This window comes from Misgurnus anguillicaudatus, chromosome 21, assembly GCF_027580225.2.
Source record: "Misgurnus anguillicaudatus chromosome 21, ASM2758022v2, whole genome shotgun sequence".
Classification (NCBI taxonomy): Eukaryota; Metazoa; Chordata; class Actinopteri; order Cypriniformes; family Cobitidae; genus Misgurnus; species Misgurnus anguillicaudatus.
In genome coordinates this window covers 20,371,738-20,515,916 of record NC_073357.2, presented here as the reverse complement: position 1 = coordinate 20,515,916, position 144,179 = coordinate 20,371,738, and the positions used below count along the sequence as shown (strand labels likewise).

Genomic DNA, 144,179 nt, shown 5'->3' with positions numbered 1-144,179 from the left:
CAGATTTCGCATGAATGTCTGGTAATACAATATAATATACAATCGGAAGACTATTTACAACGTAACATGTAAAGGTATATGAGATTACGCTCCGTAAAACACATGAACCCGCCTTCAAAGTTTGTATTTACAATACGGAGGTAGTATCACAGATCATCCAAACAGCGCCGTCGAAAACGTGACGTCATTTAGAGATGTTACCAATCGCTTGCTCGTTCCTCCATCAGCCAATAACTTAATGGAAAATATTGATAGACAAAGCATGTAGGCAATTATATAAAGAATATACAACGGTCTCTGTGTAACTTCTGTGGGTTTGGACTCATGCTGCGCTGCAAGAACTGACATAGAGATGACGTCAAAGTACCGCGAGAGCGAGTCGAAATTAAACTACTCAAGATTTCTTGAAGAGCTCTCGCGGTACTTTGACGTCATCCGACTGCGGCGCCGCATAAAGTCAGTGACGCGGCTTACGTACGATGAGGCTGACTGTTATTTGTTCCGCCCCAGCTTCTTTTATTTTTCTTTTGTTTTGTGCGCCCAAGCTTTACAGTCTGGGGAGATGCACGCTATAAGTTTAAAAAAAAAAAAAAAAAACTTAGCAAACATGTCTGAGGAACAGGGCAACCACGTCACTACAGTCACGTGACTTCACGCTCGAGCCGGAAGAGAAGACAATGCTGAATAAAGTCGTAATTCTGCTATTTTTGGACCAAACTGTATTTCCGATGCTTCAACACAATATTACTGACCCACTGATGTCACATGGACTACTTTGATGATGTTTTTATTACCTTTCTGGACATGGAAACCATACATAGATTTTCAATGAAGGAGATAGAAAGCTCTCGGACTAAATCTAACGATAAAACATCTTAAACTGTGTTCCGAAGATGAATGAAGGTCTTCCGAGTTTAGAACGACATAAGGGTAAGTCATTAATTACATTATTTTCATTTTTGGGCGAACTATCCTTATTTAGTAGTCATGCTGTTCCCTTTGGGGGCGGAGGCGAAAACACAAGCTTATACAGTATGTAAATATACACAGACAATGACGCCCCCCGCTGCACGCTAGAATCTCCGGAAAAACAAGCCTATTTTAACTGCAAAATGTACGCTTTTAAATATACAAAAACTGCTATCTCAAACATGGAGAGGCTTCTTCTGGATCTCAACTAACAGATTCTGCAATAAAACGAAAATCACAAATTTTGAAAAAAAAAATTGTTTCTCATTTTCTCGAAACTTGTGTTGCCGACTTGTGTCCCTGGTTTCCGTGACGGGTCACATATAAGTTACAAATCACTAGTCCTGAGTAGGCAGGAAGTTAGAGAAATTTTGTTTTTATCTTTGTTTTCATCTTTAATTTCCCCTCTTGTGTGGTGACTGTAGGTCCTGGTGTCTTTTTTAAATATAAAATCCAGGGGACAAATTGTCTAGCTGGGGACAATGTAAAGATGTGAAATATACCATATAATACACATAGACACATATTACGAAATACAGATATGAGAGCAAAACTTCACCTCAACGACTACACTAAAGAGTGTCTCAGATAGCGCCCCTGGTGACCGGAAAAGCTAGGGGTTCCTCTGAGAACGAAGCAGCCACTGGAATTATAATCTTTGCACTAAAGTTACACACATCACCATTATATTATTAAACGTAGACTGTCTAGATATTTTGACTACTGATATACTACACTACTGAATTGTTACTGCTGTATTACACTACAGTTGTATCTCTCTACCTGTACTGAATCTTAATCTTTATTTAATCAATATATTTACTACTGATCATTAATGGACTTATTTTGATTGATTTTCTTTCTTACTTCTTTAGGAATGATAAGTTTTACACCTTTTAAAGCAACACTATGTAGTTTTTTACCTTTAAATAATGTCTCTAAAATTATTTCAGTGATAGAACAACTTTTAACTAGCCAAATTGTACTGTTGCTGCAACCTGAGCAGCCTCCTAGCTGCTACAAGCACACTCTGAAAGTGGCGGTGGAGGGTAGAAAACACAGCCCCACCCCTCCCCCTGCCTGCAGAAGAGTGTCTGATACCAGGCACTGTTGTGCTTTTCAACCACATGCGGGAGCTGTAAGTCATTTTTACATGGAAACTACATAGTGTTGCTTTAAAGTTACTAAATTTGATTTCACATGTGTCTTTCTTTTTCTTAATTACAAATAATGAGATATTAATTGTTTTTGAACATTTTCATATTTACGTTCTTTTAGTATACACAGGGTCCAAGAATCTTTTTTCCTTCCTTTAAGTTAATATAATCACTTAAACAAACAAGAATGGTGCCATTTTGGGAAGGTTTTTGGTTCTTGTTCCCTTAAGGGCGTGAGTGCTGCATCTTAACTGCGTCTGTGTTAGGATCTGCATGGAACCTTTATCCATGAACGCTCTTAGCTAGTATAACATCATGTGCGACGACGTTCTGCTGCAGCACTCTCATTATGTGATGGTTTTCTTAAAAGTACCCCCTCATGTTTGATGGACTTGGAAGTCCATGAGGGGGGAAATATATAGTAGTTTTTGTTGGGTATATTACTGATCATATGCTGTATTAATATTACATTAGGCCTAAGGCCTGTTGGACTAGGCTATAAGACACCCAGTTAAACTTTCGTTTTCTCAGTAAACTTTCGTTTCCTAATTAAAAGAGTCCAGGTGCGATCCTGCGACTATACCCCGATTGTTCTCGCAACGATTATTTTGAGAAGCAAGGTCGAAACAACCGATAAACAAGAGTACGTCATTTTAGATTAGAGAATCCGTCCAGCTGTACTTCGCTACATTAATAATAAGGTATCTGTGCAAGCTAGGCCAAGGCCATGAGAACCAATAAGCAGAATATGTCATTTTAGATATGAGTAAGGATTCAGCTGCACTTCTGCTACATCAAACAAATAAAATAAATTGTGGTAGACCGAGACCAATGAGAAGAGTATACGTCATCTCAGATAAGAAGTGTTTGATCTTACTGTATAAAAAATGGAGTCAGATGTTGGGAGGGCAGATGATCTTTGAGCACCTCTTTGAGGGGTATTGATTGTCTCACTTTGTTGGCTCGAGCGAATAAGGTAATTTTTGTTTGGCACCTGGAACCTTTGTCTCCTGAGTATTTTTCTTATGAAGATTCAAGCTAAGTCTTTTTGCCACAACACGCCATGGTATGACCATCACACCGCAGCCCTTAAAAAGGCAGCTAGAAAAATGGAAAGAAATTATAGAACCACAAAGTTAGATGTATGGCGTGCAGCATGGAAAGAGAGTGTTAAACACTACGGACAGGCTATTAAAACCGCCAGATCTACCTATCTCAGCAAGCTTATAAATGAGAAATATAATAACCCTCGTTTCCTCTTTAGCACAGTTGCGAAACTGACTAGAAACAAAGAACAAACAGAAACCAATAGTAAACTTCAACACAATAGTAACGATTTCATGAACTTCTTTTCTAACAAAATTATGGCTATTAGGGAAAACATCGTAGCTACCCAAGCAGCCACCACTCTACCCATTAGTTCACCTAACACTAGATTATCATACGAACATCTTGATTCATTTAAACCTACTACAATAGATGAGCTCTCTAAACTAGTAACATCATCCAAATCATTGTCCTGTATATTAGACCCCGTTCCCACGAAACTACTTAAAGAGGTATTCCCTGTAGTGTCAACCCCGGAACTAAATATCTTTAACTCATCACTAGAAATAGGATATGCTCCAACAGCTTTCAAACTAGCAGTTATTAAACTGCTGATTAAAAAACCACAGCTTGATCAGGGAGAGCTTAATAACTTTAGACCAATCTCAAATCTCCATTTTCTTTCGAAAATATTAGAAAAGGTAGTGGCAAGCCAGTTGCGCACATTCTTGACAAATAATAGTACAGTATTTGTTCAAAATAATAGCAGTACAATGTGACTAACCAGAATAATCAAGGTTTTTAGTATATTTTTTATTGCTACCTGGCAAACAAGTTACCTGAGGGCTATTTCATAAAACTCGCTTGGAAAAGCGAGGATTAAAGTTACAAACTCGACTTGAATTAACCTAACAAATGAGGCGAGGCTAAAGCGGTTTCAAAAAAGGCAAATGAACCTTACGCAATCCAACTAATATGATCCAGATTTCCCTAGTCAAGATAATTGCGCGTGCACGCTATTCTTGAGCAGCCCTAGAGGTCGAGCATGGATCAAATCGATCAAAGTTAAAGAGAAAGCGGTAATTTTTGATAAAAATTTATGAAAAATGTACTACTGACTGAAAATTATAATACTGCTGCAATAAACAAACCCATAAAATAGTTGGAAAGTCCTTATGGATCAAATCCTTGCATGCAGAAACTAAATTTAAATATATTGTCTTATTTTAGATCACATTAAAGCATGAAATACTGTCAGAAATGATGGCCTAGTGGTTAGTGCTCTCAGGAGCGCATGCTGGGATCCGGGTTCGATCCCCGTCAATGCTCTTGTGGCTTTGCTTTGCTGATTTTTATATAGTATACTTTTTAAAAATAACACAAATCTTAACTTTTAAAACACAATTTGTAGTTTACTAAGTAACCTATATAATACATATTTAGCAGATGAATGGTTTTAATACATTTACAGTAACTTTAAATGTAACTTAAATTTTTTTTATTTGGGGGTACATTTCAAAAGCAGCAACTTGAGTGGACAATAAAGTAACAGGTGAAAATAAAACATAAATATATTGTTCATAAGAAGTGTAGTTGATCTAAGCATAATCATAGAAGTGTCTAATCTCATAATGTTACGTGCCAAAGATGTTGACTGGCAATGAGGAGCACACTGTCATCTATCAGCAGCGCAGCTTTACCGCTGCAGATGGACTGTTCTTGAAAGAAAAAAATGGGGTCACTGAGAGCATGGTGGGTGAACAGCATATGCATTTCTGAATTTACAGTAGTGCAAGAAATTTTGTAAAATCATATATGTTTCACATATTCTTGACCAATCATTATTACTTGACATGTTACTCAAAACATTTTTGAAAGCAAATTATGTGTGCGTTATAGAGCCACAAGTCATCATGTTAAACCCTGGGAGTATGAGAGATTTAAAACCAATGGTTTATTATCACACTGTTAAAAAAATTAGCTGTAGTTATGCAGCTGTTTGCCAGTAACTTATGTAGATTTAAAGGTTTATTATTTACTGGCAACAGTTTGTTCAAAGTTAAATCAACATTAAACATTAACAAGTCTATGATTTTACAGCATAAAACTATAAAATAACAGCCTCATGCAGGGACGTACTGGGACTGAAATTCAGCCCGGGACTTTAAGATGTAGAGGCCTTTTACGCGAGTGCCCTTGGTGCACGAGCAGGATTTTTTGCAGTTATTTTAATTCTAGTAGTGTTTTTATGGTATGAACTTGAAGGAATCAGATTATGCTGAAGACCTAAAAGAAACTTTAGGATAACACCTGCCTCCTCAGGTTGTATAAGCAAGTCACCACTGCACTAAACACAACCAGGTCAGCAAAACCTAATCTCGAACACATAAGTCACAGTATACTGCTAACTACCAGCATGTCATGTGTACAGTCAGTTGGAGTGATAAAATTGTTACAATTACTCACACATACCCACTCAGATAATCAAAAACTACAATACAGTCCTATAAAATAGAGATTGTGTGTGTACGTACTCACTTTCAACTCTCCCAGGCTCCACTTCCCCTGTGCTGGACCCTTCCTCTGCTTACTGATTGTACAGCTACATATGCATGAGAAGAACATCAGTAAAAAATATGACTAAGAATAATTCCTTTTTTTAATTCAATCTGTGCTTTAGTAAGGTTATAATCTAGTAAGTGGACTATTGCATTTTATCCTATATGTAAATATGTAATCTTGTGCTGTATTTTTTCTATTTGTGTGACCTTAATAAAGCTTTGATTGATTGATATGCCTACCCTGCTGAAAAAAAAAACAGCATCAACCAGCATGGGAATTATGCTGGTCTATGCTGGTTTGATGCTGGATTAGCTGGTGGTCACCAGCATACCAGCACCAAAACACAACATATGCTGGTCTTGCTGGTATGCTGGTTTTTCCAGCAGGGTAATATGATTGCCTACCCAGCCCTGCACACTGACCCATCACTGTTTTTGTAATGGTTCCATTCTCCTCCTCCTCTTGTTCTGCTTTCCTTCCTCCTCCTCATCAATATGACTGCAAGAGTCATCATCAACCTGTCTCTCTCCATCAGTGACCTTAACAGCTAATAAACAGACATACAGGGATTCCTTAGACCATTTTACTGTTTGAACACAATGATGACGTTGAAACGTATGTACGCGCATGTTGGCAATGGAAGTATGGCAAGAATCAGTAGTGAAGCAACACAGACAGAGAAATATATATTTAAAAGTTGACTTTATCAAGTTTTTCAACACAGCTACCAGATCCGTGTACTATAGTGGAGTGAATAGAAGACGTTAGCAGATGGCCAAATATAAAGTGACCATATATACGTATTAGTATATTATTAGTGCAACCAAACGCAATTACCAGACATTTTGATGCTGGGAAACTGTTTTGATAAACTTACTGAGTTGCTAACACGTTAAAACCACTGGGGAACAACACCACTTCTGTTGCCAAAATACGCACGCAGGCTATTTCATCAATTTCATAAGCGGGATAATGTAGAGCGAGGCGGTTCTTATAGCGAATACAACCAAGCTCCGCTTTGCGTGGGGTCCTGATAAGCCTGTCGGGGTTGAATTCGCTATAACAACCGCCTCGCTCTACATTATCCCTTATATATGCCTATATTTAAATGCAAATATAAATGATTTCAGTGTATAATAGATGCATCACTAATTGTGCACCTGTCCTGTCCATGCTGCTGGTCCTTCCTCATCTGCACCTCCTGCCACAGCGTCCTTTTGACTGCGAAAAAGGTCTGTTAATTTGGCGCATTTAGCTGCCTCTTGTGCCAACATTTTTATGTTTTAGGCCCCACCCATTTCTTTCTCTTCTTTTCGCAATTTTTACCGTCTTGTCTATGTTGCATTCACACGAATCCAAACCTGACCAAAAGTAAACTCTTTTGATCGGCGCCTTTGAGCCAATCGGATGTGAGGAAAACCGAGGATCAGTCCAAGTTGGGAGGGGCCGCTCTTATCTCCCCTCAAGATTTGAAGAATTGGTTGGGCCCGGCCTGAACCAGACACAGAGCGTACCGCTGCAGCAAAGCGCCTGGTCAGGCATTAAAAAAAAAAACTTTTTGACCTCCGGCCGGTTCGGCCTGAAATGGACCGGCCGTTCGGGATTGCTCCCGGAACTCCCGATGGCCAGTCCGCCCCTGGCCTCATGCAAACCATTTTGTGAACCAGAAATCCTCATCAACCTTTTTCTGTTGTTTCCTTCATATTTTGGTTCCCAGAATGCTTTGCATAAGGCTGTTATTTGATGGTTTTATTCTGTAAATAAAAAGACTTGTTGATGTTTAGTGTTCATTTAACTTTGAACAAACTGTTGCCAGTAAATAACATACATATAAATCTACACTAAGTTACTGGCAAACAGCTGACAGTAATACTGTAAGTTCTACATAATTTTTTTACAGTGTAGTGTTAGGTGTTGATAGATAAACAGAGTTTTATGAATGTTTTCACGGTGAGGATCAGTTGAAGAAAAGCCTGAGGTATAAGCACATTATACTGTAAGTCTACAGTACAAGCCTTGTGAGCTGAAAAATTATTGTATGCAGGACACTAACAATCTTCTCTGTGATAAAAAAAAGAATTTTAACTCATTACAACAAAATGCCAAGAGCATACCATCACATAATTATATTGTATTCCTTCAGCCATGCAGACACCATCATTTTTTTTAAATTTCAATAAAAATGTAACAACTAGAGAAAGATACAAATACTGTAGATCTTTCAAATAATGTGCATTTTTATGCACACCAAGCATAAAAAATTAAATGACTGTACTTGACTTTTGTGTGTTGTATATTTAAATTAAATTTCCTCTTTGTGTGACAGACAATCTAAAAAATATATATATATATATATTTCATCAATACATTGCAATTATATGAATTAAGATACATCTTAAATTTGTTAATAAACTATTATCCTTATATTGGGGTAGTTAAGATTATCATTTATATTCAACATTTGATAGGCCTATAATATACCAGATTATGAAACACATGTCTATATTTTATTAATTATTATTGTAACAAAATTTATCAAATTTAATATATAAGTTGATTTTCTTTAATTGTTAGCTTAATAGTGGTTAACATAGTCAAATAAAATGTCAAAGAGTCAGCTGTAATATTTATTGCATTTACATTTCAGTGTCAGTGGAAGTCTAGTTAAGCAACAACTGAGGCTTAGCCTGACAGTTAGCCTACTCCCGACCAGGCTAGTTTGCAAGCATAAGTTTCCATAGTAACCGGGGTTGAACTAGTTCAAGTTTGTTTTATGAAACGAAATCCACCGGCAATAAGCCATACTTAACAAAATAAGCCTGGCTTATTCTGTAATCTAGTTTTATGAAATAGCCCTCAGTAGGTTGCAAGAAAACAAACAAGACCCAGCATTCATGATATGCACGCTCTTAAGGCTGTGCAATTGGGCAATTAGTTGAAAGGGGTGTGTTAAAAAAATAGCAGTGTCTACCTTTGACTATACAAACTCAAAACTATTTTGTACAAACATTTTTTTTCCATTTCAAGGGCATGTCCTCTTCAGCATAGGGCAACATGACCTCTTCAAGTATTTTAACATATGCAAACTGATCCATGATCCCTGGTATGCGATAAATAGGCCCAACACCATAGTAGGAGAAACATGCCCATATCATGATGCTTGCACCTCCATGCTTCACTGTCTTCACTGTGTACTGTGGCTTGAATTCAGAGTTTGGGGGTCGTCTCACAAACTGCCTGTGGCCCTTGGACCCAAAAAGAACAATTTTACTCTCATCAGTCCACAAAATGTTCCTCCATTTCTCTTTAGGCCAGTTGATGTGTTCTTTGGCAAATTGTAACCTCTTCTGCACATGCCTTTTTTTTAACAGAGGGACTTTGCGGGGGATTCTTGAAAATAGAATAGCTTCACACAGACGTCTTCTAACTGTCACAGTACTTACAGGTAACTCCAGACTGTCTTTGATCATCCTGGAGGTGATCATTGGCTGAGCCTTTGCCATTCTGGTTATTCTTATGTATGGCATTATGTTATCACTTGCTCGGCCCTTCTCCTGAGGTTTCTGAGTCGAGTAGGGGAGTACTGAGAAGCCCAGACAGGCATCAGGGAGATGGCTGGCGCAGTCACGTCCCCGTCTCCCCTTTACCCCCTTTACTCCCTTGCTCGTCCGGATTTCAATAAAGCACGATGGGTATAGATTTGTGGTGTTAAGCCCACTAGTCGGGGGCGGGACTTCAGTCCTTAAAAGGGTGTCACTGCACCCATTTCCAAAACATTCGCCGTCCCGTGCATTTTTCTCATTCCCCTAAACCAAACTGTGCAGAGTCTTTCACTAGGATGACGTTGTATCTTCAATACGTATATGTACATGTGTGTGTATGTATGTGTATATGTGTGTATGTGTGTATGTACAGTCTTGTTCAAAATAATAGCAGTACAATGTGACTAACCAGAATAATCAAGGTTTTTAGTATATTTTTTATTGCTACGTGGCAAACAAGTTACCAGTAGGTTCAGTAGATTCTCAGAAAACAAACAAGACCCAGCATTCATGATATGCACGCTCTTAGGCTGTGCAATTGGGCAATTAGTTGAAAGGGGTGTGTTCAAAAAATAGCAGTGTGGCATTCAATCACTGAGGTCATCAATTTTGTGAAGAAACAGGTGTGAATCAGGTGGCCCCTATTTAAGGATGAAGCAACACTTGTTGAACATGCATTTGAAAGCTGAGAAAATGGGTCGTTCAAGACATTGTTCAGAAGAACAGCGTACTTTGATTAAAAAAGTTGATTGGAGAGGGGAAAACCTATAAAGAGGTGCAAAAAATAATAGGCTGTTCAGCTAAAATGATCTCCAATGCCTTAAAATGGAGAGCAAAACCAGAGAGACGTGGAAAGAAACGGAAGACAACCATCAAAATGGATAGAAGAATAACCAGAATGGCAAAGGCTCAGCCAATGATCACCTCCAGGATGATCAAAGACAGTCTGGAGTTACCTGTAAGTACTGTGACAGTTAGAAGACGTCTGTGTGACGCTAATCTATTTTCAAGAATCCCCCGCAAAGTCCCTCTGTTAAAAAAAGGCATGTGCAGAAGAGGTTACAATTTGCCAACTGGCCTAAAGAGAAATGGAGGAACATTTTGTGGACTGATGAAAGTAAAATTGTTCTTTTTGGGTCCAAGGGCCACAGGCAGTTTGTGAGACGACCCCCAAACCCTGAATTCAAGCCACAGTACACAGTGAAGACAGTGAAGCATGGAGGTGCAAGCATCATGATATTGGCATGTTTCTCCTACTATGGTGTTGGGCCTATTTATCGCATACCAGGGATCATGGATCAGTTTGCATATGCTAAAATACTTGAAGAGGTCATGTTGCCCTATGCTGAAGAGGACATGCCCTTGAAATGGTTGTTTCAACAAGACAATGACCAAAACACACTAGTAAACGGGCAAAGTCTTGGTTCCAAACCAACAAAATTAATGTTATGGAGTGGCCAGCCCAATCTCCAGACCTTAATCCAATTGAGAACTTGTGGGGTGATATCAAAAATGCTGTAAAACCAAGAAATGTGAATGAATTGTGGAATGTTGTTAAAGAATCATGGAGTGAATAACAGCTGAGAGGTACCACAAGTTGGTTGACTCCATGCCACACAGATGTCAAGCAGTTTTAAAAAAAACTGTGGTCATACAACTAAATATTAGTTTAGTGATTCACAGGATTGCTAAATCCCAGAAAAAAAAATTGTTTGTACAAAATAGTTTTGAGTTTGTACAGTCAAAGGTAGACACTGCTATTTTTTTGAACACACCCCTTTCAACTAATTGCCCAATTGCACAGCCTTAAGAGCGTGCATATCATGAATGCTGGGTCTTGTTTGTTTTCTGAGAATCTACTGAACCTACTGGTAACTTGTTTGCCACGTAGCAATAAAAAATATACTAAAAACCTTGATTATTCTGGTTAGTCACATTGTACTGCTATTATTTTGAACAAGACTGTATATATATGTATATATATGTATATGTGTATATATATGTGTATGTGTGTGTATGTGTATGTATATATATATGTGTATATATGTATATATAGATATGTTTGGATATATATGGATATATGTTTGTGTATGTACAGGTGTATACATATGAATGGCCCCTACGCTAATTGGGTTTTGTTTTTCTTTCTTTATGTCTCGTCCTCCTCTCCGAGGACAATGAGACAAACAGACCCAGTTCCGGTAAATGTGAAAGTCGGCACACCTCTGACCCACCGGCAGACCTTCAACGTGATGCCCAGCTGATGCATGACCAACGACCACCGGCAGAAGGCAGCCCTCTTGGGCTTAACTTAGCACCCTCTTCTTTACGTTACATTAGCAATACGCACGCTTATAATGTTGATTCATAGCCGCATCAAATTTAGCTGCTTGTGCTATCGTGTATTATGTTGTGCTATCTGTCGTTTTTCTGTGCTTTCCACTGCTTCTATTAATGTAAAGCTGCTTTGAAACAATCACCAATTGTGAAAAGCGCTATATAAATAAAAAAAAATTGAATTGAATTCTTCTATCCATTTTGATGGTTGTCTTCCGTTTTCTTCCACGTCTCTCTGGTTTTGCTCTCCATTTTAAGGCATTGGAGATCATTTTAGCTGAACAGTCTATCATTTTTTGCACCTCTTTATAGGTTTTCCCCTCTCCAATCAACTTTTTAATCAAAGTACGCTGTTCTTCTGAACAATGTCTTGAACGACCCATTTTCCTCAGCTTTCAAATGCATGTTCAACAAGTGTTGGCTTCATCCTTAAATAGGGGCCACCTGATTCACCTGTTTCTTCACAAAATTGATGACCTCAGTGATTGAATGCCACACTGCTATTTTTTTGAACACACCCCTTTCAACTAATTTAACTAATTGTCCAATTGCACAGCCTTAAGAGCGTGCATATCATGAATGCTGGGTCTCATTTGTTTTCTGAGAATCTACTGAACCTACTGGTAACTTGTTTGCCACGTAGCAATAAAAAAATATACTAAAAACCTTGATTATTCTGGTTAGTCACATTGTACTGGTATTATTTTGAACAATACTGTACATATGAAAAGTTCCAATCAGGATTCAGGCCCCACCATAGCACAGAGACAGCACTGCTTAGAGTTACAAATGACCTCCTATTAACATCCGATCGTGGTGAAATCTCAATCCTCATATTACTAGACCTTAGTGCAGCCTTTGACAAAATAGATCACACAATCTTACTCAATAGACTAGAAAACCACCGTGTTTTCGCTAAACTTGGAATAGCATTGAAACTAAAGGAATACACATCTGAACTGTATTGATTGTATTGAGAGTGAGGAGTCACGTGTCGATTTGGGCGGGGTCTGAGCCGGTCAGCCATGACGGTAGGAAACGCTATCAGTTGCCAGGGGCAACTTCACAGAGGCGCGACTTCCAGAGCTCTTTAGTTTATTATTTGGCAGGACAGAGACGATTCACAAATACGACAAAGAAAAGGAATAAAGCAATGCTAAAAGATAAGGCGAAAGAAAGGGACCTTACAGGAACAAGCTCACAAACAGCGTTGTACTGGCAAAGGTAACTTAAGTTTCTTCACATGCATTTAGTGTACTGTAATTACATTGCATTTAGCAGACACTTCTTGACCAAAATGACAAAGTAATTAACTGTGATGGTTTCTAAACACTAGATTGTATCGAGATGTTCATTGTACACAAACGTTTCCAACATGTTTTGATGTAGAATATTTAGGTATTTATTTGTAATTTGATTTTAGCCAAATGACACATACTGTTGTAACTTTACAAGGTTTTTGTGTTGGGGGCTGCAAAGTGGACAAACCAGTTCTGGGTTGGCTATGGTAGTTATATGTGTGATTGCAAGATATAAAAGATTAAAGCCATTAACAGTGTGGGTAACACTTTACTTGAAGGGGTATGCCTAAGACTGACGTAAAACCTTTATAATTATGACATGACACATGTCATGAATATAAAGGAGGTTTTATGCATCTTTATGACAATTGTAAGTGTCATTCGTTCAATTATGACATTTTTAATGCAAATATGCCATTGTTTGAGATGTCTTTGTTATGCATAATGGTCTCCATTTCGGTAACTTAAAAAACTGTATTCCATTGTTCGTATATCTTCCATATGTATCGCGTGAGGTACTGGAACAGTTTTTTACCGCAGCAGTAACTGCGAGGCATGGTAAAACAGAGCAGAATTGCGAAAAAACTACTCTACTACCGAGCTAAGAACACACATAAACAATCATGTTCTGCCGCCGGAATCCTGCCAACATGGCGGAAAGGGGGAGGAGCTCTGTACCATGACGACAGCTCCTCACTCTCAATTGGGTTGTCTGAATTAATACTGAGTATAAATATTCAGTGTCCTCAAATTGAATGAAATGTGTTACGTTACTATTATAGTATATATTGTGGTTTTACATGACTGGACAAAGTGCGTGTGTAAGTGCGTGTGTGTGACTCTGTCTGTGTGTCTGCGCGCGTGTGTATCTGTGTGTGCATGTAATTTAGGGAGAATGCATATCTTTTTTTAGGGACCATGTATATTTTTTAGGTAGAGCGGGCCTGATGCTTATTTTATGTGAGATTATCTTTTGTGAAAAAGCCACGGTCAGTTTTTTTGACATTAAGAATAAAATAAAATACGTGTTTTCTATAACAACCATTAAATCTGTCTCTGTATTGCATATTCAAACCTTAATACCATTCCATGACAGACTAAAAAATTTAAGACTAGACTAAGACTAAAACTCTTATGATATTTCGTCAACTAAAAGTAGACTAAGACTAAAATATTTCAGATGACTAAAATAAGACTAAAACTAAATGGCGTGTAATTCAAAAGACTAAGACTAAATCAGAATTTGCTGCCAAAATTAACACTGATATACTGTCTACATCTGACGCAGAGAAGCTTATCCATGCTTTTATGACCTCTAGAATAGACTATTGTAACTCGGTACTCGGGGGATGCCATGCAAATCAGGTAAACAAGCTTCAGCTAGTTCAAAACCTTCTGCAAGGGTACTTACTCGATCTAAGAAGTATTACCAAATAAGCCCAATTCTGGCATCTTTATACTGGCTACCAGTTAAATATCGCATACAATTTAAAATATCACTAATCACCTACAAAGCTTTAAATGGCCTAGCACCCTCATATCTTAGAGAATTACTATCAGAAAACAATCCATCACGCACACTACGGTCGCAAAATTCTGGTCTATTGATTATCCCTAGACTATCAAAAGTGTCTAAAAGTGGAAGATCCATTTCCTACTTAGCCCCTAAGCTCTGGAATGATTTACCAACCGATGGCACTTTCGTGTGTCTTGTGAATAGTATGCCATACAGACCCGTTTGCCACTGAACCTGCATTAACGACGACAGTGGGGCTTCTGGCCTTGGTCAAACTGGTTGGCCAACATGATCTCACAAAGTTCCGTGGGATAGTCACGGAATTTTGTGCTCATTTTTCCGTGGCATTCTCACGGATCTCCGCATTTTCCGTGGCCCTGCTACGGACTGTCTTTTTCTGTGGCATTCTCACGGATTGGTTACTCAACTGCTTTTTCCTATTTTCAAACCATTTTTCCTTCGGTTTAGGGTTAGATTTGGTGTTTGCGTTAGTATGTCACTTTAACTATTGGTTTATACTATTTTTTCTGATTTATTCTTTTATATTTTCTAAACTTTAAACAATTGTTGCCTGGCGTTGGGGTTAGAGTTGGGTTTGGGTAGGGATGTCATTTCATGTAAATCTAACCCTAAACCGAAGCAAAAATGGTAAGAAAATAGGACAAAACAGTTGAGTAACCAATCCGTGAGAATGCCACGGAAAAAGACAGTCCGTAGCAGGCCCACGGAAAAATGCGGAGATCCGTGAGAATTCCACGGAAAAATGAGCGATTTTGGCGCTTTTGTGTGTCTTGTGAATAGTTTGCCATACAGACCAGTTTACCACTGAACCTGCATTAACGACGACAGTGGGGCCCTCCAGCCTTAGTCAAACGGGTTGGCACGTATGGTCTGGTTGCAATTTTGGCGCTTTCTTGTATCTTGCGAATAGTATGCCATACAGACCCGTTTGCCACTGAACCTGCATTAACGACGACAGTGGGGCTTCCGGCCTTAGTCAAACGGGTTGGCACGTATGGTCGGGTTGCGATTTTGGCCCTTTCGTGTGTCTTGTGAATAGTATGCCATACAGACCCGTTTGCCACTGAACCTGCATTAATGACTACAGTGGGGCCTCCAGCCTTAGTCAAACAGGTTGACACGTATGGTCAGGTTGCGATGTTGGCATTTTCTCGTGGTCTTGTAAAAAGTATGCAATATAGACCCGTTTGCCACTGAACGTGCATTAACGACGACAGTGGGGCTTCAGGCCTTAGTCAAAACGGGTCGGCAGGTTTCATTTTCTCTTAAAGATCGGAAGGTGACCCTTAGTTACCATATATACCTTCGCATTGGGCCCCCAATTTGCTAAATCCTCAACTGTGGATAATATAATTATGCTGCAATAGTTAGCCTGTCTGGAACTAAGCTGATTTAAACCACATCACTGTGTGACACTTGCATTACATGGGAACGGCCCCTACGCTAATATGCTTTTGTTTTTCACTCTCTGTCTCGTCCTCGACCCCGAGTTCCGGTAAATGTGAAAGTCGGCACACCTCTGATCTACTGGCCATCCTTCAACGTGATGCCCAGCTGATGCCTGACCAACGATCACCGGCAGAACCCGCTTAATCTCTGCTTAATCTCCTTATCCGTTTATATGTGTGTGTATATATATATATATATATATATATATATATATATATATATATATATATATATATATCCCAAGGGTTTTTTCCTCCTCGTGTTTTCTATAACAACCATTAAATCTCTAGGACTTTTTTCCCCGGCTAAAAGCCTGGGTTTTTTTCTCCTAGGGGTTTTTTAACCAGGGGAGGCAGCCCTCTTGGGCTTAACTTAGCTTCCTCTTCTAGACGTTACATTAATAATACGCTCGCTTATAATGTTGAGTCATAGCCGCAGCAAATTTAAGTGCTTATGCTATTGTGTATAATGTTGTGCTATCTGTCGTTTTTCTGTGCTTTTTACTGCTTCTGTTAATGTAAAGCTGCTTTGAAACAATTAACTATTGTGAAAAGTGCTATAAATAAAATTGAATTGAATTGTCTATATACCCCTGACAAGAGTATATTTCAAAGTGTACTTGCATAAACTTAAAAAACAAGTTGGTAGACCAAGTAGCAGTGCTTCGCCTTCTGAGAATATAGTTCCCAGTATGTATAAGACGGCTGTGTCTCATATGACCTTGTTATTGTACACGTTGTGACTATACAAATCACAACATATACATGGGAAAATATTGGTGTTATTTTGTCACTTATTGGGAGCATTAATTCCTCCCAAGGGTTTTTGTCCTTCTAGGAGTTTTGCCCATTGGTTTTTTTTTCCTAGGGGTTTTTTTCGGCCCAGGGAGAGTCAGCCAACTTTGGCTTAACTTAGCACTTTACTGTATACGTTACATTATTAATATGCTCGCTTGTACGGTTTAACCGCTATCTCTACTTCTTATATTATCTATTGATTTTCTGTGTTCTCCTCTACATCTTCTCATGTAAAGCTGCTTTGCAACAATTAACACTTGTGAAAAGCGCTATATAAATAAAATTGAATTGAATTGAATTGAAGCAGTATGCTAGCTGGAGCCATTTACTTCCAGTCTTTGTGCTAAGCTAGGCTAGCGGTGGGTGTGTCAGACAGAGATGAAAAAGGTATGTATGGACTTCTCTAACTCTGGGGGATACGATGAATAAGCTAAAGTCCCAAAAAGTCGGTGTGTTCCTTTAAGGCAGAATCTCAAACTTTTTCTTCCATTCCTCACTTATAGGGAAGGGTTCCGAGCCCCACCTGTCCCTAATCGCTCCAAGAAAATGGTAATCAAGTAGGCTTTAAGTTTAGCTGTTGAAATGTATTTAATAACATCATGTTTTAAAACATAATACATTTTCTTTTGTCTCTTTGTCACCATTGTTAACGTTTATACCCGCTACTAGAGCCCTGCGTAGGACTGTTTTTTTAAACCCACACCCGCCTGCACCCGCCGAATTTGTGACCAGTCCCGCCCGCAACCTGCGTGTTTCACTCTAGCCCGCACCTGCAATATTTGTGTCCACTCCTGCCCGCTCCCACAAATTTTCTCAGAGCTTGTGAAAACTTGTAAGGTACCACCCACAAGCCCAACGACAGATACAAGTGGAGTGGGTGAAGGGGACTCGTGTTCGTTCCTTCCTCAGCGCTTCTAGAAGAATAATTCCATATCATGATTAAATTAATTTCTTTGATCTCTGTGTTGAAATTATAATCTGACTCCAATTTAATATATTAAGAATTTAGTGCATTATTCCAATTATCTGTTGATCATAATTTAGATGTTTGATTATTTATAAATTCCCATAGTCTTAATTATTCGTTCATTAGGGACCCGATATCGCACAGGATATACGCCGGCCGTTTGCGTACATCTCACGGACACAGAATTGCCAGTTCTGATCTTAGTCAGAGGTTGCCGGGTAAACTAATATTTTTATGTCTGGCCGCCCCATGCTTGCTCCGATCATAAAAATAGTTACTTTAGTCACGATCATGCAACTTGCTAAGGCAGGTGATAAACATAAATCTGAGAGTCCTGGTGAATGTGCTACCTGCTCCATCCAACATCAAAACACCAGTGTGATAATATCCTGACATACTTATTCTGCGGTAATATCAGACTCCTTCTAATCTACTGGAAATAATAATTTCTGAAAGAATTAAAATAAATCAATACAATTCCTGAAGAATTCAGATGAATCAAATATAACAATTTATTATACCAGGCAGGTTTCAGCTTCAAACATGCATTAAACAATATCATACAGAATTTGATTCAATTCCAATTAATTAAAATGATCAACAGTTGCAAAAGTTACAAAGTCATACCTGGCAATAGACACTCTGGCTACAGAGTACTTCCATCATGAATATAATATACCCAAAATGGTGTAAGAAGATTCTGTTAAAGATTTCTCCCATAATATTTGAATACACACACAAAGTGTGGGGAAGTTTCTTGCTAAAGAATACTTCCATAATGTCTGAATACACACACCCAAAGTGTGGGGAAGATTCTTACTAAAGAATACTTCCCAGAGTCTCTTGCCAAGCCACCTTATATACACAGAATGAGACAAAGAATAATAAAATCTCAAAACAGGATTTGGTTGGTCGGTTCTCGTGACCTGAAGGAGCACCAAATGGGACTGTTAACCATCTGTAATCTAGATCTCCTCATGAGTTGACACCCATCACAGAAGTACAGATTATGTCTTAAGTTTTAAACTTTGATATACTTTCTCTTAGCATTATAGAAATTAGACCTTTTTAACCATCGCACCATGACCTTTAAAACAACACCAAACATGAAGATGAAACCTTTGTAGCATCACAACATATGATATATCCAAAGTTACATGTGTTTAGTATATTTCCAGTAACCAAAACCTTAAAGGAGAAGAGAGAGGGGGTGAAATACAGATCAGTTCCTGTGTATCCGTGACCCCTGTGGAGAGAGACAACAGTTCTCTCAAAAATAGAGACAGTATGTGTTTTTTATTGTTTTATGGTCCAGCTCCAAAAACAAAACTTGTCCACCTGTCCTACATCTCCTCCCCTGACCATTGGGAAACTGTCATAGTACCCAAGGGGTCATTTTGGGTGGACTTCTTGGGTCTCCATACGTCCTTTGTAAATGTAACAGTCTTTTCAAGATGAACACCTGTAATGTTAAACAATGCCTGCAGATATCAAAGCAGGAACTTAACTGTGCTGAACAGGTGTCTGTGATGGACAGAATCTCTGTGGTTCTCGTAGTTAGATAATCTCTCAAATGGATCTGGTTGAAATTTGTTGTACAAAGTCCATTGTGTCAGCCAAACGCATGTGCTCTGTTCATGGAACCTGTCTCCTCTCAACATTTAGAAGCATCTGTCTCTAATGGGGTCCTCCCCTGGATATTTTCCTGACCTTTTGAACAGTCCTCTGTTACCTATTGGCAGAAGGTGTTTTTTAATAGAAAAGTCAGACCTCCGTAGGTGAAGGAATTCCTCACACTGAGAATGCACCACTGTATGAGAGGGAATTGGAATATAATACACATGACCATGAAATGACTGAACACTGATGAACTTGACTTTCCTTGGAAGGAAATAGTTGTGAATGATTACAATAACACGTGACATTATTAGATGTTTCATGATATTGGTGCGAATGGTAAATAAGGTCTCCTTTCCTTTTTCAAAATAATTTGTCCCAAAAGGTGATCCCATTACCAAACTCTTCACTACTATGCATATTGAACATAGAGTGGAATTTTGATATAATCTGTGTACTTTAAAGGGAGAGTGGCAAAAGTTATTTTAACTAGCATATTTACCAGTGGTATACATCATTAAAGCATATTATAACAATACCATTCAAATATAATACAAATAAATGTAAATTATATGTATATAAAATACAGATATTTATACTAAAGTATATATAATATGATATATTTATAATTTTAATAATAATAGAATTATTCAAAACCTTGAAATGCAAGTTAACCATGTATATCTAAGAATTCAATTAAGTACTTAAAACATACCTAGACAACTTAAACTTAAATCAAGATTTCAATGAAGTAACTTAAAACATACCCAGACAACTTAAACTTAAATCAAATAATTTCTGAATTTCTTATTTATCCATTGTCAATAATTCTTTGCATGTTGTCAAATAATTCTGTACATATATGTTGGTTTAGTCACATTCAATGGTAAGGTGTCTGATTTATGTGATTGATCATTAGAAGTGCCAGCACTTCAAATATAACCATTTTGTAAAGTTTGAAATGTTTAGACATGTCTGCAGCCATGCTAGCCATTTCATTCTTCACTTACTTATTTTAATCTGAAATAGGTCTTATGTAATCAATTAATAGTTCTTATTTTACCTGTATTTGTACAATCAGAGACAAAACAATTGATGTGTGACTATAACCATACATATGTTCCATGCACACTTAAATATTTCATGTAGTTCAAGAGAAAATTGACCCAATAGTTTATATTACCATGAAATTAAAATCATAAGTTGACCTTTAATTTTCTCTCCTATGTGTGAGATGCTAAATGGGTTTGCATGTATGACAAACTCTAGAGTTTGGATTCTAAGTCATTTATCATACATATGTGTGATGGTTTAAGCCTGGATAGTTTTAAAACTTATACCAGGTCGCAGTGTTATGTTGTTGCAATGGTGAAAATATGTGCATTACATGTTCATGCCTGGAAGTGGGTGGATTCTAACCTAAAGTAATCTGTGTTGCAAAATTTTAGTTCCGATGCTACATCGGGAGGTCATATAATGAATATAGTAGTTTATTACTGTGAGATGTGTATGACCCCTCAAAGCATTATCACACCCACCTCCTGCATTTTAGGTTTGTGCCTGTATTTGGGCTCAGACACGTCTCTAGTGTCAGGACTCTTAAGGAGTCATAGTAATCCACCTGAAAGGAAAAAAGTTAAGATAACAGACAAAGAAACATTAATTTCTAAAATTTTGGGCAATTTGCATTAAGATATGGCATCATCTTTAGTTTAAAATGATGTCACTATCACACAGCTATCAATGACAGCAATGCATTAGGGTGTAAATTCTTCCTGGTAAGAAGATTTGTATCATTACTTTCTGCAAATTAATTTCAGAGGCCAGATTAAGTTGGGAATTTTCTGTTATATTTGACTATGTTGTTTCAGTATAGTCTGAGTGTGTATAGCACCATAAACTGCACTTGCATTTAAACTGTGAGCATAAGAAGTCCCAGTTTTGCTGGGGAAATTTTTGGATTAACTTTTTAATCTTAAACTTAAATGGCTTTACTCTGAGTTGTTCTCAGTACCGTCAGCTCACATGTTTAACTGCTGTGCTGTCTGTTTATGGTACACACTATTAAACTTTTCAATCTCTATGACCTGTAGGACTGTAATTTCTGATGATTTAACATTTCCCACAGTTTTAACCAACTATAAAAGTACATTGACTGATCAGATTCAGTTTAAATTGATGTTTCAAATTTATAAAAGAGTTGTTTTGTTTGCTATCTTGTGCCATGATATTATCAGTGTTCCTGCAAAGCAAAAAACAAAACCAAACAACAACAAACAAACAACAATAAACAACAACAAACAAAAATAAACAACAAAAACAAAACAAACAAAACGAACCACAAGCAAAATCATACACATACCCCCGTTTTGGCACGAGATAATGGACCAAATAAATCTGAATCTAAATATTCCCTGGGCCTTTTTGTGGGTTTTAATCATGTAAGTTTGAAATGCATGAAATGCATCATTTTTCACCATATTAGGCCTGTCTGGCCATTATAATATAATATATATTATAATGTAATTATAATATAAATTACATTATATTAAAAATAATATTAATTAAAATAAATGTTATAACTGGTCTCAAGGGCTTCTAGAATGATGGTACTTTTGCAAAATTGAGAACACATTTCTGTGAATTGACCCTGCAATAGCAGCTGCATTAACAGGTTTACTAACAGCAACAACTCTTTGTTGTTTTTAGGATGCAATGCACCGCAGCACGTACAGGGCTTAACTCATTGCTCATCTGGGGTTTTTTGTGACCCTCTGGAATTGGGCACAATTTTCGCATGTTTTTAGCTGAGGTCTCATTAAGTCTTATTTAGATGTTATTCTATTTGGATATGAAAAGTAATCAATGAATAGGACGTAAGGCACAAATTTTGTTATAGATTTTAAAGTCATAAACTTTTAGCCTGAAGACATACAGAAGTCCAAAAACACTTTTACTAGCTCCCACTGATTCACTTTAAACAGGAATTCTGTATTCCTGCTGTGATGTCAGGACTCAGCTATAAGCTCTATTTTTATGACTTTCACAATCTTTAGACAATTAGACAACAAATTGCTCTTTAACAATTACCACAATCTCATAGAGAAACAAAGACTCAGCTTCAACAATCTCTAGACAAGTGGACTAAATTGTTTATTTGACAATTCCCATAACCTCATAAAGAAAGGACTAAGCCTAGAACTTTTAACACCGCTGTACTGTATATCATGTTGTTAATCATCGCCTTAAATCACTTTGATTGATTCACAGAAAATAATGATGTATGTTATTTGTTACAATCAAGCTAAAATATTTACCTTGAAACAAGGAGAAACAGCAGATCTTTTCTGAGAGGGTCTCAGTGGTGAAACTTTCTCAGTCAGATAAGATCACATGTGTTTTATTGATCATTTTAGCAGTTTCATCATTATCTTGCTGTGCATAAGTCAAAGATTTAGCTCAATTTACCTTATTTACACAATGAGAAATTCTGCATTAATTAAGGAATTGTAACAAAACTTCCTAGTTCCATTTTATCTACACTTATCCAGTTCTGAGTGTTCTTTAACAAAATCACTCCTAATCAATCCATATCAATCGATTTGTTACAAATCTCTATCTCCCTACTTGCTTAATATCCAACATTTAGTTCCACTCTGCATGCACTGAACCTCTAACCCCAACAATGCTGCCTTCAATCATTTATACACTTCCATCTTTCCTTCATTCTCCATAATTACAATTATCTCCTTAACTCATCATGTATATTATGTAAACTGTATAGTTTACTGCATTTACTGATCCTATAAAGATTAATACAAACATTTGCTCTTGTCATATCAATCATGTAAACCCGAAACTCACTTCTCAAATGCAAGCACCTTAATGTACACTGTAGTATAAACAACATCCCTTTAATTAAGTTAATTCTTGCTTAGAATGAGTTTGTTTCTTTAAATGTTGCACATGTACTGTGAACAACATAAAATCTCATACAGGGAGTTCAAATGTAGTTATTACTGTATTAATTCAATGTTTACCCTTATTTGAGAACCAGAATAAAATTTGGAAGATGTTAATCCATTTTAAATTTATCTTTTGTTGTTTTAACAAACAAAAGATCTTTAATTTGCTAACAAATGGAATTTATTCTCATCTACACTGCTGTTGTCATGCTGTGTATTTCCATTAACAGAGTTAATATCGCCTGTTTTGCGCAGGTTTGTTTACATACATGGACGCATTGACTTGGGTACGGAGTTTTGTCATCCGACTGGATTTTTATTAATCACGGATATTCGCTAATACTTTATGGTTTTCCGATATAATTGCGAGATCGTTCCACGAAGCAAATAGATAATCGCCACGGCGATGTTTCCACTTTTAGACTCAAATTTACGACTTTGCGTAATGTACCACGATAACATTTAGTCATTAGTCCATGTAATATTCACTCCTACTGAGTGTAAACACAGGAGATGATGTTTGAATCGAAGCGCGAGGAAATATATTATTTCCCTATCCGCAATGTTATTATTTCTCTGACAGCTGTGTTGTTATTCTAATTTTTCATGCCTAACCGGATTTCTCCGGACTTTCAATGGGAGTTTACCGTCCCATTCTACAGCATACGGGTGCGTTTATGCTCACCCTCAATATTTCTAATAGGCAAATAAAATCAACTTACCAACACAGCTGCAGACATAAAAGTAGACGTTTAAACCTCCTATTTTGCGATGAATGGAATACTCTGTTATGGTTGAAATGTCGCGCTGGAAAGCTTCCTGGAGTACCACGTCACTTGTTCGGGTGTACTACGTCATCACGTTCCGTGGTATACGTCATCACGTCGGGATCACCAAGCTGTAAGGTACCACCCACAAGCCCAACGACAGATACAAGTGGAGTGGGTGAAGGGGACTCGTGTTCGTTCCTTCCTCAGCGCTTCTAGAAGAATAATTCCATATCATGATTAAATTAATTTCTTTGATCTCTGTGTTGAAATTATAATCTGACTCCAATTTAATATATTAAGAATTTAGTGCATTATTCCAATTATCTGTTGATCATAATTTAGATGTTTGATTATTTATAAATTCCCATAGTCTTAATTATTCGTTCATTAGGGACCCGATATCGCACAGGATATACGCCGGCCGTTTGCGTACATCTCACGGACACAGAATTGCCAGTTCTGATCTTAGTCAGAGGTTGCCGGGTAAACTAATATTTTTATGTCTGGCCGCCCCATGCTTGCTCCGATCATAAAAATAGTTACTTTAGTCACGATCATGCAACTTGCTAAGGCAGGTGATAAACATAAATCTGAGAGTCCTGGTGAATGTGCTACCTGCTCCATCCAACATCAAAACACCAGTGTGATAATATCCTGACATACTTATTCTGCGGTAATATCAGACTCCTTCTAATCTACTGGAAATAATAATTTCTGAAAGAATTAAAATAAATCAATACAATTCCTGAAGAATTCAGATGAATCAAATATAACAATTTATTATACCAGGCAGGTTTCAGCTTCAAACATGCATTAAACAATATCATACAGAATTTGATTCAATTCCAATTAATTAAAATGATCAACAGTTGCAAAAGTTACAAAGTCATACCTGGCAATAGACACTCTGGCTACAGAGTACTTCCATCATGAATATAATATACCCAAAATGGTGTAAGAAGATTCTGTTAAAGATTTCTCCCATAATATTTGAATACACACACAAAGTGTGGGGAAGTTTCTTGCTAAAGAATACTTCCATAATGTCTGAATACACACACCCAAAGTGTGGGGAAGATTCTTACTAAAGAATACTTCCCAGAGTCTCTTGCCAAGCCACCTTATATACACAGAATGAGACAAAGAATAATAAAATCTCAAAACAGGATTTGGTTGGTCGGTTCTCGTGACCTGAAGGAGCACCAAATGGGACTGTTAACCATCTGTAATCTAGATCTCCTCATGAGTTGACACCCATCACAGAAGTACAGATTATGTCTTAAGTTTTAAACTTTGATATACTTTCTCTTAGCATTATAGACATTAGACCTTTTTAACCATCGCACCATGACCTTTAAAACAACACCAAACATGAAGATGAAACCTTTGTAGCATCACAACATATGATATATCCAATGTTACATGTGTTTAGTATATTTCCAGTAACCAAAACCTTAAAGGAGAAGAGAGAGGGGGTGAAATACAGATCAGTTCCTGGGTATCTGTGACCCCTGTGGAGAGAGACAACAGTTCTCTCAAAAATAGACACAGAATGTGTTTTTTATTGTTTTATGGTCCAGCTCCAAAAACAAACTTGTCCACCTGTCCTACAAACTGTACACAAATGCATGCTCAGACTAAACATTTGTTCAGATTAACATCCAGACTAACAGACATTCAACACCATTGCATTTAAAATTAGGGATGTGCACTTGGTTAAATATTCGATCTGCAATAATAATTCTAATGAAAAAATGCTATTGGAATGTTTGTTTGTTTTTAATGCGCCACCGCAGGTGTCACGGTAGGATAAGTCCATCGTGACTTTCTGTGTTGTGTTTGTCTGTATGACTGAAGTGTGCGTGTGCGTGTCTGATCACTAATGATCTGAGTGAGTGCAGGTGTGCGTATTGCTTTGCTCCAGCTGGTGGTAGTTACTCAGACGGCATATATACTCACTCATTCCCTCTTCTCACTGCCAGATGATTATGTTACGTGTCTTACCAGTGTTCTCGTGTTCGTGTGTTCCTGTGGTCTCGTCTTCGCGTGGAGTTCTGCCTGTTTGTGTATCCGGTTTTACCCGTCAACCAAACTTCATCCACGAGCACCAGGATTTGTCACCGCAGCCTTTGTCTGTCCAACCATTTCTGCCATATCATCTGTATCATCTGTTTAATAAACCCTTGTTCATTTCATCCTGCATTTGCTTCCTGTTCTTGTCATCTAGTCATTACAGAATCATCTGGCCACCATGGAAGCAGCAGGTAAAGGATCCCCGGCTCGGTTTGAAGAATTCATCACCGCTGCCATTCATCGCTTCACCACTCAGGATAGTCGTATCGAGGAACTGAGCCGGGGAATGAAGGACATGACAGACAAAGTGTCCGAGCTCACCCAGGCGATCCAACAGCTGACGCTACCCACTGCGCCACCCGCACCGTCTGTTCCTACCACACCACCCGCAAGCGCCTCCCGTCAGGAACCTAAACTATCCACGCCAGAGAAATACGCAGGTGATCCAGAAGGTTGTAGATCATTTCTATCTCAATGCTCTCTTCATTTCTTCCTTCAGCCCCAGACCTACACCTCGGAAGAAAGTAAGGTGGGATTCGTGTTGTCTCTGCTGACGGGAAAGGCGGCGCGTTGGGGAACAGTGGTGTGGGAGAATCGCGACCCGTGTACCCAGAATTTCGAGGCGCTTTCTGCGATGATGAGGAAGGTGTTCGATCGATCTGCAGTAGGAAGAGACGCTGCCAGGAAGATGGCCGATCTGCGTCAGGGTACACGGTCGGTTTCTGATTACGCATTGACTTTCGGACGTTTGCAGCGGACACGCATTGGAACGAAGAGGCGCAGTGGGATATTTTCCTGCATGGGTTAACCGGCCGCATTCAACGTGAACTTCAACACGAAGAAATTCCAGCCTCTCTGAATGGTCTTATTGATGTAGCCATCCGTGCGGATATTCGATTGAGGACTATTTCTGCTTACGACGATGAAGTTGTGTCTCATGCTGGTGTGGAGAGAACGCCCCCGTCGAGAGAGTCTGCGGCTGGTTCATCCCTGTCCGATCCGGAGCCCATGCAGGTGGGTCGAGCTCGGCTTTCCCGGGAGGAGAGGATTCGTCGTCGATCACTGGGTCTTTGCCTGTATTGCGGAGAGGCCGGGCACCTCCTCCATCGGTGTCCGGTAAAAGGCAGCGTCCGAGAGTAGTTCTGGGGTTACTTGCGGGCGGGATCTCTTCAGCAAAGACCCCGTTAACATCTACCCTCCTCCTGGCGAAGCTGCAGTGGTGTAACACACATCTCACCTGTGACGCACTACTGGACTCGGGAGCCGAGGGGAATTTAATCGATCACCACTTTGCACGTAAGCTCCAGGTTCCGTTGACAGCTCTGTCCAAACCCATTTCACCCTTCGCACTCAATGGTAGTGAGTTGTCTGTCATCACTCACATCACGGACCCTGTCACCATCTGTATTTCTGGCAACCATTCTGAGACTGCAGTTTTATGTCACCATTTCCCCTCTGGCTCCCATTGTACTTGGACATCCTTGGCTGCTTAAACACAACCCATCTGTCAACTGGAGATTAGGGACTATCACCGGTTGGAGTGAAGCTTGTCATAAGTCTTGTCTTGTCTCTGCTTATATACCTGTCTCTGCGTCTGTGTTTCAGGAGGAGACGGTGGACTTAACTAACGTGCCCGCGGAGTATCTCGACCTGAAGGGAGTGTTCAGTAAGTCTCGGGCCGCTTCTCTACCTCCACACCGTCCCTATGACTGTGCCATAGAGTTACTGCCAGGTACGTCTCCGCCTAAGGGCAAACTTTACTCTCTTTCTGTTCCTGAGATGAAGGCCATGGAGAAATACATTTCTGATTCTCTAGCAACCGGGTTCATCCGCCCTTCTTCATCTCCAGCGGGGGCGGGGTTCTTTTTTGTTAGTAAGAAGGATGGATCTTTGCGACCTTGTATTGACTACCGAGGGCTGAATAACATTACGGTAAAGAATACTTATCCTTTGCCGTTAATGTCTTCAGCTTTCGAGAGGTTGCAAGGAGCCTCCGTTTTCACAAAATTGGATTTACGCAATGCTTATAATTTGGTCCGCATAAGGGAGGGGGACGAATGGAAAACTGCATTTAACACCCCTAGAGGCCATTTTGAGTACTGCGTGATGCCTTTCGGGCTATCTAACTCGCCGACAGTTTTCCAAGCACTCGTTAATGACGTGTTGCGAGACATGGTAGACCAGTTTCTGTATGTTTACCTGGATGACATACTGATTTTTTCTTCGTCTCTCCAGGAACATGTGCAACACGTACGACGAGTGCTTCTTAGGTTGCTAGAGAATGGGCTTTTTGTCAAGGCGGAGAAATGCGAATTTCATGCACAGTCTGTTTCTTTTCTAGGGCACATCATTTCGACTGAGGGTGTCCGTATGGATCCGGAGAAGGTTAAGGCTGTGGTTGATTGGCCATCCCCAGAGTCTCGCAAGGCCCTGCAGAGATTTCTGGGGTTCGCCAATTTTTACCGGCGTTTTATTCGCAATTTCAGCCAACTAGCCGCACCTCTGACTGCCTTGACCTCCGCTAGTACTGCGTTCAGGTGGTCGGAGGCAGCCCAGACTGCTTTTACCAAACTGAAAGGCTGCTTTGTTTCAGCCCCTATTCTTGTGGCACCTGATCGTAAACGCCAGTTCATAGTGGAGATCGATGCGTCAGATGTGGGGGTAGGAGCCGTGTTATCTCAACGCACATCCTCAGACGGAAAGGTGCATCCCTGCGCGTTTTATTCCCATCGTTTATCACCTGCCGAACGTAATTATGACATTGGTAATCGGGAGTTGTTGGCTGTTAAACTAGCACTGGAAGAATGGCGTCATTGGCTTGAGGGGTCGGGTGTGCCTTTCGTAGTTTACACTGATCACAAGAATCTCGAATACATCAAATCTGCTAAACGTTTGAACTCTAGGCAGGCTCGGTGGGCTTTATTTTTCGGTCATTTCGATTTCACTTTGTCCTACCGTCCAGGTTCTAAAAACACCAAACCTGATGCTTTGTCCCGCATTTTTGAGCGTTCCGATCGTGCCTCCTCTCCCGAGCCCATTTTACCAGAGACTATATTCATCTCCGCGCTCTCATGGGAGATCGAATCGAAGGTAACCAAAGCCTTAGAAGGGGTAACGCCCCCAGCCCGTTGCCCACCGAACCGGTTATTTGTGCCAGAGGGACTGAGATCAGAGGTACTTAAATGGAGCCATAATTCCAGTATAGCTTGCCATCCAGGGGTCAGTCGAACCAAGTTTTTGGTTAAGCAACGATTTTGGTGGCCAGGGATGGCTCGTGACACACACGATTTTGTATTGGCTCGTTCGGTTTGTGCTGTGGGTAAGTCGTCTAATCGTCCTCCTGACGGATTACTTAGACCACTGCCGGTCCCTTCGAGACCCTGGTCCCATATTTCGCTCAATTTCATTACCGCCCTCCCAGGGTAATACGGTGATTTTAACCGTAGTGGACCGATTCTCGAAGGCGGCTCATTTTATTCCCTTGCCCAAATTGCCTTCAGCCAAGGAGACAGCGGTCGTTATCGTTGATCACGTATTCCGGTTACATGGCCTTCCGACAGACGTGGTCTCCGATAGGGGTCCCAAATTTATATCTAAATTTTGGCGAGAGTTCTGCAGATTGCTAGGGGCTACGGTTAGTCTGTCTTCGGGGTTTCATCCTCAGACCAATGGTCAAACCGAACAAGCCAATCAGGATGTGAAAAGAGTGTTGCGATGTTTGGTCTCCAAGAATCCTTCCTCCTGGAGCCAACAACTCTCTATGGTGGAGTACACGCACAATTCATTACCAGTGTCAGCTACGGGCCTATCTCCGTTTAAGTGTAGTTTAGGGTACCAACCACCATTATTTCCCAGTCTGGAGTCCGAGGTTGCAGTCCCCTCCGCGCACGCTTTCGTCCAGAGGTGTCGTCGCACTTGGAGTAGGGCACGTGAGGTCATACTCCAAGTGAGACAACGCACCAAGGCTAAGGCCGATCGCCACTGGTCGAAGCCTCCCGTTTACGTCGTGGGTCAAAAAGTGTGGCTTTCTACTCAGAATATTCCGATGCGTTCCGTCTCGAATAAGTTGACTCCCAAATTTATAGGTCCATTTTCTGTTGCTAAAATCATTAATCCAGTAACTGTCCGCCTTAATCTCCCTCCTGTGTACAGAAGAATTCATCCGGTTTTCAACATTTCCAAAATCAAACCCGTGTTTAAATCTCGTCTTAATCCGCCTGTCCCGGTCCCCCCCCCCGCCTCGTATCGTAGATGGGGAACCAACTTATTCGATTAATCGTATTCTGGACTCAAGACGGAGGGAACGCGGATTTCAGTACTTGGTGGATTGGGAAGGTTACGGTCCGGAGGAGAGAAGTTGGGTTCCTGCCCGTGACATATTGGATCATTCCCTTATTGATGATTTCCATCACAGGTCAAGGAGCCCGAGTACGTCAGGTGACGTCCGTGGGGGAGGGGGTACTGTCACGGTAGGATAAGTCCATCGTGACTTTCTGTGTTGTGTTTGTCTGTATGACTGAAGTGTGCGTGTGCGTGTCTGATCACTAATGATCTGAGTGAGTGCAGGTGTGCGTGATAGCTTTGCTCCAGCTGGTGGTAGTTACTCAGACGGCATATATACTCACTCATTCCCTCTTCTCACTGCCAGATGATTATGTTACGTGTCTTACCAGTGTTCTCGTGTTCGTGTGTTCCTGTGGTCTCGTCTTCGCGTGGAGTTCTGCCTGTTTGTGTATCCGGTTTCAACCGTCAACCAAACTTCATCCACGAGCACCAGGATTTGTCACCGCAGCCTTTGTCTGTCCAACCATTTCTGCCATATCATCTGTGTCATCTGTTTAATAAACCCTTTTTCATTTCATCCTGCATTTGCTTCCTGTTCTTGTCATCCAGTCATTACAGCAGGGTTAAGGCTACTGCTCATTTAATGCTTCACTTCATGCATTGTCTTTTACAGACTTTAATGTAAAATATGCATTCAATTTATTTTGTATACCTTTCTAATTGTTTTGGCAATTCAGATAGCAGACTAATTTAATTATTTAGAGTTTTAACACCGGGTTGTCTGTTTTTGTCCTCCAGCTCAGCTGTTATTTAGACGTGCTTCTCCGCCATATCAGCACGCATCATGAGAGATTTGTTAGCTTCCTGTTATGGCCTTTTTTTTCGGTTAATACAGCTAAATAAGACAGACACGAAAATGACACAGAGAACATTTATTATATGCGGGGCTCTATGGAAAATGAAGCGGATAACTGCAAATGCCTGTTAAACAGCAAATAGTTAGCTCCATCTTTAAAAAGTGTTGTTATATTAAGCTCATAACTTTGCACAGTCACCGATAAGGTATCTGTCATGATTTCGGTCTTACCGGCCGCCTTGTCTTTGTTTCCTTATTTGTTGTGTTTTGTTTTGTAAGAGCGCTGTCCAACATCAGAGCGCTGTCCAGCATCTCCACCAGCTGAAGGCATTGTCTGCTTAATCTCTCTCTCTCTGTGCCCCGCCAGGATTTCATCTCAGTGACTTTCGGATATTGTAGATGTCCTACAGCCTCGCTGTGTTTCCCACTACAGTTTCCCGCTACCGCTGTGGCCCGCCTCTTTAGTGTTTTCTCCTCATCTCATCCTTCACACACAGACACTGAGTGTTATCTCTTCTACATACCAAAGGACTTCTAGTGTTTTCTCCATTTTCTACTGATTACATTGAGTGTTTGTCTTTTATACATATTGTGAATAAACACCTCTGCACGTGGATTCCTGTGTTCTGTCGTACCTAACAGGATCAAGTCGTTATTTATAAAAATAATGTTAAATTCAGATATTCTTGATATATCCATTTTCTGTGCTGCACTAAACGCCTAATCCGCGCCGAGGGACCTCCAGGCGCATGTCAACGTGTCTTCACATTTACTTATCATTAAAATCACTTGCGCTTGCCGCCTCTACCACAGCTGGTGTAAACGCAGCATTACTCAAACATGTTCTCAGGGCAGAAAGAAATATGATTGGTTCACAAAAACTACCAATCAAAATGTTCTTTACTGATTTAAGCCCTCAACGGAGCCTTCAAGGCAGCTTCTGCAGTGAAGCAGTTCGAGCTCAGATTAGCGCAGATATGGTAAGATAGGAATGTGACCATTCAGCTCAAAAAGTTTGGAGCATTTAAGTGACCTGTTTCCGCGTTTTCACATGTCAGTGGCACGACTTTCTTTTTCGTGCCAGTTTCACGTATTGGTTACTCAAATTTTTTCCCTTTTTTCAAACCATAGTCGCATTTTATTTATTGGACAGTAATAGGGCTGTCACTTTTAATTCGATATTCGAATATGCATTCGAACATGATGTGAAATATCTGTATTCGAACTATAAATAAACCATTCGGTTTTTAAATGTAAATTTTTTACAGCAACACCTCGTAATAGGAAGGAGGCTGAGAGTGAGACCAACGATGACAACTGTGCGCAAGAGAGAGAATGAAATTGGACCAACATGAACCTGTGCATGTCAAGATACAATAGTTTGTATATAAAATTACATATTGTTTATAGTGTTAAATATTATAGCAGAATAAAAAGCTTATTACATTCGCATTATGAAATTAGCATGTATGAACGCGATGTAAACTTTATATTAAACAACAACAGCATTTGTCTTGTAAACGGATTTGAAATGATCATGTGCTGACTGTTGCGCGTCACATAGACGACAGAGTCAAGTGAGATCTGCTTAACTCAGCGGTAAGTTTAATTTCATCTCAAATATCAAATGGTTTGTGCTGTCTATCATTAAAAACGGTCAATCAAACAGCACGTGCAGGGTTAATGTACTTGTCAGTGACGGCTCACATAGCGCGGGATAGGCTATGTATGTGTGCTTGTTGTCAATGCGATTACTTCTCACAAATGCGCTCAAGCGCGGGATATGTGTGCTTGTCAATGCCGAAATCTGCGGGCGTGAATTCCGTTTGGGACGCCTATATGTCTTACTCCTTCTGGTGTTTAAGTTTTCACGTTATTGTTTGTAACTGTTCTAATTCGTTTTATATATATTTTTATATAAGTTTGTTATTCATAAGTTGATAACCTGCTGTTTCAAACATTAAGTAAAAAAAGTAATCCAGACAGCCCTGTTTATGACTGTCACTGTTAATAAATTTGTGATTTAATCTCCATTATGGTGTTTTTTTTGTTGTTTTTTTTTTGATGCGCGCAGGGGACACCTAGATATTTGAATATATTCGGATACATTGCATGATTTTCGAAATCTCGAATTAGATTTTTCTCAAATGTGACAGCCCTAGACAGTAATATCACTTTTTTGTATGAAGGCTAAACATGAATTTAATGTGAACATTCATATATTTACACCTTTTTTATTTTAAATATGATAGTTTTATAAGAGGAAGTTTCATAGACTTGGCAAATTCATTGGCTGATAAAGTACAAGAAAGATAAGCACTAGTAAAAAGAAACTCCACCTCTTAGGCTTGCCTTGAGAGGAAGTTAGAAAAGTTAATAACACACAGGGACACAAGGCAGCACAGATTGTAAACACTGACAGACAAAGACAGCCTACAATGATAAAGACAACAACAATTTCATTCACACCGGTGGAACTAAAGCTAATATAACAAATTAAGGCGAACGTATAAAGATCCTGACAGTGAAAGCTGGAGCTTGTTTCAACAGCTTAAAGTCTTGAAAGGTAAGTGTTTTTACCTCTAGTACACATTCCAATCATATGTTTCAATGTAGCCAGTAGTGTGAAGTTTATAGTTAATTATTACCAATAATTAAATGTTTGACTGCTAAATATAGAAGGTAATAAGAATGTAAAGTCCGGTTTAAGAATAGACATTTTATTGTTTGATATGATAAGTAAACTTTTAAACAGAGAAGACCCCTTTAGAAAGTTGGCAACCCTGTCGATGCTGCTTTTTTAAGTATGTTCACCAGGTGCAAAGGGTTTGTCTGCTTACTGTGCGTTTGGCAATCCACTAATGTTGACACATCTCCAGATGTATATGTGTCACACGTCTGTGGACGTCACTAGAATATTTAAGCATGTCTTTTCAAAGCCTGAAAGACACAGCCTCTGCTCTACTAACCATGTACTGTAGCCTCAAATTTTAGATTAGGTGAAAAGTTAGCAATGTTTATACACTGTCTGCACTTTTTAAACACTGAATGAGACACACAGATGTGTTTGTTTGTTTGTGTCTTATAAGGATCAACTGATTTTCATTCAAACAGTAGATCTTTGTACAATTTTAATGTCTGCAGTCATGTATACAGGTGTTATGATAAATGTATTACTTTGTTGTGCTGTCACCTAGGACATGTTTGCATTTGTTGGTGGGTGTAAGCAGGTTTTCGTGTCTGTCTGAGGCGTTTGTCTCACCTTTTGTCAGACACTAGACAAAGACTTAATACAATCCAAACAGTGGCCACATCGGAATGTCAGTCCGAGCGTGTTGAACATTAAGAAGTAAATCTCATTATTATGCAGCCATTCACACATCCAATCCTATATTTAAAAGGGTTTGGATAAATGTAGAGTTGTGAAAGTTTTCCTATTGAACAATTCTGTTTGCGCAGTTCATGTCTGATCTTGCCATAGTGGAGTGAGTTCTATGTGGAAAAACTTGCTACAGCTGAAAAATTACTTGTACTTACTTGGTCTGCCTTTCCTAAGAACAACCCCCCAAGCCATGGTGTACCAGCTGAGCTACAGGAACAAGTAGTATCCACATTATGCCTCTAAACAGGGCCGGAGTGGGGATCATTTTCAGCCCTGGAGTTTCATGCTTTAGACCAGGGGTGTCAAACATACGGCCCGCGGGCCGCATACGGCCCACAAAGGTGTCCAATCCGGCCCGCATGATGATTTATTAAATATGAAATACATATTTTAAAAACCCTTTCAGGCGGGTGTCTAGTTCGTTTTTAATATGAGAGACTTGCGGAAAGCAGCAAAATGCGGAACATAGACTAAACACGGTGCCCAAAAATCTTGCTGTTGTATTGTTACTGCTCCGCTAAAGATCCACTTATTCCGGTGATCCACTTCTTGTTTTTCCGACCGCTCCGCACTCCGCAGCATCTCTGTGTCCACTCTCTGCCTGGAGAGCGAAGACGACAGTTTCCGAAGTTCGTTGCATTAACAGGTAGATTAATTACATTAAATCAGTTGTTAAACAACAGAATTAGTAATTTGGAAGTTTGTTTATGTATTTCTTCCGGTAATAATTTGCTGTCGGTGTTTTAAAAGTGCTAACAAGTGCTAGCAAGCAAACAACAACAACAAAATAGCCACATTCTTATTAACGTTACAATACATGTCTAATCGATTAAATGTTCCCGATCAGATCTAAGTTAATATAAACACTCAATTTGCTGTTGTTGGCACACTTTGTAGACAAAAAATACAAAAAACACCAATGCCTTCACAAAATAACAACAGAGAACGGAAAGGGAGGCTGCTAAAGGCAGTTCAACATTGCAAACATGGATTTAAAGCTCCATCAAGCCAACAGGTAAATCATATTGAATATTTAGCAGATTGTCACATTTTAATTCCTGTTATTATATTTCCCATTATAATCACATGCTAGTAATATAACACATCATAATATTTTATTAAAACCCCCTTAGTGCCCTTTTTGGTTTGGGCCACTGCCCCATCTAGCATTTTCATTTTTTAAATGACTGTTCTCATTACAAATATATTCCAAAGAAAAGTGAATGATTTATAAATAATTTTGGCATTAAGGAATAATTCAAAAGAAGTTAAATTAAGGCTTTTCAACCTAAGGCCAGTGGATTTTGAACAGATGTAAATTATTTGTGTGTATAATATGTACAGTATAAGTGTGACCTTATGAAATGTAGTTTTCACAGAGCTGTGTGTTTCTCTAGTTTTCTTGCTGAACAAACGAATTAATTGGTTTGTTTAGTTAATATAAACACACATTATCAGCACACTAAAGTTTAAAAAAAATATCCGGCCCTCACATCATGGCGTTATTTACCATCCGGCCCTCAGCCTAAAATGAGTTTGACACCCCTGCCTTAGACGGACCACTTAAGTTCATGACTGACTAAATAATATCATTAAATCCTCAGTACCACAAGTCTGCAATAGTGCACTGTTCTCTGCATCCTTGCAATTCATTGTAGTTTTTTTAAATAGAAAATTTCAAAATCAATGCAAATACAGTAAACAATTATGATTTTTGCTATATTCTTGCAGCCCTACAATAAGGTATTTTAATATTATTCAATTAAACATGTTCAAAAGCTACTAAAAGGGAACCAATGTGTTTGTTGGGTTGAAAAAGTTTAGAAACTCCTGATATACAATACACAAGCAAGATTTATCAAGTATGCAGATGAAACGGGGGAAAAATAAAAAAATCGTTATCTTAATTTTATCTACATTGCCAAATACCTTGTGTCATAAAATAACAAATATTTAATGGACTTGTTTTACTTAAGAAAACATTATATTCATATGAAACGTTTTAAATAAACTGATGAGTTTTGCCTCAAATAGTTTTTTGTTATGAAAAAACGATGAATAATAATGACTATTCATAGACCATTCATTATTGCATCTATGACTTAGATTTTTAAAAATTACGAATTGTCTCATTTTCCTGTGGCCGTTCGTATCAGGTCATGCATCTAGAAGCCCGGCAAGCGCACTCAAATATAGACGCATCTGAATTTAAACTCGTGTTAACAAGCGAGCGCTTTGAAAAGCAGAAGAAACCCGTGCGTCTTGCGCTATCATTTTTAAAGCCGGCAAATTACGCAAGTGGGGCTGAATAAGTGCTGGCAGCAGCAACCTTCAACCTGGTGGCATGACAACTCCGGCCCTCGTGGCCAAAAAAAAGAATGGCCCACCGGGAATCCTCCCAGTCCTCCTATGGCCAATCCAGGCCTGCCTCTAAAGAAGACAACTGCACATTGTTTTATTATAGAACTTTAAAAAAAACAGATACATTGACCTGGGTGAGAAATCAATTGAATGAATTCATTCAAATTTTTTGACGCAGGCGATTTAAAAAAATAAGTAAATCAAGTTTTTGTGTAATGGCGCATTTTTGGGTCACGTGGCCTCTGTAGCGTTAATTTCACATAGCAGTATAGCAAGCGACAACAACATCATAGCACACACAAAACAGCAACAGCAAGTGACAACATGGCTACCGGTGAGAGTGGGAAGTTTGTTCCCAAGAAAGGAATAAAATCATCTGTTGTTTGGAACTGGTATGGGTTTGCTGCAACAGTTGTGGAGCAAGAGACCCCACGCTGCAACATTTGCCTAAAGCCCATCACAGTCAAAGGCAGCAGCACCACAAACCTATTCCAACACCTGAAACAGAGACATCCAGCCGAATATGAAAAAAGCCAGTCTCTCCGAGACGAACAAAATCGCAGTGACCAACAAACCTTAGTTAAAAAACAGCTAACTGTAGCTGAATCCTTTGCAAAAGGCACTGCACATGACAGGAAAGGGGCACCGGGAAGTATAATCAGTATTTCCATCCAAACGTCATACTTTCCCGAGGACCACACCAGTGAACTTGTTGCCAATGGACTGAGAGACGCTCTCAACTCCTGGAACCTGTCTGAGAATCATCTATGCTGCATGACAACTGACAGCAGCACCAACATGATTAAGCCCTGAGAGTAAACGGATGGCCAAACCTCCAGTACTTTGGACACAAACTACACAACGCTATTGGTAAGTCTAACAATAACTAAAATAAAATATTCCATTTTGACAGGGCTGTGCAAAAAAATCGCCTGCAATTCTCGTGCATGTTTCATCAATGAAGCCAGTTCCGTGATTTGTATTATTATTACAAAATTTTGACTAGCTTCTCTGTGAACTACGGCTCTGTGTAGTAAATGCCGCTCCATCTGAAAGCAGCTGGTGGCGATTTAATCACGGAACCAGCTTTACTGATGAAACACGTATGAGAATCACAGGCAATTTATTGCACAGCTCTACAACAGAGCACATATTATCCTCATCCAAACCACAGTCAAGCTAGATGATGCTCGTCTTTTCGTAATACTACTACTCCTACTACTACTACTACTGTCATTTAGCAGACACTTTTTCCAAAGCGACTTACATCTAGGAGAACAACACAAGCAAGAATCAAATAGGAGAGTCCAGCATGGATAAGTGCTGGTCAGATTGCTGTGAGTCCCATCGGACACAGGTAAAGGATTTTTTTCTTCTTTTTTTCAGTCAACTAACCCAAAATTTAGTCAACCTGACTCGACTATGAAAAGACGAGTAACAACTACTTGACTGCGGTTCATCCACTGTTTAAAAAGTTTAAGTGCTATATGTGATGATTTATTAATTAACTAGCAAAAAAAAACTGTAAAAATGTTTCAATATGGCCATTTCATCTGTGTTTGATTCTTAAAGACACTCAAATGGATTATTTTATAAAATTTCTCCACAAACTGCAGATATGCCTGTAGTAAACAAAAATTATTTTTGTGTATTTACAGTGTCTGAGTTTTGGAATGACAAAGTTTTGAAATACAAAAGAAAATAAATAATTTTTAGATGGATGTAGACTGATATTTATTAAAGTCCTTAATAGTGATGTATGTCTTTGTGTTTTATTCTTTATCATAGAGAATAGTGTTAAGGATCCCTGGATAGATTGTGCCATTGGAGTTTGCAAGAAGATAGTCGCTGCTTTTTACTACATCTGGAAGAAAAGAACAGAGCTGGGTGTAGCTCAGTCAGAGCTTGGCCTTCCCCCTCATCAGCTAACAACAGAATCTCCAACCAGATGGGGCTCGTGCCAAAAGATGATCGAGCGATTCCTGGAACAGGAGAAGACTATAGCCTGTGTCCTGGGGTCTGATGTTAAAAGCCACCATCTTGTGTCCTCTTGGCAAAATATCATATGAATATTTTGGATTCAGTAAACAAGGCAGTTAAACCTCCCAAGACTTTATGGATCAGAGGAAATGTATGTCAGTGTCTCATTCGTCTTTTGCAGCCTGAGGACAACGACACAGAGCTTACCAAAACAATAAAAAGGAACATACTGGGATACCTTGTTGACAAATACAGTGATCCTGTCAAGGATGAGCTCTTGGACATGGCCTCTCTGATGGATCCAAGGTTCTGGACATTCTACATCGACACAGACAAGGTGGAGAAAGTCAAAAGAAGAGCTGTCAGTGAACATGCACAGACCGCTGGTAGGCAGTATCCACGCGTGTAACCACAGTAGCAGCGCGACCGTCAAAGAAGAAGAAGCTTGGCAAGTTAACCCACAAACAAAGAAGAAACAGCAACTTCTTGTGTATGATTTGAAAAGACCAGCAATGATGGAAGTATATAAACAGCGACTTTTGTTGTGTTGTGGTTTTCCTTTTCCTCAAATGAAACAATCTTCAGTCTTAGGTTCTGATTTCAAGAGATAGACTTTTATTTTCCGGACAAAATAAAAAGCCGAGCCTGCCTGATGAATCTCCCAGGACCAGTCAGGCCGGCCTGGGAACAATCTTCAAACCAGTCTGAAGTCTGTGAGCCCGGCTTGGTAAATATATATGGTCTTTGTTCCTCCCCTCCATATGCTTAAACAATATGTTTCTGTTCAGGCTTGTAACTTGAAGAATCACATGACAGTCCTCAGACCAGTGTCCTGTTCCCATGACCCATTTGCCCCTTGGCCGAAAACCCCCCGTGCCTGTCCAGATGGCTCCCCAAACTACCATGAAACCTGATTACACACAGCTGTTCCCAAATCCACCTTCAAATGGCCTCTAAACTTCTAACACACAAGACACCACACAGATGGATTATACACTCATAACACATGACCCGCATAACTTCATAGTAAACAAATTGCGTGTGATTATAATGGTAAACTCATATTCATCATATTAATGTAGATTGGGATTAAAATAAAACTTCTTCATAATCCCCGCTCTGAGGCTTAATTTAGCCTCACCTTTCCTGTTTATTTTAATCCGGAGTGCAGTTTCATAATTCAGCGTTTCAATTATTAATATCTTGTGGCTAAAGAAAGCCACTATACCTTACCAATTACTAAATTATGCCACTGCACTTCGAACTATGGACAATAAGACAAACATCTTTCCATTCTCATTTTGACTTGAATGTAAAAGTAAAAGTACTTAAGCCCTAAACAGTTTGTGCGCAATTGGTTCTACGCTTACAGTTATCGTTTTAGCTATGTAGAGTATATGATAAAGCATCGTAAATGTAAAGTCAACGTTAATGAATCCAAGTAAAAAATAATAAAACAAAAGTAAAGTATGCATAATAAACAAAAATTAAATGTTATAGATTCAATGTTCAAATTCAAAACAAGTAAATATAACTAATTGATACTGAATTGAAGCATAAAAACTCAAAAATTAAGTATAATAAACAAGTATAAATGTAAGTTAATTCAAATAAACAAAGTAAAGAGCAATAACCAATAATAAAACTAGGTAAAGAAAGATTTCAACACAAATGAAAGTAAATTACTCCAAATAAAACAATTAAATGTAAATAACCAATAATAAACTAATTAAAGATTGCATTTTACACGCATAAATGTAATTAATTCAAATAAAACTAGTAAATGGAAATAACCCATAATATAACTAAGTAAATCATCCATAATAATTCTTGATCACAATTTAAATAATTTTTTTCCATCCTTATCAGAGTTGCTTGAATTCTCGTTTACTATTTGTAAATTCATTACTGTCTTGTAACGTAATTCCTGATAACATTCTTGTTGATTTCAAGTAAATTTTTCCATCATATTTTAACTTTCATTTGGTTCTCTAACCAGACACCAATGCCTCATTTACCCACTAACCTCTAATTAAAATTGATTCAGTATATGTTATCATGTATTTCTAATGGCTGCATCTAGTTGTTATCCTAAGATATAAATTAATGCCTTATTTGTAAACTTAATAATCTACTTTTTGATTGTAGTACTGTACATAATTTATTTGTTCTGTATTCTTATTCTGACAAAACTTTATTAAGTTCCTTATTTAGCTTAATCCCATGCCTTAATCTAATTTGGTATCCATTTGGTTGATCAACAGAATCTACATATAATTGATGATTAATTGTTGTGTTCATCCTTTTATAAGGATTCTAAATACCCTTCTTTTGTAGTGATTTCTTGTCTCCATCATATTTAAGTACTTTTTCTCTCCCTCCTAATGAGGTCAAGCATTTTCTTTTTCTACCAATCCAAAATAATTCTCCAATCGATATTATTTGATCTTCCAATACCTTCATTGTATATGTTGCTCTGATTTGATTATATTATTCTTCTAATAGCATTTCTCTTCTCACTTTTACATCTTAAGTTATACTTTTTGATGTTTTCACAATAGATTTAGAGGTTTCTTAGTTGATTCATTCAAAATTCTTGTTATAAAACATTTCCTATTTAATTTTCTTAAGTCTATAATTCCATAAGGCTTATATTATCTTGATTGTAATCTTACTGTACCATTCAGAATTTTACTGTACCATTCTGAAATATCTATCCTTCCTTTTTTATTTTTAGTGTTATTTACTACCATTGACACAAATTTCCAAATTGTGGCCTATAAGATGTATTTTTAAACTCAGAATTTCCCAAAAGACCTAAATATTATCCAGATAAGTTGACCTTAAACTTTTTCTCGTAACCCATAAGAATTCTTGTTGAATTTATCACCCTATTTATGTGGACTTTAAATTGTTATTACCTTATTAAAAGCTGGTTTAGTTTAAAGCATAAAAAGCAACTTTGTGAGCATATTTCCTTAACTTTAAATATTCCCCATTTGTATCATTGTTATCTTTGGGATGTTTCCCATAAAATGTCCACCTTATGTTCTCTGTTCAATGTCTCTATGTTTTCAGTCTTTCTTTCAGAGTCTGTTCCTTTGAAATTATTGCAGATCTTTCACTGTGCCTCGTTTAAGGCAAAAGTCCATCGCCAGGAAGTTTAATTGACTGTAGCAATGCAAATCTTCTGTAGTAATCAGTTTCGTTTTTTTTTTCAATTCAATTTCTTTTGACAATTTCTCTTTTTCACTTTTTCCTCTCGGTGTTCAAAACTTTGCTCTCCATCCGTCGGTATACTTGAATTGCTTTAACTTTGATTTGGTTTTGATGTTTCTTCTTTCATATCATTGGCATTCTTTCTCCTTCTCTCCTTCCTACGAGCTCTGCTATACATTGGCTGCTCCTCCCACTTGGACATTCTGGAGCTGGTCTCATCTTGTCTCCCCCAGTTAGGCGCCCTGTGGCCGTGTTTGGCCTCCTCCGACCTCTCGAACCTCAGATAAGCTAGATCATCTCGCACAAGGAGTCATGTTTCTCATCTCCTCCTCCACTCCTTTCAGCTTTTTCTGTACACAAATAACTCAATACATAGACAATTAGTTTGTTCATATAACACTTAATTCCAGATGTTTTTACAATACGCTTAGGTCTATCGGCGAATATTTCATGCAGTGTTAAAGGTGTACGGTTGTTAGTTTAGGTAAAACATAAGTTCTGTTATGATTAGTATTTTCACACATTTTGTTAAGTATGGCTTTGATGATTATTCCTTTTCTATACCTTTTTATCCACCATCCTTTGTGATTATAGATGATAGTCAAATTTTTCTTCTCTCTTATCCGTCACATCAATTTTTCCCTTCTTATCTCAACTCAAAATCCTTATTCTTCTCATGAATCAAATAATTTATTTTCATTCCACTTATTTGCCCCATGTACATCTATGATAATAATATTTATGACTGAGATTTCTCACTTCTATACAATCTAAAAAGATCTCCTGACACTCTGAGACCCTTTTTAGCTTCCACATCTGTTTGCCCATGCTGGCAAATCAACTGTTCTCCTGTGTCCCTATAACTCAATAACAACCAATCATTTTATCAACTTTTAGCATTAATCAACCAAATTAACTTTCCGCATGTTGTAATAGTAGTTCATCCATTCTAAACCTGTATAATATTTTCCCTTATAATTAAATACGTAAATGCAAGTATCTACTTCTTATGCAAATCCTAATTCACAGTAAAAATGTTTATCAAATGGAGAAACACTTGTAAGCAAAGTATGTAATTTTTTGGATCATCAATCTTTTCTTGTCATTAATTGCTCTTAAATCGTGACTAGATACAATTTAGATTTATTTACTTAAATTGTATGTTTGTTACAATAATTAGTTATTTCTTTTTTCTATTCTCACAGCTTTTTCTTGTTTACCTATTATAGTATCCTATGGTGTTTTTTTTTTCAATTTATTTCTTTTATCTATTTTATTTTCCTTTCTGCCATAGCTGTTCGATGCCATTTATATTTGCTTTTTAGCTTAGTACCATCATTGGAGTTCTAACTTCCTCTGTAGAATACCAAATTCAAACCCCCCAATTTTCATTATGCATTTCTTCCTGTCAGATTAATAGGAGTCTGATTTGATTTCAGAAAAGGTAGTCACACCTAACAGCATAAGTTCTTGATCAGCCTTTAAATTTGTCTAGCTGATTTTCTCATAAAGATTTTATGTGTCCCTATAAGGTCCTAGCTAAACATTGAACGGCTGTTTCACTCTTTCCCCTCTTTCACTCAAAGGCTCGTATGAAAATGAAAAAGTATAGTCCAGTTTTTCTCTTGTCTCCAAGAACAATATTGTCTTTGTGGGTCTCTCTGGACTCCACTCAGTCTTTTTTTTTAATTGTCATTGTGCAGTGCCCCATTCACTGCTTCATATAATCCCCTTCATGTAGGATGTGTCCACTGTTTAGTTTGAGTTCTCCTCTCTTTGCAGCTCCAACACTTTGATGTCACACAGTTTTTGCCATTGTCTTTTCATCGCCAGCTTTTGTTCACTTTCTTGAATGTCAAAGGACATGATCAGCCCACAAGGTTTTAGCTTGACCCATGCAAAATATTGCCTTTTGATTTAAAATAAAATTTATTTTGTGACCACCTTCCATCATCAGACGAAGACTCCTCTTCATTTTGTAATAATTTATCTTTGTATAATTTATCTGTGTCATTCACCTTTTAATAATTTTCCTGTCCTTTTTATTTTTCTCTTTATTTCCACCTTTAATAACTTGGTCTCTACTTTTTTCTCTAATTTGTTGTTTTTTCTTTTCAAGGCTTTACTTCTGTCTTCCTGCTAGATTTTAATCTCACAATTCCCTTGAGCTATGGCTTTCCCCCTCCCTTTCTCTCTCTCTCTCTCTCTCTCTCTCTCTCTCTTTCTCCCTTTGAGCATTTCTTTGTCTGTTAATTATCTCCTCTTATCTTTCATTAGTTTATATTTTTATTTAGTTGTACTTCTCCTCACACAATGCCACATCAAATGTTTCCTCATTTGAACATCCAATTATTCTATTTTCTAATTCTCCACACAACAGTTGTTTAATCCTTATTTTTCCATTAATGTGACTGCCATAATCTTTCCTTTGCAATATAACACACCTTATATTTTATAGTTATTTCTCATTTAACCACTTCACAAACTTATTGTTTTTATTTATCCAATTTATATATTCTCCTAAAAATAACTAAAAAAAATTTTTTTTTTGACTACAATACCTCAGAACCACAATGTCTTCAACTCTAATCTTTAATACCCAGCATTTATAACTGCCTCTTATCCATAATCATATTCTTAGTCTTATTCACATACTTTCAAACTTTATCCCCTTTTTTATAGTTTTGAACAATCTTCACTCCTGTAACACAACAACTCTCTGTGCTCTCTACAGAGCAGCAGAAGAAAGACACACCCACTGCTCACTCAGCCCCCACTCTTTCCATCTCATACATTCACACACACAGACTCTTTCTAGCACAGACACATTGCATTCTCACACAAATAAAATAAAACAACTCTATCTAGACTACCTGTCCAAATTCATCTTTCCACTACACTTCAGTCGACATGGAAAAGATTCACTTACACAATTTACCAATCCGACATGACAAATAAAACAAAAACAATATCTTTCATCAGCCCGGGCCTTCCAAAACCACAAAACAAATAACACATAGACCGTACCTGACCTGCAGGACTTTAATAACTCTTCTCTCCGAACCCCAACGTGTCTGCCCCGACACGGTAACACTCAGGTTCGCGAAACTTCTTAGGCATTTTCTCAACTTAACATTAAATCTTTATCCAAGCCACTCAACGACAAAAATAAAACAATAAAACTCATTCACACAACAAACCATCATCTGTCCTAGCACACATTCCTTTTGAAAATGAAACCCTTTATTCTTATAATTTAATCTCGTAATCTTTAATTTCCCCTTTTTATTCTTAAATTTGGAAGAGCATTTGTGATTTGACCCCGACGTGACGACTTTTGCGTGTTCTTTTTTGTTTACATTGACCAATTAAACAATCATTACTGCACCTCCATCAACGTAATGATTTAAAATTTTAACTTCAAATTAAACCAAATTAAACCTCTACGTTATACACTTCCTCGACAAACGTAGCATATGCAACCTTGCATACAAACTCTTACGCGTTCCCTTAACTTAAATCTGTTTCAATTCACCATGATCATCAAAGCCAAAGTAATTAACACAGATTCATGCATGCATGCCTTAATTAGATTGTACCCTTGAAATCAAAACCCAGTTCACATCTATGGTTCTTAAATTTAGAAGAGCTTAAATTTCTCACCACGTTGAGCAAAGTCTGCCAAACAACACAAACCTAATTTAATAAGCAAAAAGTGCTTACCTTATGGCCATACGTTGTTTGTGTTGCTCGTCAGGTTCGCCCAGGTGGTGTGACTGTCCAGCTCTTTTCTATCCCGGGTTTCGGCACCAAATGTTGTGGTTTTCCTTTTCCTCAAATGAAACAATCTTCAGTCTTAGGTTCTGATATCAAGAGATATACTTTTATTTTGCGGACAAACTAAAAAGCCGAGCCTGCCTGATGAATCTCCCAGGACCAGTCAGGCCGGCCTGGGAACAATCTTCAAACCAGTCTGAAGTCTGTGAGCCCGGCTTGGTAAATATATATGGTCTTTGTTCCTCCCCTCCATATGCTTAAACAATATGTTTCTGTTCAGGCTTGTAACTTGAAGAATCACATGACAGTCCTCAGACCAGTGTCCTGTTCCCATGACCCATTTGCCCCTTGGCCGAAAACCCCCCGTGCTTGTCCAGATGGCTCCCCAAACTACCATGAAACCTGATTACACACAGCTGTTCCCAAATCCACCTTCAAATGGCCTCTAAACTTCTAACACACAAGACACCACACAGATGGATTATACACTCATAACACATGACCCGCATAACTTCATAGTAAACAAATTGCATGTGATTATAATGGTAAACTCATATTCATCATATTAATGTAGATTGGGATTAAAATAAAACTTCTTCAGTTGCAGTTTGAGTTAAATCACTCCAACTTGGCTCAACTTGGAAATACATATGATGCAGTGTTTTTACCTGACGGGAGGGGTTGTGGTGGAGCGAACACAGCGCTTGCGGTCCGCATAGAACTGATGCACTGTTAAAATTTTTGCCAGGTGCACGTCAGGCTACGGATAACCTACGCCATAGAGCTTACGCACGACTATAAATCGGGCTTTAGCCAGACCCCAAGAGGAAAAAGACCTTAGCAACCTTCTTTAAGAAGAGTGTTGTTGTGCCAACCTCTGACCAGTTGGAAGAAGCTAAAATAGAAACTGAGCTAGCAACCTATTTGCTCTTGCCAACGGCAGACCCTGACACTGATCCACTGCAGTGGTGGAAGAGCAACAAATCCAACTTCTCAAGGCTCAGTCAGCTGGCCAAGAAATACCTCAGTATCCCTGCAACAAGTGCCCCATCTGAGAGGCTTTTCAGTGTGGGGGGGGGGAGTTCTCACATGCAGCAGAGCTTGCCTCAAGCCAGAGGCAGTGGACAGGCTGATTTTCCTTGCAAATTTTTTTTTTAATATTATTGACAGCAACTTAAGCACATATCTCATCTTCTGCCCCTCAACAAAATGTGATTTTTCTTTCCTGTTAATACATTCAGGGACACAAATGGCTTATTTTTTTAAAGCAAAGTTTGCACTTTATCAATTTCAGTTGGAGTTGATGTATTATTTATTTTGCACATTTTGTACTTTGCAAAATTTTTGTTTACATTAGTATTTTACTCAAGACAGAGGTGTTGCCTCTTTACGTTGTTATTTTAAATTCTATGCAAAGTTCTATTAAACACAGATTATTTTTTTCTGTTTTTGGTTAGAAAAATTAAATTCAGCTAAAAGTAAGATGAGTTCATGTTCATGCCATGTATCCCTGTATGTTGTTAGATTGTTTGGGCTAGATACAATGAAAAATGTAACTGTGAATGTATTGTTAATGCTTTAGAAAATGGTGCTACTCTCAATGTGAATGTTTTGTCTCCTTTTAGTCTAGACTAAAAAGTGTGACTGAAAACACAGCTGGGACTTTGATTAAAAGAGATTGTTCATTTAATCATTATTCATCCCAGAAATGGGGGTTACATTTGTCTTGCTTTTGATTAAATAAAAACAAAATTTGCTTTAAGTTGTCTGCCGTTTGTTATTATTGCTTTTACAGGGGCGCAACTACCCAGTGCCAAAGGGGTATGCGGCAACAATTTAGCCCCCCCCCCCACAAAAAATACATTCAAATTTTCGATTTTAAAAAGTACAAATATGGCACACACAAACACACATTAATTAATAAAGCTACCAAACACTAACCAGTCTGTTAACATTAATATTTGCCCAGCCTCTAAGTTTGATAGCAAATCTATTCATGATTCCATGGTAAACCATAGATATTGCATTAGTTGTTTTTCAAATTATTGTCATTTATTGTACATGGCATGCTACCTTTCAGCTCAGCAACCTCGGTTTTGCATAACAAGCTTGCCTTAATTTAAATCCCTATTTGGCTGCTATTAGTGATGCACCGATATAAAAAATTCTGGTCTGAACCCGAAAATGTAGGATTCACTTGGCCGAAAAACGAAACAGAAGCCGAAAATGGCTTCTTTTGAAAACTTTAAAATGTTTAACGTTTCTCTGTATATCTGCTTGAGTTTAATGAATCTGAATTCTGAAACCCAGAATGGCAGTGCATGGGGCTATATATTTTGCAGTTGCATGTAAATATATTTTTCTTTGCTGTGTAAAAAACAGTGTAAAACCAGCAGTAGAACTTAATCCAAACTCAAACTGTGAAAATGTAGCCTATTTAGTTAAACACATGTGCAGTGCTATGCACATTGTAATGTAATTAAACGCTTTTTATACCATCGCCTTGGCTCTCCCCTGGTGCTCCGCAAATTCCGCAGATTTAATGCCCGCATACCCACTTTTTGCGCCACTGTTGCTTTACTTAATAAGGAAAATCAGAAAAAACGTAAAACGAAAAAATTATAATAATAAAATCAAAGATTTTATTTTAGGGGCCATATCTCCTAGGCAGCCCTACAGATACATAAGAAAAAGTGTATAGCCACTTACAAAATGCTGAATCATTAACTAAGATTTCAAATAATACAACACCAAGATGAATAATAATTTTGCCACTGTCCCCTTTAGTTTGTTCACTGTGTTTACCATAAACATTCATAAAAATATGCAAAAATACCTTATTAAAATATGCACATATTAAAACCCTACCGGTTTGTAAATGTTAACAGGAAGTGATTTTTTTCTATGGTTTAAAATCATGCTGTCCCTAACCTCTAGCCCTGGATCGATACATTATAAAAAATTAAGATGATGAATCACATCATTTGATTTCACTCACAAGCTGTTTATAAAAAAGACTAAAGTTTGCAAACACTTAGATAAAAATTCTTTGATGATCAAGTTAAGATGGATTTCACCTAAACACCATTGTAATTTTTACCATCTTTGTCACTTTCACCTTTGGCTTGCTCACTGCTAACTTTGTTAATATTATGTTTTTTTGTCAAGAAAGTTCAGGAGTCGGAGTCTCAAATGCGAGATCAAGAAGTTTATTTATAATAACACACTGAGTCTGAAGGGATACGCTTGAAGACGAAGCACCCGACAATATCAGATTGACAGAGTAAATATAGATCCACACGAGTCCACAATCCACAGGGGGAAAAAGTCTCACACACTGCACCGCCGAAGAAGTCCAATAGTGACGAGGAGGTCTACCCACTTCCGATGACGTCACACAATAGGAAGCCGAAGACAGCTGGTATACGCTTGAAGACGAAGCAACCAACTGCGCGAGAACTCAGGAAACTAGACACACTGACAGTAATCCACTGACCAAACACACAGGATCGAGAATCCTGGACAGAGACAAGAGTCCGGATGTCGGCGATTGAACCTGGGGCGAGAGCAGAGATGGTGAGACAAATAACAGCGGGCAGCTCTACATGGACAGGGAGCGAGACAGTAACCAACCGGGAAACAATGAGCGCGTGACAAAGGACAAAACGCAAGACTATAAAAAGACCAAAAGGAATAGGACATGTCTGGGAAACAATCAGAGAAACGAATGGGAGGAGCGAGTGCACACGTGAGGAACCAACACCAAAGGTAAACAAACAGACACACAAACACTGCCGATCACCCAGGTGCCATGACAGTACCCCCCCCCAGGGCCGGCACTGGACGGACCTGGAGGAGGCTCACCTCGTCGCCGACGGAAATCCTTGATCAGACCAGGATCCAGCACATCCCGAGCCGGAACCCAACACCTCTCCTCCGGACCGTAGCCCTCCCAGTCCACTAAATACTGAAAACCTCTGCCCCTGCGATGAACATCTAGTAATCTCCTAACCGTATAGGCAGGAGCACCATCCACTAGACGGGGGGCGGGAGGGTTGGGGGCAGAGACAGGGGAAAAATTACTGGCAAAAATCACAGGTTTAACCTTGGATACATGAAAAACAGGGTGAACCCGACCAAGAGTAAGTGGTAACTTGAGCTTCACTGCTACCGGACTAATGACCTTAACAATACTGTATGGCCCAATGAAACGCGCAGCCAGCTTTCGAGAAGGCTCACGGAGAGGCAAATCTTTGGTAGAAAGCCATACCTTTGGTCCACACATAACGAGGTGGAGGTTGTCGGTGGCGGTCAGCCGCGACTTTGGTCCGTCTGGAGAATTGTAATAAAAGGTCTTTAGCTCTTTTCCAAGTGCGTTTGCACCTACGGACAAAAGCTAATGCAGACGGAACCGCTGCATCGGGTTCCTGTGATGGGAAAAGGGGGGGTTGATAACCGATGGATAGTTCAAACGGGGACATATTAGTAGAAGCGACAGGAAGAGAATTATGTGAGTACTCAACCCACGGGAGCTGTTGGCACCAAGAATTCGGATATTGTGACGACAGACAGCGAAGCGTTTGACCGAGATCCTGATTAGCCCGTTCACATTGCCCATTGGTCTGTGGATGATAACCAGAAGACAAGCTGGCAGTGGCGCCGATCTGTCTACAAAACTCCTGCCAGAACCGGGAAATAAACTGAGGACCCCTATCTGAAACCACATCAGTCGGAAGACCATGTAAACGAAAAACGTGGTTGATCAGAACCTGAGCCATCTCCTTGGCAGAAGGAAGTTTAGGTAAGGGAATAAAATGAACCGCTTTGGAGAAACGATCCACCACAGTCAAAACGACAGTGTTACCATCAGATGCCGGTAAGCCGGTGACAAAATCAAGGGCTATGTGAGACCAGGGGCGGGAAGGGATGGGCAAAGAATTGAGCAGACCAGCGGGAGGCTGATTAGATGCTTTGCTACGAGCACACGTAGAACAGGCTAATACAAACTGTCTGATGTCTGTAGCCATAGAAGGCCACCAAAAACGTTGGCGGACGGCAGCCAACGTTCTCCGAATACCTGGATGGCCGACAAATCTGGATTCATGGCCCCACCGGATGACATCGGAACGTAAATACTCAGGAACCCACAGACACCCCGCTGGACACCCATCTGGCCTTTCCTCCTCTCGTCCGGCCTCTCTCACCCGCTGCTCGATCACCCAAACGAGGGCACCGACCACCCTGCCCTTAGGAAGAATGGTTTCGGTCCGCTCAGACTCGGAATGACCGAACAGACGGGAGAGAGCATCAGGTTTAGTATTCTTGGAGCCAGGCCGGTACGAGAGAGTGAAATTAAAACGGTCAAAGAAAAGTGCCCAACGAGCCTGCCTAGATGTTAACCTTCTGGCCGAACGGATATATTCTAAGTTCTTATGATCCGTCCAGACCAGAAAGGGCTCCGAGGTTCCCTCCAACCAGTGACGCCACTCACCCAGCGCGAGTCTAACCGCCAGCAGCTCCCTATTACCTATGTCATAATTTCGTTCCGCTGGGTTTAACCGGTGAGAGAAAAAAGCACCCGGATGTACTTTCCCGTCAATGGACGACCGCTGTGATAAAACGGCAACTACCCCAACATCAGAAGCATCTACCTCCACTATAAATTGTTTAGCCGGGTCAGGAAGAGAGAGGACAGGAGCAGAAATGAAACAGGACTTTAATTCATCAAAGGACTCCTGAGCCTCCTTATTCCAGCGGAAACACACTTTAGAGGAGGTGAGAGCAGTAATAGGTCTAGCGATCTGACCAAAGTTTCTGATGAAACGCCGGTAAAAATTGGCGAACCCCAGAAAACGCTGAAGCTCTTTACGAGTGTCGGGCACTGGCCATTTGGCGACCGCTTTAACTTTAGCGGGATCGGGGCGAATCTCTCCCTCAGCAATAACGAAACCCAGAAACGAAACTGACACCCTGTGGAACTCGCACTTCTCCGCCTTAACAAAAAGTTGGTTCTCTAAAAGCCGTTGTAAAACTTGGCGAACATGCTGAGTGTGTATCTGCATGAAGGGAGAAAAGATGAGAATGTCATCAAGATACACAAAGACAAAATTATTAATCATGTCTCCCAGCACTTCATTTACCATAGTTTGGAAAACAGCCGGTGCGTTACAAAGACCAAATGGTAAAACGCAGTATTCCCAGTGTCCTGATGGTGTATTAAAGGCTGTCTTCCACTCATCACCCTCTTTGATGCGTACCAAATGATAAGCATTGCGCAGATCCAACTTGGTAAACACGCGTGCTCCCTGTAATAACTCGAAAGCCGAAGACATTAACGGTAAGGGGTACTTATTCTTAACAGTAATGTCATTAAGCCCTCTATAGTCAATGCACGGACGAAGAGACCCATCTTTCTTTTTAACAAAGAAAAATCCAGCACCGGCTGGAGATGAGGAGCGGCGAATGAGACCGGCATTAAGCGCTTCATTAATGTACTTATCCATAGCCTCTCTTTCAGGTTTAGAAAGGGAAAAAACACGACCCTTAGGCGGAAAAGTACCTGGGAGAAGATCGATAGAACAATCGTACGACCGGTGAGGTGGTAAAGAGGTGGCCCGAGCCTTACTGAACACCTGCCGCAGATCGGAATACTCCGCCGGGACCCCCGAGAGATCGGCAGCAGGAATCTGAAAAGTAGAACAAACAGAAGCAGAAGGAGCAGGACCAAGACACGAAACATGACACGAAGACTTCCAAGACAAGACAATATTGTTCTGCCAATCAACGTGAGGGTTATGTTTAGTTAACCAGTCATGCCCCAAAATAATGGGTGAAAGACATGACTGTAACAGATAGAATTCAATGACCTCACGATGATTGCCAGAAACATACAGACCTACAGGGGGAGTGCGATGGGTGATTACTGCCATATGCTGACCCTTTAACGTCCAGGCAGAGAGAGAAGAGGATAAAGGGATAGCAGGAATACCCCAAGATTCAGCCAACCTGGCATCCAAGAAACTTGCCTCCGCACCAGAATCCAGCAATGCCTGTGAATTAAAATCAGAGTGGTTATATTTCAAAATTACAGGCAATAAGGTGCGGTTTACGGGAGAATCAAAGGATGAAACGCCCACCGACACTCCCGGGTTTATCGGCGGGCACCCCCTTTTACTGGACACGCAGCGACTAAATGCCCCGCCTTACCCCAGTAGAGGCACAATCCATTATTCAAGCGACGTTGTCGTTCACTGCCGGTAAGGCGGAGCCTACCCAATTGCATAGGTTCCTCGAGTTCAGACGGTGAAACAGGTGTAACAGGTGAAACCGAAGACTCAGATGCCACAGTAAAGCGACGAAATGACTGGCGAAGGTCTCGTTGACGCTGACGAGTCTCTATGCGTAATGCCATGTCAATCGCAGCTTCCAATGACGTAGGTGGGTCCCGTGCAGCGACTTCATCCTGGATGTGCGGGTTGAGACCCTCAAGGAACTGAGCTCGGAGAGCAGCATCATTCCATCCACAAGTGACAGCCAAGGTCTAAAAAGTGATAGCGTAGTCTGTGACGGAAGAATCTCGTTGTAATAATCGCACTTATTCAGCTGCTGCCATGTCACCTTGTAGAGATCGATCGAAAAGTCTCAGCATTTCGTCCTTGAGGGCCTCGAACGAAGCCGTGCACGGGGCCTGGACCTCCCAAACAGCCATTCCCCAGTCTCTCGCCCTCCCCGTGAGCAGTGTGAGAACAAACGCTTGAAGACGAAGCACCCGACAATATCAGATTGACAGAGTAAATATAGATCCACACGAGTCCACAATCCACAGGGGGAAAAAGTCTCACACACTGCACCGCTGAAGAAGTCCAATAGTAACGAGGAGGTCCACCCACTTCCGATGACGTCACACAATAGGAAGCCGAAGACAGCTGGTATACGCTTGAAGACGAAGCAACCAACTGCGCGAGAACTCAGGAAACTAGACACACTGACAGTAATCCACTGACCAAACACACAGGATCGAGAATCCTGGACAGAGACAAGAGTCCGGATGTCGGCGATTGAACCTGGGGCGAGAGCAGAGATGGTGAGACAAATAACAGCGGGCAGCTCTACCTGGACAGGGAGCGAGACAGTAACCAACCGGGAAACAATGAGCGCGTGACAAAGGACAAAACGCAAGACTATAAAAAGACCAAAAGGAATAGGACACATCTGGGAAACAATTAGAGAAACGAATGGGAGGAGCGAGTGCACACGTGAGGAACCAACACCAAAGGTAAACAAACAGACACACAAACACTGCCGATCACTCAGGTGCCATGACAGTTTTGGGTCAGGGTTGGGTCAAGATGTTATTTACATTTGATGGTATTTTATTTACCTGTCATAAACTGTAAAACGTAAAAGCGGCTCTACTTAAAAACTTACTTCAATTGGTAACACCTAATATTTAAACATTTTTTTACTTTAACTATTTCACTTAAACGAAGAAAATTTAAGTTGATAAAATACCAAATTTTTAGGCATTATCAATAATTTGATCCAACTTTAACTTTTTACAGTGTATATTATGCAAATGTATATACCATTTATGCTGTACAGTATGCTTAATAATCTTAATAATCCCATAAAAAATCTTGGTACTGTGCAAGCACTTGAATAAGTTTCACTAATATACATCTTTCCATCCATTTTATACTGTATATTATATTGTGTAATATAATATACATTGTATAAAAAACCCTATACTCTTTATATTTCATAATGTTATATTAATTTCTATCTACTTTCTGTGTACTACTAACATGTATTTACTGTAAATTTGCTGCTCTGCAACAATGCAATAAGAAATTTGTCAAAAGGGCTATAGAAATACATTTGAATTAAAGTAATTCTAACAGATTCTTTGTTGTAAAGTGTATGATCTCCACCTCTCTGCTGCCCTCTTGTTACTCTTAACTAGGTTAGGAGACCTCTCCAGCTCTCTTAAATAATTTAGGAGCTGAGACCTACTCTTACCACTTATGGTGCGTTTACACCAACCGCGGTAGAGGCGTGAAGCGCGAGTGATTTCAATGTTAAGTCAATGTGCAGACGCGTTGACGCGCGTCAGTAGGTCCCGCGGCGCGGAAGAGGCGTTCGGCACGGAGCGGAATACGCGTTTCACGCGCGAAAGGCGTTTGACGCCCAAAATGCGTTTGGTGTAAACTCAGCATTAGGAGGCTTTATAATCAAACTTATTCATAAGTCTAGGAATAAGAGTAAAATGACGTCATTCTTAGAATTTTGACACACTTAAGACTCTGAGCGGCTTTATACATACGGGCGCAGGGATCGTATGTATAAAGCCGCTCAGAGTCTTAAGTGTGTCAAAATTCTCAGAAAGACGTCATGTTACTCTTAAACATCTCAGAAATGCTCTTAAGAATAGTCTTAGGGGCCAGTCACACCAAAAGCGTTTATGGCAGTTGCAGGCTCCTTTTTTGAATGATATTCTATGGGCAGGGCTCATTTGCGCGCTGTTTATGCGCGCCAAGTGCCTTGCGGTTTTTGCCGCCTTCCGCGCACGCGTTTTTGAATGAGCGCTGAGAGCGGAGAAGCGCCCAACGTCATTCGTGTCTTTCCATTATCCAATCGAATGAGGAGAGAGGCGGGCCTTAGGTTGTGGTGAGGGAAGTTTACAGGTGCTTTGAAGAACCGGACACCACTCGCTCACTCTCTCCTGCGTGTTTGTGCACCTCTCACCCTCTTTTTAAAGTTTCTGCTAATATGACAGTTAACAGCAAAAGAGGGCTCACGCTTCAATATTTGATTGACAAGACAGCTGACTCGGCGGTTGCTTAGCAATACAGAAAGCCGCGTCGCACTGCTCTTTTTTAAAAAAAAAATGCAGTGCGTCGCGCCTTGCACTTGCAAGCATTTAAAGCGCTTTTGGTGTGACTGGCCACTTAAGCTATGATTCTTAGTAAGGAGTAGGACCAGTCTGAGAGTAGGAGACGTTTATAAAGAGGCTGAAAGCAACTTTCAATAAAGTGTAAGACTCATTCTTAAGTGCTGACCAGGGCAGCCTTAACCTAATGTGAGGCCCCGGGGCTAAGAGGTTTTGTAGGCCCCCCTTCCCCTCGATTTATAGTCTCTTTTTTTAAGCGTAATATCTAGGTAATCTACATCACAAAATGCATTAGTTTCTTTTGAGACATACAACAGTGAGTTTTCCCTCTTTGAGCCAGAAAACACCATAATATTGTTATTAATATATCAATGAGCCCACTTGAGCATAAACACAAGACACTTTATTTCAGTGGTCGCCGGTCCTGGTCCTGGAGGGCCGTTGTTTCTGCGGAGTTTGGCTCCAACCCTAGTAAAGCACACCTGGAGTAGCTAATTAGTAGGGATGGGCGAGTACAGCATTATCTGTATCTGTATCTGTAAACCATCCGTGTGTCTCAACCAGCTCCCTTGTTCAGTAGTCAGGGCACTGATCAGGGAGTCGGCCATTTTAAGGGCTGTCTCAATCGCAAAATCCGTCCAGTGCACTGAAACATTTGTTCCCTAAAAACTCCCACAATGCAACCCAAAAACCAGTGAGCATCGATGGTCCCTATGTTCCCTTACCGGAAATCACGTGACCTTTCTGAAGCTCGTCAACCGAAAATCAAGTAATCCAACTCAATTAAATTTATGAAATGTGACAGAACTTTTATAAAGACAAACGTTTGTTTTAGTTGTAAATATAAACACGCATTGCTACACAGTAAGGAACCACAATCTACTCAATATTTAAAATAATAATATTTATTTAAAATTGTAAATATATTTATTACATTTAAAATGTAATTATATGCCTCCAATTTTAAGCACAGATATGTAAGAGAATAGTGACAGCATTTTTCACAATGTACTGTTTTTAAAATTAAGTCAGAGAGATGTTGGTTTTGCCGGTTGTTGATGAGTAACAGCTGTGAGTGATTACAACGCGCTTAAGCAGCCACGTGACAGAAAAATAAGTGAACATTGTCCCAATGTGAAGTGAGCTAGGGTCCTTACCAGTGCCCGAACCTGTGTACACGATATACTGATTCACGACCTCGGGAGCTAGGGAACGAATTAAGACACACGGCATATGAATTATCTGTATCTGTATCTGTACTCGGAGTGGGTGTGGCCTAACCCGGAAGTAGGTGGGGTTTGTCTTGAAATGGGCGGGGCTTTAACCGGTATGTTATTTTAAGCATGCAATTAATATATGGGTTGATCAGAAATTGTTATATTTCTGTATCACTGATCATAAGAGGGAGAGAGAGAGTGTTTGTTTGTGTGTGTAGCTTAGTAATATTTATAAAACTAACTTTAACTTACTACCTTTATTTTTTATGAAATACAGCAAAGACGTGCCAGACACTCAGTGTCTGGTTACTGGTTAGAGACACCTGAAGTTTTAAAAAAGAAAAAAATTCTCCGACAGGCAGAGACGCGATGCAAGTGGCATTCACGTCTGAACGAACCCACGTTTACCAGAACTCTGCTGGTTAGTACATATTAACGTTACAACCCGAAGTAAAAAGCTGAAGAAACCCTCAACGTTAATGGAAAAGAACCGTGAACCTGAGTGACTGAGGGAGAGAGACAGAAAGCTGTTCTGTGTATGAGTGTGCAGAGCGGGACACAGTGGTTAGAGAAAGCTCCCAGCTGAAGGTTTAAAAAAGAAAAAAAATCTCCGACAGGCAGAGACGCGATGCGCGTCGCATTCACGTCTGAACGAACCCACGTTTACCAGAACTCTGCTGGTTAGTACATATTTGAACGTTACAACCCGAAGTAAAAAGCTAAAGAAACCCTAAACTTTAACGGAAAAGAACCGTGAACCCGAGTGACTGGTGGAGAGAGACAGAGAGCTTTTTTGTGTGTGAATGAGCAAAGCGCAGCTGCGGGACACACAGCAACACAATACATCTGTATTTGTGTAGGGGCGGGGCGGCGTTGTTACTACTAGCCTATCTCACGCTGACACAATCAGCTACCCAATGATGGTTTTCATTTAATCCGAGCACAGATATGACTCGTATTACTCGTATAATACTCGTACTCGGCAGAAGTGCTTTATCCGTACCGGCTCATCTCTACTAATTAAGGTGTTTCAGGTCTGTTTGATTAGGGTTGGAGCTAAACTCTGCAGAGACACCGGCCCTCCAGGACCAGGATTGTTGACCACTGCTTTATTTAACAACCACACACAGCAACTTGTGGTGATAATAAAACCAAAATGTGTGAAAGTTTATATGTTTAAGCTTTATGTTTATATAGTTTTTGGAATATACAAATTTGCCAAAAATTGCTACTCACTAACTAAATGCTCACCACTTAGTATTTATGCATACATAAGCATGTAAAACGACCAAGTATGAATATGCACAAGACAGACAGGGAACATACCTGTATATAAGATCTTTAGATAGTGAGATTATAATGGTGCTATCAGGGGATGATCATTTGAGATGGTCTAGTCGCTCTTTACTTTCTTAGACTTGCACCTTTACCGTTGCGTCTCTTTCTCGTCTTTCTAAACCAACAGATGTGTGTACTGTGAGCTAACGTCGTGTCAAACTACATCGTTCCAGCTGCGCACGCGTCACTGATATAAACCCGAGTAAACTTAAACTTTATAACAACTAACAGCATTATGTGCGTAAACGCCTTTCTTAATTTAGCGGCACAGTTTCTTGTGCACGGTTATATTATTCATATAATTTATATACATTTAAGTATACCATTGCTGTCTTGATAATCGCATTAATATTCTTGGTACTGTGCAAGCACTTGAATAAGTTTCACTAATATACATCTTATACTGTATATTATATTGTGTAATATAATAAACATTGTATAAAAAACCCTATACTCTTTATATTTCATGTTATATTAATTCCTATCTACTGTCTATATACTACAAATTTTTATAATAAAATATATTTATTGTACATTTTCTGCTCTACAACAATGCAACAATATTTTTTTTCAAAAGTGCTTTAGAAATACATTTGAATTAAAGTAATTCTAGCACATTCTTTGTTGTAAAGTGCATGATCCTTCGCCTCTCTGCTGCCCTCTTGTTACTCTTAACTAGGTTAAATAATTTAGGAGCTGAGACCTAGCCTTAACACTTAGGAGGATTTATAAATCAAATTTATTCTTAAGTCTAGGAATAAGAGTAAAATGACGCCATTCTTAGAATTTTGACACACTTAAGACTAAAATTTTACTCTGAGCGGCTTTATACATACGGGCCCTGTTGTTTTCTTAAAGCTGACTTTTACCTTACTTACAAGAAATACATTTAGTAATTCTCCAAAATTGCTTGGATTTATACTGACATGTAAGATTAGCTTCGTCACATTAGATATAAGGGATAGTTCACCCAAAAATGAAAATAATGTCATTAATGTCGTTCCAAACTCGTAAGACCTCTATTCATCTTCGGAAAACAGTTTAAGATGTTTTATATTTAGTCTGAGAGCTTGATCCTTAATTGAAAATGTACGTACTGTATACTGTCCATCTCCATAAAGGTAATAAAAACATCATTAAAGTAGTCCATGTGACATCAGTGGGTCAGTTAGAATGTATTGAAGCATCGAAAAATACATTTTGGTCCAAAAACAAAAGAAAAATGACAACGATATTCAGGATTGTCTTCTCTCGTCTGTTGTGAAGTGCATGTGCGAGACTAACGTCATGTGACTGCAGTGACTCAGATGACGTACAACGTGGCTGATGTGTTATCTGGTGCGCCCCAGCTGTTTCTTTTTTTGTGCACCGGGGCTTTGTTTACAGTCTGAGGGAGACACATTTCATTTCACATGCTGTAAGTTTGAAAAAAAAACTGATAATAATCTGAGGATAACACGTCATCTGCGTCACTGCAGTCGCGTGGCGTTGGTCTCGCTCATGCCCTTCGCAGCAGACGTGGAAGAGGACAATGCTGAATGAGGGGCCAGTCACACCAAAAGCACTTTAAACGCTTGCAAACGCAAGGCGCGACGCACTGCCTTTTTTTAAAAAAAGAGCAGTGCGACGTGGCTTTTCATATTGCTAAGCAACCACCGAGTCAGCTGTCTTGTCAATCAAATATTGAAGCGTGAGCGCTCTTTTGCTGTTAACTGTCATAGTAGCAGAAACTTTAAAAAGAGGAGGCTTGCTCTGACCTTGTTTGAGGATGAGAGGTGCACAAACACACAGGAGAGAGTGAGCGTGTGGAGTGCAGTTCTTCAAAGCAACTGTAAACTTCCCTCACCACAACGTAAGGCCCGCCTCTCCCCTCATTCGATTGGACAATGGAAAGACGTGAATGACGTCGGGCGCTTCTTCGCTCTCAGCGCTCCTTCAAAAACGCGTGCGCCTGCAACTGCCATAAACGCTTTTGGTGTGACTGGCCCCTAAAGTTGTAATAATTGTTATTTTTTGACTGAATGTAGTTTCGATGCTTCAACACATTCTAACTAGTGCTCGACCGATATATCGGCTGGCCGATACATCGGGCCGATTTTAGCAGGTTTTAGGCGTATCGTCATTGGCCGATTCGCGGCTTGCGTTCGCCGATAGTTTTTCCCCGGTATTAATTACAGACAGGCGCCCACAGGCAGCTCTGTGTTGCTGGAGGCTGCCTGCAGCTCGTGCATTGCCCCTCCCCCCACTAGCAAAGCGGAGCGCTCCAAGCCTGCTCTGGTAAGCTTTAAACTTCAAAGCATCTTTTAACTGTTTGACTGAAATATTGCCATATACTTTGAAAGTGTAAACACGTTGGTCTATATGTGCGTGCAGCCATAGCTAAGAGAGTTTGGTGGTCCTAATGGAAAACGCGAATGCCTATAAAACTGCTTGCCATTGTATTTAGGGAGCTTCAAATAGCTTTTAGGCTAACCGTATGCATACGACAGCTGTTACAAACACTGGTCATAGGATTAAATAATGCTGACGTTGTTCCGTGATTTCGTGGTATTTGTAAGAGTTTTATTCAGCGACCACCAGTCTGATGTTTGGACGTGACGCGTGCTCATAATGCCGCAAGCGAACGCAGGTCATGTGATCAGCCAAACAGCTGATCATAGCTGGACAGGGTGGGTTTTTAATTCTCATCTCCATAAATATATGTAGTAGTAAAAGGCTAAAATATCCCTCTTTGAGCCATCCCTCTATCAATATCCATTGCTGATAGTTTCTCGTCATTGTGGAGAGCGCAGTTCATGGTTGCATACGTTTATGTTTGTTGACGCTGTAAGGGTTTTTGTGTTTCATTCATTTCTGTTCATTGTTGATCATCTTGTTTAGTTAACTTGTTACTTCATTATTAGTTTCACCTGTGCTTAATTATAGTTAAGTTACTTACACCTGTGTTTGCTTATCACTTGCCTGTATATAGTTTGCCCCTGTGTGTGTGTTCTTTGTCGGTGATCGTCAATGTATGTTGTGGATTTGCTATGCTCCTCATCGTTGTATCATTAAAGTTCTAGTTTATTGTTTATCCAGTGTCTCCTCATCGTTGTGTGTGAATAATACGTGACAGAATCACCGACCGAACTGTTTACGGTGGCGTTAAGTGTTCCCTCCTGTTTCCAGCTAGTTTTTTTGTTTTTGCGTTTCACAGTCTCGGTTTTCAGTTTAGTTTATCATGGATATCCCGGCTGTGAAAATTCTATGTCTGGAGCAGGGACATCGTCCGCTGGAAGTTCACATCAAGGACCTTTTAGACCTGGCCTGCCTGACTCACTACCCTGATAGCGCGCTCTGTGTCTTTCTTTTGACCAGCCTGAGCGCGCAGTCAAAGGCACGCCTTCCAGCAGGCGGTCCGGATGACAACTTCGCCACTTATGTGGAGTGGGTGCTGTTCCACAACAACTCCCCATTCACCGTCGGTCCCGCCGATGGGGAGTTTGTCGCCAGCCCCACTTCACCCCCAGAGACCGACACGCCAACACCCTCCACGGACCTCGAGCCCACCACGGGCGGAGAACCCGGCAATGCGACCAGCGAGCCAGAGCGAACCCCTGAGCCCAGTGTCGCTTAGATCCCGGAATCCTCCCCCGACCAGGTGCGAGAGCCAAGTTGTCTGGGATTCGCCGCGGGAGCTGCTGAGGATGTCAAGGAAGACATCCACCTCCACGCCGCTGAGGGTGAGCATATTACGTCTCTTGTGGAAATTTTTTCGGACTGTGCGTGGACATTTCCTTTTCTTCGTCGGCTCCGCTGGTTCTGTCCAGCTCCTCCCCAACACAAGTGGACCCTCCCAACCTCCCACTCCTGCCTCCTCTGCCTACCTCAGCCAGTCTGAAGCAGCTGCAGCCACCACAGCGACACGCCCCTGCTCATCCTCAGCACGCCAATGCCGCTGGTTTGACTGATCCGGGGCGTGCCTCTCTGCTAGCTGCTTTCGGGGAGCTCTCCAGTTCTCCGCCTCCGCTCCCTGAGACCAAGAGGTCGCCTCGGCCCGTCGGACCAGTGGCATTGCTTCAGGTCTCTCCTCCCTCCCCTTCGTCGGCTCACGTCTCTACAGCGACGTCACCAGGCATCGTCACCACTCCGGCTCCGCCCTGGTCGGTCGTCGTCCCGTCCTCGCCTTCGGGTTTTCCTCGCTCCTCAAGTGTCCCTCACTCCACCCTTCCAGCTCGTTGGGCTCCTCCCTCCTACGGGCGTTCACCTTGTGACTCCTCTGCTCTGGCTCCGCCTCGTAGCTCCGGTCCACCTCCTTCATCTCGGTCGGGAGACCCACCAGTTCTGCCCCGCCCCTCCGGTTCCTTGCCTCCCCCCAGGTTCTCTGCTCGCACGGCTCCACCCTGGATCCTCCAAGTGCCGTCATCGCCGTTGTCTGTCCCCAGGGTGGGTAGTAAGAACAATACTCCACCCTGGCTCCTCCCACCAGCGACTCCACCCTGGGGCTTCATCCCATTCGGTCTCTGGGGCCTGCTCCAGACCCCTGCCTAATGCCTCCGCTTCACCTTTGGACTTATTGTTTTTTACTCCCTCCCTCCCTCCACTTCGGTGTTGTTTTAGTTACGGCGCGGGACGCGCCTTGGGAGGGGGGGGGCATACTGTAAGGGTTTTTGTGTTTCATTCATTTCTGTTCATTGTTGTTCATCTTGTTTAGTAAACTTGTTACCTCATTATTAGTTTCACCTGTGCTTAATTATAGTTAAGTTCTTACACCTGTGTTTGCTTATCACTTGCCTGTATATAGTTTGCCACTGTGTGTGTGTTCTTTGTCGGTGATCGTCAATGTATGTTGTGGATTTGCTATGCTCCTCATCGTTGTATCATTAAAGTTCTAGTTTATTGTTTATCCAGTGTCTCCTCATCGTTGTGTGTGAATAATACGTGACAAACGCTGAGTTTCGCTGAATTTTCGTCAGCGAAAAAAATTAAGAAATTTGACCCTAAGCACTTAGTTCCAAACAGTTCCCACATGACTTGTATGTGACCGGAAAAGTGTTTTTTGTAAGTTTTGTCAACATTTCCGTTCACTGGGAGCGCAAAGATACATGCACTCTCTCATCCATGGCTGTTTCTCAATTCCAAGAACGCAAAGAACGGACTTGCGTCCTCGTGGAGATCAAATTTGCCAGGCGACCTCGGAAGAACGAACTCAGAAGGTTGCGAGAACACAGCGGCAACGGGCATGTTATTTCATCCGACCTTCATGTGTCAATGGCGGGGAAAGAGTTAACTAAAGGGGGCATCACTGTAAAAGTCCACTTAGGGCACCCATTTAACCAGCAGTGGCCCTGCGTGTGTTCCTGCTTAGACTACTTTTGTTTTGATTATTTAGACTTTTATGTCGACTCTTTTACAAACAGTCAAGTCACTTACTCAGAGGTTAGTAAGATTAATATCTTGTAAATTCAAATCAGAGCATATTTCATGTCTGGAATGGATCTTGAGTCTATAAGGTAACAATAATATATCAAGATAACTTTGTTTGAAATGGGTTTGGCTAAAAGAAAATGTTGGTTTCGTCTATACTACTACTAGATACTTATACTATATTGACTGGGTTAAATAGAATGTAATTTCTAAAAAGAGACTTGAATAAAATTTTCATTGACTAAAACTAGACTAAATGTCATCAGTTTTCATCGACTAAAACTAGACAAAAATAATTGGATCATGGATCATTTTGACTAAAATAAGACTAAAATGGCCAGACTTTATGTCTAATTAGCATTATCATAAATATTGAAGCATACATGTTGGCACAACAGAGATAGAACAGAATTTTACACAGTGCCACGCCAAAAATCCTAACTAAAATGGGACTAAAATTAAAACAGACATGTATGAGGCATTTCTGGAAGGTTTTAGGACATACCATAAGTTAGGGTTAGGGTTAGGGTTATGTGACTTAATCAGATGACCTGAAAATACAAATATACTTCCATTGCAGTTTTCAGAAATACTCCAAATAACCAAAAAAAACTACCTAAAAAATTAACGTGTTTCAATTGCCTATATTGGTTATGGAAATGCTGCTACTGATGTTGGGAGCTTTTGTTTTGTACTAATAGACTTACTAATTTATAATTACTGCCTGCCACTGTGAAAAGGATTTCTGCTAGTGACACTTTGGTAAATCTTTTCTGACTAAATGTCCTTTTATTTGCCTTTTTCAGATTGCTTGGATGGCCAACAACCACAGTGACCTCCATGTCTTCTCCCCTCTCCTACATATCACTCCATCTCCCCTTCCTGTTGCCTTTGTACTAGGCTCTTCTCTAAGTCCATCCTTTAACATTTTAATGAACACCACTACTGGAAACAGAAGTGTTACAGACTCCATCATGAGCAACGGCAGTGGAGCAATCGCTGGCTCTATGATCCTTGCCCTTGTCTTCCTCCTTGGTGTCCCTGGCAACCTCTTCATTATCTGGAGCATCCTGGCTAGAGCTCGTCGGCGTTCCATTACCACCCTCCTAATCCTAAACCTTGCCTATGCTGATGGTTTCCTCATGTTGCTGACACCTTTCTTCATTGTTTATTTAATTAAACGCAGCTGGATTTTTGGCGTGGCACTATGTAAAATTCTGTTCTATCTCTGTTGTGCCAACATGTATGCTTCAATATTTATAATAATGCTAATGAGTCTTCATAGGCTGGTTGCTGTAGTGTGGCCAAAACGTGTTGGTGCCTTAAGCAACCGGGGTACAGTCCTGAGGATGCTAATAGGATTGTGGATTCTTGCTCTGGGACTCTCTGTGCCCCCTTTGATTTTCAGGATGGAAAGTGACACAGTGCCAGAAATTATAGTGTGTGAATGTAAACACCCAAAACCACGATATGTAAGTTTAAATCTTTGCCAAATTATTATTTGAAATGTTTGAGTATAATAATTACAGATGGCTTAAATGTGTTTTTTATAACACTGTATTTGACTTTCTTGACCAGTACCTTGTGATGCAAAATGTTCCTACCACCCTTATTTAACTTATTGACTTATCAGTGAGAACCCTTTAGGTCAGTGGTTCTCAAACTGGGGGGCCCTGAGATGGTGCAAGGGGGTCCCAGTATAATTACATTTTATAAAAAAAAAACATTAATTTATTATAAATTCTGTGTAATTAAACCTCATAAAAATAAGGCTACTAACTAACAGCACTACATTGTTTAATATGTTTTGTTTAATTCAAATTTTAAGTTTTGTAATATTTTATGTCATACATTTTCTTTGGGGGGCCATGACGGGTTGCATCATACAAAAGGGGGGCTGCCTGCTGAAATAGTTTGAGAACCACTGCTTTAGGTGTCTTTAACATATAATATTTCTTTTAAATACTTAGAGCGAACAACAGTCATGTTACTTAAATTAAGTGATTAAAATTCTAATTTAATAAACAGTTTGTAGTTGTAACGTTACAAAACAATCTAAGGGTACTGTGTTACATTTATCTCTAACTAGTATATGCTAAAATTAAATACCTGCAAGACTATGGGTTTACTGTTACATGTTTTGGGCAAAGGGTTGGGTTATGCTTAAAGTCGCCATGAAACGGAAGTATCAATTGCCTAATTTTCCCTGTGGTGACATGTATCCGAGTAAAACCGGCCTCTGAAATGAAATAAGGCAGGGCTGGATTTGAATTTGTCCATCGAGATCTGATTGGATCATTTGAAGTTGGGTCGTGTTGGTAATTGCTAATCGCAGCGATACTCTCCCGGACCCTGCCCACCTGCCATACATTATGACTGGAAGTAAAGAGAGATCGTTTTAGGAGGGGAGGAGATTGGCATTTTTGATTAAAGATTATGAGGGCACATGAATTTTTAAAAATTAATGAAGCTCACAGAAAAATCATTTGTAAAAAATACCACAATATTACAAAATTCAATTCAATTCAATTTTATTTATATAGCGCTTTTCACCAATGTTAATTGTTGCAAAGCAGCTTTACATGAGTAGATGTAAAGGAGAACACAGAAAATCAATAGATAATATAAGCAGTAGAACATAGCGGCTAAGGTTAAACCGTACAAGCAAGCGTATTAATAGTGTTACATATACAGTAAAGTGCTAAGCTAAGCCAAAGTTGGCTGACTCTCCCTGGGACTAAAAACCCCCTAGGAAAAAAACCCGGTGGGAAAAATCCTAGAAGGACAAAAACCCTTGGGAGAGATTAATATGTATATATATATATATATATATATATATGAAGAGTTTGGTTCCAAAACGCAATAAATCCATTTTGACAAATTTCGGTAAAAACGTGTTTTCTATACCAAGAAAGTGACAAGATGAAAACCAGTATTTTCTGTTACAAACTTTCACATAGCATCTTTAGGTTATAAAAACATAAAAAATTCAAATCCATAACTTGATTTTCAAAGATTTATTATAAAAACTAATTCTTTTTTCCACAAAATGCAATAAATCCATGACAGTTTTTTATTTCAAAATGCTATAAATCTATTAAATCAATGTATAAATGTGCATTCATCTTTACCATTTTATATTTATTTAGTTGACTAGTGGTATACAATGATTAAAAAATAAACATTAATGGCATTAACCAAAACACTTACTTTGTTATATTAAGAACACAATGTTTTAGCATGAGAAGCTTGATGCTGTCTGGAGAACAAGCAACCGAGTGCCTCTCGCGGAAATTATTAGATGTTGATGGCGTACGTTTCTTTCCCGTCACAGAAAACCATCACAGGTTTGGCAATGCTATTAAAGTATTATTTTGTTTTGTTTGTTGATCACGTAGTACAAAGTAGATGAGGAAAATTAGGATTCCGTGTACTCAGCGCGCCGCCATGTTTGTTTACATTGCGTGAATGGTCCGCTGTAATATCAGAAATGGATTTATTGCATTATGTAAAAAAGGAGGAGTGGCGTTTGTCGCATTTTGGGAAAAAAGGGAGAAAAGATGACAGAATAACACGGCGGGTATTGGATTTTGCGTAAAATTAATTATTTACTTTTAACTACTGACCTGATACAATACTGATTTTGGCAGTAACTCATTTTTTTCAAAAATGGCGTTTATTGCGTTTTGGAACCAAACTCTTCATATATATATATATATATATATATATATATATATATATATACGGTAGGGATAGGAAGCGGGTAAGCGGATTAAACTGGTTCAGCCGGTGGTCGTTGGTCGAGCATCGGCTAGGCATCACGTTCAAGGACAGCCAGTAGATCAGTGGTGCGATGACCTTCACAGCAACAGGAACTGGGTCTGTTTGTGTCATTGTCCTCGGTACCGAGGACGAGACAGGGAGACAAAAACAGAGTTCTATTAGCATGGGGCCGTTCGCATGTAAAGCAAGTGTCATACATTATGGTTGTTTAAGTCAGCTCGGTTCCAGACAGGCTAACTATTGCGGCAATAGTGTATTACCCATATGAGGTGTGTGAGTGCTTTGTTCTAGACAAAATAACTACTGCGGGAAAAGTACATTTACTGGACATATTTTATGTGTATGCTTTGTTAAAGAAGAATGTCTTAAGTTTAGATTTAAATTGATCGACTGTGTCTGATACTCGAACATTATTTGGTAAATCATTCCAGAGCTTAGGGGCTAAGTAGGAAAATGATCTACCACCTTTAGACACTTTTGATATTCTAGGGATAACTAAGAGACCCGAATTTTGTGAGCGCAGTTTACGTGGTGGATTTAGGATTGCCACCTGTCCCGGTTTTACCGGGATTGTCCTTCTTTTTAATAACCTGTCCCGGGAAATGTATCAACTCTCCCGGGACACTGAATGTCCCGGTTTTCGAAAAGCTATGTTAATATATGAAATTTAGCGCGCGCACGGCAGAGAGGGAGACATTGCGTCTGTGTGTGTGTTTGCCTCATTTAGCGCATGTAAGACAGAGAGCATCCTGATTGGCCTGTTTCAGGACATCAACCAATCAATTGTCAGTGTGGGCGGGCTTTTATCTCTTCTCCCGAACCAAACTACTCAGTGTATCTAGAAACAGGAACGCCATGGCAGAGGGAGAGTGCCCCAAAAGCGAAAATATAAGACACATTTTACACCAGACTACACGAAAGTGTATCCCTGTCTTAAAAGAGTTAAAATCTTGCATGGTGTAGAGTTTGTAACAGTGACTTCAGCTTTTCCCATGGCAGGTTAAATGATTGTAAAATACATGTTGAGGTGAGTTCAACAAGTTTAATTTCATGTGCATATTTGCTAGTTGCTATTTAGACCTGTTTAAAGTTGCAATGGAATATAAATAAAAACAGTTTACATAAATAGTATAAGCAGCTTTGATAAATTGTAATCCTGATTTACATATTTTAACATAATGAACAAATAATTGGGTAACACTTTACAATAAGGTTCATTAGTTAACATATGAACTAATAATAAACTGCACTTATAGCATAAAGCAATTTTGTATCTTTGTTAATGTTAATAATACATTTATTTAAATCTTGTTAACATTAGTTAATGCACTGTGAACTAACATGACTAAACCATGAACAGCTGTATTTTTATTTACTAACGTTATCAAAGATTAACAAATGCAATTCAATTCAATTCAATTTTATTTATATAGCGCTTTTCACAATTTGTGATTGTTTCAAAGCAGCTTTACAATAATAGAAGCAGTGAAAAGCATAGAAAAACAACAGATAGCACAACATAATACACGATAGCAAAAGCAGCTAAATTTGCTGCGGCTATGAATCAACATTATAAGCATGCGTATTGCTAATGTAACGTAAAGAAGAGGGTGGTAAGTTAAGCCCAAGAAGGCTGCCTCCCCGGGTTGAAAAACCCCCTAGGAGAAAAAAAAACCCCAGGCTCAGCCGGGGAAGTAAAAAAAAGTCTTAGGAGGGAAAAACCCTTGGGAGATATATTTATATATACATTATATATACATTAGATTAGGCGGAGGTAAAGTGGGTTCTGCTGGTGGTCGTTGGTCATGTATCAGCTGGGCATCACGTTGACGGTCTGCCCAATTAGCGTAGGGGCCATTCATATGTATACACATGTACATATACACAAACAAACATACATATATATATATATATATATATATATATATATATATATACACACACATACACACACATGTACATATACGTATTGAAGATACAACGTCATCCCAGTGACAGACTCTGCACAGTTTGGTTTAGGGAGAACGAGAAAAATGCACGGGACGGCGAATGTTTTAGGAAATGGATGCAGTGACACCCTTTTAAGGACTGAAGTCCCGCCCCCGACTAGTGGGCTTAACACCACAAATCTATACCCACCGAGCTTTATTGAAATCCGGACGAGCAAGGGAGTAAAGGGGAGACGGGGATGTGACTGCGCCAGCCATCTCCCTGATGCCTGTCTGGGCTTCACAGTACTCCCCTACTCGACTCAGAAACCTCAGGTGGAGGGCCGAGCAAGTGATAACATAATGCCATACATAATTTTCAATCACTCCTCTGCGCTTGGCAATTAATGGCCCGATTCTGGGTTTTATAGGTCAAGTGTTGAAGTTTTGGCCTTGTATTGTGGTTTGTATGTGCACAAAGTAGCGTTTCTTTTCCTTATATGTAGCCTTTTCTATTTTATACGTGACATTTGTTTTTGAAAGTTTATGCCTCGGCTCATGGTTTGCTGCACATATGTAAACAAGTAAGGAGAGATTAAACATTTTCTTAAGTTTATTAATAGCATTTACCATGCTTTGAAATGTTGACGAAAATGAGGATTTAGTTTATTTATTTATCAGGTTGTACAAGCTATCTATTGTGAGATGAGTACCATTACTAAAACAGTTATGTGAATGCCTTGTTAAAGAGAAAAGTTTTAAGTCTAGATTTAAAGGTATCTAGTGTGTCTGATTCTCGGACAACGGTTGGTAAATCATTCCAGAGCTTAGGGGCTAAGTAGGAAAAGGATCTTCCACCTTTAGACACTTTTGATATTTTAGGGATAACTAAGATACCAGAGTTTTGCGAACGCAGTGCACGTGATGGATTGTATTCTGATAGTAATTCTCTAAGATATGAGGGTGCTAGGCCATTTAAGGCTTTGTAGGTGGTAAGTGATATTTTAAATTGTATGCGATAATTAACTGGTAGCCAGTGTAAAGATGCTAGAATTGGACTTATGAGGTCATACTTCTTAGATCGAGTAAGCACTCTTGCAGAAGCGTTTTGAACTAGCTGCAGCTTGTTTACCTGATTTGCATGGCATCCCCCAAGTAGCGAGTTACAATAGTCTATTCTAGAGGTCATAAAAGCATGGATAAGCTTCTCTGCGTCAGATGTAGACAGTATATGGCGTATTTTTGAGATATTTCTAAGATGGAAGAATGCTGTGCGGCAGACGTTGCCGATATGACTATCGAAGGATAAATTGCTGTCGAACATCACACCTAAGTTCCTAACCGAGGAAGATGGTACCACAGTGCAGCCATCTACGTGCAACTTGTAATCTGACATATTATGTTTGTAGCGATTCGGTTCAATAATAAGCATCTCTGTCTTATTGGAGTTGAGCTTAAGAAAGTTATGTGCCATCCAGTCACTAACATCGCTAATGCAGTCTGTTAGCTTAGAAAACGTGTGTGTTTCGCTGGGATGTGAGGAGATGTAAAGCTGGGTATCATCCGCATAGCAGTGAAAACTTATGTTATGTTTCCTGATAATGTCTCCTAGAGGTAACATATATAATGAGAACAGGATAGGACCTAAAACTGATCCCTGCGGTACACCATATTTAACCAGGGAGTGATATGACTCTTCCTCATTTACATAAACAAAGTGATAGCGATTGGTTAGATACGACCTAAACCAGGCTAACGCCTGACCACTGATACCAACATAGTTTTCTAGTCTATTGAGTAAGATTGTGTGGTCTATTGTGTCAAAGGCTGCGCTAAGGTCTAGTAATATAAGGATTGAGATTTCACCACGATCGGATGTTAACAGGAGGTAATTTGTAACTCTAAGCAGCGCTGTCTCTGTGCTATGGTGGGGCCTGAATCCTGATTGGAACTTTTCATACGTACTATTATTTGTCAAGAATGTGCGTAACTGGCTTGCCACTACTTTTTCTAATATTTTCGAAAGAAAAGGGAGATTTGAGATTGGTCTAAAGTTATTAAGCTCTCCCTGATCAAGCTGTAGTTTTTTAATCAGCGGTTTAATAACTGCTAGCTTGAAAGCTGTTGGAACGTATCCTATTTTTAGCGATGAGTTAAAGATATTTAGAACCGGGGTTGACACTACAGGGAATACTTCTTTAAAATAAATAAATTTAATTAAGTAGTTTTGTGGGAACGGGGTCTAATATACAGGACGATGATTTGGATGATGTGACTAGTTTAGAGAGCTCATCTATTGTAGTAGGTTTAAATGAATCAAGATGTTCATATGGTAATCTAGTGTTTAGTGAACTAATGGGTAGAGTGATGGCTGCTTGGGTAGTTACGATGTTTTCCCTAATAGCCGTAATTTTGTTAGAAAAGAAGTTCATGTTTGTTCTTTGTTTCTTGTCAGTTTTGCAACTGTGCTAAAGAGGAAACGAGGGTTATTATGATTTTCTTTAATAAGCGTACTGAGATAGGTAGATCTGGCCGTTTTTATAGCCTGTCTGTAGTGTTTAACACTCTCTTTCCATGCTACACGCCATACCTCTAAGTTTGTGCTTCTATAATTTCTTTCCATTTTTCTAGCTGCCTTTTTAAGAGCTGCGGTGTGATGATCATACCATGGAGCTGGCGGTTTTTCTTTGATTTTCTTTTTTCGAATGGGAGCAACGGCATCCAGTGTGTTAGAACAGACATTGTTCAGGTTTTCTATTACAGTATCTAGATCGTCACAGTTATCTGCTACATGTTTCATTTGGGACAGGTCTGATAAAGCTATCTTTAGTGGTGGAAATTATAGTTCTGGCTAGTCGGTAGCATGTTGTGGGTTGAGTAATCCTATCTAGAAGTACAGTGTATGACACAAGGTAATGGTCAGAAACTGCATCACTCTGAGGTGATATTTTGATGTCATTAATATTGAGTCCGAGTGACAGAATTAAGTCTAATGTGTGCTTACGAGTATGCGTGGGCCCTGACACGTTTTGTTTAATACCGAGAGAATTTAGAACATCCATAAATGCATGTCCTAATGCATCTTTTGAGTTATCCACATGAATATTAAAATCACCAACGATAAGAGCTTTATCTACAGTGACTACAAGCTCAGACAGGAAATTTGCTATTTCTTTAAGGAAATCTGCATGGTGGCCCGGAGGTCTATAGATTGTAGCTAAGCCAAAAGAAAGCTGTTTGTTGTTACGATCAGTTATTTCCATATTTAATAACATTAGTTCAAATGAGTTAAATTTTAGTTCAGATTTCTGGTTAACTTTAAAAATGTTGTTGTATATTGTAGCTACACCACCCCCTCTCCCCTTTAATCGAGGTTCGTGTTTATAATAATAATCTTGTGGGGTGGATTCGTTTAAACAATTGGCTGGGTCATCGATATGTCCAGGTTTTTTATCAGACATGGGTGGCAACCCTAGGTGGATTGTATTCTGATAGTAGTTCTTTAATATACGAAGGCGCTAGGCTATTTAAGGCTTTGTAGGTAGTTAGTAATATTTTTAATTGTATGCGATATTTAACTGGTAGCCAATGTAAAGATGCCAGAATTGGACTAATGTGGTCATACTTTTTAGATCAAGTAAGCACTCTTGCGGCGGCGTTTTGAACCAGCTGTAGCTTGTTTACCTGATTTGCATGGCATCCCCCGTGTAACGAGTTACAATAGTCTATTCTAGAGGTCATAAAAGCATGGATAAGCTTTTCTGCATCTGATGCAGACAGCATATGGCGTATTTTTGAGATATTTCTAAGATGGAAGAATGCTGTGCGGCAGACGCTGGAGATATGACTATCGAAAGATAGATTGCTGTCGGACATTACGCCTAAATTCTTAACCGTGGAAGATGGCACCACCGTGCAGCCATCTATGGACAACTTGTAATCTGATATACTATGTTTGTAGCGATTTGGTTCAATAATAAGTATCTCAGTCTTATTGGAGTTTAGCATAAGAAAGTTATGTGCCATCCAGTCCCTAATATCATTAATGCAGTCTGTTAGCTTAGCAAACTGGTGGGTTTCGCTAGGATGTGACGAGATGTAAAGCTGGGTATCATCCGCATAGCAGTGAAAACTTATGTTATGTTTCCTGATAATGTCTCCTAGAGGTAACATATATAACAAGAATAGGATAGGGCCCAAAACTGATCCCTGTGGTACGCCGAATTTAACCGGGGAGTGATATGACTCTTCCTCATTTACATAAACAAAGTCATAGCGATTGGTTAGATACGATCTAAACCAGGCTAACGGCTGACCACTGATGCCAACATAGTTTTCTAGTCTACTGAGTAAGATTCTGTGATCTATTGTGTCAAAGGCTGCCCTTACGTCTAGTAATATGAGGATTGAGATTTCACCACGATGGGATGTTAATAGGAGGTCATTTGTAACTCTAAGCAGCGCTGTCTCTGTGCTATGGTGGGGCCTGAATCCTGATTGGAACTTTTCATATGTCTTATTATTCGCTATGAATGTGCATAACTGGCTTGGCACTACTTTTTCTAATATTTTAGAGAGAAAAGGTAGGTTTGAGATAGGTCTAAAGTTATTAAGATCTCCCTGGTCAAGGTTTGGTTTTTTAATGAGCGGTCTAATAACTGCTACTTTGAAAGCTGTTGGAACGTGTCCTAATTCTAGAGATGAGTTAAAGATATTTAGTACCGTGTCTGACACTACATGAAATACCTCTTTTAGTAATTTTGTGGGAATGGGGTCTAGTATACAGGACGATGATTTGGATGACATTACTAATTTAGAGAGCTCTTCTATTGTAGTAGGTTTAAATGACTCAAGGTGTTCGTATGGTAATCTAGAGGTAAATGTACTATTGGGTGTAGTGGTGGCCGCTTGCGTAGTTTCAATGTTTTCCCTAATAAACATAATTTTGTTAGTAAAGAAGTTCATGAAGTCATTACTATTGTGTTGGAGTTTACTATTTGTTTCTGTTTGTTCTTTGTTTCTAGTCAGTTTCGCAACTGTGCTAGAATAGGAAACGAGGGTTGTTATGATTTTCTTTAATAAGTGTACTGAGATAGGTAGATCTGGCGGTTTAATAGCCTGTCTGTAGTGTTGAACACTCTCTTTCCATGCCGAACGCCATACCTCTAACTTTGTGCTTCGGTAGTTTCTTTCCATTTTTCTGGCTACTTTTTTAAGGGCTGCAGTACGATGATCATACCATGGAGCTGGCGTTTTTTCTTTGATTCTCTTTTTTCGAATGGGAGCAACGGCATCCAATGTGCTAGTGCAAACGTTGTTCAGGCCCTGATACATTTTGTTTAATACCGAGAGAATTAAGAACATCCATAAACGCACGTCCTAATGCATCTTTTGGGTTATCCACATGAATATTAAAATCACCAACGATAAGAGCTTTATCTACATTGACTGTGAGTTCAGATAGGAAGTCGGCTATAAGAAAATCTGTGTGGAGGCCATCTCTCTTTAGCAGGTCAGGTCTTCCCCAGAAATGTTTCCAATTGTCTATAAACCCTACGTTATGCTGAGGGCACCACTTTGACATCCAGCCATGAAGAGACACTAATCTACTGTAAGTTTCATCCCCCCGGTAGGCGGGGAGGGGACCAGAGCAAATTACATTGTTTGACATTGTTTTTGCAATTTCACACACCTCTTTAAATGTATCTTTGGTAATCTCCGACTGGCGGAGTCTGGTGTCATTCGTGCCAGCGTGAATAACAATCTTAGAAAACTTACGTTTAGCATTAGCCAGCACTTTAAGTTTGGATCTAATGTCAGACGCTCTGGCTCCCGGTATACAATCGACTATGGTGGCTTGTGCCTCAATGTCAACGTTCCTGAGTATAGAATCTCCAATAACCAGGGCACCTTTAACGTCTCAGCCGGTGTATTGCTGAGTGGAGAAAATCTGTTTGATATTAAAACAGGAACGTTATTTGTATGCCGAATGTGACTAGGCCGCCTGACAGTCACCCAGTTAGTCAGCCGCCTTGACTCTGAGGTCGGAACCGAGCCATGTGTATTACGCGTAACACTAGGCGCACCCGAACCAGTGTTTGTAACATTAACATTAGCGGTCTTACTGTCCTCAACTAGCGTTCGGATGCGCGCTTCTAGTTCTGCAACCTTCTCCGTCAGCCTTACTACTACAATACACTTAGAACATGTAAACCCCTCTATGCTGACCGAAGAAGCTAAACTGTACATGTGGCAAGTAGTGCAGGTTACAATGACAAGCTGAGTCTTACCGTTGTCATGCTGGGTGATGGGGTCTCCGTTCGCCCGAACGCTGTCCGTGAAGCTGCATCGAGACGGGTGTTCGCTCGCAACACGCCTCGGCCGCCTACGACGGTCTGTGGTCAGGGTGATGTTAGGCACACTGACTCTGCGAAGGCCGGGTATCAGCTCATTCACAGCTTCCCGATCTGGTGTGGACAGATCAGAAAAGCATACATCGCATGAATCCGCCATTAGATCGCCAACGAATGAAGGTTTAAGTAAACAGACGGTAAGAAAAGCTAGATTTAGCCGGCACCTGCTGGTTATGCTAGCGGGCTATATGCTAGCGGGCTATATGCTAATACTGGGTGTTACGAGTGATAAAATCGTATCGCTTAGTAATACAATTCAGTAATCGTCAAGGTAAAGTATTCCTAAGATAAACTAATAAGTTATATTATATAGATAGTAATAAGATAGTGAAAAAATAGGATTTAGCTAATAATCTCAACGGAGCTCCAAACTTGCGACTCCTCGTCTCTCTCTCTCAGCGTCTCTCGCTGTTTTTTGTTTTTTGTTTTTTATTAACAAATTACAGTTTTTTTTTACTTTTCATTGCGACTTTAAGTAAAATTACACACAGTGGCGGTTGGTGCTAAAAACAATTTGGGGGGCGCAAACAAACTCAAAATCAAACTTTTACTGTAGTAATGCGGGACTGTAAATAGCCATTTATCAGGTGATAGATATAATTGGTGCTTAGCTAAAATGCTGAAAATGTTACAGTTGAAGTGAACTGTTATAGCACAAAATAAATGTACTATGAATCTGTAATGAACTAACCAATGTAATCACAAACACACACCAGACGATAGACTTTTACAATCTCCGTAATTTTTTTATGAACAGCATTGTAAAGAGTCTGTCACAGTCAGTTATTATTATCTGCCATTTCATGTTTTAATTGTTTTTGTTCACATGTCCATTTCTAATCATAAACTTACAAAACGAGCATACAAGGCAAAATGTGTTTATTTATTTGTGAAGAGAACAGATACTGTGCATCCCTTTACACGTTCATGAAGCAGATGAATGAATGTTTTTTCTCTCACCGTGACAGCAGATGCAATAAAACACACAAGCTTTATGCTGAACAGGCAAATATGAACAAATCAAATAACAAAATACTGCGGTGATAAAATATCAATAAACGTGTAAAAACCGGAATTGACATTAGATTTTGTGTCTTTACCTTAGACAGGCGTCTTGTTGGAGCGCTCCTGTAGTGTTTAACTTCAGCAGCGATGCGCAGACCAATCAGTGTATGACATCAAAATATTGCGAGAATGTTTAGAACCCAGGGCGTCATTTGAGCAACACACTGCCACCAACTGGACATGACTAAGAATTACATTTAGGCAAGTTCTATGGGCAATCTGCCAAAATGGCATTCAGACTTTTACTTTTTCCTTCTTAAAACTTTTCTGTCAAACACTTTTCGGTTAACGTGACTGAACAAACACAAAAAGAGACACTAAAGTTGCTTAATCACAGGTTTCTTTTTGCTTTTATAGCAATAGCACAAGCACATTTTATCCCTCACAACGGACTAACTTACATTCAGTCCAAAAGCTCATTCTGCACGCTTCTTGAAGTTATCTTAAACACAGTGGTTTTCTCGTGGGTGCTTTTTAAAACTCTATAACAATAAAACTCTACCAACAAACTTGACCAAGCCACATAAAATACCGGATTATATGAGCTCTCGCTCTCATTATGTCCACGCAACACAAGCTCAAATGCGCCACAAAATTTCGTGCAGTCTATAACGCATTCAGACTTTAAAACAGCAAACAGGGAAAAAATAAAACTCAGGACTTACATGATATTCACCTAGTCAATTCGGTTTGCCATAAGAAGTGGTGGAGCACACTTCATTTGACTTCATTGATCAATCTGGTCCAAGCTTCTTAATCCTTTATTTATTATACATGCCTTGTAAAGGGTGATTTTGTATAAATAAAATTGTAAAATTTTCCTTCATCTCAAGATATTTCACTTGCTTTCAGCATACTGTAGCTAACACACCAATCTGCAACGCGGTTATGAGACTCTGAGAATGATCCAATCACATGAGGTCAAAGACATAAAAAACAATATTGATTCGCTTACAACATAAGTGGGAGGGTTTGGGGCGCACAGTCCTATGCCCCAGGGTGGATCTGAAACCAGCCAATTAGAGCTCAGCCTCAGGTCACATGTTTGTACCCTTTTTACTGATCTAAATAGACACTCAGTAGGGGTGCGTTCCAGACACACAAACATGACACACACATACGAACTCAGTTTTGAGTTTTAATTTTTTTAAATATGAGTACAGCTAAATGCTTTTATTTTTTATTAATTTGCACTATATATGTAACTTTTTGGTAACATGTTAAAGTAGCTTTCCTCTCTGGCCAACTTTAAGGGGGCACGCCCCCTACTGACCAGTGGCCACTGATTACACTTATTAATTAAGTGCCAGTACTTTAAATGTAATTACAATGCACCAACATGTAATCACATAATAAGTAAATTGTATACATAGAAGTACATCGAAGTTAAGGCCACTTAATATAAGGTATGAACAAAATTACATATTGTGCCTTAAACGATAATTTTTTAAAATAAATTAATATATAATTTACAAAATTATTTATTTATTAATTCATTCATTTTAGGTGGTGTTGCAGTACTGCATGGAAACTGTGCTGGGCTTCTTGATGCCATATGGGGTGATCATATGTAGTTATGTGTGTATCCTGCGCAGAATTCGCAAGACCCGTTTTCGAAGACGCATTCGCAGTGAGAAACTAATCCTGGTGATTGTCATCTCCTTCGGTCTTTTCTGGCTACCATACCACATTATAAATATGGTGCAGGTATGTGTGTCACATAATAATAACTTAAGATGGGAAAAAACGCCTAAACAGAATATTTCTGGCAACATCACTTTTGAAAAATATAAACTTGTTTACTGATGAAAATACATAAAGATAAAGATAAAAACAAGTACATAAACATAAAGATACAATTATACATTTTGTAAAGATATTTGCTGTAATCCAATTCAAGGGAATGTTTTGCTTGCACAGGTCACTGCTGCTTTATTTCCAGATGCTTCCCCTGCAAAAGTAAGGTGAGCAACTTAAACAGTCACACAAACACAACAAAAAATATAGTGGTTTATTTTAGAGTGTTTAATACGAGTTTCCTCAGATAAAGTGTCACTATGTGGTACTGATGTGCAGATTGCGGGAATATCCACAGACCAATTACAGCTAATATTTAGGGATTTTTATTCAAAATTGGGCGTTTCCATTACTCATTTTTGATGCCGAACTTTAAAAGGCGCATAAAATCATGGTGATGGAAAATGGCCTGTAATGCAAATATTAACTGCTCTATACTCTATATCAGGGGTCTCCAACCTTTTTATGAGCAAGGGCTACCACAATGGATAAAACAATCTGAAGGGCTACTTTTTGATATAGTCTACTTAAAACTTTTTTGTTTTATTTTATTTTATTTGACTTGTTTATATGTTTTAGTATTGTTTAAAATTGTAACATACGTAAACCAAGCCAAGCTAATATAAAAAAATATGTAATGAATAAATATTACAGTTGAGACTATTAATAGAATGTGCTTTGGCGGGCACCTCACAGACTCTGTGCGGGCTACCTGGTGTCCGCGGGCACCACGTTGGTGACCCCTGCTCTATATGAATGTGTTTGAAATGTATTTTTCAACAGACAAAATATTTTGCAGACAAAACAATATGTGCATCACGGGGGTCCGTTTCTTAAAGCAGAAATAATAGAGGTGAAATTGATTCAAGATGAAATTGAAAAGGGATCATTAAAAAGCAAACAAAAGGAAAGAAAAGTACTGGCCATGAATCAAGTGCAGTGTATGTAGATGCAATGGCTGTATGTTTAGGAAGTTGCAGTGACAGAAACTGTGACATTTCAGTTATGCTATTAAGAAAATTTAGCAAATCTTCTGCAGGTCGGGTGATAAAAAAATACTTATTTTGATTAATTGCAGGTGGGGCGAGGGTGGATGAGATAAATTATCAGTAGCTGGGTTTCCATCCGAAAGTGAAGCGAATCTTTTCATATTCGCAAAAAAAGAAAAACAAATGCGAATTAGGAGCGTTTCCATCAAATTGTTGGAGCAAATGATGTGGTATTCGTAACTTAGTAACCAACAGTAAACAAAACAAGACACGCTTGTTAAATGGAGACAGGACTGCATGTAGTAACAAAGGGGCAAATTATTAATTTATTAGCAGTGAATTTCAGAAAAGCAACCGTTACATTTCAAGGTAAGAATGAAACTACAATGATTGTATGTTCAATTTTTCAATTCAATTGAAATTGAATTGAATTGAATTGAAATGATTGTATGTCTAAAAAGAAATAAATCTTAATTTTCTAATGTACTTAACTGACATGTGAGAACCTCGATGACGTATGCGGTCGAGCAACGCGACTTGCGGAGAATGCACCCGAAAACATGCTCCACTTATTCAGCAACCACGATTCCGGGCTTCCGAAAAAAAGCTGTCAACGACCGCTAATTATATCCATCTCGTCATGCACGCCGAGTTGCATCGCTGTGATACGCATTTCAGTTGCGACCAACTTTTGCCGAATCCCGTAGGAAGGACGGCAAAAACATCAACAAATGCGTTTCTCTGTTCCTCTTTTAAAATCAATGCTCTGTCGATATCTTTAAGAACAGACTCAATGTCAGAATCCACACATCTGAATTCTACAGCAGCAGCCATTTAGTTGTAAACAGATTCAACACACGTGCTCTTTGGTGACGTGGTTCATTACGTTACTGTTGATTATCTGTCCATCATCGTATAAAGCCCGCCCTGACAATTTGATTGGTTCGACCAGCTTTGGGTCTAGCATAGTAGCTCCTCAACGCAGAAACCCCAGACCGATCTTCCCATTCTCAAAATCTTGTGGGCGGGGCTAAGATCGGCTGGCACCCAGGCTAAGGATTCATGGTCTCGAGTACGAAATTGCAGACCGGATTTAACCGCTCATTTGCACGACGCGTTTTTAATACAATGCGCATTATCCTCCGAAGTCTAGCAGCTTCGCGTCAAGTCAAACACAACTTCAGAACGTCCTCGAGAATGCGCAGGTCATTAGACATGAGAGATAGAGAGAGAGAGAGAGAGAGAGAGAGAGAGAGAGAAGAATAAAGGTCTGACATCAGGTACCCAGGTCAGGGAAGCTAGAAGACAATAAACGTGTCAAAAGTATGACATGGCACTCATCTCATTATATGCTCATTTAAACTAGATATATAGTTTAATAAAATAATGTATGTTACCAGCAATACATCAATTACAACCCTACTATAGTGATTGTATTTACAAGCTGCTGACCACCTTCAAAAGTGCATAACTCACATGTAAAATCATTAAATAATTCCATAAATGTTTCTTAGTTTAAAAAGGCTTTTTATTTTATTAACTTTTTGTTATTGCACTTTAATTGTAAAGATGTTCCTACAATTAAAAACAACTAGCTTGAGATTTATATTCCCTTGTCATTTTTGAACTATACTAGAATCCTCCACCTCTCCCCGCTGTAAAAAAAGTAAATGATTTACTTTTTACTTTTACTTGAGTAGATTCTTAGACCAGTAACTTTACTTTTACTTAAGTAAAATATTATTAACTCTTTCCCCGCCAGCATTTTTTATGATTTTCACAAAATTTTAATGCCTTCCAGAAAATGCTCCTTTTTAAATATATAAATATACAATATTAGAAATAAAAGAACAGACCCTCTGCTTTCAAACAAAAAAATCTGTTTCATCCTACCTTCATGTGTTCTGTTTTTATCATCTCTCAAATATGTGTAGGTTTCATCAAAAACACAAAATTTGGAGCAAAAAGCTGAGATAATTCAATTTTTCTGAAGGACTTTTGATAGAGATCAGATGCAGAGCGATCTTTAAAACATACACAGATATACAGCTGTTTGCCCTAGGGCAATACTTCCGGGTTTTATAAGTTGCGGAATAGCGCAACCTGGTGGATAATAGCAGTATTGCAGATTGACGAGATAACTCGTCAATGGCGGGGAAAGGGTTAAAGTAACTTTACTTTTACTTGAGTACAATATTTTAGTACTTTTTCCACCTCTGCCCTAAACTCAATACTGAGCACAGAAGAAGGAATGTAGCATTTTTTAAGCAGGCACTAACAGCAAAGACATTAGACGTTGAGCCCCATATATAGAAAATACAACTTTAGCGGAAAAAGGTATATGAATGTGTTTTAAATGTATTTTTTAACAGACAAAATATTTTGTAGACAAAAAAATATGTTTTGTTTAATAAATAAATGTTCATTTAAAAGCAGCATACTGTATGTTCAGTGTATTATGTAACATGCAGATTAGCTCTAAAGCCACCAAATCTGCTTTTGGAAATAAACTAGAAATGATCTATTAATTGTATCATCTATTAATCTATTGATTGTATCATAAGGCTTAAAACTAAGAATAAGAATAGTTGTAATGTGATAATCAGGTACGGGTCGAGTGTGGGTATCTAAATCTGAGAAAATGATGGTGAGGGTGGGGTGTATTATATATTTGAAGCAGCGGATTCGGGTGACAATTGAGGGATCTGTGCATCTTAACTATTTGGACATGGCTATTTTTTGTCTTATTAAACAAGTCAATTTACTTTTTCTCTGACAGACTGGATAAAATCTGGACATCATTCCGGGCCCTTGCCTCTACTGTGGCATTTGTCAGTAGCTGCATTAACCCTGTCCTTTACACCTTTGCCGGAAAGTCTTACATTCAACGTGAGGGTCTAGCCTTTATGGCACGGCTGTTTGAGGGCGCAGGGCTGGAGTCAACATTGAGGATACGGCGGAGCAATCAGAACAGTCAGGATCGAGAGAAGGAGACAGATGAGAGAGAAAGTTTTAAAGACAAAAACTCAGATTCCAGCGCTACCGTTAATGCCAACTTAAATATTAAAGTTGTGCAACTTAAAACTGAGAATGAAAATAAATAAATTGCTGTAAGGGTTTTGTCTTGTGTTTGTTTTGTTGTCAGGTCTATTATTTTGATATCCTGTTCTGTTTTCAGTCTTTTATTTTGAAATATGGTCATGCCACAATTCCCTTTGTACTTCCTGTTTGTTCAATATAAATCTGGTTCACTAGTATCATATCACTGCGAAGTATTGAATGTGTCAAGCTGCATTACCAAGCATTCTTTGTTTATTGCCTTAATTCCTGATTTGTTTCTTGTTCTTGTTCTGGATTTTGACCTGTTGGCTGTTATGTGGATTACGATATTGGATTGCCCTATTTTGGATGTGTTTGCTAGCCTATGTGGAATTAATAATAAACCTCCTTGCGCATGGATTCATCTCTCTCTCTTGCTTTGTGTAAGCAGCCCAAGTTACAGAATACTTCGGCGTACCAGAATCCAGCGGAGGTTTGTGAATTCCTGCCGGCAACATGAATCCAGCGTTTGCACTGTTTGAGCTACGCCAGGACAACCGCCCGATTGAGAATTACGTTGAAGACTTCCTGAAATTAAGTGATAAGGTAGGATTTATTGATGTGGCGCTCAAGGATGTATTTTGTAATGGCCTTAATGAGTATTTAAGCCAGCGTATGCCACATAATGCCTCAACCTGGAATTTGGAGTGATACATAGACTTTGCTTTACTTATGAGTGGATCTCCCTTCACTGTGGGTGTTGTGGATGAGAAAACAAAGACTGTTCACAGTGCGCCAACCCATGTTATGCCTGTTTTGCCAAAATCGGCTAAAGTCATGCCTGTCTCTAAGATGGCCACCACCATGCCTATCTCTAAGATGGCCGCCACCATGCCTGTCTCTAAGAGGCTATTACGTTACCTGCACCTGTTTATAAGATGGCTACCACCTTACCTGCACCTGTTACCAAAAGAACCATCGCCACCACCACACCTGCCTTGAAGGGGCTGTTGTTACCCCTGCACCTGCTATCAAGATGGCCTCATACCTGCACCCGAGCCACTTCACAAGATGGCTGTCACACCTACCTCTCCAGTTCACCCCTTAACTCGACGAGTGAGGTCAAGTCTGCTGGATACCCAGATGGTGTCAGTACGGACATCCAGGATCTCACATCAAGTTTCATCCTGTTCTGTGGTTCCTACGGCAACTGAGGTATGTCCTGTAAACTCTGTGCTTCCTGCATTTGCCATGGCCCTGTGGTGTGTGTGGTCTGCTTTCTGCTCTTCTGTTTTCTGTGTTCCTCAAGCCCTTGTGTCTGAATCATCTGATGCACCTCCTGTCATGGCTAGAAGGTTCAAACCTGTGTCGCCTGAATCGCCTGGCTTACCTGAATCGCCTGGCTTACCTGAATCGCCTGGCTTACCTGAACCGCCTGAATTGAATCGCCTGACTTACCTGAACCGCCTGGCTTAACTGAACCGCCTGAATCGCCTGGCTTACCTGAACCGCCTGGTTTACCTAAGTCGCCTGTTTCACCTGAGTTGCCTGTTTCACCTGAGTCGCCTGTTTCACCTAGTTCACCTGAGTCGCATGTTTCGTCTAATTCACCTGAGTCACCTGTTTCATCTGATTCACCTGAGTCGTCTGATTCACCTGATTCGTCTGAGTCGTCTGGTTCACCTGAGTTTGATTCACCTGAGTCGTCTGGTTCACCAGAGTCTAATTCACCTGAGTCGTCTGGTTCACCTGAGTCGTCTGCTGCACATGAGTCACCTGCACTTCATGTTTCAGTTGGAAGTTCCGAATCTGAGTCCCCGGAGCTTATTGACCCGACCACGTCTGCTGAGCCTACGTTTCCTGAGGTTTCTGTCACAACCATAGGGCCTGTTTCTGAGTTTACTGTTTCCAAGGTACCTGTTTGTCATGTAGAGGCCAAGATGGTTACTCCTGACTTCCCTGTGTCCTGTAGGTCAGCTAGTGTGGTCACTCCCAAATTCCATGGACTCTCTGCCCTTGCCAAAATGACTGTGTATTACTCTGAACTCCTTGCCCTGAACTCTCCGTACTCTCTGCCTGGATCAATATGAACTATTGAACTCTTTGTATACTCTTCTCTTGCCAACCTGTGTCTTGATAACCTGTCTGTGCCAGCCTCTCTTTCCACTATCTCTGTCTGCAGGTCTAGAGCGCCTCCAGCACCATCCTAGTGTCCAATGTCACCAGTACTCTGTTCGGCAGAAGCTCCCCCAAGTTTTTTTTTGGGGGGTAGTACCCGGACGCATGGAGGAGGCAGAGGACACCGAGGAGGAAGCCGAGGTGTTCAATGGTCCATGCCTGCCCCATGACCCAGGTCCACGTCTGCGTCACGACCCAGGTCCACGTCTGCCTCACGATCCAGATTCACGTCTGCCTCATGACCCAGATCCACGTCTGCCTCATGACCTAGGTCCACGTCTGCCCCATGAACCTGAACTGTCCTGGCCACACGACCCAGGACCACCTCTGTCCTCTAGACTAACCCTGCCTTTACCACAAGGTCCTGGCCCACCCACCCATGGACTCTGTATATGTTTATGTTTTGTTGGGCTCCTGGAGTTGCCCTTTAGAGGGGGGGTTCTGTAAGGGTTTTGTCTTGTGTTTTGTCTTGGGTCTTTTATTTTGATATCCTGTTCTGTTTTCAGTCTTTTATTTTGAAATATGGTCATGTCACACTTCCCTTTGTACTTCCTGTTTGTACAATATAAATCTTGTTCACTAGTATCACTGATAAGTATTGTATGTGTCAAGCTGCATTACCAAGCGTTCTCTGTTTATTGCCTTGTTTCCTGTTCTGTTCTTGTTCTGGATTTTGACCTGTTCCCTGTTATTTGGATTACGATATTGGATTGCCATATATTTTGGATGTGTTTGCTAGCCTACGTGGAATTTATAATAAACCTCCTTGCACATGGATTCATCTCTCTCTTGCTTTGTGTAAGCAGCCCACGTTACAATTGCTGAGGGCTGTTGGTAAGAAAATTTAACCTACAGTGATAGTGTTGAACCAGATTCTAGTTTGCATTGTTTTGAATGTCTTTTATAAATTCAGAGACTTATAAAATGTATTTTGGGTAAACTGAACAATGCTGTTATGTGGGTGTAACACGGGAACAGAAGGGTAAGTACTCAATATATTGTAATCAACAAATGTTTAAGTAAAGCCTAGGTTCGGCTCTAGGAGGATTTTAGAATAATAAAAGAATTGGGATAAAGTATATTCAATTAATTAACAGCCGGCAATTTTATTACAAATACAAATTTTAAATGAACAATTCCCACAATGTAAATGAAATCACAATGGTCTCAATTCACAATGGATTCATACTCAACACAAAGAACAAACTTGATATTGAACCCAAAAATTGTCCAGAGTAAAGTCTCAATAGTCCTCCTTTATGTGTGTGTGTATGGGTGTAATGTTCAAATGTGGATGTGTAAAGGCCTTTTTGTGTTACTTTTTCTACCCAGGTAGTGTTTGTGTGCTTATCTCAAGTTCAACAGATCCGCATGGAATCGCGATGGCTCTTTGAATCAAAGATCAGGCACTGGCTCGCCGTTCAACCGTAGATCAACAGAATCGACATTCAAAAAAACCAATCTGCACAAAATAAGTCATATTAAACATTTCTTGCTGTTAACAATATATACTTTGACATCTTATATCAGGTGCACAGAATGTCCATGAGTTCAATTGTTAATCCAACAATGTTAACATAGGCACACTTAACCACATAAAAGTGCCTGAATATATTATCTTACTGCACAACATCTTATTTTTCCTTTTCTGTTCTCATTTACATAAAAATGATGATGCAAACATTCAATTTAAACAGATTAATTAATGTTGTACATAAATTAATAATATTTAAATCTCTCACACATATAAAAATACAGTTTTTATCATCATAAACAACTCTGATTGTTTTTTTTATGACAACAACTAGTGAAAGATAATGTCAATTAGGCCCAAAGTAATGCATGAATCAGCAAAACTCACCAGAGTTCTCAAAAACAAAAGCACTCACAATGAAGCATTGACTGTTTCAGAGATGAGATGCAACATCAACCTGAGCAATCAACAAGAGTCTTAGTAAACATCACAGCATGAAAAGAGGTGTATCCGTACTAGGAAACTCCTGTAAACACTACTGATTTTCGGAAGTATCTACTAGTTCCACTGAGGGTAAACTACTAATTCCACCAAGTTAGGAAACTCCCGTAATGATACCAAAACCCCATTCACACAGACCTCTGGTCCCAGAAAATACCCGTAAAATTGCCAGACAAGCGTCTGTGTGAACAAAAACTTGTTCCGTTAATCATCTGGGATCGTTGCCGGAAAGAGGACCTAGTAAGATACGCGGGTAACCCTCTGTGTGAACAAGAAGCCGCAAGAATGCCGTAATGGGCGTGTCGAAGATCACACCACAAGTTATGGTTCAACTCCTAACAACGAGAGATAACATGCATATAAACATTCACCACGAGAAATGTTGCAAACAAGATTGAAGCAGTTATCAGGAAATGATAAATGAGACGCATAAACAATGACGCACGTGCCGTAGTGAGGACGCGCGTGTCATGGCAACATGAAGTTGGTTCAACTCTTTAAAATGAGGGATTTACAACATTCACGACGAGAAATGGCAGCAAACTGGACTGAAGCAGATATCAGGTAAGTTAGCTCGTTACTTACTGCGTTGAAACGGAGATCATTCAGCAGCATAAAAGAATATCGCGTCACGTGCTCATTTGAGCTATAATAAACGAAAATACCCGCACGTCAACCCAACAAGATAATATCGTTCAGCTCCTCAAAATGCGGGTTTTAAATGCATATAAACAATCACGATGAGAAATGTCTGAAAACTGTATCAAAGCAGAAATCAGGGAGCTCGTCAAATATCCACTCTGAAGCTGAGATCATTCACCAGAATAGAACTGTGCGTTCACGCGCTCCTTTGTAATAATAATAAATAATATGCAAACTTCAGACGCTGCGTAGAAGAGAGGGCGGGACTTTCAACCGGTCACGTGTCTTTCCGGGACCATCACATATGCCGGGTTAACTTGGCAGTGTGAATGAATAAAATATCAAGCGGTCCCGTAAAATTCCAGGATGCCTGTGCCGTGTATCTTACGGAATATGTGTGTGAAAAGGGCTCAATTCGGATGTATCTTGCTGAGGGGGATATCCCCGTGGTATATGCAGCCATTTGTTGGCAAAATAATCCCATTGAAGATTTTGTCAGGGGACATTTTCACACCTACAGAGGTACTGGAATTTCACACCTTTGCACAATTCTAGTGTCCCCATTGGTGTTTAATCTCAACACTGATTGGTTGCTTTTAAAACCCCCTCCCAAAACTCTGACAACTATTGGGACAGTACTTTGAAATTTTGCAGTTGAGATGATTTGATTGGTTCACTTTGTATTAAGCCCAACCCAGGCCCTCATAGCTTAGTGACTTGATTGGTTATTTGCCTGCTCTGCAGATAGACTACACCCCCCCCCCCACTATATACTTAAAAAAAAAACCTTAAAAAAATAAAAACTTGAATTGAGTTTGAAATGTTTATTTAATAAAAAAACTGAACAATCCACAATTGTCACAATCACAAAATAATATTATACACAAATATTAAAAGTTGCATTCATAAACAACACTATTTAAACTCATAAATATACAGACAGAGAAAGCAATATTAGAGTAAAATAAAACAAAATAAAAGCAACAATTAAAACTACATTCAAAGCAGTACAATGTAATGTAGCAGTGGCGGCTCGTGACTGCTCATCCGAGGGTTGCAAATTCAAAATAAGTGTTCGGAGTGTCATGTGTGTTGCTTGTTTTTAAAATGTGTGTTTGTTGCTTCATGTAAACCACGTGCATCACGTGTTTAGTCAAAACACGTGATGCACATACACGCGCTCGACACGCAGAACACATATTTTGAAATTGGGAACCACACAAATGACGGGCTATATACATGTTCTGACAAACTTCGCATCGAGTGCTCACAAAAAAAGAAGTCACCAGCTGCCACTGTAATGTAGTAAATATCTAAATAAAATGAACAACAACTGTATTGATCTTGCTTTAAGAAACCTGTTAACCCTCTTTCCATTTTCTGAACCCCCCCACAAAAACTGTCATAGCCAAACTAAAATAGATACAGTTTATGAAGTCTTTGCACTAAAAGCATAAGTTTGGTCTCATTTGAAAGCAGACACTTGGAAGTTTATTAAAAGGTGAACATTAGTTACTGTCATAATGAAAAAAGTTGTTATAGAGAGCTTAAATTATACTTTTTTATAAACTCCACCAAACATGTATGAAATATTGTTATGAAAATCTCAATGAAACTGGCCTTGGAGCAATCTAGAAATGCTCTGCAGATAAAGCCACAGGTCTGACCATGTTCTGTTTTAAATCTGAATAGCCTACGATACCTCTAAAACTCTGTATTTTATGAAATGTTTTTTAGACCCATGTCATGTAAATTTATTTAGAGAAAACAGCAAAAATGCTAAGCTAATGTTTGTTTATTTATATCTCACAACATCCTTTCAGTTTATTGGCCTATTGCTCCGTGTTTTAAACAGACTCATTAAATAAGCATCCGGATGAGTCATTAACAACTTTTAATCCTGAATATGGCTGTCTAAATGTTTATTTTATTATTATTATTAATAATTACTCATACATTCTATTTAGTGTTTTATTTCCCCCTTTTGTCTCAATTCACTTTCTTTTTATTAAATTCCTTTCTTACAAAAAGAAACTTACCTTAAAGAAGCTTTACCAGTCGAAATTATTCCTAGAAACATATATCTCATATCTCCAGACAGCAGATGTTTACAGAACAGCTAGTACGTTAGCTTAGCATACCATCAAAACACGACAAATAAAAGCATTTATAATAAAACTCACTTTATAACATCAAAAGTCGAGTGCTTAAACAATCATGCGTGATCTGATGTGGCTTTGGATCATAAAATAAGACCGAAAATAAACAATTTTATGCTATTTATGCTGTTAGCTTAGCATAGCATTATAATATATAGTACTGTTATGAAAATACCAGACATAGCGTTAAAAATACAGACAAACCATATTTAATCTTAATCGTGTTTATTGTCTCCATGTTTCAAAACATCAAAACATCTTTATTTGCATGTTATTATAAAAACAGCGATCGCTCGTTGCAGGTACAAACTGAGTGTGAATGACTGCAGACTCAAACTTGCTCATATCGCCATGTTTGGAATAAAAATGGGTGAAATATTACCCCCCAGCAGAAATTTGAAGTAAACATATAAAATTGAAGTAATATTTCTCCAAATATGCATACTTTGAATTAAAAGCCCCGATGGATGTTGTTTTATCGAGTGCTTTCATGACGATCACGGAGGAGTGTTTTATCAATGAGTGCGGCTGAGGGTTGTATTTCAAATTAAAGGTATGTACCGTTTTTTATTTTATTTTTAACTCCTGACAAAAATGAAGAAATTACTGTCACTCGGATTTTCAGATTAAAATAAAGGTCAAAAACTAAATCTTAAGTCAAAACACCTTTTAATGATGTATAGTTGTTTAATGTAAGTACATTTAAACTAACAGTAATTTAAATTATGTAAATAAATAGCTCTTCAGTACACCCATGCCCTCGCGCAGGTTATCAAGTTAAGAAATCAGTCCTACACTGCAAAAAATGACTTTCTTACTTAGTATTTTTGTCTTGTTTTCAGTAGAAATATTATTTAAATTAAAATGCTTTTTCTTGATGAACAAAATGACCCAAGAAAATAAGTCTAGTTTTAGACTAAATAAATAAATAAAATACACACACACAATTTAAGTGAATTTGTGCTTAAAACAAGCAAAAATATCTGCCAATGGTGTGAGAAAAAAAATCTTAAGTTTTCTTTTTTCTTAAAAACTTAATTAAAACACAATTTTCTCACCCCATTGTTAGATATTTTTGTTTGTTTAGGCACAAATTATCTTAAACTGTATATTTTGTCTAAAAACTAGACATTTTCTTAGGTAATTTTGCTCATCAAGAAAATACATCTTGATTTAAGAATGTTTAGTTTTTCCTACTAAAAACAAGATAAAAATCCTAAGTTAGAAAGTGATTTTTTTCATTTGATTCTGTAGAATCAATTACAGAGCTCTGTCTTGGAATTACTCAAACATTTCTCACTGTAACACTGTAATTTCTCACATTTAAGAAAGTCTTGTGCAATTATGCACTTATATTTAGGTAATGTGAACTTAAATATAAGTGCATAACTGCATGTGACTCAATGGGCCCTATTTTAACGATCTGAAACGCAAGTCCAAAGCGCAAAGCGCAAGTGACTTTGTGGGCGGATCTTGGGCGCTGTTGCTATTTTCCCGGCCGGAGAAATAAGTCTTGCGCCGGGCGCAAATCAATAAGGGGTTGGTCTGAAGTAGGTTCATTATTCATAGGTGTGGTTTGGGCGTAACATCAAATAAACCAATCAGAACGCTATCCAACATTCCCTTTAAACGCAAGGGCGCAATGTCCATGGCGGGTTGCTATTATTATGACGGATTTACCAGGCGCATGCCAGGAGCAGTTCACAGCCGAGGAGACCCACGTTCTTGTAAGAGCAGTCAAAGACAGAGAAGTTGTTTTGTATGAGGATGGGAGAAACCCGCCCGAATCAGCGTCGGTTAAACAGAGAGGAAATATCCGCAATTGTCTCATCAGCTGCGCCAAGCACTACAATGATGTTAGGAGACGGGGGGATTCCAAGCTTTTCAGCATAATACGGGCATGCCGGGCACACAGGAGGACATCGCTGCGTCCACCCTCACCGCTGAAAGGGTTTGGGGGCTTTGAAATCGGACCCAAGAAACGCAAGCAAGGTCCAACCCCAAAGTACACTTACAAATCAAGTTCATATACATGAAGGTTTCTTATGAAAACATTTTAATTATTATTTAGATAAAATAAACATAATACAGCCATACAACAAAATTATGAAAATATTTTAATCGTTATTTGCATGATAATTGTTTAACGCTGCCACCCAAAATAAATAAAAACTATCACCACAATGCTCACCACAATGATTTCCCTTATCTCATGTATTAATAGTTTTTATTGTAACAATTTATGATTTAATGATTTCCCTTATCTCATGTATTAATATTTTTATTGTAACAATTTATGATTTAATGATTTCCCTTATCTCATGTAGCTATTAATATTTTTTATTGTAACAATTTATGATTTGCAAAAATAACTGTTGCATCTGTGTTGATTAAATAAGCAATGCGCGTTGTGCACGCTATACATTATGGTCAAGCATGCGCCCTTAAAATAGCATAATGAACCACGCGCAACGCGCCACTGACTTTAGACTAGTTTTTTTTTGGTTAGTAGCGCAATTGTTTTTTGAAACTGCAAAATAGCATAAGAGATGGTTTGCGCCGGATCACGCCTCCTTTTTTGCGCTGAACTGCCCAGGGAGCGCAAGTTCATTCCCTAGTTTGCCGACGTGCGTCTGTGAAGGGAAAAACCCGCTGTGCGCCAGTGCAAAATACGAAATGATACATGCGTCACTGACAAAGTCAATTGCGCTGGGTGCAAGATAGGGCCCAATTTGTTTAAGTTCACACTACCCAAATATGTGACCCATCACGGAAGCCAGGGACACAAGTCGGCAGCACAAGTTCCAAGAAAATGAGAAACAAAGTTTTTTTTTCAAAATTTGTGATTTTCGTTTTATTGCAGAATCTGTTAGTTGATATCACGAAGAAGCCTCTCCTTGTTTGAGATAGCAGTTTTTGTATATTTAAAAGCGTACATTTTGCGGTTAAAATAGGCTTGTTTTTCCAGAGATTCTAGCGTGCAGCGGGGGGCGTCATTGTCTGTGTGTATATTTACATACTGGATAAGCTTGTGTTTTCGCCTCCGCCCCCAAAGGGAACAGCATGACTACTAAATAAGGATAGTTCGCCCAAAAATGAAAATAATGTAATTAATGACTTACCCTAATGTCGTTCTAAACTCAGAAGACCTCCATTCATCTTCGGAACACAGTTTAAGATGTTTTAACGTTAGATTTAGTCCGAGAGCTTTTTGTCCCCTTCATTGAAAATCTATGTATCGTTTCCATGTCCAGAAAGGTAATAAAAACATCATCAAAGTAGTCCATGTGACATCAGTGGGTCAGTAAGACTGTGTTGAAGCATCGGAAATACAGTTTGGTCCAAAAATAGCAGAATTACGACTTTATTCAGCATTGTGTTCTCTTCCGGCTCGAGCGTGAAGTCACGTGACTGTAGTGATGCGGCTGTTCCTCAGATATGTTTGCTAAGTTTTTTTTTTTCAAGCTTATAGCGTGCATCTCCCCAGACTGTAAAGCTTGGGCGCACAGAACAAAAGAAAAATAAAAGAAGCTGGGGCGGAACAAATAACAGTCAGCCGCATCGTACGTCAGCCTGACTTTATGCGGCGCCGCAGTCGGATGACGTCAAAGTACCGCGAGAACTCTTCAAGAAATCTTACGGAGTAGTTTAATTTCGACTCGCTCTCGCTATACTTTGTTGTCATCTCTTTGTCTGTTCTTGCAGCGCAGCATGAGTCCAAACACACAGAAGTTACACGGAGATCGTTGTATTCTTCATATAATTGGCTACATGCTTTGTCTATCAATATTTTCCATGAAGTCATTGGCTGATGGAGGAACGAGCGAGCGATTGGTAACATCTCTAAAGGACGTCACGTTTTCGACGGCGCTGTTTGGATGATCTATTATACTACCTTCCTATTTTAAATACAAACTTTGAAGGCGGGTTCATGTGTTTAACGGAGTGTTATCATATACCCTTACATGTTACGATGTAAATAGTCCTCAGATTGTATATGATGTTGTATTACCAGACATTCATGCGAAATCTGATGTAAACAATAGACTATATATATTTCACGGATTATACGCATTTGTGGACAAAATGGTCATTGGATAATCTGAAACAGACTGGATTCGATTCAACACAAAGGTAAAAAGTCATGTTTATTTTTGCATGTTGTCATTTGGACTTCTGTCATAAAATACTACATATGATGCTAGAACATCTGTCTCTCAAAACGGCTTTACAGGGGGTATGGCTTAGCTTAATGAGATGTAAATGAGCCCTATTGTCTCCCCCAGTTGGTAAGAAGAGTCCCTTTCGTCTCGATTTTCTCGGTTTGAGTATTTCTGAGTTCCTATATTCAAATGGCCACAACTTCTCCATATCTTATCAGATTTCAATGTGTTACACATCGTTGGAAAGCTTAGAAACTGCACTTTCAGAATATGTGAATAACTCAAAATGGCCCAGATCCGACTTGTGTCCCTGCTTTCCGTGACTGGTCACATATAAGTGCATAATTGCGCAAGACTTAAGTTCACAGTACTCAAATGTATGTTTTTTAAAACTTAATGGTTTAAGGCAACCTATTTCCTTAAATGGTTTGAGTTAAGTTAACTGTTAGGTTTTACACTGTAAAGCATATACTTGTCAGCAAAGGTAACGTTGATGCACCCTCATCTTGACAGACATCTCTTTGGAGCCCTTTGGAAATACAAAAGTACATATAAGTATTTGGCATAATACTAATACACATATACAGATACACACACACGACAAATTAAAAATGACATAATTAAAGTTGTACATTTTAGAAAGTTTACATTTAACAGTACAAAGATACAACAATATATGATCAAAGAACTTCATAATGTACATCTTCTTCTTACTTCATTTTCTGTGTTGATGTCCTCAGAGTCTCTGTGTTGTTCTGCAGCTTCATTACAGTAGGCTACTTCAATATAGTTGTCTATCAAACAATAAAAAATAGAATCACATACATCATAACACATCCATTTACTATTTAACCTCTTTGATTTAATAATTTCATTATTAAAATTACATAATTTTGGCCAGATTGCAAAGACCTCAATTTCTTCAGTGTCTGGATCAGTCTGATGTTTTAGCTTCCACTGTTACTTCATTATTTCTCTGTCAAACACAGAATTAAAAATCAAAATCACATACATCATAACACATCTGTTTACTATTTAACCTGTTTGATTTTTAAAATTGAATGAATAAACTTACATCATCTTTACCCAGAGAAACCTCTTCAGCGTCCACAAAGTTGACCACAGTGTACATGACCTCTGTAAACACAAACATGGATAGACTTCCTATTTAAAGAGATGAAGAACAGCAAACATATTACGTTAAAATATATTATGACTCCAAGCTTCTTTACAATTAGCATCTAGGTTCTCTCAAAGTGAAGCTGGCTTTGTTACAAATCAATATAAAGCTATTAAAACCGTCTTGAAAAATAAGCAGCATCTACCAGCACTAAAGCAATGACCTTTTAAACAACAAAAGATCGTCTGTATCATTTAAAATAGCAGAGAGACACTTGCTAGCTGCTAACATTTCCAACACACAAGATACCATTGTTTTGTTTGTTTTAAGCAAAGAATCTTGGCTTCTTTAAAGTATTGTTTTTAAAAATGTTAACATCGAATTGATTCTTTTAACAGCCCCGTTTGAATGTTACTTCGCGTATTTTTAACCTCGTGTTTACCGCTGTGTACCACGTATAACCTTAATGTTTTACTATTTGTGCTTTAAATTCAAACAGTTCTAGAATAAAGACAAAAACGAATCATAGTAAATAACATAATATGAACAAATAGGCAACCGATCAGCGCGATGCAGACAAATTAATTAAATCAAACTTACCTTACTGTTGATGAGAAAACAACCCTTACAAAAATAACCTACAGGAATCCTGCAGGATTTTCATTTTTTCTGCAGGCATCCTGCAGGAATTATAAAATCCTGCAGGATTTTTCACTTGTACTGCACATCAGTCCTGCAGGACTTATAAAATCCTGTTGGATTTTTTTTTTTAAATCTGCAGGAATTATAAAGTCCTGCAGGATTTTTCACTTGTACTGCACATCAGTCCTGCAGGGATTATAAAATCCTGCTGGATTTTTTTTAAAATCTGCAGGAATTATAAAGTCCTGCAGGATTATTCACTTGTACTGCACATCAGTCCTGCAGGAATTATAAAATCCTGCTGGATTTTTTTTTTAAATCTGCAGGAATGATAAAGTCCTGCAGGATTTTTCACTTGTACTGCACAGCTGTCCTGCAGGAATTATAAAATCCTGCAGGATTTTTTAAAAAATCTGCAGGAATTATAAAATCCTGCAGGATTTTTCACTTGTACTGCACAGCAGTGCTGTAGGAATTATAAAGTCCTGCAGGACTGCCGTGCACCTCACGCAGAAACAAAATGTTTGCTTACAGGAGTTTTCCCTGTAAATGAAAAATAAATAAGTCAAAAAATAAATATAAAAAACCTACAGGTTTTGTCTAGACTAGAGAATAAAACTCGATAGTTACTGTAGTTTAATTCATACAATTTTTATTTAATTAGATTCAAGTACATTTCATGGAACTATTTTTTGATATATTATGCTCTGGCTGTTGGCAGCAATGAGACAAAACAATGAGTCTTAACAAGTAAATTAAAAAAATTAAGAGTAAGAATAAATAGGCAATTATAAAAAAAATTCTAAATCATTTCAAAATGATACATTTATGCAAACATCCACGACATGTCAACATTCAAGAGATATGAGTCTGTATACTGTACATGTTTACCTTTTATAACATGAAGATGCAGCTATTTTGTTTTTAATCCAACTCCCATTTATTTGGTTGGATGCAAAAAAAATTATTTGCAAGACCTGGTAGGTCCTTGAGGTAGACACAGGTTGAATGTATGTCTGTGCATTTGATAAGTTCAACTGAGTCAATCCCTCTTTCTTTTAAAATGCTTGTTGCTGTTATCCCTGATTCTCTGTCTTTGCTGATGTCATTACTTGTTGTTTTCATAACATCAATGAAGGCATGACCCTCTCCTTGCGCATTGCCTACGTCTATAAATGATCGTACTAATGCTATAGACCCATGTTTGGTTTGAACTGCATGGTTGATTCTTTTAGATAAAGATTTTGCTCCTTTTGAATGAATTCGCCTGCCATTAACCACAGCCCTAGAATAAAAACTGAACGCTTTATTTGCACTTAAACCTGACTCTTGAAGGATATGAGACTCTCTTGGGGTTGGCTGTCGTACATGTGGGCATCCAAGAAACATCACGCTAGAACTACCAGTACACTTTCTCACAATATTGGTGCCTCCCAACATTTTTTCAACAAAGCTTTTGCTTTGCTGTGTTTGTTCATCATTGAATACAGCAGCAATGAGTCGTGGAACATGTTGGTAAAGGTTAAACATGTTAACAATTTGTTCTGGTACAGCTTGTGTGCCATGAAAGAGTTTCTGAAGGTGTCCATTCTGGGACTCATATAAGAATGCACTGTGACTCCATAAAGGACCCCAATTTTTCACAGATGCTGCTGCATGTACAAGTATGTGGACATTATAAGACACATGACACTTTCCATACTGAGACTCAAAACGGTCCACAAATGCTTTTAAAAGGCCATCAGCTTTGTCAATGTCGTGGGAGGAAATTTAATCTTGAAGGAGAATGTATGTAGCCTGCACTAGAAGTAGTAAATGGTCAAGATATTGTCTGGGTAAAATGCCGAACAAACAGGGAAGGCTGTAAAATAAAGTGTCTGTATTCCGAAGCTTTCCAATATTTGCGCAAAGAAATTGAACGGGGTGGTCTTGTTATACTTGAAGGTGGTTTAATGGCAAGTAACCTTGTTTCAATTTGCTCGATTTCTCTTCCAATGTACCAAGGCTCTGTATGGTATTTGGAGTCAAACCATAGGGTAGTCAGCTGGCGACAAACACCAAGTAATATGCCATGCATGTAATCATATGCAAATCCAGAAAGCATATTAAAAAACATCAGCAGCATTAGAGGAGATGGACCTTTTACACCATTTATGCATGTTCCAGAATCAACAGCTTGCTGAGCATCTTTAGTGTGTTTTTTGTGTGATCTCAGCTCTGGCTCTGTTGACTGCAAAGGGTACACCCTTGTAAACCCGTTACCCTTTTCTACAACTTCACCCTTTTGATAACACCAGTTACAACCATGCTCTCCATTAAATTGCTTGACATTCTGTACAGCACAACGAGCCACTGAATCACAAATGCAAAGCAAACTGTATACATGGACTACTGATTTTTCACCTTTTCACTGACAAGGTAACCCTTGGTTTTCAAGGCTTCCCATTTCATTAACAAATGATTGCAGAAACGAGTTCATTTCTGGCTTTTTTGGCCCAAACCACAAATTGCCAAGAATGACATGCTTTGCCCTCAGATTAGGGGGGAGCTCGTTGATTGTGACTTGAAGTGGCCAGATATGAAAAGGAGAAGATTTGAAAATTGGAACACCATCAACATTCCAGGACACTGAAATGTTCGCCAATTTTGGGTCATTTAGTTCATCAATCGATTTGTACATAGTACCATCAAATATGTCTTCAACATTTTGTTAGTTGTGCTTTGTCCTTGACCATTTGTAATTCAAAGACTCACAAAAATCTGCATCTTGAAATTTACCTCTTAACTGATCTGAAATAGATAACTTAATAAAGACAGAGCTAGATTTGATTAGGTTTTCCATGTCACCTGGGGTACAATTGCATGAAGCACAGTGGGTGGGGATTTCATTACCAAAGAAAAATTGGCAGGATGGGCAAATATACTGGACTTCAAAAGTGTCACAGTGAAAGGATTTCATGAACTTGTATAAGCTATCTGGAACACCATTGGTTGAATCAGGACAGTGGAGATTGATAAGATCTAACAAGTCACTCAAAGCCACTTTGGATGTTGTATGCCTGAGGCTGTAGGCAAGTATACACAGCAGAGATTCTTCAGTGATTTTGGCATTTGGATATATTTTTTCCTCACTGGCACACTCCTCTCTTTCTTCTGTGCTTCCCTCACTAACTGGACTGTGGTTTCTGACAATCTAGAAAGTAAATATTGCACTAATTACAGGCTGACACATAAAGAAGTGTGTGCTTTAAAAAAAGCATGAGGCTATAGACTTAGATACATATTCTAAACTTTATTCTCACATGAGTCTGTGGAAAGTTCTCATCAGCTGTGCTAAAAACATCACCCTCGTCATCAGCAGAAAAGCCTTCCTGTTAGAAATTGTGCATTTATTGCACATTAAAACAAAATCCATATGAACACTGATATTTACAAATGTATGTAAAAAACATTGGATTAAAAAAATATCAGAAATTCATTCTCACATCAGCATCTGAAAAGTTTCCATCAGCATCGCTGACGACCTCATTCTCTTCATCAGTAGAAAAGTTTCCCTGTGAGACATGTACAGGTACTTGGACCACTAGTTTTATGCATGTACTTAAATTTTGTAAATGTTCTGGGCTGGCTGATAAAGGATCAAAGAATTGCCAACCTTATGACAACAAGGAAGCACAATTCTAAAGAAGATTAACTTTGAAAAATAAAAAAAATAAAAAAGCCTATTCTCACATGAGCATCATCGGGGCAGTTCCTGTCAAATTTGCTGATATTGTAACCACTGTCATTATTGGAAATGTTTTCCTATAAGTATGAAATTGTAAACATACAGGAGCATGTTAGACATGGTTTCTTGATGGCCATGAATTTATCACTGAAAATGTTTTTAGGCCAACATTAAAACCTGAATTACTTCAACTATATCGGGAATAAGCCATGTCTTGTATGATCTTCTCTTTTTTGCTCTTGACGAAGAAAAAAGCAGATTTCTTGCTTATTTGATTAATGTAAGTCAATATGTAACTGTACAATAAGAAAAAATTGCCTAAAATACAGTTATTTGCATTCAGCAACCTATTATATTTTGTGTCCATCGCCTTTTTGTAGCTGCGGGAACAGGTGCCTCTTCATTTAAGTACACTTTATACTCCATATCCTTCAAAAAGAAACATGATAGTGTTATTTCTTTGTAAATATAATAAGGAATATATTTTTGCATTACCCGAATAGCTTAATCCAAATAAGAACATTTCCTAAAAATGCCTACAATAATGAATCTGGGTATTTGACAAAATTGACTTAGTTAATTGGAAGACATATTTTATTTTAGAAGGCTATTTCTTGAAAAAAACCCTGAAAAAGACGCTCGTGTAATTTACATAAAGAATCGGTAATTAATCTTTTATTTTAAAAAGAATAGTTTGGTCGTGAAAAACTCCGTGTTTTAAAGAGTAACTAAACCCTAAACCAACTTTTTATAGTTAATGGTCTGTAAGAATGATGCTTTATTAGTGCTGTTCATTGATTTTAGTAAGTTTTTTGACATTTGGATATAAAGTGTTTCGATACTATAATATATGGAGGGCTGCCCTCTTCAGGTTGAACGGTGGCTATTGCAGTTGAATTTTCCTATTGGATGTTGGGCCCCAAAAAAAAACTCGTGACGTAAGAAGTTTCAAGCTCACCATGCCCTTGTTACGATCTCATCACACACTTGGTAGGTGTGACGGATGTCAGCGCCAACGCTCCCGGTACTTCCCATTCACCCGAATATTGACTACATTCCCCATCATGCACTGTGACCCGCTGATTACACATCAGCTGCAGCGTATCAGCGGGTCTATTTAACCTGGGACTCTGCCACTTGTACTTTGCGAAGTCTTGTTTGCCCTAGCAGCATTTCTGAGCGTTTTCCCTGTGTATACCCGTGTTTGATTTCCCAGTGTTACTTTGGACTGTCTCCTGGTGTTTTGATTCTTGCCGCCTGCCCCGAACTTGGACTGGATTACGATTACGACTGCTTTCTGCCTGCCCCGATCTTGGACTGATTCCCGTTTATGATTGATAGCCGCCTGCCCCGAACCTGGTCTGTTTAACGTTTATGATTACTTGGATGTGCCCTTTGTTTATTCCTGTTTGCTGTTTACTTACATCAATAAAGAGTTGCAAATGGAACCTAACCTGTCAGTCTCATCACAGAAGACTTCGCCACCACAGGCTCCAGCAACCGTGGCACAGCTTTCAGGCGAGCTGTCCACACAAGCAAACATCCTGGCGGCTAATCAACATCAGTTAGTCCGGCTAACATCTCTCACGGAGGAATTAGTTCGCTCTGTGCAGAGCTTAGCAACATCGGCTAACACTGCCGCTACACCAGATCCCACTTCTCCTCCACCTCGACCCATAGCCACGCCTCCGGCTTCAGTTACACCCCGTCTGGCATTCCCTGAAAAGTTTGATGGCACCCCAGATCGATGTAAAGGCTTTCTCATGCAGTGTGAGCTCTTCATCGCCCAACAACTCCACATTTACAACACGGAGGTTAGTAAAATCTCATTGATTTGTTCTTTGCTTACTGGGAAAGCATTGGAGTGGGCTACGGCATTATGGGCAGCTGGCAACTTTAACCAATGTACCTTTGATGAGTTTAAGAGCACCATGAGAGCTGTGTTTGAACACCCAGCAGGAGGTCGAGACCCAGGTGAACAATTACTCACCCTTAGACAGGGGCGCCGCTCAGCGGCTGAATACGCCCTGACCTTCCGCACACACGCTGCACAGACTAACTGGGTTGAGGATACATTGAAGACGTTGTTTCGCCAAGGTCTAAGTCAAGAGTTACAGTCCGAGTTAGCCTGCCGTGATGAAGGGAGGAGTTTTGATGAATTCGTCAAGCTGTCCATTCGAGTGGATAATTTAGTACGCAGTCGCAGACCAGTCCGAGTATTTGAGACTCACACAACTCACACTATACCTTCACCAGATACGAGTGAACCCATGCAAGTGGGTAGAGCACGTCTCACGGCGGATGAGAGAGAACGCCGCTTTCGTCAACGTTTATGCCTATATTGTGGTGAAGCTGGTCATGTTCTTGCTGTCTGTCCCTCACGACCAGCCCAGACACGCCTTGGACGGGTGAGTGCATCTATACCATCCGCTACATTTGAATGTATGGAGGTTTCTGTCACGTTGTCATGGCAACAATGTAACTTCACTACCAAAGCACTACTTGATTCAGGGGCTGCGGGAAACTTTATTGATGTGAGTTTAGTGAAGTCTCATGGTGTCTCAGTAACCCCTTGTGTACCCCCTCTTTCCATCGCAGCGTTAGACGGACGACCGTTGGGCACCGGTCACGTCACGCATATCACTCAAAGTATCACACTTGTCACCGAACACAACCATACTGAAGAGATTGTTTTCTACGTCATTTCATCTCCTCACAACCTTGTCATCTTGGGCTTCCCCTGGCTGCATCTACACAATCCGCTCGTTTCTTGGAAGAAGAAGAGTATTCTAAAGTGGAGTGATGAATGTATGAAATCCTGTTTAAGTAGGTCACCTGAATTATCTGTGTGTACATCACAAATTAACCCAGTACCCAGTTTACCTGACAATGTTCCCCACGAGTATTCTGATCTAGCCATCGCTTTCAGTAAAACCAAAGCCACACAATTACCACCTCATCGATCCAGTGATTGTGCCATAGACCTGTTACCTGACACTGTACCATCTAGGGGGCGCATCTTTCCTCTATCTGAACCTGAACAACAGGCTATGAAGAAATACATCGCAGAGGAGCTTGAGAAGGGCTTCATACGCCATTCTACATCACCAGCATCTGCAGGGTTTTTCTTCGTGGGCAAGAAAGATGGCAGTCTAAGACCCTGTATTGATTATTGTGGCCTGAATGACATCACGGTGAAGTTTCGCTATCCGTTACCTCTGGTGCCAGCTGCTTTGGAACAACTACGCAGTGCCAAGATCTACAGTAAGTTGGATCTCCGAAGTGCTTACAATTTGATTCGAATTCGTGAAGGGGATGAATGGAAGACAGCATTCTCCACTAGTGATGGTCACTATGAATATTTGGTGATGCCCTTCGGTCTATCTAACAGTCCGTCCGTGTTCCAGTCCTTTATTAATGATGTGCTCCGGGACATGCTTAACCGATTTGTTATTGTTTACATTGATGACATACTAATTTACTCTGATTCTCTAGAACAACACGTGGTACATGTCAGAACTGTCCTCCAACGCCTCATTGAACACCAACTCTACGTGAAAGCAGAAAAATGTGAGTTCCATCAGTCATCTACGTCCTTCCTGGGGTATATCATAAGTCCAGACGGGGTGGCTATGGATGAAAAGAAGGTGGAGTCAGTCCTGCAGTGGCCCAAACCCACGACGGTAAAAGAACACCAAAGATTTCTGGGATTTGCTAACTTTTACAGAAGATTTATCAAGAATTTCAGTATGATTGCAGCACCCTTAACTTCACTTGTGCACAAGTTTAATCACAAGCTCTCATGGAACCCGGAAGCCGAAGCAGCCTTCGGTGACCTTAAAACTCGCTTTACTTTAGCTCCAATCCTGCATCATCCAGATCCCGAGAAACCCTTCATAGTTGAGGTGGATGCCTCGAATTCTGGAGTGGGCGCGGTATTATCACAGAGGCAAGGTAACCCAGGCAAAGTTTACCCCTGTGCTTTCTATTCTAGAAAACTGAATTCTGCTGAGCGAAATTATGACGTGGGTAACCGAGAGCTTTTGGCCATGAAGGCGGCTTTGGAAGAGTGGCGGCATTGGCTAGAGGGCGGCAAGCATCCTTTTCTGATTCTCACAGACCATCGCAATCTGGAATATTTACAATCTGCTAAACGTCTCAATACCCGGCAGGCAAGGTGGGCTCTGTTTTTCAAAAGATTTCAATTCACCATCACATATCGACCTGGGTCCAAGAACACCAAAGCAGATGCATTGTCACGTATTTTTGATTCTTCACCCCAGCCTGTTTGTTCCGAGCCCATTATCCCACCCTCCCTCATTGTAGCTCCTGTTCAATGGAACGTGATGCAAGAGATAAACCAGCTCAACAATGCTAACCCACCACCAGCGGAATGCCCTGCAGACCGTACTTACGTTCCTCCATCTCACAGGAAGCAGGTCATCCAATGGGTACACACATCTCTCTCTTCTGGACACCCGGGCATTAACTCGACATTGGTGATGCTGAAGAACAAGTTTTGGTGGCAGTCCATGTTACCTGATGTCAGCGCGGTGGTGAATGCTTGTACGGTTTGTGCAGCCAGTAAAACTCCACATCAGAACCCAGCTGGTCTCCTCCAACCCCTTGTAATCCCACAGAGACCATGGTCTCACATAGCGGTGGATTTTGTGACGGATCTGCCTAGGTCTGATGGTAACACAGTGGTACTTTCTGTCATAGATCGTTTTTCTAAAGCATGTCGTTTTATCCCTCTGCCCAAGCTGCCATCCGCCATGGAAACTGCTGAACAGCTACTTCACTGTGTGTTCCGGTATTACGGTCTGCCTGAGGACATCGTATCGGACCGGGGTCCACAATTCACGTCCAAGGTATGGAAAGCATTCTTCAAAGCATTAAACATTAACATCAGTCTCACATCCGGTTATCATCCACAATCCAATGGGCAAGTTGAACGTCTTAATCAAGAATTAACCAAGTTTCTCAGAATTTACTGTCATAAGAATCAGCATGACTGGTGTCGCTTCCTACCTTGGGCGGAATATGCACAGAACTCCCTGAAGAAAACCTCCACGGGTCTCACGCCTTTCCAATGTGTCCTTGGATATCAGCCGCCCATCTTCCCCTGGGATGAGGAACTCGCAGACATCCCGGCCATTGACGCTTGGTTCACCCGAAGTCAGGAGGCTTGGCAACAAGCTCATGTTCATCTGTCTCGAGCCATTAGAAAGGTTAAAGAAAAAGCGGATCGCCATAGAACCCCAGAACCCCACTACGAACCTGGTCAGTTGGTTTGGCTCTCGTCCAGAGACCTGAAACTTCGTCTCCCCTGCAAAAAGTTGAGTCCCAGGTATGTTGGTCCTTTTAAAATTGTTAAACAAGTTAATCCTGTCTTCTACCGTCTTGATCTCCCCCCTAATTACCGTATCTCTCCCACTTTCCATGTTTCCCTGCTAAAACCTGCTGAGGACCCGGGAGCGGCTGTAGATTCTGGAGGATCAGGGCCCCCTCCCATCATGGTGGACGGAGAAGAGGCCTATCTGGTCAGCGAGCTGCTGGACTCCAGACGACAGGGTATGGTCCCGAGGAGAGGTCGTGGGAGAACGCAAGCAACATCTTGGATCCCAACCTCATCCATGAATTTCACAGACTACACCCGGATAAACCTGCCCCTCGTCCCAGAGGTCGCCCTCGAAAGAACACTTCCCGCGTCTGGAGCCGCTCGCAGGGGGGGGGGGGGGCTCTGTGACGGTTTTCCGCGCCAACGCGCCCGGTCCTTCCCATTCACCCGAATATTGCATCCATTCCCCAGCAGGCACTGTGACCCGGTGTGTACACATCAGCTGCAGCGTATCAGCGGGTCTATTTAACCTGGGACTCTGCCACTTGTACTTTGCGAAGTCTTGTTTGCCCTAGCAGCATTTCTGAGCGTTTTCCCTGTGTATACCCGTGTTTGATTTCCCAGTGTTACTTTGGACTGTCTCCTGGTGTTTTGATTCTTGCCGCCTGCCCCGAACTTGGACTGGATTACGATTACGACTGCTTTCTGCCTGCCCCGATCTTGGACTGATTCCCGTTTATGATTGATAGCCGCCTGCCCCGAACCTGGTCTGTTTAACGTTTATGATTACTTGGATGTGCCCTTTGTTTATTCCTGTTTGCTGTTTACTTACATCAATAAAGAGTTGCAAATGGAACCTAACCTGTCAGTCTCGTCACAGAAGGAGCTTAGTTCGTCCAGGGGTTTAGTTACGCTTTAATAAGAGATCTTTCACCCTGAAAAAGAAGCACGTGTAACTTACATAAAGAACCGGTAAATTAATCTTTTCACTGAGGTGACGTGTTTCATTAAGCTTGTTTGACTTCATGTGGCGCCGCAAGAACCGACGGCCGGATGACGTCAAAGTTCCGCGAGAGCAAGTTAAAGCAAATTCCTCCGTATTATTTGGTGAATCGATCTCGCGGTACTTTGACGTCATCCGGCGGTCGATTCTTGCAGCGCCCACTTGCTTCGCGTAGCCGATTCACGTGACACCATTGCACGTCATTCATCAACCGTCACTTAGTATCGTGAAGGTAAGTCCTCCTTTTATTATATAATTATATCGTTATAATGCTTTAAATTACTGTTTTGTTATAAATTTCTAAATTAATGTGTATTTGTAAGACTAAAACATATGAAGATGTTTTTATTTTCTTTCTTTTTTTTGTTTGTTGTCGATGATACATTATAGGCCAATGTATTAGCCTATAATACCGCCTATATCAAAACTTTTTTTAATACATGACTATAAAAAGTAAGCTTTATCTATTGCTAACAAAAACCATTACTTTTTTTGCTAATAATTGATATCATTGTACCGTTTTGTTACCTTAGATTAGAATTATCTGCACTGGACGAGAGCCTGAGTCGCTGTTTGCGTTAAAGGTAACACTGTTGTCATGGATACAGCTGAAGGCAACAGATAAATGTGAATGATGAGACTTTAGAGTTTTGTACATCTTTGGGTTAATATATATATGTGTGTGTGTGTGTGTGTGTGTGTGTGTGTGTGTGTGTGTGTGTGTGTGTGTGTGTGTGTGTACAAATAATAATAATTATTAATGAATAAATGTATTCATGTTTGTTCAATTGTATGTATGTAAATATGTATGCATGTATTTATTTATTTATTTAGAAAATGAGCAAAACATGGGTTCTGGTGGAATGGAGGGAGGAGCCTCCCACCTATGATATTGTCCCTAAAAAGGACATACAAAAAAAAAGTTTGAACCTGGAGATGTGGATGTGGCTTATGAAGAGGAAAGTTCCCCAGCCACCATTATAGATTTGATGGTAAAAGTTCAGCAAACAACAAGACTTAATCATGATATAGAAGATATGTATTTCCTACTTAATTTTTGTCCCTTCAGAGAGCAAAGAAACCCTCAGGAGGAGGATGTTTAGGCTAGAGGGGAAAAGAAAAAATCAGCCACGTTTGCAAAATGATGTAAAAAGAGTAGCAAAGAAAAAAAAAGCATACACTCCAACTTAGTCCCCATCTCACTCCAAAACGTCCTCATCATCTGATCAAGAGCCTCCAGTCAAAAATCAAGTAATACCTACATCTTTTAAATGGCTACTCTTATTTTTCATTATGCTTATTTAAATCACAAATATTAATGACACCGAGATACTAATATTGTGTGTCCATCTTTAGGTCATCCACCGAAAGAACAGTATGTTGATGCAAGAGATTAACAGCATGGAGAGTCAAGCTGGAGAACATTCAAGCCGAGAAACTCAACTTGAGAGAGAAATTCTTAAATTAGAAAAAGAAAATGAGAATCTAAGAGCACTTAATATAGCTCTGCAACAAGGTATTCTTTTTTTCTTCATGTATTTCTGTCTATCTATATATTAATTTATAAGTCAGTGTGGTTGTCTGTTAGTAATCATTTACTTTGTATTTTTTAAGAAATTCTTCCAATGCTAAAGTGCAGCATGAACCAGGACACTCTTGTTGCTCAACAACCACAAGTTGCTCAACAACCACAAGATTCAAGCCAGAAGAATCCCCCTGAAAAGGTGAATACAAATATATTATATAGCCTATATTTATGTAAAGTGTTGTGCAGAAGTCGTAGAAGGCATGTTAACTTCTTCATGTTTCATTTTACTTTAGTAACAAAATACACATTTGGTATGTGTGATGAGGTTCAGTTCAGAAATAATAAGGAAGGAATAAGACAGGGGTCGGCTTGAGCTGGGACGCTCGTTTTATTCACGTTTCTCACAAACAAAACAAAAGCACGTTCACCGTGCATAAGCACAGCCACAAAACACAATTACTTAGAATATTCTCTCAATGACTCAGGTTCATAGCAGCACACACACGAGGTCCCAGCTCATCTCTTTTGCTGCGTCCGAAACCGCCTACTTCATACTATATAGTACGCGAAAAGCAGTAGGTGACGCGAGTAGTATGTCCGAATACATAGTATTCGAAAAACAGTATGTGAAAAGTACCCGGATGACCTACTACTTCCGGTTAGATTTTGCAGTGTGCATACGATGAACACTTCACTATCCCATGATGCCCCGGGAGAGGAGTTATCCAACGAAGAAGAAGAGGCATGCGGCTGTTTTCGCACTGAAATAACATGACCTGATGACGACGTATGTCACGTGATGTAGCAACATGGCGGATATAGTACGTCCTTATCTCATTCATTCTACCAGTATTCATATTATACAGTACCTACTGTTTTAACGCCAAATAAGTAGGTACTTCATCTAATTCAGTACCTACTATACAGTATGCGGTTTCGGACGCAGCCTCTCTCTCTCCCTCTCCCACTCCGGTTTATATCCGGTCTCTCCACGCCAATTACTGAAATCAGACACAGGTGTTCATCATCTGCACTTGATCTACTTACGCTCCGCTCTGTTCCGTCCTCTCTCTCCCGCTACAGACTCCGCAAAACCACGCCCCCCTCGCCACAGTATGATCACCCCCAGGGGCGGACTGGCCATCGGGAGTTCCCGGGAGCAATCCCGAACGGCCGGTCCATTTCAGGCCGAACCGGCCGGAGGTCAAAACGTTTTTTTTTTTATGCCTGACCAGGCGCTCAGCTGCAGCGGAACGCTGTGTCTGTTTCAGACCGGGCCAAACCAATTCTTCAAATCTTGAGGGGAGATAAGAGCGGCCCCTCCCAACTTGGACTGATCCTCGGTTTTCCTCACAACCGATTGGCTCAAAGGCGCCGATCAAAAGAGTTTACTTTTGGTCAGGTTTGGATTCGTGTGAATGCAACATAAGACGGTAAAAATTGCGAAAAGAAGAGAAAGAAATGGGTGGGGCCTAAAACATAAAAATGTTGGCACAAGAGGCAGCTAAATGCGCCAAATTAACAGACCTTTTTCGCACTCAAAAGGACGCTGTGGCAGGAGGTGCAGATGAGGAAGGACCAGCAGCATGGACAGGACAGGTGCACAATTAGTGATGCATCTATTATACACTGAAATCATTTATATTTGCATTTAAATAGGCATATATAAGGGATAATGTAGAGCGAGGCGGTTGTTATAGCGAATACAACCCCGACAGGCTTATCAGGACCCCACGCAAAGCGGAGCTTGGTTGTATTCGCTATAAGAACCGCCTCGCTCTACATTATCCCGCTTATGAAATTGATGAAATAGCCTGCGTGCGTATTTTGGCAACAGAAGTGGTGTTGTTCCCCGGTGGTTTTAACGTGTTAGCAACTCAGTAAGTTTATCAAAACAGTTTCCCAGCATCAAAATGTCTGGTAATTGTGTTTGGTTGCACTAATAATATACTAATACGTATATATGGTCACTTTATATTTGGCCATCTGCTAACGTCTTCTATTCACTCCACTATAGTACACGGATCTGGTAGCTGTGTTGAAAAACTTGATAAAGTCAACTTTTAAATATATATTTCTCTGTCTGTGTTGCTTCACTACTGATTCTTGTCTGTATATTAGCTGTTAAGGTCACTGATGGAGAGAGACAGGTTGATGATGACTCTTGCAGTCATATTGATGAGGAGGAGGAAGGAAAGCAGAACAAGAGGAGGAGGAGAATGGAACCAGTACAAAAACAGTGATGGGTCAGTGTGCAGGGCTGGGTAGGCAATCATATTACCCTGCTGGAAAAACCAGCATACCAGCAAGACCAGCATATGTTGTGTTTTGGTGCTGGTATGCTGGTGACCACCAGCTAAACCAGCATCAAACCAGCATAGACCAGCATAATTCCCATGCTGGTTTGATGCTGTTTTTTTCAGCAGGGTAGGCATATCAATCAATCAAGGCTTTATTAAGGACACACAAATAGAAAAATACAGCACAATATTACATATTTACATATAGGATAAAATGCAATAGTTCCACTTACTAGATTATAACCTGCCTAAAGCACAGATTGAATTAAAAAAATGAATTATTCTTAGTCATATTTATTACTGATGTTCTTCTCATGCATATGTAGCTGTACAATCAGTAAGCAGAGGCAGGGTCCAGCACAGGGGAAGTGGAGCCAGGGAGAGTTGAAAGTGAGTACGTACACACAATCTCTATTTTATGGGACTGTATTGTAGTTTTTGATTATCTGAGTGGGTATGTGTGAGTAATTGTAACAATTGTATCACTCCAACTGACTGTACACATGACATGCTGGTAGTTAGCAGTATACTGTGACTTATGTGTTCGAGATTAGGTTTTGCTGACCTGGTTGTGTTTAGTGCAGTTGTGACTTGCTTATACAACCTGAGGAGGCAGGTGTTATCCTAAAGTTTCTTTTAGGTCTTCAGCATAATCTGATTCTTTTCAAGTTAATACCATAAAAACACTACTAGAATTAAAATAACTGCAAAAAATCCTGCTCGTGCACCAAGGGCACTCGCATAAAAGGCCTCTCCATCTTAAAGTCCCGGGCTGAATTTCAGTCCCAGTACGTCCCTGATCACCCCCTTGACTATAAAACAGTTGGCACACTAAACTAAAATATATCACTTTTTTGTTGAAGAATCTAACAGGCCTAACACTTTTGCACAGTATGTAGTCAAAGTTATATGCTTTTAGATACAGTGTCCCTAACTTTTTTTCTTGACAGACACAGGGGCTAGGAATTAGTTCAGCTGTCCTGACAAGTTGTGGACAGGGGGGGGGGCACATCATGTTCTGCCATGGTGAAAGATCTGGCAGTGGCAGTGTTTGGGAGAGAGACGCTGGCCACACATGGGCTGTCTGGAAGGGCCGGCAATGCTAACAAAGGCGCTATGGCAAAGCCAGCTCTTGACCAGGACAAAGTTGTGCTGATCCTAGGTGAGAAAAATGTCCTGCTTTTTTTCTTTACGCAAACATGATGTTGCAGTTATAGTGCAAAATTGTAATAATGTTATCACATATGATAAGTGGAATTGCATTTACAGACACAGTACAAAAAAAGTTCCCTGATGTTCCAAAAAAGTTCATCAGGGCAGCACTAAGAGAGAAGTTAAATGATGAGCACAAGTTACGAGTAAGGTAATAATTTGTCATACAACACACACGCTCATGCTCTGTCTCTCTCTCTCTCCTCACACACACACACACACACACACACACACACACACACATGTTAAAGATCTCTCTTTCTCTCTCTATCTCTCTCTCTCACACACACACACACACGCTCATGCTCTCACTCACTCACTCACCCACACACAAACACACGCACTCACGCACAAACACACATGCTCATTCATTCACTCACTCACTCACTCACGCACAAACACACACGCTCACTCACTCACTCATGCACAAACACACTCACTCACGCACAAACACACACACTCACTCACTCACTCACTCGCTCACGCACACACACGCTCGCTCACTCACTCACTCACTCACGCACAAAAAAGATCTCTCTTTCTCTCTCTATCTCTCTCTCTCACACACACACACACACGCTCATGCTCTCACTCACTCACTCACCCACACACAAACACACGCACTCACGCACAAACACACATGCTCATTCATTCACTCACTCACTCACGCACAAACACACACGCTCACTCACTCACTCATGCACAAACACACTCACTCACGCACAAACACACACACTCACTCACTCACTCACTCGCTCACGCACACACGCTCGCTCACTCACTCACTCACTCACGCACAAACACAATACAAAAATACAACAAAAAATATACATTTTAGAAAATGTTTCATTAAAAATATGAACATCTGCGTCAATGACTTTTATTCTTTTTCCTTATCTAACGTGGCATGATGGGCCAAGATCTATTGTGGGCCAACTTTGGGCACCTCTGGATTAGAAGTACTGTAGCTGACAGGTATCTGCAGATATGTTTACCCGAGTTTATCAGTCTGTATCACCCAACATGTTTTGCATTCACATGTGAAAGACTGTCTTTTAGATTATGGACCTGTCTATTGATATTGTTGTTTCTATTTTAAAAGATTTCATGAAATGTTAGGGTAAAATTATAATAACAATAGAAACAGTGAACTTCAAATCATGAGACATCAGCAAAATCAAGCAGCTTTACATTTCACTGACTAATTTATCAACATCCTAGCTAGCAAAAATGTGTTACATGATGTCATTTGAACGGCTTCTTTTAAACGATGTGCAGCATTGAGACATACGTGCACACTATTCTAACATAGGGCAGTTGGAGACATGTTTTCTAAGTGTTGGAAATAAATATTCTGAAATAACATTTGTTGCATTTCTCTTGAGTCAGAGACATAATTTTCACACATTAAAATTGTAATTGTGTCCATTGAATTTTAGTTATTTTGAATGATGCTAAGTTTCTTAAATAGACTAATTAAATTAGGTTTCTGCAAAAACACCGCATTTTGAGCAAAAAGCAGAGATAATTCCATTTTTGTGATGGACTTTTCATACAGATCCCATTCAGAGCGATCTTTAAAACAGACACGGACATGCAGCAGCTTGCCATAGGGCAATACTTCTGGTTTTAAAAAGTTGCGGAAGGGTGCCACCTAGTGGATAATAGCGGTATTGTGGAAAGACGGAAATACTCGTCATTGGCGGGGAAGCGTTATGGCGGGGAAAGAGTTAAAAAGAAAAATAGAAGTAAAAAAAATCACATGCTTCATGTTCAAATAATTATGATCTCATTATTCAATTCAATTTTTCAATTCAATTTTATTTATATAGCGCTTTTCACAAGTGTTAATTGTTGCAAAGCAGCTTTACATGAGAAGATGTAGAGGAGAACACAGAAAATCAATAGATAATATAAGAAGTAGAGAAAACGGTTAAACCGTACAAGCGAGCATATTACAGTTTTTTTCGATTGCTAAACGACAGTGAGCGCAACTGGAGCTACATGTGCAAAACTCTAACTACAGTCTGCGCTACCAAAAGTCACCTGAGCACAACTCTAAACACATGACTCAAAACAGCTCAGTGCAGCCAAACACTAAACACAACCCTCACTACAATAACACACACTGTCACTCACAACACACTGAGAGGAAAAACACTAACATCAAACACCAATACAGAAAATACTAACTTTTTATCTTTACAGTTTTAACAATTTCAGTGACGTCACACAAATAATGTTTTCTTCAAAGAATGATTTATTTATTGATTTATCACATGACTTATTATTTTATTTAGAACATCATAATTCTTTAAGGTAAATGAAAATTAGCAGTTTGCTTCAGTAGTCTGTAGTAATTTGCGGAATTACAGTAATGAGAAAAAAGGTAGAAACTAAATGTACATGAATTTTATATATATGAAATATATATATGAAATTGGAATTTATATTTATATGAAATTGCAATCAGCAGTGTTTGAAAGCCACAAGGCTGAAATCAATTGTGTTTTGAATGTGTGGTTCCCAGTTTTGACAGCAGTGTGTTAGCATTTGAACAAAGTGCTGTAAATCCACAGTGTTGTGCAGGTTGTGGTTAAAGTCATGGGATAAGTGTGTAAAGTTTTGAAAACCGTGTTCAAGCAATGAAAAATGAACTAGAGTTTTGTCCACATGAACTGCTGCTGTGCAGACTGTAGTTAGAGTTCTGCACATGCGGCTCCAGTCGCGCCCACTGGCGCCTAGCAATCAAAAAAAAACTGTAATAATGTAACGTATACAGTAAAGTGCTAAGTTAAGCCAAAGTTGGCTGACTCCCCCTGGGACGAAAAAAACCCCTAGGAAAAAACCCAATGGGAAAAACTCCTAGAAGGACAAAAACCCTTGGGAGGAATTAAAATATATTTATATATATATAGAAACGGTAGGGATAGGAGGCGGGTAAGCGAATTAAACTGGTTTAGCCGGTGGTCGTTGGTCGGGCATCGGCTGGTCATCACGTTGAAGGACAGCCAGTGGATCAGTGGTAGGGCTGTGCGATTTAGGGGAAATATCTAATTGCGACTTTTTTGATAGACATTGCGATTGCGATTTGATTTGCGATTTTAATTTTGCCGTTTACAGAATTTTTTTTTTTTTGTTAAAATAACATAATAACCCATTAGCTTTTTCTTTAAAACCATTCCTGAAAAAATCATGTGTTTGGGGCATTATTCCAGTAGGATTTACTGGTGTTCTATTGGTTCCCATCTGCCAGATTACATCCCACCAATAAAATCCATTACATATTAGTAGACCGTAAACACCATCACCTCCACTACCTTTGAAAACAAGCAGACGCAGTATGCATTTCTTTCAAATGGATGATTCGTTTCTTGCTGTTAAAATTCAGTCAGTGCTGCCACAGTAAGTATGCATTCTTATTCAAGAAAAAGAAAATATATTAACTGATTTCAGCATTTATTGCAGAATTTCTTTTTAAACATCAAATAATTAAATAAACTAAACAGACTCACTTTTCTCTAGTAAGAACAAAAAAAAAATAGTTACATTTTTGTAAACATGCTCCTTTTGTAAACATCACAAACGTTTAGTGCACAAAAAATTCACCTTTTGTAAACATCACAAACACTTAGTGCACAAAAAATTCACAATCAACTTAAGACTGATAACTACCAGCATTTAAAATACTGCACAGCACACATTTAAGTACAAATATGAAACATATTTGAACATAATATTTTCTTTATAGAGTAAAGGCTGCCAGTAAGTTGCATTACAAAATAAAGTGCAGAACTGAACATATCTTGACTCCAACTGAAGTCTTACAAACACTTGGTCAAGTAGTACTTGGTCAAGTTGTACAGCCTTTACAAATTTTTGGCCAAAAACACTAACATGTCTACCTTTGCCGGTTTCAGACATGAGCGCTCACATGTCACAACGTTTCCACTAGTGCTAAAGAGTCTTTCCGATGGGGAACTTGTGGCAGGTATACATAGGTATTTGCGAGCCAGTTTGCTCAGCCTTGGAAAGTTAACCCTATGTACCTTCCACCAAGCCAAAGGATCTTCCTCTCCATCAATAGCAGGAGTCATGAGGTAGCCGTTTAGTTCAGCCTCTAAGGAGTCCTCCAACTGAACAGAGGAAGCATGGGGCACAGTGATGCCCTTGAGAAAGCTGCCCAGTGACTGCTTGTCCTTCTTCTTCACTGTGGATGTTGAAGGTTCTGCCTCAGCAGTGGCACTTTGAAGCTCGTCACCTGTTGTGCTGAGACGAGCCCTTTTTTCCTGAAAAACAGAGAACTATTTAATCTAATGTAATTTTAAGAAATTGGGCATTCTAATTTAAGCAATAAAAAAATTGCTTGTCAATGTAAAAATTAATAATATAGAAAATGGCATAGATTGCATGTATTATAATAACAAGCTATTATAGTGTATTTATATAGTGTAATTTACTAGAGCTATTTTAATGTTGACATCCGCTGCAATTTTGTTATTTTCTATTAAAACATTAATTATAATTATATTCTATTGCTATTGCACATAAAATTAAAACAAGTTACCTTTTGTGCTTCCTGTTCCATTTCTAACTTGACTCTGTCATGGTCCTGTCAGACATCCGTGCTAGATGTAGGTCTGAGTGCATCTGACAGGACCGTGGCAGTATCATGTTCTGTGTGGGGACATGTGGGATCACATTCTGTGTGTGGCTGCCACATGTCCCCGGTGTCTTGTTGCTGTCGTGATCTTGCCAGACCTTAGTGTAGATCAGGTCTATGTTCTGTGGGCAAGGTCAGGGCAGCAGTGTGTGTACGTGGGAACACGTGTGTTCACATCATATCTGTGTGACACGTGTTCCCAGTGTTTTGTGGCTGTCATGGTCTTGCCTGACCTTGGTTATTATCCAGAGGGCAGGACCAGGGCAGCATTGTTTTATGTGGGAATACGTGTGTATTCACATCATGTATGTGTTACACGTATTCCCAGTGTCTTGTCACTTTTACCCTACTCCCTTTTGTAATCATGTCTTAAGTGATTAATTATGTTCACCTGTTCCCCATTGATGTGGTGTCTTTATAATGCCCTTGTGTTCTCTGTGTGGTGTGCGTGCGTTGTTTGTAGTTGCTGTGTTTATGTGTCACCAGTTTTCATATCCGAGTTCTTCTCGTGTTCTGTTTATTTTGTGTTCCAACACAGTGTTTCTGTTTCTTTCTGTTTTTACCCCCTCGTGGGTGTTTTAGTTTCTGTTAATAAATAGTTATATTTTCATACATCTTGCGTTTGGGTTCATCTCTTATTATTTTCCATTATCCGGTTTAGACCAACCGTGACATAACGCACGCACCCAACAGAACCCAGCGAGATGTTTGCCGGTAGCCGCCTGGCGGTACGGGGAAGGGGCTCACGTCCCGCATACGAGTCGGGTTACGAATTCTATGACCCACTCGTATGCGGACCCGAAGTTTACGCCAGGCGGCGGCCAACCGGATCTGCTGGATCCCGCCAGACGCAGGCCAGCTTGAGGGCCATTAGGACCGGGGCTATCCGGCTGGAGGGATCGACTCCTGTCTCCCCGGTGTTGGAGACTACTCCCGGGAGTAGTCTCGGCTCTGCACTCCCTGCGTCCAGAGGGAGGAGGAGGAGGACGAGGAGGGCCTCGGAATCGGCGAAGCTGGAGACACGTCACCCGCCGGTGCAGCCGGAGACACGTCACCCGCCGGTGCAGCCGGAGACACGTCACCCGCCGGTGCAGCCGGAGACACGTCACCCGCCGGTGCAGCCGGAGACACGTCACCCGCCGGTGCAGCCGGAGACACGTCACCCGCCGGTGCAGCCGGAGACACGTCACCCGCCGGTGCAGCCGGGGACACGTCACCCGCCGGTGCAGCCGGGGACACGTCACCCGCCGGTGCAGCCGGGGACACGTCACCCGCCGGTGCATCCGGAGACACGTCATCCGCCGGTGCAGCCGGGGACACGTCATCCGCCGGTGCATCCAGAGACACGTCACCCGCCGATGCAGCCGGAGACACGTCACCAGCCGGCGCAGCCGGAGACACGTCACCAACCGGCGCAGCCGGAGACACGTCACCAGCCGGCGCAGCCGGAGACACGTCACCAGCCGGCGCAGCCGGAGACACGTCACCAGCCGGCGCAGCCGGAGACACGTCACCAGCCGGCGCAGCCGGAGACACGTCCCCCGCCGGCGCAGCCGGAGACACGTCACCCGCCGGCGCAGCCGGAGACACGTCACCCGCCGGCGCAGCCGGAGACACGTCACCCGCCGGCGCAGCCAGGGACACGTCACCGGTCGGCTTTTCAGCCGCGGGACCCTAGGACTTATGTGCCCCATGGACATTTTGTTTCCCCTGTTTTTTCCCCACCTCCCCTTCATCATTTATTATTTTTGTTAAATCATCCCAATCCTTTTGTTACCTATGTTTGTTTACCTCTGTTGTTCGTAGTAATGTTGTCGTGGTTGTCTTCTGTTGTGCAGTCTTTCGTTCCTCGTGTTTAATGTTTTTGTTTGTTTTTGTTTGTGACGTCTTGTATCCGTCTTTTAAGTGGGGGGTACTGTCATGGTCCTGTCGGACATCCGTGCTAGATGTAGGTCTGAGTGCATCTGACAGGACCGTGGCAGTATCATGTTCTGTGTGGGGACATGTGGGATCACATTCTGTGTGTGGCTGCCACATGTCCCCGGTGTCTTGTTGCTGTCGTGATCTTGCCAGACCTTAGTGTAGATCAGGTCTATGTTCTGTGGGCAAGGTCAGGGCAGCAGTGTGTGTACGTGGGAACACGTGTGTTCACATCATATCTGTGTGACACGTGTTCCCAGTGTTTTGTGGCTGTCATGGTCTTGCCTGACCTTGGTTATTATCCAGAGGGCAGGACCAGGGCAGCATTGTTTTATGTGGGAATACGTGTGTATTCACATCATGTATGTGTTACACGTATTCCCAGTGTCTTGTCACTTTTACCCTACTCCCTTTTGTAATCATGTCTTAAGTGATTAATTATGTTCACCTGTTCCCCATTGATGTGGTGTCTTTATAATGCCCTTGTGTTCTCTGTGTGGTGTGCGTGCGTTGTTTGTAGTTGCTGTGTTTATGTGTCACCAGTTTTCATATCCGAGTTCTTCTCGTGTTCTGTTTATTTTGTGTTCCAACACAGTGTTTCTGTTTCTTTCTGTTTTTACCCCCTCGTGGGTGTTTTAGTTTCTGTTAATAAATAGTTATATTTTCATACATCTTGCGTTTGGGTTCATCTCTTATTATTTTCCATTATCCGGTTTAGACCAACCGTGACAGACTCTTGATCTGATTTCTGGAATATTCTCTTGTCTCACGTAGTCCATTTTGAATCGTGGATCAAGGAATGAAGCTACATCAAGAAGTTCCTGTGTGGCTGGGTCACTATATTTGTCCTCCATATAGCTAAGGGCCCTTGACTTTATGGCCTTCGTTAGATCGGTGTCATCGTCTTTTTCAGCTAGGGTTGATGTTTTTAGAAGATGCAGGACTGGCTTCAGATAGGATACGCTGACATACAATTCACCAGATTGGGCATCTGTAAAGACCTGGAGAGGATGTAGGGCAGCATTGATAGACTCAAGGACCTCTGTGTCCTGCCAGGTGGGGACCAAGTGACGCGTCTTCCTGTCTTCAGACAGAACCTGAGACAAAGCTTTGCTCTGCTCCAAGACCCTCTCGATCATCTTCTGTCTAGAGCCCCATCTTGTTGGACACTCTGTGACTAAGGAATGCTCTGGCAGATTTAATTGTTTTTGCACTTCACTCAGTGCATTTTTCTTTTTCCAGCTGTGTGAGAAATGGGCAACCAGCTGCTTACAAAGTCCTGTTGCCCGATTTACCCTGGCATCATCCTTCAAAGCATTTTCTGAAAAAAGAAAGATAATTTTAAGATTATCTTTAAAAACCTTTTTAATAAAATATATATGCAAGTGTTAAAAGTAAACATAGGAAATGTTGTTTAAGCTGTGTATTTGTGCGCGTGTGTTTGTACGTGCGCAAAGTACTACTAATACTTTTTAAATAATAATTAAAAACTTGTATATTTTAAATAATAATAAATCATATTGTGTTGCTCGTCAATGAACTACGACGTGAAAGCAGATGATGGCGATTTGCTAATTACGACACCGGCTTTACTGGCGAGATGCCAGAATATAATTCATACATAATAAGACGTAAATGCTTACTTACCAATGGCAAGATGCAGCCTGTGGCCAAAACACTGAAGTCTGGTCCAGTCGTTTAACTCCGTAGCTTTAATGACATTTGCTGCATTATCAGTGGTTATGCAGGTTTGTCCCTCTTCGTTCAGATGCCAACTGGATAAACATTCCTTTAATCCTTGGGCAATATTCTGTCCCGTGTGGTCTGCAGGAAAGTATGCCGTTTGCAGACAGCGAGTCTTTAGCTCAAAGTCATCATTAATAAAGTGCACAGTGAGACTAAGATACGGCTCGGTCGTCCTGCTAGACCACAAGTCTGTTGTTGTGGCATAATATTCCACGTGCATCAATTCCGCCTCAGTTTTGTTCCTACATTCAACATACAACTGTGGGATGGCAACTTGGCTAAAATAGGTGCGAGAGGGAATTGTGTATCTTTTATCCAGCGTTTGGATGAGGTTTTTAAAACCCTCTTTAGTCACAACATTAAAAGGCACCGTGTCTTTAGCGAGGTAGTGGGTTATGGCGTTAGTTATCTCCCGATGCCTTCGCGAGGTCTTTTCATATGGTGTAACGGCTGCAAACAACTCTGAAATTGTACTCTGCTGATGCTTGCTACTAGATTGAGTGTCACTGGCAGCACTTTCTGTAGACTTTTTAGCAATGCACTCCTCAAAAATCCGCCTGTGATGTTTTTTTAAGTGTTGGTGGAGATTTGTTGTATTACCACGCGATGTGGCAACACTTCTACGACAAGTTTTGCAAAGTACCTTTTTTTGTTCTGTGTCTGTCACTTCGAATCCAAAATAATCCCAGATAACAGAGGTGCTGTTTTTCTTTGGTATTAAGGCACCTACAGCTTGATCTGGCTCGGAAGACGCCATTAGCAAACTCCGCGTGCTCCGCTTGTTATTGTTTTTTTAAGATGGGCGTTTACCTAGTTGACAATGGCAGTGCTGATTGGAGAGAGAACGCTCACTCGGCTGAAGGTGCGCTCACGCCATTGGTTAGTAAGACTGTCACACAGAAAGGAGAGTCACGCTTTTGCCATCAGACATACTTGCTGCATTCGTTTAACATCGCGCCCACATCGCGGCCTTCTGCGATTTGCTAATCGCAACGTTGTAAATCGCGATTGCGATTCGATTTCGATTAATCGTTCAGCCCTAATCAGTGGTGCGATGATCTTCACAGCAACAGGAACTGGGTCTGTTTGTCTCATTGTCCTCGTGGTCGAGGACAAGACAGGGAGAGAAAAACAGAATTCTATTAGCGTAGGGGCCGTTCAAAGTGTCAAACATTATAGTGGTTCAAGTCAGCTCGGTTCCAGATTCCATATGAGGTATGTGAGTGCTTTGTTCTAGACAAACTAACTACTGCGGGAAATGTACATTTACTGGACATTTTATGTGAATGCTTTTTGTTAAAGAAGAATGTCTTAAGTTTAGATTTAAATTGATCGACTGTGTCTGATACTCGAACATTATTTGGTAAATCATTCCATAGCTTAGGGGCTAAGTAGGAGAAGGATCTACCACCTTTAGACACTTTTGATATTCTAGGGATAATTAAGTGACCAGAATTTTGTGAGCGCAGTTTACGTGATGGATTGTATTCTGATAGTAGTTCTTTAATATACGAGGGCGCTAGGCCATTTAAGGCTTTGTAGGTGATTAGTAATATTTTAAATTGTATGCGATATTTAACTGGTAGCCAGTGTAAAGATGCCAAAATTGGACTAATGTGGTCATACTTTTTAGATCGAGTAAGCACTCTTGCGGCGGCGTTTTGAACCAGCTGTAGCTTGTTTACCTGATTTGCATGGCATCCCCCGAGTAACGAGTTACAATAGTCTATTCTAGAGGTCATAAAAGCATGGATAAGCTTTTCTGCGTCTGATGCAGACAGCATATGGCGTATTTTTGAGATATCCCTGAGGTACGCCGTATTTAACGGGGGAGTGATATGACTCTTCCTCATTTACATAAACAAAGTGATATCGATTTTTTTTTTATTTTATTATACCTTTATTTAACCAGGGAAGAAAATCACATTGAGATAGATATCTCATTTACAAGTGAGCCCTGGCCAAGGTAGCAGCACACAATAGACAACATAAAAACAACTTAAATACATCGAACAATAATCTCAACAATAAAATAAAATTAAGAACAAGTGCAGACAGTTTGGAATGTTTGGTTGAGGTACAGTTTAAACTCAGTCATTGACATAAATACACTCAATTTCAATGATCTTTGAATCTCATTCCAAGCAGTTGATGCACTATAGATAAAAGCAGTTTTCCCAAACTCTGTCTTCATTAAAGGAACATTTAAAAGAATATATCTACTTGAACGCAGATTATGCCCTTGACTACTGACAGTTAGTATACTATTCATATAAAAAGGAAGCTGTCCAAGTATGGCCTTATACACAAATATAAGCCAGTGCTTGTATCTTCTTAAATGAAGCGAAGGCCAACCTACCATTTCATAAAGTGCACAATGATGAGTGTAATTATTGCTACGAGTTATAAATCTTAAAACAGAGTGATAAACAGAGTCCAGTGAATGCAAAAGAGCCTTAGTGGTGTTTCTATAAAAAACATCTCCATAATCTAATACAGGTAAGAAAGTAGCTTCCACCAACTTTCTCTTTGCTGACTGAGAAAAACAAGCACTATTTCGAAAGTAAAACCCCAATTGTAACCTTAACTTAGACAACAAATGTTTAACATGTAACTTAAATGATAAATCCTCTTCCAACACAAAACCCAGATATTTATAGGAGGAGACTAGCTCTATAGACTTACCCTGTAGAGTGTAAAGAGATGGTAGAGAAGCTACACCCTTATGTTTCCTCGAGAAAACCATATATTTTGTTTTCTTATCATTCAGCACTAATTTTAAAGATATAAGATTATGCTGAACTATTGCAAATGCTTCCTGCAACTTTAAGATACAACTATTAATGGTAGGTGCAGAGCAATAAATTATGGTATCGTCAGCATATAAGTGAATGCTTGCATCTAATAAATTATCACCAAGATTGTTTATATATAATGTAAATAGCAGGGGACCCAAAACGGACCCCTGTGGCACACCAGATTCAATAGTAAGCTTGTCAGAGAGAAACCCCTTAATTTGCACCCTTTGACACCTGTTTTTTAAGTAGTTCCTAATCCAACCTAATGCGGTTTCAGAAAGACCGATACTATATAGACGTGATAAAAGAATACCATGATTGACAGTGTCAAAAGCTTTAGCTAAATCAATGAACACTGCAGCACATGATCTTCCACCATCTAGGGCACAAGTAATGTCATTTAGAACTTTCATAGTGGCAGTTACCGTACTATGATTCTTTCTGAACCCGGACTGATACCTAAAAAGAATACTGTTTCTTGATAAAAATTCCTTTAACTGTTCACTGACAATAGACTCTAAAATTTTAACTATCACTGATAACTTGGAAATCGGTCTATAATTATTTAAGATGGTTGGATCTCCACCTTTCAGCATGGGAACAACCAAAGCAGATTTCCAGACATCAGGAATAACATTCTGATCCAATGATAAATTAAAAATATAGGCTAATGGGCCAGCAATAATTTCAGCAGCTAATTTTAAAAAATATGGCTCAATTTCATCAGGTCCTGCTGACTTCTTAATATCCAGGTTTTTTAAATTTTTCAAAACTTCACTTCTTGAGATAGTTCTACTTTTAAATTTTCTACTATCTTCTCTCAGAGGAGGAGATGGATTTGGTATAACACTCAGAGGAATTTCACTAAAAATTAAACCCGAAGAAATAAAATGCTTATTAAAAACATTTACCATATCCGTCCTGCTAGTAAGAAGACTATCTTTTACTAAAATTTTATCAGGAAAATCATTATGTAACATGGAGGGTGAAAGTGATTTGATAGTCTTCCAAAATTTAATAGGGTTTTTGAGATTTTGTGAGGTTTCATTAAGATAATATTCAGATTTTGATTTACGTATAAGAGCTGTACACTTGTTTCTCAATATTCTAAACGCTACCCAATCTCTTTCTGTATCCGATTTCCTCGCTATGGCCCAAGCCAAATTTCTTTCATGAAGGAGTTCAGATAATTCATGTGAGAACCATGGGTTATCATGTCCTTTTACTCTAAAAGTCCTAACAGGTGCATGCCTGTTTACAATCTGCAGAAATAAAGTATGAAAATACTGCCATGCAGTGGACACATCAGGTATTAAAAACAATCTATCCCAATCAGATGCAAACAACTCATGCAGAAACCCTTGTTTATCAAACAGTTTAAAGCTCCTTTTTGTGATAAATCTAGGTTTTACTTTGGGAATTTTACAATCCCTTATAACGACCACAGTACAATGATCACTAACATCATCAGGAAAAACTCCTGTATGTGTATATTTATGGGGTTTATTTGTTAGTATAATATCTATTAAAGTGGACTTACTTGGATTCTTATAATTTGGTCGTGTAGGTGATTCAACAAGTTGAGTAAAATTCACAGAGTCACAATATGCTTTAAACTGATCTGAATGTGATGTTAACCAATTCCAATTCAAATCCCCCAGTATAACAAGGTCTTTTAGAAGCAGGTCAGATAAAACAGCTGATAGTGAGGTAAGAGCATCATTGATGGCTGCTGGTGGTCTATAGCAACCAACTATACATAAATGACAATCCTTTCCATATTCCAGATCAATAGACAAAAGCTCAAACTGTTTAGGGATAGAAACTGATTTAAGAACAGTAGCATGAAAATTTGATTTAATATACAATGCAACCCCACCCCCTTTACTTTTACGATCAGCTCGAAACACATTATACCCCTCTAGTGCAATGTCGTGGCTTGAAATTGATTTTTTTAGCCATGTCTCAGAGATGACCAATTACATCAGCTTTGGTCGTCTTGGCCCATACTTGTACTTGATCTAATTTTGGCAACAAGCTACGAACATTTAAGTGTACAATGCCAAGGCCTGATCTATTTGTGAAATCCAAAGGAGTTAGAACACTTTCAACTGGACCAGGATTTGGATTAATACCGGCCAGTAAAAGCAACAACATTATCAAATATCGTTGCCTTTGATTTTTCAGTGAAAAATTGCATTGTTCTTTACGAGAGTCTGGTAGAGAGATCTTAGGAATGAAAGTAAAGGTAGATGAGCTCTTTGTCCTTGTGTCCATTAACACAGAATTAAGAACAGCACGAAATATAAAAATACTGTCCGTACATTTTGTTGGCAGATACATATGGAAGCGCAACAAATGATTCATCTCATCTTCCGCCTTCGTCTGTATGTCCCATAAAGCGGGCATGAAGATAACCGCACAAAATAGGAGCACTTTCATGATATCAGCGTTGAAGTATCGTGTAAACAAGTTTCGAGACAAGCTCGCTCAACAGATGCAATTCCACGACCACAGTAAAGACCAAACAGCTGATCGACAAATGCAAAATGCAGGTTCCGTCCACGGGCGAATAGCAGCTGGAGAACTCAGACTAGGCACGAAAACATCACCAACCTTATCAGCAGATATCCCCGCCGCTACGGTGACATGTGAGCTCCAGTTGGCTTGATATTTGGGAGTTCTTAACTTTCCGTTCACCGATGTTGAACACAACCGCTTTCCAAAGCAGTCGTAACTTTCCGTTCACCGATGCTTGACGCAACCGCTTTCCAAAGCGAGTCCCGGGATAGTGCAACAGATAGCACACAGGTAGTACTACAGGTAGCACACTTCACCCAACTCGATCCGACTCCAATCCAGACTCAAATGCAAGACAGTCCGATTTTCAAAAACGGCTTCTTAGCATAAACACTCAACATTAAAAATACTAGATATACAGGGTTTGCCAAGTTTGCAAAAAATGTACAACATGTACATTAAAACAGCAGATTAACAAATGAGACAAGACAAACACAGACACAGTGCTGCCATCTTGGATTCTTTCATTTTACGATCTGAACCAGGCTAACGCCTGACCACTGATGCCAACATAGTTTTCTAGTCTATTGAGTAAGATTGTGTGATCTATTGTGTCAAAGGCTGCACTAAGGTCTAGTAATATAAGGATTGAGATTTCACCACGATCGGATGTTAATAGGAGGTAATTTGTAACTCTAAGCAGTGCTGTCTCTGTGCTATGGTGGGGCCTGAATCCTGATTGGAACTTTTCATATGTATTATTATTTTCTACGAATGTGCGTAGCTGGCTTGCCACTACTTTTTCTAATATTTTAGAAAGAAAAGGTAGATTTGAGATTGGTCTAAAGTTATTAAGATCTCCCTGGTCAAGGTTTGTTTTTTTAATGAGCGGTCTAATAACTGCTAGTTTGAAAGCTGTTGGAACGTATCCTAATTCTAGAGATGAGTTAAAGATATTAAGTACCGTGTCTGACACTACATGAAATACCTCTTTTAGTAATTTTGTGGGAATGGGGTCTAGTATACAGGACGATGATTTGGATGACGTTACTAGTTTAGAGAGCTCTTCTATTGTAGTAGGATTAAATGACTCAAGATGTTCGTTTGGTAATCTAGTGGAAAATGTTCTATTGGGTAGAGTGGTGGCTGCTTGCGTAGTTTCTATGTTTTCCCTAATAAACATAATTTTGTTAGTAAAGAAGTTCATGAAGTCATCACTATTGTGTTGGAGTTTACTATTTGTTTCTGTTTGTTCTTTGTTTCTAGTCAGTTTCGCAACTGTGCTAAATAGAAAACGAGGGTTGTTATGATTTTCTTTAATAAGCGTACTGAGATGGGTAGATCTGGCAGTTTTAATAGCCTGTCTGCAGTGTTGAACACTCTCTTTCCATGCTGAACGCCATACCTCTAACTTTGTGCTTCGGTAGTTTCTTTCCATTTTTCTAGATACTTTTTTAAGGGCTGCAGTATGATGGTCATACCATGGAGCTGGCGATTTTTCTTTGATTCTCTTTTTTCGAATGAGAGCAACGGCATCCAACGTGCTAGAGCAGACATTGTTCAGGTTTACTATTATAATATCTAGATCTTCACGGTTATCTGCTACATGTTTCATTTGAGACAGGTCTGGAAGAGTGCTAATAAAGCTATCTTTAGTGGTGGAAATTTTTGTTCTGGCTAATCTGTAGCATGTTGTAGACTGAGCGGTCCTATCTAGAAGTATTGTGTATGACAGAAGGCAATGGTCTGAAACGGCATCGCTCTGGGGTGATATTTCGATGTCATTAATATTGAGTCCGAGTGACAGAATTAAGTCTAGTGTGTGATTACGAGTATGCGTGGGCCCTGACACATTTTGTTTAATGCCGAGAGAATTTAGAACATCCATAAACGCACGTCCTAATGCATCTTTTGGATTATCCACATGGATATTAAAATCACCAACGATAAGAGCTTTATCTACAGTGACTGTAAGCTCAGATAGAAAGTCTGCTATTTCTTTAAGAAAATCTGTGTGGTGGCCTATATATGGTAGCTAAAATGAACGAAAGCCGTTTGTTGTTGCAATCAGTTATTTCCATATTTACCAGTATTATTTCAAACTAATTAAATTTTAGGTTGGATTTATGGTTTACTTTGAATATTTTATTGTATATTGTAGCTACACCACCCCCTCTCCCTTTTAGACGAGGAACATGTTTATAATAATAGTCTTGTGGGGTGGATTCGTTTAAACTGGTGTAATCGTTTGCTTTAAGCCAGGTTTCTGTTAAACAGAGTGCATCTAAGTTTTGGTCAGTAATTATTTCATTGATAATTGGTTCTTTGTTGGTAAGTGATTTAATGTTAAGAAGGCCGAATTTTAACATTTGAGTTCCATCTGTTAATGTATTGTGTTCTAATTTTATGTTAATAAGATTTGTACGAGACGAGGTAAATGGTGCTCTGTATTTATTTGTTCGAGGAACAGACACAGTCGAGATGTGTTGGTACTCTGTTAAAAAAGGCTCTATGTGCCGGGATATATGTGATCTTGACATGTCAAGGCAGCTAACAGACTGATGGGTAAGCCGATCCGTCTGTTTCCTGACCTGGGCCCTGGATAGTCAGACAATATCAAAAGTAAGACTATTGGTCAGATTTCTAGAGAGTATAGCACTTCCTTCCGGAGACGGATGGAGGCCATCTCTCTTTAGCAGGTCAGGTCGTCCCCGGAAATGCTTCCAATTGTCTATAAACCCTACGTTATGCTGAGGGCACCACTTTGACATCCAGCCATGAAGAGACACTAATCTACTGTAAGTTTCATCCCCCCAGTAGGCGGGAGGGGACCAGAGGAAATTACATTGTCTGACATTGTTTTTGCAATTTCACACACCTCTTTAATAGTATCTTTGGTGATCTCCGACTGGCGGAGTCTGGTGTCATTCGTGCCGGCGTGAATAACAATCTTAGAAAACTTACGGTTAGCATTAGCCAGCACTTTAAGTTTGGATCTAATGTCAGACGCTCTGGCTCCCGGTATACAATCGACTATGGTGGCTGGTGCCTCAATGCCAACGTTCCTGAGTATAGAATCTCCAGTAACCAGGGCACCTTTAACAGATGTCTCAGCCGGTGTATTGCTGAGTGGAGAAAATCTGTTTGATATTAAAACAGGAACGTGATTTGGATGCCAAATGTGACTAGGCCGCCTGACAGTCACCCAGTTAGTCAGCCGCCTTGACTCTGAAGTCGGAACCGAGCTATGTGTATTACGCTTAACACTAGGCGCACCCGAAACAGTGTTTGTAACATTAACATTAGCGGTCTTACTGTCCTCAACTAGCGTTCGGATGCGCGCTTCTAGTTCTGCAACCTTCTCCGTCAGCCTTACTACTTCAATACACTTAGCACATTGTAGCAAATGGCTCGGAGTCAGATTGAGGCCATTTGGCGTCTGGATCGTAAACAGCCCTAAAATTGTGACTTTAGATAACCCTGTGTCCTGATAACACAATCACCCAGATATCTACCACATATCAGGGGTGTAAAATGGGCAACAATTAAAACAAATGCAGTCTTCAAAGGAGGTTCAAAGGAATCCCACAATTCTGACCATCGCCAGAGACACAGCAGGGGGGCACAGACGATATGTCTCTGATGAAACCACGTTTAAAGATCACAATGAGCTGTTTAAATGTATATACATGTTATATCCCTTTACTGCATGATCATGTATATGTGATGTAACTGTGTGTTAACACTTTAGTTACATTTTGTTCACTGTAGCATGGTTCATATCTTAGGTATGAAATTATTATTCAACGTGATCTTAAACCCATGTCTTGTCTAGTATCAAATTAACCTACTCTTTATTTCCTAATCATTTCTATGTATCATATTACCATAAGCCGCATCAATGTCATTTAATATCGATTTGAAGAGTTATGGAAACAAACTTTTATCATTATACAATTACGCAAATGTGATGTCTGAAAGAACAAAGGCTTGTTTCCCCGCGCGATCGAACACTTCGCACATTGGTCATTCACCTAAAATGGGCTGGGCGCGTGAAAGGACAAAACGGCCTATCGCCCAAGCCATCATAGCTCATTGCTCAATTGCTCAATTTGCTCAATAGCTCAATTCGCTCAGTATCTCAGTCAGTGGCTTAGTTCACTCATGAGCGCCCAGTCGCCCGGTTACTCAGGTAACCCGTCAGCGCAGTTTGGAAACTCGCAGAGACTCACCCAGAGTCCCTCGGATTCATCATCTTTTCTCTGAGCCCTGTCTCTTCAGGACAGTCTTTCCTGGCTTTGCGCTAGAGTTCGGAAAACCCTGCGGACCAATCCGCCCTACGAAACAACTTAACGGACTTCCATCTTAAACGAACACACCTGGATTCTCTCTCTCTCTCTCTCCTTGCTCGCACCGCGAGCATAAGAAACTTCGCACCGCATCACAAAGGTCCAAACGCAAGTATAAACTCGTTTTACTCGCTGATGTTCAAACTTTACCCCTTATGAAAATTAAGGCGATCCTTAGAGATTATCCGATGGTTTGTGCAGATGTTAAGCAATAGTGCTATTGCCAATCTTTCACTCTCTCTAGTTATTTTTCAATCTTTTCTTTCTCATCTATGTTTTATGTTATTGTATGTGTGTATGTTTAGTTAGTCGTTATGTGTACTTCGTTTTATAGTTAATAAACCGGTTTTGCATTTTCATAATTGAATTGTTTCTGTGTTCAATGCTCATGAAAGTAAAGTCACTATTTCTGCCTTTTGATCCAGCTACACGCTGCGAATAGCACTGTAAATCAGTGAGAAGGTTAATTTTAAAGGCCATGAAATTAACAATTCTTAGACGTTAATATACGATTATGGATATATGTCTTCGGTGGACGAACATATTAATTAATTGTTATTATTAATTCTGCTACGCCAGGTAAAACCTGATAAACTTGTATAATTAATTACAGTTAATTATACATAATATTCCCTTTTGAGCTAAAAGCTAAGATTCCCTTGGGAATCCCCGTAGTGTTTCGGTCGGAGGTTCATAGTGTTTCAAATAACGTTATTTCCCTCCTCCCGCTAATTCGCTACAACATGTAAACCCCTCTATGCTGACGGAAGAAGCCAAACTGTACATGTGGCAAGTAGTGCAGGTTACATTGACAAGCGGAGTCTTACCGTTTTCATGCTGGGTGATGGCGTCTCCGTTCGCCCGAACGCGGTCCGTGAAGCTGCATCGAGATGTGGCTCGCTCGTTGCATGCCTCGGTCGTCTCCGGGTGTCTGGAGCCAGGGCGCTGTACCGCCTGGTGCTAATGCCGGGACACAACTCCTCCACAGCTTCCCGCTCTGGTGAGGAAAGGTCTGAAAAACATACATCGGATGAGTCCGCCATTAGATCGAAAAGGAAGGCAGATTTACAGTAAACAGACAGTGAGCAAGTGCTAACTTCAACCGGCACGTTTGTTGATGCTAGCGGGCTATATGCTAACACTAGGTGTTTACTAGTGATAGATCGTTTTACTTATTAATACTGTTCAATAATCATCACAGTAAAGTATTCATAAGATAAACTAGTACGTTATATTATATAGATAGGAACGAGATAGTAAGAAAATAGGATTTAGATGATGAACTCGACGGAGCTCCAATGCACGGAGCAGCGTTTCCTCGTTTGCTGATGCTAGCGGGCTATATGCTAATTCTGGGTGTTTACCAGTGATAAATCGTTTCACTTATTGAAACTGTTGAATAATCGTCACGGTAAGGTATTCCTAAGATGAACTAGTAAGTTATATTATATAGATAGGAACAAGATAGTTAGAAAATAAGATTTAGATGATGATCTAGACGGAGCTCCGATAACAGTGTTGCCACTCTCTTGCGTCTCTCTCTTGCGTCTCTCTCTTGCGTCTCTCCAGGATGTGGATCATTATTGACCTAAAATAATTGGTATTACAATTTTTGCCATAATCAAGCAGCCCTAATTACACTTTGATTCACTTTGATAATTTTTCCATAGCTTCTAGAGTGTGAGCAGCAAAATGCCCGGTTCTGCCCATGACGCCAACGCTCAGGCAGTCCGAGCTTTTCCAGAATGTCCACTCCTTCCCAAAGTTAGGCAATGCATGAAAACAGCATTTGAAATCTTATTTGTTTGTTAAATAAACTTGCGACAAAATTAAAATGTGTTATGACAATTCTGGACACTAATATTTATCTCTCAATTTCCATTTAGAGAGCAGTGCAGATTAAGGGGCAGGATGTGGATTTCTTCCTGCTGGGAGATCCTGCTTACCAGCTGACGCCCTGGTTAATGAAGGACTATCTGCAGTCTCCAAGACTGACAGCACAGGAGGAATCCTTCAATGTGTTTTTGAGTTCTGCTAGAACATGTATTGAGGTAGCATTTGGTCAACTGAAATCTCGTTTCTGTTCTGTTGAAGTGAAATGATTTCCATTTTACATTTACATCATACAGGGTAGTGACATTACACACAATTTTTGTGAGATTAAGAAGGAGCATCCCAGATGGACAGAGGAGGCAACATCTGCAGGAAGGCAGTTTCCACAGCCTGTGGCACAGGCCAATAGGGCCAATAACAGTGCAGCCACAGCCATCAGACTAACGGATTATGTTAAGAAGGGCTTTATACAACAATATATCTGTAGTATACTTTTCCAATCATCTCATTTATTGCATAAAGACAAGCTCTTAGCGCCCCCTAGCGGAATGTATACAACACACGAGGAAGTGCTGAAAAGTGCTAAAAGTTATCGGTAGGCAGTGATGCACGAGAAGTTCGCGTCAATGATGGAGATAGTTATAGTTTAACTGTGTGGGTGCATCTAAATTAGGTCACAGAGTTGACAAGGCCAATACGATCCTAACTTTGGCTGTTTATATAATTAATATTATATTTACTAAGATTGCATGGCTATTGATTCATTTAGTAGTTTTTAGAAGTAACTGATTTTTCCTATGCATGTTTTATATCTAGTTTAATAACGGTAGATTGCCGAACTGAAAATGCTTAGCCATTGTATGACGTCATTTATATTACCGACGTTATTTGAGCCCATATAGCCTATTATTCTATATTCATTTGAATACGAGTGGATAATATTACTAAAGCATATATTTGACTGTGTTTTCAGCTTAATTATGTTTTCAGCTTAATTATGCAAATGTTTATATGTATGCTATTGTTTATTGTTACTATCTTAAATTTAATACTGATTTTCCTTTATACTGTTTGTTTATAGAACCACACACTGATACATTAATGGAAATAAATCCATAAGAAGTAATGGGAATCTTCATTGTGTCCTAATCAGACCTGCCATAGTGATTAATTCATACCGAACCATATTGGTTATTACAGATTACTGTATCTTGCTGCACATGTCCCACTCCGCAGACGCTTATAGGAGGAGAACACGAGAGAGTAGGATGGATAGGGGTGATGGGAAAGAAGCGGATCTGAGCTAATAATTCGTTACTTGCATCTCATTGTTTTTCCTAAGGTCTTTAAATGTTTATTTGACCTCCGAAGTGTGAAATCAGCTTGAGCTCACTGCAAAAAATGACTTTCTTACTTAGTATTTTTGTCTTGTCTTTAGTAGAAATATCTAAAAATATTTAACTTGTCCTTATTTGCCCATTACTAAAAGACTTACCATAACATATGAATGACAGACTCAGAGTTTGAATACTTTATTTTAGGGCTGACTTTGTCACGGTCCTGTCAGACATCTGTGCTAGATGTAGGTCTGAGTGCATCTGACAGGACCGTGGCAGTATTATGTTCTGTGTGGGGGCATGTGGAATCACATTGTGTGTGTGGCTTCCACATGTTTCCGGTGTCTTGTTGCTGTCGTGATCTTGCCAGACCTTAGTATAGGTTCAGGTCTATGTTCTGAGGGCAAGGTCAGGGCAGCATTGTGTTTACGTGGGAACACGTGTGTTTCACATCATATCTGTGTGACACGTGTTCCCAGTGTTTTGTGGCTGTCATGGTCTTGCCTGACTTTGGTTATTATCCAGAGGGCAAGACCAGGGCAGCATTGTGTTTACGTGGGAACACGTGTGGGTTTCACATCATGTATGTGTGACACGTGTTCCCAGTGTCTTGTCACTTTTACCCTACTCCCTTATGTCCTCGTGTCTTAAGTGATTAATTATGTTCACCTGTTCCCCATTGATGTGCTGTCTATATAATGCCCTTGTGTTCTCTGTGTGGTGTGCGTGCGTTGTTGTATTTAGTGTTGATGTACTCAGTTACATGTTCCAGTCATTCTCTTGTTGTACTTTGTGTTCCACCACAGTGTTATTATTTCATGTTCTGTTTTACCCCCACGTGGGTTTGTTTTGGTCTGTTTTATTAAAATACATAGTTATATTTTCTTACATCTGGTCTGCGTTTGGGTTCTCCTTTTGTTTCCACAATCCGGTGTTAAACCGATCGTGACATAACGCACGCACCAAACTGAACCCAGCGGATCACTATGCAATGTGCATCGGACCCGGAGTGGTGGTCCTCCATTGCAGCGCAGACGCTCTCCGGGGGTAGCCCCTTCCCACCGCAGAGGGACCTTCCACTCCGGGACTATGCCTTGGCGGTGGAGTGCAGTAAGGGTTGTTACCCGGACGTTCTTGCCAGCGCTTACCTGGTGGCCGGGATGAACGACCCTCCGCCGATTCGGGAGCGAGCGGAGCTTCTTCATCTACCGTATTGGGACTTGGTTGACCGTCTCGACCGCCGACAGCAACCACCGAGATCGGCCGAGACGGTCGTATCCTTTGCTCCCTCATCCAACCCGAGAGGCATCATGACCGGGGCTGTCAGACTGGGGAGGTCGACTCCCGTCCCTCCGGTGCTGGAGACCTTTTCTTTGCCGACCTCACCCACTCCTGCGCTTGATCTCCGTCCCGCATCCTCCGCATCCAGACGGAGGAGGAGAAGGATGAAAGACGCTCCGGATCACCCGCCGGTGCAGCCGGGGACACGTCACCCGCCGGTGCAGCCGGGGACACGTCACCCGCCGGTGCAGCCGGGGACACGTTACCAGTCGGCTTTTCAGCCGCGGGACTTTAAAACTCATGTTCCCCATGGACATTTTGTTTCCCCTGTTTTTGCCCCACCTCCCCTTCATCATATATTGTTTTTGTTAAATCACCCTAATCCCTTTGTCACATATGTTTGTTTACCTTTGTTGTTTGTAGTAATGTTGTCGTGGTTGTCTTCTGTTGTGCAGTCTTTCGTTCCTCGTGTTTAATGTTTTTGTTTGTTCTTGTTGTGACGTCTTGTATCCGTCTTTTAAGAGGGGGGTACTGTCACGGTCCTGTCAGACATCTGTGCTAGATGTAGGTCTGAGTGCATCTGACAGGACCGTGGCAGTATTATGTTCTGTGTGGGGGCATGTGGAATCACATTGTGTGTGTGGCTTCCACATGTTTCCGGTGTCTTGTTGCTGTCGTGATCTTGCCAGACCTTAGTATAGGTTCAGGTCTATGTTCTGAGGGCAAGGTCAGGGCAGCATTGTGTTTACGTGGGAACACGTGTGTTTCACATCATATCTGTGTGACACGTGTTCCCAGTGTTTTGTGGCTGTCATGGTCTTGCCTGACTTTGGTTATTATCCAGAGGGCAAGACCAGGGCAGCATTGTGTTTACGTGGGAACACGTGTGGGTTTCACATCATGTATGTGTGACACGTGTTCCCAGTGTCTTGTCACTTTTACCCTACTCCCTTATGTCCTCGTGTCTTAAGTGATTAATTATGTTCACCTGTTCCCCATTGATGTGCTGTCTATATAATGCCCTTGTGTTCTCTGTGTGGTGTGCGTGCGTTGTTGTATTTAGTGTTGATGTACTCAGTTACATGTTCCAGTCATTCTCTTGTTCTACTTTGTGTTCCACCACAGTGTTATTATTTCATGTTCTGTTTTACCCCCACGTGGGTTTGTTTTGTTCTGTTTTATTAAAATACATAGTTATATTTTCTTACATCTGGTCTGCGTTTGGGTTCTCCTTTTGTTTCCACAATCCGGTGTTAAACCGATCGTGACAGACTTCTTATAGTCGAGGATTCTACGATTCGGTTAGGTCTGATTCGACAATGAACCTCAAGTGTTATGTAACCAATGAGCAGCAGCACTGAGAAGCTTACAGCATGGATGACAAGTAACCGCAACAACCGCACTTTTCACGTTAAATTCATATATAGCTATGCCCTTCTTATTTTTCACATCATATACAATAAAGGCAAAAAAGAGTTAAGAGAGTAACTTGTTTTTCGTACATTTCTATTCAAAATGTAATAATATGCAAACGCTTCACACTTCCTGTCTGTTTAGTATAAAGCCACTTCCTGTTCACTGCTGATTATTACATTTGTATGTCCAGCCTGTTATCTGTACCTGATATCTGTTTACCTGTTACCGGTTACCTGAATTCTGTTTTGATATCTGTTCCTGTTTTGACCCGTGGCTGTTTTTGGATTTTGCCTGTATTGCCGCCTGCCCTGATCATTTGCCTGTATTTGGTTTACATTTTGTGGATTTGCCCTCTGGATATGTTTGCTGGCCCTTTTGGCATTTACAATAATAAAACCTCATTGCACATGGATTCATCGCTCATTTGCTTTCTTTAAAGCAAACCCGTTACAGAATAATCAGCCCTACCAGAATCCAGCAAAGGATGTAATTTCCCACCAGCATCATGAAACCTGTTTTTGCCCTGCTTGAACTTCGCCAGAACCATCGTCCTATTGAGGATTACGTGAGTGATTTCTTGAAATTAAGTAATCAGGTAAATTTTGATGAGGACACATTGAAACCCATTTTTTATAATGCTCTGGATGAGCATTTACGTCTGTGCATGCCACGTGATATGTCTGTCTGGTCCCTGGAACGTTATATTGACTTTGCTCTGTTGTTGTGTGGCTCACCCTTCACAGTGGGTGTAGTGGATACACATCCAGAGTATTATAAAATGGCCACCACCATGCCTGTCCCTAAAATGGCCGCCACCATGCCTGTCCCTGAACCACCGGAATCCTCTGGCTTGCCTGAACCGCCCGATTTGCCGGGTTCACCTGAGTCGCCCGATTCGCCGGGTTTACCTGATTATCCTGATTAACCTGAACCACCGGAATCCTCTGGCTTGCCTGAACCGCCCGAATCGCCGGGTTTACCTGAGTCGCCCGATTCGCCGGGTTCATCTGATTATCCTGATTCACGTAATCCGTCTGATTCGCCTGACTCGCCTGATTCACCTGATTCGTTTGGTTCACCTGATTCGTCTGGGTCACCTGATTCACCTGGTTCACCTGAGTTGTCTGGTTCACCATCAGGACCAGCGCCACCCTGGTCAGTGGAAGCTTTTCCAAGTTTTTTTTTGATAATAGTTTCAATTCAATTCAATTCAATTGATTTATATAGCGCTTTTCACAATTGGTGATTGTTAAAATAATTATTAAGAGAGATAAAGTTCGGGATCTGATTGATGTTAAAAGAATAACTAAGAGTGACAATGTCAGGATTGCAGGAAGAACCCAAATGCAGATGGAGATGGAGGGGTTAACAAAAGACTTTAATAGTGAAACACAAGACAAAACAATAGCCCACGTGGGGCCAAAACCCATCAACAGGGGATATACACTTAACAGAGACTTTTCACTACACTTCACGAACAACTAGACAGATAAACTAGACTTGACAAACACAACTGGCAAACACACACGGTACAAAATGATCCTGCACAAAACAAAGGAAACAGTGACATTAAATAAGGAAACCAAACAAGATAACAAGGAGGGAACAGGTGATGGAAATTAACTAATGATTAACAATAAGCAGGAGAACGAGGGGGCGGGGACAAGAGACAAGACACTGGAGCACACAACCTAAACCACAGGGCATGAGCTACCACACCAAACATGGGAACTGCCACGATCCTGCCACATGAACTATGAATCACTATGACAGGAAGGCAGGACCATGACAGTACTCCCCCTTTAAAGGGACGCCCCCAGGCGTTCCTCCAGGGGGCACACAAAACAATGGACATAACAAGACTATGACACATGGAACAACAAATACATGCACAGAACAATAAAAATAAAGTCCACATAATGAGGGGCATAACAATAAACAGTGAAATTAAAGTTCATTAGACTGGAGTCCAGGGAGGCTTGGGCAGCAACCTACGCAGTGGCTGTGCAGGCTCGGGCTGTGGCTGCGCAGGCTCGGGTTGTGTCTGCGCCGGCTCGGGCTGTGGCTGCGCCGGCTTGGGCTGTGGCTGCGCCGGCTTGGGCTGTGGCTTCGCTGGCTGCGTTGGCTCGGGCTGTGGCTGCGCCGGCTCGGTCGACTGTGAGGGCTTGGGCTTGACCATCCTGTGAGCCAGCTCAAACCCGACGGCAGCCAATTCGAGAAACGGACAGATCAAGGCGACAGCCCTCCTGAAAACCGGATCGGGCATGGTGGTGGCTCTCCGAGCTCAGCAAAGAGTGCTGAGCGTTCTTGGTCCGTCAGCCAGGATGGAACAGGACCCACTACAATGGGCAGCAGAGCCAAAACAGGAGATTCAGAGGTAGGAACCAACTCCGTCGCTGGGTTCAGCTTTGGCAGGATCATTCTGTCAGGGTTTGAGATGGGTAACAATAGAACCCAAGCACAGGCGATATCGGGGAGTGAACATAGAACATTTATTAACTGCGACATGAAAACAAAAGCCCACGTGGGGGCAAAACTACATACAACATGATATAACAAACACTGATTTAAAGGGGACAGAAAATGAAAAACCATTTTTACCTTGTCTTTGTTGAATAATGGTAGTCTACCCACATTCACAAACATACAAAATGTACTAAACATGCTAAACATCTCAGTCTCATAGAAATTCCTCTTTTAGAAATGTCAGCCAGAAAACAGCCCAATCTGAAAAACTTATGCTTATGACATCACAGGCATCTAACTGCCCTTCCACTTTAAAATAATTGGCTACATTTTTGGAGTGGCAGCAAAGTCAGCCAATCAGTAATGAGATTGCAAGTTAAGCCAGTAGGGGGAGCCAAATAGGTTCAAAACCACTTGTTTAAAATCCCCCACCCTAATAGAGCTTTCTTAGAGAGGTTTTTAGGAAGCTTCTAAGGCATTACAGACCCAAACAAAAAAAATTTTGTCTACATGTCACAGCACAGAACAAGGATAAATACTCTGTTCAATTATTCTATGTCACCTTTAACATGATACACTTGACTCTACTGAAAACATTAAACTGAATGAACACTAGGACTGCATGACATGACACGTATGAACACAATGAACCAGCACAAGACAAGAGACAAGAGGAGCAACATGATCTCACAAAGTTCCGTGGGATAGTCACGGAATTTTTTGCTCATTTTTCCGTGACATTCTCACGGATCTCCGCATATTTCCGTGGCCCTGCCACGGACTTTCTTTTCAATGGCATTCTCACGGATTGGTTACTCAACTGCTTTTTCCTATTTTCAAACCATTGTCGCTTCGGTTTAGGGTTAGATTTGGTGCTTGCATTACATTGTCACTGTAAGTATTGGTTTATACAATTTTTTCTGATGTATTCTTTTATATTTTCTAAACTTTAATCAATTGTCACCTGGCATTGGGGTTAGAGTTGGGTTTGGGTAGGGATGTCATTTTATGTAAATCTAACCCTAAACCGAAGCAAAAATGGTAAGAAAATAGGACAAAACAGTTGAGTAACCAATCCGTGAGAATGCCACGGAAAAATGAGCAAAAAATTCCGTGACTATGCCACGGAAATTCGTGAGATCAGGTTGCTTAAAGGGGTAGTTAACTTAAAAAATGTAATTCAGTCATAGTTTACATAACAGTACCGTCCAAACCTCTGAGTTTCTTTATTGTGTGGAACACAAGTTATTTTGAAAAGTGTTAGTAACCAAACAGTGTCTGGTTCCCACTGCTCTCCATTGTATTTTTTGCTAGTCAGTGAAAAACAACATTTTTTAACGAAATCATGACGGTTTGGAACAATATGAGTAAATGATAACAGAATGTCATTTATGGGTGAACTATCACCCACTATTTAACAGGAATATCACTTTAACAGTGTTTGTGCAGACATGCTAAACTTCGGAGAATACAGTATTTAACATTAATAATATTATTAATCACCATGTATGGCAAATTTTGTTAAACATGATTTTGTTCACATTTATAATTATTTTTAAAGCAGATTATGGCTGGATGAGAAAAAAGTGAGTGCAATGTGCAGCATGTTACCTTGAAAGTTACCAAGAGGTGTGTGTGTGTGTGTGTGTGTGCAGGCGTTAAAAACCCGTGTTCTGTCCTTTCGGCCGATGCTACTGTACTCAAAAAAATTTTCCAAGGTTGGCAGGTCTGGGGTGCTAAGTTAAGCCCAAGAAGGCTGCCTCCCCGGGTTGAAAAACCCCCTAGGAGAAAAAAAACCCAGGCTTAGCCGGGGAAGTAAAAAAAAGTCCTAGGAGGGAAAAACCCTTGGGAGATATATTTATATATACATTGAAACGATTAAGGAGGAAAAAAGGAAACCAAGGCCGAAAAACCGAAACCGAAACACCGAAATAAATTATTATGCCAATTATTAGTACAATTGCATTTATGGCTATCACTGTGTCCTAACTTTACTAGGGGAGTGTGACGGGGGGAAAAACTCACAGTTCGGATCACATTACAGTTTTTGAGGCACAGATCAGATTATTTTTTGGATCAGCAAAAAGGTGGGAAAAATCTAATAAACAATAAAGAAATTGCAAACATTTATAAAAAAGAACGAAGTTGTACAAGGTCTGAAATTAGCATTTTAACACAACTGAATGCTATTTTCACATATTGTCTGTTCTGTTGTCAGACACATAGTGGCGTTTTCCCAGACAGGGATTAGACTAGTCCTAGACTAAAATAAATATAAGAGCTGTCCAAACTGAAAACATCTTGCACTGACATATCTTTAAATACATCAGTGCCTTTAGTTTGTCCTCAAAATGCACACAAGTAATGTTTTTAGTAAGGCATGTTTGTTTAAACTAATTATATTTCCTAATTAAACTAAGGTCTAGTTCTGGCTTAAGCTAATCTCTGTCCAGGAAACCACCCCAAAGACTATTAAAATAGTGACTAAACATGACCCAATAACCTTGTGTTTAATCAAACCAGCTGTTACTTTAACTACTAAGTTACTAAAATCTTGATTTATAAACGAGACATCGCAGACAATTCGGCGCAAATTACAAAATTGCCATTACACAGAGTTACTACAGAAGGCATGCGCGGGCATAGGAGAGAGAGAGCTCGCGCACAAGCACATAGAGAACCAGTGTGTGTGTGGGAAAACACTGCTAACCTTTCATAATAAACTCGAATCAGTTGTCTTCTCTGTCAGTAACATCTGACGTTTACGTGAAAATGCAAGTACACAGAGGAATCCGAATGGAAAACACATCCAACTTTTAATTCTTTCACTCAGTGTCATGTATGAGAGGCGCTGTCTAGAGGCTTCACGCAGAGAGAGAGAGAGAGAGAGAGCGTGCACAAGAGAGGCACCACCGAGCGCTCACAACAATAGATGAAGCGGTTTAAATGAAAATAAAAATGTAAATGTTGCGACCATTGTTGATTTTATGGCGCATACAAACAAAAAAAGTATGGATAACACTGCCAGGAGCAGAAGCCGCCATTACGCGAGATTAATGTAAACAGCGTGACGCATCGCGTAGTCGACGTAATGACGTTGACGCGTCGTTGCAGCACTATTGAGCACGAAGGGGAGGGGTGGGAGATGACTGATCACCATGAGTGAAACCCAAGGCCTAGCGCACAGATGGGAGGGGCGCGGTTGACATTCATTTTCGGTTTACATACAAATACACACACATGTACATATACGTATTGAAGATACAACGTCACCCCAGTGACAGACTCTGCACAGTTTGGTTTAGGGAGAACAAGAAAAATGCACGGGACGGCGAATGTTTTTGGAGATGGATGCAGTGACACCCTTTTAAGGACTGAAGTCCCGCCCCCGACTAGTGGGCTTAACACCACAAATCTATACCCACCAAGCTTTATTGAAATCCGGACAAGCAAGGGAGTAAAGGGGAGACGGGGACGTGACTGTGCCAGCCATCTCCCTGATGCCTGTCTGGGCTTCACAGTACTCCCCTACTCGACTCAGAAACCTCAGGAGGAGGGCCGAGCAAGTGATAACATAATGCCATACATAACTTTCAATCACTCCTCTGCGCTTGGCAATTAATGCCCCGATTCGGGGTTTTATTGGTCTAGTATCAGTAACTAGAGTGTAAAATGTGTATGGTTTACATATATTTCTCAGGTTCTTATAGGAGTAGTGTGAAAAATTCACATGTATGTTTTTTTGTGAAAAAAGGTGAAATGTTCATTGTTTTGTCATACAGAAAAAGAATGGCATTAGTGCATTAACAAAGACAAAGAAATATATTTTTGATAAAGCTTTATTGAATTACAATATGAAAAAAACATTGAATAAACAATTGCTGGGGATTATGCGCGACCCAGACACGTTTGCTCCTGTCTCCTCATTTCTTACTGTTTTTACAGGGACTTTTTTATCTGCTAACACAGCCTTCTGCACAGGGCCTGTAACAGATTTTTGGGGGCTCGTCTGGGATTGACTTCTGATGCCCAGGGAGGTCGATCCACCAAACCTGATCCTGAGGACAAAAGAGTGCGGATGCTGAGTAAGGTGGTGGTCCAATAGGCGAGGACGTCAGCTGGTGATTGTGTGAGTGGCTCGAGGGATTGTGGAAAAGAGTTCATCATGGCTGATCGAGTACGCAAAGGCCTGGTGTGGGACATCAGGAAAAGTCTACTCAACCTGTCTTCTGTTGAACTGTTCCAAGTTGCCAAAAGCATCGGCCCAATACCAGGGAAAGACTCCTCCGTACTTGATGTTGAGGATCAAGAGGGCTGTCTTGAATACATAAATGCCTTCATGTACAGCACTCACCTGTTAGAATCAGAGGACAGAGGTATGACTGAACTTTTGGTTTTACAGGGGACTGTAGAGGCTGTTATACTAGAGCATGGTGCAGCAGTCCTGGTCATGGTGAATTTGAGACTAATGTTAACGTCCTACCTGTTCCCACTTCACATATACACACCTCCACAGGTCACATGATCACTTCAGACACTGTGCATGTAGAATCGCTCAAAACTGCATCTGACTTAGTATTAGAGAGTTAGATACCAACCTTACTGTCACACACACAGATTTCGAAGAGCTGAGTAGGAAACTCATTCAGTATCTTACACCACATACACAGCACTCCACTCATAGCCCACCTGTAAGACACAATAGAGACATGCTAATAAATAAGAATCTTGAAAGCACCTCACAGGGGATCTCTGAGAAAGTATTCTCGCTACGAGACCTCTCCTGCCTGCAACATCGTGAATTTAAGATACAGAGGGGGCAAATTGGTGACTATGCATCCGACATTACATATGTGACCCGTCACGGAAACCAGGGACACAAGTCGGCAGCACAAGTTTCGAGAAAATGAGAAACAAAGTTTTTTTTTCAAAATTTGTGATTTTCGTTTTATTGCTGAATCTGTTAGTTGAGATCACAAAGAAGCCTCTCCATGTTTGAGATAGCAGTTTTTGTATATTTAAAAGCGTACATTTTGCGGTTAAAATAGGCTTGTTTTTCCAGAGATTCTAGCGTGCAGCGGGGGGCGTCATTGTCTGTGTATATTTACATACTGTATAAGCTTGTGTTTTTGCCTCCGCCCCCAAAGGGAACAGCGTGACTACTAAATAAGGATAGTTCGCCCAAAAATGAAAATAATGCAATTAATGACTTACCCTTATGTCGTTCTAAACTCGGAAGACCTCCGTTCATCTTCGGAACACAGTTTAAGATGTTCTATCGTTAGATTTAGTCCGAGAGCTTTCTATCTCCTTCATTGAAAATCTATGTATGGTTTCCATGTTCAGAAAGGTAACAAAAACATCATCAAAGTAGTCCATGTGACATCAGTGGGTCAGTTAGATTGTGTTGAAGCATCGGAAATACAGTTTGGTCAAAAATAGCAGAATTACGACTTTATTCAGCATTGTCTTCTCTTCCGGCTCGAGCGTAAAGTCACGTGACTGTAGTGACGCGGCTGCCCTGTCCCTCAGACATGTTTGCTAAGTTTTTTTTTCCAAACTTATAGCGTGCATCTACCCAGACTGTAAAGCTCTGGCGCACAAAAACAAAAGAAAAATAAAAGAAGCTGGGGCGGAACAAATAACAGTCAACCGCATCGTACGTCAGCCGCGTCACCGACTTTATGCGGCGCCGCAGTCGGATGACGTCAAAGTACCGCGAGAGCTCTTCAAGAAATCTTATGGAGTAATTTAATTTCGACTCGCTCTCGCGGTACTTTGACGTCATCTCTATGTCAGTTCTTGCAGCGCAGCATGAGTCCAAACACCCAGAAGTTACACAGAGATCGTTGTAGTGTTTATATAATTGGCTACATGCTTTGTCTATCAATATTTTCCATGAAGTTATTGGCTGATGGAGGAACGAGCGAGCGATTGGTTACATCCCTAAAGGACTTCACGTTTTCGACGGTGCTGTTTGGATGATCTATGATACTACCTCCCTCCCTATTTTAAATACAAACTTTGAAGGCGGGTTCATGTGTTTCACGGAGTGTAATCTCATATACCCTTACATGTTACGTTGTAAATAGTCTTCAGATTGCAACCCTATATCACGCAAATACGTGACTATTTCACGTATGGACCAACGTGAAAATGTCACGTTTTGCCGGGTCATGCGAAATCTGATGTAATCTATATTTCACGGATTATACGCATTTGTGGACAAAATGGTCATTGGATAATCTGAAACAGACTGGATTCGACTTGTGATCCCCACAAAGGTAAAAAGAGTCATGTTTATTTTTGCATGTTGTTATTTGGTTATAAAATACTACATATCATGCTATAACATCTGTATCTCAAAACGGCTTTACAGGGGGTATGGTTTAGCTAAATGAGATGTAAATGAGCCCTATTGTCTCCCTCAGTTGGAAAGAAGAGTCCCTTTCGTCTCGATTTTCTCGGTTTGAGTATTTCTGAGTTCCTATATTCAAATGGCCACAACTTCTCCAAATCTTATCAGATTTCCACGTGTTACACATCGTTGGAAAGCTTAGAAACTGCACTTTCAGAATCTGTGAATAACTCAAAATGCCCCAGATCCGACTTGTGTCCCTACTTTCCGTGACTGGTCACATATGCCAGTGTGTGTCGACAGATTGATGGTGGAGTTAAGGAAAATTTCAGTGAAGATGAACTAGTCAGGGGAATACTACATGCATTTAAACCAGGTAACTTCACAGAAAAGATTATGAATAAGGAAGATATGAGAATGGAAGAACTAGAGGTTCCTTCAGTCACACCTAGGGGACAAGAGCAGCACAGAGTTATTTCAGGAATTGATGTGCGCAAAACAGATGGAGACCGAAACACCCCAACAGTTCATGTACAGGGTAATAGGTCTTAAGCAGAAAATACTCTTTGCTATCAAGCAATCTAACACTGATGTGAGGTACAGCCCAGCCACAATTCAGGATGTGTTCCTTCACACTGTGTATCAGGGCCTGGGGCATAAGTATAAGGATGTCAGGAGTGAGCTCAAAC

At 40.1% G+C, this 144,179-nt stretch overlaps 3 protein-coding genes and 2 long non-coding RNA genes across 7 annotated transcripts; 2 read left to right on the top strand and 3 right to left on the bottom strand.

Annotated features, from left to right (window-relative positions):
- Nucleotides 1–31,568: 31,568 nt before the first annotated feature.
- Nucleotides 31,569–85,690, top strand: ltb4r2a (leukotriene B4 receptor 2a). The gene is made up of 5 exons (XM_073859797.1): nucleotides 31,569–33,796; nucleotides 64,606–65,271; nucleotides 78,495–78,695; nucleotides 78,909–78,952; nucleotides 82,554–85,690. The coding sequence occupies exons 2-5, from the start codon at nucleotides 64,615–64,617 to the stop codon at nucleotides 82,876–82,878; spliced, it is 1,227 nt and encodes a 408-aa protein (XP_073715898.1). The 5' UTR covers nucleotides 31,569–33,796; nucleotides 64,606–64,614; the 3' UTR covers nucleotides 82,879–85,690.
- A 7,754-nt stretch (nucleotides 85,691–93,444) lies between these two features.
- LOC129433190 (uncharacterized) lies at nucleotides 93,445–95,405 on the bottom strand. 2 transcript variants are annotated; one of them, XR_012360256.1, is made up of 4 exons: nucleotides 95,006–95,405; nucleotides 94,818–94,906; nucleotides 94,645–94,724; nucleotides 93,445–94,459 (listed from the first exon to the last, which is right to left on the bottom strand). It is a non-coding gene; the product is annotated as an uncharacterized lncRNA (long non-coding RNA). The 2 variants fall into 2 exon arrangements; XR_012360255.1 differs by lacking the exon at nucleotides 95,006–95,405 and having other exon boundaries at nucleotides 94,818–94,990.
- Nucleotides 95,406–106,541: 11,136 nt separating this feature from the next.
- On the top strand, nucleotides 106,542–110,954 carry LOC141353308 (uncharacterized). Of its 2 annotated transcripts, XR_012360339.1 has the most exons (5): nucleotides 106,542–107,014; nucleotides 107,120–107,279; nucleotides 107,378–107,487; nucleotides 110,542–110,753; nucleotides 110,861–110,954. It is a non-coding gene; the product is annotated as an uncharacterized lncRNA (long non-coding RNA). The 2 variants fall into 2 exon arrangements; XR_012360340.1 differs by lacking the exons at nucleotides 106,542–107,014; nucleotides 107,120–107,279; nucleotides 107,378–107,487 and adding an exon at nucleotides 109,271–109,537 and having other exon boundaries at nucleotides 109,918–110,753.
- Nucleotides 110,955–113,699: 2,745 nt separating this feature from the next.
- On the bottom strand, nucleotides 113,700–115,400 carry LOC129423739 (uncharacterized). Its single transcript, XM_055180190.2, has 2 exons — nucleotides 115,371–115,400; nucleotides 113,700–115,092 (listed from the first exon to the last, which is right to left on the bottom strand). Exons 1-2 carry the CDS (start codon nucleotides 115,389–115,391, stop codon nucleotides 114,673–114,675), a joined length of 441 nt encoding a protein of 146 aa, XP_055036165.2. The 5' UTR covers nucleotides 115,392–115,400; the 3' UTR covers nucleotides 113,700–114,672.
- Nucleotides 115,401–118,081: 2,681 nt separating this feature from the next.
- Nucleotides 118,082–119,889, bottom strand: LOC141352814 (E3 SUMO-protein ligase ZBED1-like). Its single transcript, XM_073858823.1, has 2 exons — nucleotides 119,034–119,889; nucleotides 118,082–118,707 (listed from the first exon to the last, which is right to left on the bottom strand). The coding sequence occupies exons 1-2, from the start codon at nucleotides 119,887–119,889 to the stop codon at nucleotides 118,082–118,084; spliced, it is 1,482 nt and encodes a 493-aa protein (XP_073714924.1).
- Nucleotides 119,890–144,179: the final 24,290 nt, after the last annotated feature.

Bases quoted from the DNA above. Each gene is read 5' to 3' on its own strand.
- ltb4r2a (XM_073859797.1), top strand. From the start codon at position 64,615: ATGGCCAACAACCACAGTGACCTCCATGTCTTCTCCCCTCTCCTACAT. The intron at 65,272-78,494 runs GTAAGTTTAAAT...CATTCATTTTAG, and splicing joins AACACCCAAAACCACGATAT to GTGGTGTTGCAGTACTGCAT. The intron at 78,953-82,553 runs GTGAGCAACTTA...TTTCTCTGACAG, and splicing joins GCTTCCCCTGCAAAAGTAAG to ACTGGATAAAATCTGGACAT.
- LOC129423739 (XM_055180190.2), bottom strand. From the start codon at position 115,391: ATGGAACAGGAAGCACAAAAG. The intron at 115,093-115,370 runs GTAACTTGTTTT...TCTGTTTTTCAG, and splicing joins TGGAACAGGAAGCACAAAAG to GAAAAAAGGGCTCGTCTCAG.
- LOC141352814 (XM_073858823.1), bottom strand. From the start codon at position 119,889: ATGGCGTCTTCCGAGCCAGATCAAGCTGTAGGTGCCTTAATACCAAAG. The intron at 118,708-119,033 runs GTAAGTAAGCAT...TTCTTTTTTCAG, and splicing joins CAGGCTGCATCTTGCCATTG to AAAATGCTTTGAAGGATGAT.